Source organism: Thermobia domestica, chromosome 18 (genome assembly GCF_964235325.1).
Source record: "Thermobia domestica chromosome 18, izTheDome1.hap1.1, whole genome shotgun sequence".
Lineage (NCBI taxonomy): Eukaryota > Metazoa > Arthropoda > Insecta > Zygentoma > Lepismatidae > Thermobia > Thermobia domestica.
Genome location: NC_137471.1, coordinates 15,677,477 through 15,786,002, shown reverse-complemented (window position 1 = coordinate 15,786,002; position 108,526 = coordinate 15,677,477). Strand labels below are relative to the sequence as shown.

The following is a 108,526-nucleotide window of genomic DNA, read 5'->3' as shown; positions in this document are numbered from 1 at the left end:
AATCCGCTTCTGTTACAATGCACGAAATTTCGATCATATTTTGCCTATTCTGAACAACAATAGTATGCTGATAATGTCCAGAAGACATTTGCATTATTGCTGTCTCTTTTATAAAATTCTTAAAACAACACGTCCCGCGTATTTAAACAAGAAACTCACTGCTAGGTCAACTATTCACACTCACTTAACACGCCAAAGAAATACGTTTGATATTCCACATCACAGACTCAGGAAAACCACTGGGGCATTTTCAATATTAACCCCAAGGTCATGGAATGCTCTACCAAATGTAGTAAAAGAAGCTAAAACAGTTAATTCCTTCAAGAAAATGTTTAAAATGTATTTACTCAGGCAACAAAATTTAAGTTCAGGTACCTATGATTTGTATTCTATCACCTCAACCACGTAAATGAAACCAGACTTGACTTGCTACACTTAAAAAAAAAAAAATGATCATGCATTATGTCAATGACAAGCATATTTTATTTTGTTTCTATGTTATTCATCGGTTTGTTTTCGTTTTCCTGTTTGTATGCATTTTTTAAATTCATGCTTCTTTCATTCTTCACTTGTAGTATTTGTGTGTGTGTGTTTTTTTTGTTAAAAGTGCCAGTTTTTTTCTTTTTATCATCTTAATGTACACCTGTACTTTTTGTTGTATATCACCATATCTTTTGTACTTAACTGATTGTATCTTTTTTGTATAACTCAATGTATTTCCTTGACAAGGGTTAGGTGATAAAGCAGCAATATGCTGAATCTCATCCACTTGAATAAAGCCTTTTTCAATTCAATTCAATCTGTTCAGAAGAGACAGTAACGGGTCTACGATGCAATACAGAGGTGGTCAACGTTTTGGTGTTTGATAGCTACTTTTCGTTACAGAAATTATTACAATCTGCTTTTCCGTTCATTACCCTAGTGACTAGAGAGAATTACAAAACAACAACTATGGCCATAACAGCCAAGTATTGCATGCTCTGAACTACTTTTTACGACATATCAGTCTACTACTAGACAATAAACCCTCGCATTCGCCACCCCCCGTGTAGCGTATCACAAAAAAAGTGCTACTATATGAGAACAAAGTAACGTATTTGTAAATGTCGTTTTATTAAATACCTCCTTTTTCTTCATATATTTGGACTCATTGAAGATTTCGATAATAGGAAAGAGTGCTCACACATTGTTTTTATTCAATAGTAGTGTAAAATTACTAAGTGAGAAACAGAAGATCTGAATTGAAGAGGAAGGTTCTCATGCACTCAGATCTACATACGAATCATATTATCAACACTTAACATTTCTTCTGTTATGAAAGTGATATAAGTGTTAGGTGCAGTATTTGTATATAAACATTGCTTAACAGATTTATGAAGCAATTCATGGAATCTTTGTATCGAAAACCGCGAATAACAAAGTTTTATAACTATCATCTTACCTATACTAACAAACTAACTAGCACATCAAGTGAAAAGAAATAGTCCATCGGTAACGTGGGGAAAAAATGGAAGCTATAAAACCCAAGATCGGAGGTTCGAATCCAACCTAGAAAGATGGTTTCTCGTAAGTGAAAGTATGAAATAATTGTTGATATAAAAGCTTGGGAAAGACATGAAAAGAGCAAAATTCTCATTTCTTGAAAAGATACAGTTTTTCATTGATGTTCCAATGATTATTAAAGCCTTCAATTGGAAGTGTAGAATATCATTACACAAGCCATAACTGTTGTAATTTAATACATAATATCTTCGTGTTAACAAGAACATTAGAGGTACTGCTGATTTCTTTCTTTGCAAACATATGGAAATTATTTAGAATTGTTCATATGATTTAAGAATCTGGAAGGATAATCTCCTCAGAAACAAAAGCTGAGTAAATTTTATTCTACATCGCACCCAACACAAGTACATACTATGCATGTTCAAAGAATGTTCCTCGCGGTACATCAGAATATACATTATAGGTACTTGAATAGAGAAATCATGTGAAATTCACATGAAGGGAATATGGTGAAAGTACGTGCTTGACACATTTCGAATGTATCTAACATATGCATATTACGTACCAGGTATGTACTTAACGCATTTACTGTCATGTGCCAGGACTGTGCTAGGCATGTGTTATAGTATTAGCGACTCTACCAGCTGTTATAAAGGCTAGAGTGAAGCCACGCCGCAGGCTAATTATATTATAATCCATAACAATTATACAAGATTTGATATTCTAATGAACATCATATACTGTAATATGCAAAAGTTTGAATGCGCAAATGATATGGAGAACATATGAAATGAGAACACGTCACATACATACATTACCAAATATATAAAACAATAGTCATTGAACTTTCATACCTAACTTTCCTCGAAGAAACAGACATTTTGTAGACAATGATCTTAATTTATTTTATATTAATTAAAGGCAATCAGTGCATACCTCACGATGAACTGCCGCCTTCTTTCAAACCCGCCATTCTCCTTGACTAACTGCGTCTGCGCAGGTGTAGACAAATGAGTGTCGCAATGCAAAGCAACATACTTGCGACCGGGCCGTCGTACATGATATATGTGCTATTTACGTTCTTCACATTACAGTAAAACGTAAAATATCTTTGAAGTGTAAGAAATTCCTCGAAGAGTACATACCTAGTGACACATGCTGGGAGCGTGAAATGTATATTTCTCAAGTACCAGGTACGTAAACGATTAGTATGGAAGTTAAATGGTGCGAGCTTAGCATACACCTGGTTGGGCGGTATGAAAACACCCGTAACTCTTTTATAATCTGCTATATAATGATTATTATTTATATATACCTCTTTTATTTCCCTGTAAACCAATGATCTCCTTGTTCGAGATTTCTCAACATATCCCTTCGATACGAGTAACGCGACAATCGTAGAAACAGTTCAAAAACTATTATATTTATTGCCACGTGTAAAAATTTAGAATTAGTCAATTATAAATAACCATGTCGAAGAAGATCATTGGCATCTGTGGGAATGTACGAAATACAAAACTAGAATTAAGAGTTTCGTCTCATGTCGGTCGAATTTCCACACAAAACTAAAATAAAACTACGGAGCGTGTAATGTCGGTTGCTCCATAGTTAAATTATTGGTATCAAATGTGTCCATCGGAATTGGAGGAGATATTTCTAAGCGATGTGTTTTGGATTTTTTTGGTATGGAGCGAAGACGGATATATAATATATATAAAATTATAAGAGTTAGAAGTATTAAAATGGCTGCTATTAACACTAATTATAAAGATGTTCCATACTGGAAGAAGAAAAAATCAAATTACGATTGGTTATTATTGAAAATCCTTTATAAAATAAAATGTTTACGAAGCGTTGCTATGAATAAGGCGTTTATAAACAAAATATAAAAATATGCCAAGTCCAATCAATAATATAATAATGAGAGTAGCAATTGCAAATATGGTCCATGGGAATGCAGTGGAGAGATGAAATTCCGGCATCTTATCCAGCAAAGAGCTTTGTTCATGTTGGAGCAAGGAATTAATGGAAGTACTATTACGTTGTAGCTTTTGAAAATTGTAATTGAAATTCAAATTCGAGTTCTCTGGTAATTTCCTAAATATTAACGTAAAGTTTGCCGATGTCCTAGTGGGAAGATTTAAAGTATCCGTCATTATACGTTGAAATTCTTCACACTTAAAAAAGTAAGTTGATGAGATTAAAGATGCCTTGGATTCATGGAATGAGATTAAAAAGGCCTTTGAACACTGATAAAATAAACCAAGATCTCTTTCCATTAATGTTCCTCTTAGGTTTATATTCTGTTTAATCATTTCTTTAACTAAAGCAGGTTTTATTAAAGCGTCGTCAACTTTATTTTGAAGAAAGCTTTGTATTATAGTATCAAAGTGTTGTATTTCAAAATTGTAATCCGCCAAGAATATTTTATAGCGACTAAATTTCCCGACTTTGTCCGGCTGGGTAGTGAGTGAAGTCAAACATTTAGCGTCTATAAATAATTTAAATTTCCTATTCAGTAAGAAATAACGAAGTTTTCGAAGAACATATATCAGTGCATATTGTTCTTTTTGCCATGTTGAGGCCTTTGTCTCAGTTTTGGTAAAACGTCGACTACAATAGGAAACAACACGTTCCTGATTGGTTTTATTATCATGACAAGCCAATATGCCGCCTGCGGAGGTTGACGATGCATCTGAATATGCTCGGATTTCCAATGTAGGATCAAAATGAAATAAAGATGGAGCTTGTATAATATCCGTTTTAAGTTTTTCAAATAGCTCATCATGCTGTGTTGTTCATTTAAATTTTGAATTTTTGTCTAAAAGAACTTTAAATGGTTCCACCTTTTCCGTGAAATCTTTAATATGCGCCCTCAAATAAGAGCATAGTCCGAGGAAACTCTTCAAGGTTCGTTTAGAGGTTGGTTCCTTAAAATTGCGTATTTTGTTGGCAATTTTAGGTGATATTTTAATCTCCTTTCCATTAACTGTGAATCCTAAAACTTCTAATTCCGAGTATAATAGATGGGTCTTGTTCGGGTTTGCTCTAAAGTCGTGTTTTCTTAACCTTTTAAAGAGCAATTCCAAGTCTGACAGTTGTTGTTTCAAATTTTTTGCTCCCTATAACGAGGTCATCCGCAAAGGCTGTTATGCGCGGTAGTAGTCCCTCTAAAAGCAATCGTAGAGCTATACTTAGGGCAGCGGCGGACGAAGTGTGTCCCATTACGCAGCGTTGAAACTTATAGGCCTTCCTAGTATGATTGAGCTCAAAAGTCATGTATTTTTTACTTTTGGGATGCAATAATAAAATGGAAATAACTGGTCCATCCAATTTGTAGGGTCTTTTTGGTTGGCGGTGGCGCTGCTGCTCCGATGTCTTCTGCTCCGTGGGAGGGGCCAGAAGCCGTCGTCTGCATCTGATTATAGGTCCCTCTGGTGGGAGATCCTCTTGTTGAACCATGTGGTGGTGTTTGTAAACATTGATGCGTGGAATTGCTTGTTTACGACATCACATAGGATATTACAATATACAGTGAATGTCACTAGTGACGAAAACAACGGACAGTCACACAAGACGGACGATGAGCATAGAGGTGGCGAGTCAATATTTTCCTGCCTTTTTGAGCTGTCCAGGGCCGTGCCTTGGGGGCGAGTGGGGCGACGGCCCCGGGCGCCGAAGTAAGGGGGCGAAAAATCGGGAGAAAAAAGGAAAAAGATAGGAAAATTGCTTGGAATATATGTATGGGGCGCCGTCGTATACTCTCGCTTCGGGCGCTGATTTTCCACGGCACAGCCCTGGAGCTGTCCAACTTTTAGGTCAGTATACTTTTATGGCTTGCAAAACATTTAACGCCTTATGCACAGTCTTTTTGACGTATGATTAACATCATACTAAAGGCTTGGTTACTGCACGAAACCTATGTTAGTCGAACTCTTTAGTATGGCACTAATCAAGCTTCAGAAGGACTCTGCATAAGGCCCATTATGTTTGATCACGTTTCCTCATTTTTCAAAAGATTGCGAAAAGAATCTAAGTCTATAATTTATTTAAGTAATTGCATTTAGTATTTACAAAGAACGGACATGAACGTGTCATCCGGACATCTGAATCAAACCTATTCCATTCGATAAACATAAAGATATGTTGATGCACAAGCAATTCGGTGCCATGGACAACGGATTAAGATCCTAGGGCCCATTAACCCTGTAAAGCAAATCGTAGACTCGGAGTGAAATAGCTATTGCATAAACATTGTTCATTGGAAAATCATGGTTTATAGTTCATTCTCTTCAGCATGAAACAAGCTTTCCAGAGGTGCTAGGTATTGGGACCCATAACTACTTGAACAGAGAAAATTGGAAGAATGTCGGTAAAATTCCCTCCAGAAATCCCCTTATTAAGTTTGGACCCCTCTAGAGTGGCCCTGGGTAAAAGCACACAATCCAAATGTATCTCGAAAAACACTATAGCGGTTGAGAAATATGTGTACCAAGTTTTGTATTGGTAGATCGAATATATATGAAGGAAAAGCTTGTATACCAATAAACGCTTTCCCCTCATATCTATTCTGTTCAAGTCGATTTTCTCTGTTCAAGTACGTTATGGGCCCCAATCAGTGGCGTGCGCCCCCAGTTTTGATTCGGGGGGCTTTGCTAACTTTATTCCTGGAAATGTGAAAATTCTGCAAGATATTTCATATACTTTAAAATAGCAAATGAAATTTGGGGGGCTTAAGCCCGGAAGCCAACCCTTTAAATACACCACTGGTTCCAATACATAACACCTCTAGAAAACTTGTTTCTTGCTGAAAAGAATGAACTATAAACCATAACTTTCTAATAAACAGTATTGATGCAATGGCTATTTTACTGCGAGTCTACGATTTTCTTTATACTAACAGGGTTAATGGACCCGAAGGACTTACTCCGTTGTCCATGGCCTTTAATTTTTTGTGCACGAACATATCTTTGTTATGATTATCGAATGGAAGGCTTAATTATTAACCTAGTGTGTGTAATTTTCGTTATTATTGTTCTTTTTAATTTTGTGTTTATATATAAAAGACGTGTTCACTTCATATGCATTGCAATATAGTGCTAAATGTATGAAAAAGGACGAAATAAATACAATACAATACATGCTACGGGAGCAGATCGACTTACACGGATTGCATAAAGTACTGGGAACACATTCACTCCAGCGACATTTTTACTGAAGCCAAGAAATTCAAGTGAAAGATGTAATGGTTTTCCCTTTTATATATATATATATAAAAAAGGTTCTATTAAAGAATTCAAGCAGTACCGGTATTTGTCCAAGAGTCTTGGTCTTGGTCTTGCATGTAAGACTCTTGCGCTCATCACTCAGGACTTCAGGTGGCCCCACAGGTAACACGATCAAGGGGAAATTGAATTGGCTGCCAGTTGTGGTGTTTCCCATTCTACAAACTGCACCCAACGGTCTGGATCTCCTTCTGTAAGATGCTGGTGAAGCTTGATCTTATATAGGTGCCAGTTGCTAGGGGAACGTATCCTCCGAATGTACATAAACTTTGTGTGCTATGTTAGGGGTTTCTACTGAAGGATGTGAGGACATCGACTGTTGTTTCCTCATCTGTAGAAGTTTTCGGAACGACCACTACGATGTCTCGTCCACAGAATCCGTCTTCCGGAATCTCCTGACGAGTTTGGCCACACAATTGTGAGATATGGGCTCCCTTTCGGGGTATAGCGCATTAAATTCCTCACCCACCACACATAAGCTGCGATTTCCACACATCAGAATGATCTGAATACGTTCCTGGGTCGTCAGCACCATTGTTCAGTCACTGCAATCTGGAACGATAAAACAGGCATAATTCATCAACGGTTAGTGACATGATAAAATGAATAGCAGCATTGCATTCCTGATCAAAAAATAGTCTTACAACATGTGTCGCATGCCTACCTTTTAATTTAAAAAAATAAAGTGATATTCAAAATGGCGGTCGTGGTAGTCACGTGTGTTTTTAGATTTTCCTACCCCCACTCATCATCTATTGGCAACGTGGACCTGAAGTCCAACACACATTTTTGTTACAGGACCGTCACCTGAATTTTGGCCCACCCTGTGTGAGTAAATATATTTGGTTATGTATGTGTGTATTCGTGTCTACTGTTGTTCTCAGATGTTCGCTTTCTCGGGACCAAGGTGCGGTTGAGTATATCACCAGTTTAACCAGCTACAAGTCTATGTGGCCATCACAGAAGAATAGCTCGCAACCGGGGATGCACTCACTCGCTCCATAGTCATGGGAGAAAGGATCGAACTCAGAAGACCTGCCCTACAAGTGTATTATCTAAATGAAGTTTGCGCAACGGAAAAAAAATATAAATAAACTCGAAAATTTGGAAAAGTAAATAAAAAAAAAAATAAATCTCAGGATTCGTGACATTCACTGATGGGTTCCCCGTAACGTTTCACTCATATCATTTTCCCCTCGATGATTCATTATCGGATTGATAGGAAGACGCACTATTGATCTCGACTAAATCATGTTTTACTATGAAATTTCTACTCTACTGTATCTCTGTTATATGGAATAAAACATAACTGTCAACTTGAAGCTTTACTTGTTTTACCGAAGCTTTATACAGACTGTTTACATTGAGTTTAGGGGCACAACAATACATCGCATTACACTTTACAGAATCATTTTACCGTGCGTGTCACAATTCGTGACCAACCATTTTACAATATCAAATGCACACCTACTCTCATGACTTTCAATTTCATTACCTACTTTTTAACAATATTTATTACTTTTATTAAATAGTTACTCATTCTCGACTATCTTAAGGAAAGTGCCTCTCATTGGCATTCATATCTTTCATTTAAAAAAAAAATCTTATGTTTTAGCTGTTCACAGCAGCTACAATTACTAGGCACCCTTTTTCTATATTTATTTATTTCTTGCCTACACATTTTATTACAAAACATACACATGAAATCACTAAATCCTTAACCTACACTAACCTAAGACACATTCACACTACACACTCACACCAACAAATTTATTTTTATAACGCAAAAACGCTTTGGTTGGCAGTCCAGGCCACATTTCTTTTAATGAGATTCTGTTACAAAAAAAAAAAAAAAAAAAAGTTATATGAATGTTCGCACGGTGTAGAAAACCAATTGCCCCTATCGGAAATTTTATGACAAAACGACCCATCGTGCTTCTTTTATCAAAGTACAGCTTCGGTTTCTTTCTCATACTTCACGGATACGTTAAGGTTAAAAAAAAAAAAAAAAACTTTAAAAGAATAGAATATGTTGAATATATGTTCTATACTGGAGAACGTCATTCCTATCCTATTTGTTTAGCGTGGTTCAAATGTACAGCCAAATGATGCATAGCCAAATAAAAAAATAATCACAACAATAATACAGAATAATGCATATAGCCTTTCACAAGATTTTTCTTTCTTTGAATAACAGGAATTTCGATGGTCACTCTAAATGAAAATTTTACACTCGCATGTATATTCCGTCAGTATTTGCTCTACCTTTTATTTCCCCCCCCCCCCCTTTATAGATAAGCCTAAGCCGTCACATATTGTCTCAGTAATTGTGTAGATCCTACGGGAAAGGAATTTACGGAGACATGGTTATATTATTATGTTTCACTAAACACCATATTCCAACGTGATAACTTGGTGAATTTCGAGGTTAAAAGAAAAATATCCATAAATCCAGGCTACCAAGTTACTTCGCTTGAAACCACTTTAGAAATAAAGAAAACTTACTTACAGTTCGGATGAGTTTGTATGCAAGCAGAATCCAATGTCGTCCTTACAAGCACCCGTTTCCTGTTTACCTTTCTTATTTATTTTGTGATGGATTTCATAGTTCCAGAATAAACAACTATCACTCACATCCTCCACAACATACAGTCCATTTTGAACCAGTTAAAAGGCCATTAACTATCACGGTTCTTCCAAAAAATTCAGGATCCAATCATACAGAAATCAGACCTCGTCCATAATGCATACAGACAATTACAACATTGGGCTGCTTCGCTTCACTAATTCCCCTCGCTACTCGCTCCGTTCCGTTCAATAAATAGCACAAAAATTATCGCAAATTTTGCAATCGAACCTTTTTAAATCTTTTAGTAGTAAAAATCCATTCTGGAGCGGCTTTCTTTATTACTTTATGCCGATAATATCTAACGGGCGATAACAGAGGATTGCTTTCTTAGGCTGACGCCATTACAGTACGACAACAATGTGACGTAACAGTCTGAAGATTGAAGATGAGCTAATTATCACAGAGTTCAAAGGAAAGCGACCAATTATAAATAATTCTGTAAATCTGTGCTACTGACGTCACACAAGACAAGATTGAAGATGATGCACCAAAACCGAGTGAATCTTGACGATTTTCTATCAAAATGGCTGAAAGTCTAAAGAATTTTATGAAGAATAATTTTTGAATAAAATTTTTAAAGAAATTTTGACAGAGTTTTTAGAATGATTGGAGATAGGAAAAGCGTTCTACAGATGAAAATAAACGAAATAAGCAGAATATTATTAAAATACAGGAAATTAAGATAGAAATAAACAAAACATAGACATTAAATACGAAATAAAATCCTAAACCTATTTCAATGCACGTCCTAACTTAATCCTACCTTTTAATATTACAAGAAATTAAATGACAACATTACATCCTTACATATCCTATATATATATATATATATATATATATATATATATATATATATATATATATATATATATATATTATCTTGCATTATTATACAGGGCGTTCGAAAATTTTCAACATGATAACTCCATGTTGGGAGGTATCACCTGTATTAGAAATCCACCTGCATATGACTATATTTACGTAATAGTTAATAAGGCTCGATTCCGGAAGATCGACAATTACGTTCAGGAATTCTCTACCTTCGTTAAGTAAAGAATTCTAGCATTGACTTCAAGGCAGATAAATCATTCTGACAAGATTCTCGTTTTTTGAAATACAGGGGGTCCGCATGAAACCTCCTTCAATACAAATATTAATTGCATGGAAACTGTAAGTGCCAGAGAATTCACAAACACCACATAAAAAGTAATCAGAAACATTATATCAATCACACATTTGAGGGCTTGTATCTTTTTATTCATGCCTAGAATTATAAGTTTACTTAATGTTATATAACTTTTCTTTCTGGAGTAGCTATAGGAGAGAATTGATTATGTTTAGGTCACTGAAAAAACTCGCAATGCACCCCAATTAGGATTTCAAGTATAAACTTTAACCATAACCAGGCGTTTCAATTTGTGTTCGTCAGTCTGTGTACTTGTGATATAATTTACAGGGATATTGAAATATCAAGATCGATTCGTCGGTTTGTTTGGAGTTTAACACCTCTGTCGGTCGGAAATTAACCATATAGCTACGAAGTAAACGCGGACATCAAATGAATGCTAGTAACACATTATATGATTGCGTAGAAACTTTTGAAATCAAACCAACTAATCAAACTCATCACCATCAAAATGCGAACACGTAGTTCAAACTTTCACCGTCTCTAATTTTGAAAACGCCTTTGCGTACATTATAAGTCCTTATTCGGCATCTTGTACATCACATCGTCATTAACAAATCATATATAATAACTGTTTTTAACTAATAATTAAAAGTTTGTGAGTCTTATTGGACTGCGAGCGAAGCCAGCAAGAAAATTTTTACAAAATCTATTTCTTTGCAAACCGACAACAATATTGATTTAATAGGGCGCTAATACTTTTACGCGGTGCAGCGTCCTTTAGTCTTTTCTAAGGATCTTATAAAATAGAGGATCTGCCCTTACAACAATATCTTGAAGACATACGTCACAGTTTCGCCACCCCTACTCTGCCCACTCCGCCCAATACGATCGCAATGTTTTGAGCTAACAATCATGGCGGAAAGAAAAGTAGCCAATCAGACGAGAGTAGCCAATCAGACGTGCCGATGTTCGGTTGCTTTTTGGCTTCACCAATTTAATAGGATGAAGATATATATATGGACAGATCCTCTATTTATAACATCCTTGGTCTTTTCTAACTCTTTTCCTTTCTTCTTGCTCGTTCGATGCACTTTTTTTTTTTTTATCAGCGCGCAGGACAAAGGCTCTGCTCACCTCCCTCCTTCCGTAGTTACGGCTTTGGCTATGTTTTGCAGATAGTCATGTCATTTTTTTTTTTTTTTTTTTTTTTTGCTTCTTTATATTCAGCATATAGCGCAAATAATCTTCCATGTATTCCAGTAAGTAACATAACTAGCCTAGAGAGTTGTTTAAAATAGAAATGCTTAAAAGAAAGCACGCGGGTCGTATCAATTTACCTCGAAGAAACGATTTCTACAACTGAAGCAGGGGGTTCAAATAGTCAATGTCATTGTCTACAATAACCGAAGCACCAGAAATCAATTACCGGAGTGCTTATTTATCGAGAAAAAACAACTATTGCTACCGAGCGAAGGTACAAGTTGCCATCCTTCTTACTTAAAGAAGTAACCAAGTAAATTGGTTTAAAAAGATCCCAATTTTCCCAGTAAATAGTAGCTCAGAAATAGCTTAAAAGAGCAAAGTATGGTCAACTAATTATTGCTTGGTTACAAGTAACCCAGGGGATTCTTTCAGAAAGCTTAACATAAACAGAAATTTGGCTAACAGCAATTGAGTTTTCATTTTATTCTCACTCAGCAAACAAACGTAACTATATAGCTACACTAAGGAATAAAAGTAGATCCTTTCACACTAAGTTGCTGTTATAGTAAATTTAAATTTAGACTATATTAACGGCGCATTTTCTTTTTCATTACATCACTTGGGATTTGGCAACCCTGACTGAAACAAAAATGGCTGGGGCAATACGGAGGATAGGTATATTAGCTGCTAGTAGAAATAACAACTTGAATATTTCTGTTTGTAGAACTGCAACTACATCCTCCGATAAACCCTCTTGGTTACCAGTTGAGAAGAAAACACACACAGGACAGGTAACCTATTATAAATAATACCATATTAGTAATTTATGGTTTCTTTATGGAATTATTTTCTTTTTTTTTTTTTAACCTTCCAGTAGTTCATGCAATGGCTTGTGTATAGCCCGCTCCCCCCAGTTCTTTGTCACTGGAACTGAAAGAGTTGTTACTAATACTACTACTTATATCGAGAACAGAACCCAACCAACCCCTGCGGGGCTTCTAACCCGTTCCTACTAGTACTATTGCTACTATTGCTACTAACTACCACTACTACTACAGCTACTACTACTACTACTACTTATACTGAAGCCTCCTCACCACAAGATTTACATCTTAAATCTTTATAACATGCGATTCCGATTCATTATGAACTAATATGAATCGTTAGAATCACTATGATTCGTTAAAAATCACTGGGAGGAGCGGGCTATACTCAATCCTAGTTGAGTTTCTATAGGTACCTTAATTCAGAGATTAAAGCTAAATTTCGTAGTACAAAACGTTTGCTATCTGTTATAAAGTAGGTGCAGATATATTGTACCGATATATACGTAAATTCATTGCATACATACTTCTTGTACTGTAAATCGACTCTGTATCTTAAACAGTGGGTTAAGTGCTGGGTCAATGTTCCGTTAAGGGGGTCCAGTGTCTTTGACATCACTTCTTTCTATTGATTTTGGTTTGATTACATAATATAACGTTATATTAGGTTAGGTTAGGTCAGGTCAGGTTAGGTTAGGTTAGCTTAGGTCAGGTTAGGATAGGTTAGCTTAAGGGGGTCCAGTGTAGTTCTGGACCCCCTTAACGGAACATGGACCTGTATCACCGGACCATTTTTAGGAAATTTTCCGGGTCAATTGGAGAATTTATTTACGTTTCTGAGGAAGCATGAGTGAAATTCAGGTAATAGAAATAGTAGAAGTTAAGAAAGTGGTTGTATTTGTTGGTTGTTTGGGATGTGAGCGGCACTGTATGTGAAGGCGGATGGATTATTTCGCGGAGAGGTACACATGTTGTACTATACGGACCCATAGATCGTAAAATGTACAGAAAAAATTGAGCAAGTCTTTAATTGGCCCCTTTCATGTCGAGAACAAACCCAACCAACCGCTGCGGGGCTTCTATTTCGTTCCTACTACTCCTTCTACTCCTACTCTTACTACTACTAATACTATGGATCCGTATAGTAAAACTGCATGCCTAATAACGCAATCTATCGTAACTTAATGTACTCCAATGAAGTATAACGGAATGCAATACATTGTCGTACTTTTTACGAGTTTCAAATTGGTCCGGCGATACACCACTAATGCCTAAACAAGTATTTTTAGAATGTGGACTTGCATTCCTCTGTGCAGATTCACTTCAGGACGTCTTCAGTGTACGTACACGATAAGAACTGCTAACCAAAAAACACTAATCAACTTGGGCATTACCCTAGCAGCTCCATTAGTACTAGCCGATTTACTTTAGGAGGGTTCAGTATAAATATAGTTTGGACGTATAGCATAAAAACTACAGTCCATAAAGTATGAACAAACTTGTGCCAGGTAGTCACTGAAAAGCACGAATGATGTCTAACCGAGTCAGGATAGGAGCCCAGTAGAGGAACCCAAGCGATATTAGGGAGATGCATCCTAGGGAACAGGCGGGCAAGGTTCTAGAACACAGGTCTCCCTTCCCATTTAGCTGTAATAAAGACAAAACAAGTGCCCTGCAGGGCTCTAAACCACCTTCAGTCGCTAACGCACACTCGGCAATACTATGTCAATTAAATATTAAACTTTGGTACAGAGAAGAACCAACCTAGCTGCTAATCTATATAGGAGGACCTGTGTTCTATAACCTTCCCGAGCAGGCGTATCAGTGACAGTGGGTATATACATAACCGTGGATAGTGCAAAATACTGTATGTCATAAAAATACCTACCGGTATATTACTTGTTGAATTACGTATTTATATTACGAACGACGTTATAGGTGATATCCCGGTATGTTTCCATTGCTTGCATATGTGTGTTCTAGAGTAATATTATACATTACTAACGTAAATTTTACAAATATATATAGATCCCTTACCTCCGGAACACTTCTATGGTTCCGCGTTACGAGTTAGCACACTGACTTCAGATACTTCATTTCACTTTGTGTACTATCGTTAATGGCTACCTTATATGCGAATCCGTGCTTAAAAGGTTAGTCTCTTTGCTCACGTTAAGAACACAAGATATTTACACACTGGTCTGTTAATATAATATTACCTTTTTTTCCGTAAATTTTACAAAGATGTGGGTCCGTACAGTAAATCTGCACGATAAAATAACCCAGAGGTTCTTTGTAATAATACTAATACGCAGGTTTACTTTTTCAACACCACATTTTGCAAAATTCACATGTAGTGGGATATATTCCGCAAATGTAAGCCAGGGTATTTCACTTAACAAATTGCTTGGAAACATAACTTCTAAACGATAGTTATATTATGACCTGTGTGCCCTATGTGCAAGATTGACTTTAGGAGGGCTTAACCTTTTATCGGTAAAAATACGCGATCGAACAGCGTAAAAATTAAAGAGTGCAAAAAACAGCCAATCTGTTAGGTTGCTACTGAAAAGCACGAATTTAATCGTAGTCAGTGGAGGAGCATAACAGGTGGTCCCGCGCAGGTTAGTGGGAACTTCCGTAGAAAACAAGCGCATCAGTAATAGCGGGTATCCATGTAAACGCAGATGTTGCAGAAGCGTAATCTTAAATTTAAATACTCCACAGTGAACAAGGGAACGATGTAATATCCGAAACCATTTCGCTGCTCTCTTTCTTCTGTAAACTCAATTTTTTGCATAAGAAATTTTTGAATACTTCTAACCCACATCTGCAGAACAAAATTTCTGGGAAAATTGAACACTGCATATAAAGAAATAGCTGTATTTTATGTTTACAATTATAAGTGTAGGGATACTAGTGTAAAACTATCAACAGTGCTGTAGGAACTCGTATGCTGCAAAAACCCACATTAGGGTACTTGTAAAAACGACCTACAAGTACTAAACGAACCTCTTATGTTATACTAGATCTACTTTAACTTACTCTACAATGCGTAACGATAAAGCTGTTTCATACGTAAAGCATTTGATATTACGAGGAACACAGTATGCTTTCCCTACGCTCACTTATTCATATCTGTGGTTGCCGACGCGCCTGATTAGCACAGACGCGTTACATCATCGGCTTCGTCCTGCCCTGACTGTAAAATATCATTTGTGCTTTTCAGTGGTTACGTAGCACAGGTTGGTTTGCGTTTTTGCACTGTAGTGTTTATTCCAAGTGTTCGGACGTTGTATTTATAAACAAATCGTGAGATGATTCTAATTTTTCATCAGTGGTGGCCGAACTTCGTCTCTGCTAAGAGTAGCATTTCCAACTATGGGTTGAATTATTCCGGGACAAATATTTAAAGAAAGGCCTTAGTTGGCTATTTGATCTAAGGGGTGGCTTGCGGAGGTGAGGAGCAGTCATAATTAGTTTTATTACGGTAATCCTGGACTTCACTGTGTGAATTAAAATCTAGTGATTCCAGTGTTGCAACTTACTTGTAATGAAATTCGTAGAGTTATCCACAAAATAATACAGTACAACCCCTCAAATCCGAAAACCCGGCAAATCCGAACACGTTCTCAGGGAAAAAAATTAACTACAGTTGGAAAATGAAAAAAATAGATTTAATCACACAAATTTAGTTTTTTTTTTTTTTAAGGTTTTAACATTTTTAGACTTAATATTTATTCAAAATCATTATCTAATTATATTCTTACAAGAAGACAGTTATAGATATGCGACAATCATTTTGGACATGAGTGTACACCCGCCAGTCAAGGTCACTGCCCTTTCGACCACTGGGCCACCCTGTCTAACCTCAGTCGTTGTTTTACCGCCAATTCAGTGAAGAAATAAGTACGTAATATTATTTCCCGGGTAATCCGAACCCCCCGAAATCCGAACAGGCTTCAGCCCCAATCTCTTCGGATTTGAGGGGTTGTACTGTATTGCCAGTGCACAAGACTAAACATTCAATCTGTACTTATGGCGTTCGAATAGATGAGTTAGTGAGGTTACCCACGGTTAATTTCGAATGTAGACAGCTGAGACTTTTACGTAAGGGTTCTTTTATTTATGTGCCAAACACTGTTCTGTATTATTAAGTATTCTGCCTCCTGAGATTAATGAGTTTTTATTCTTTCTTTCTCAATTTTCAGCTTCCTCTTTTAACTCCCAATATTTTCTTCTACTTTTCAAATCATCGATCAGTTGTGTTCATCTTCTTCCTATTCCTCGCTTTTCTTCCATCTTTCCTTTTATGGCGGTATGAAGAAAACAATTTCTTCCCAAGATGTGTCCCATCCAATTGTCCTTCCTAGGAAGGATGCTGGCTAGAAGTGTGTCCTCTTCTCTCCTATCCGTTTTAAAACATCTTCATTTGTTGCCCTCTCTGTCCATTTTATCTTCTCCATTTTCCTCCAACAACACATTTCGAAGTTTCCTAAATATTTCTTGTCTAACTTCCGTGATATCCAAGTCTCTGAACCATGAAATCCAATACTCCATGTATAGCACTTGACCGATTTGTACCTTAGTCCAACAATAAGGCTGCTAGTTTAAGAGTTACCTTTTCTTTTTGAATGCTTGTTTGGTTGTGGCAATTCTAAACCTGATCTCGATCTTGGTGCAGTACGCGTCTTTCGTCAAAATACTTCCCAAACATTTGAAATGATCGACCTCTTCAAGTTCTCTTTGTTCTATCTGACCTAGAAGTGCGCATTTCCACGGGATATTCCCATGACTTTCTAGATATTCTTGTTCTGTACTCAAACGAAAATTAATTCAAAAACACGAAGAAATTTAAATCATTGATTACAGTTCGCATCTGCACTATTAAGTTTACTTTAAATTCAATCATCATATAGGGGGGCGCGGTGGCTCAGTGGTAGAGCGTTCACCTCCGGTGCTTGGGGTCCCTGGTTCGATCCCAGCTCGCGCCGTGTGGACTTTGTGGTGGACAAACACCGTGCTCGTGGGTTTCCTCGGGGTTCTCCCGTTTCCTCCCACTTTCTTCATTTTCCACCATTTGACTCATCTCTCATCATCACCGTCTCCTTTAGCCTAACCGGCATAACCGTGGGACGTAAAACTCAAAGATTTCATTTTCAATCATCATATAGCGTTACTTAATTAGCTGTTTTACTGAAGTAATTCGCTTGTGTTCACGTAAATACCAATTTAATTATTAAACCACCTAAGGAAAAGCTTTGGCGTGGAGAAAATGAAATGAAATCTTTCAGTTTTACGTCCAACGTTAGGTCGTGTAGGCAAAAGGAGACGGTGATAATGAGAAATGAGTGAAAGAAGAAAGTGGGAGGAAGAGGGAAAATCCCGAGAAAACCCACGCACACGGTGTTTGTGCATATCAAAGTGCACTTGAACCGAAATGGAATCGAACCAGGGACGCCACGTATCAGAGGTGAACGGTCTACCACTGAGCCACCGCGGCTCCTTGGCTTAGATAAATATTCACGCTGATTATCGCAAATTAAACTCAAATTTTGCCTTGGATTGATGCGAACCCCTATTGATTGTTTCCCAAGATTTGTATTGAATGTTTTGACATTTATATACAATGAGCACTTACGCTTAGTATAGTGTTACCCAAGAAAGAAGACAGATGAGACGAGACAAGAAATAAAGTATTTCCTCCTCACCTTGTAAATTTTGAAAACTGTTTCAGGGTATCAACCACAAAAAATTTCCTTTCGTTCCACTTGTAACAGATCCCTAATTTTGACCTGTTATTGATGCGCTCTCCGGCCTAACTTAGAAGAATTTCATTTGAGACTGTTATATTCTTGTTAGACGAGTGAAATAAATTATATATATATATATATATATATATATATATATATATATATATATATATATATATATATGTGTGTGTGTGTGTGTGTATGTATATATATATATAATCTAGAAGGACATCGTAATGTCGCTATGTATTAGCCATGAAAAATTTTGAATTAGTTCTATATTTCAGTCATGTTTCTTACTTTGACTGTAAATGACAACCATTATGCTTCCAGCTACCAATTAAAATCATGTCATGCTTACAAGATGATTGAAATAAATTATGAGATATTATTTTCTGGTGAGGGCGTAATTTGGGGAGGACAGAGGGGATCATTTGCCCCCTGAGTTGGCTTGAGAAGCATATGCTTCAGTGACATAATAATGAAAACATGGAAGTCTTACGTCGGTGCTATCTGTCCCCCCTGGGCAATACCTAAAGTGACGCTACTGTTTTTGTACAATCTTGAATGATACAGGTATTAGCCACGAAAATTTTTCCACTGATGAAATTAAATCTGTTGTTGGCGCCACTAGGTCTTCGAGCGGCAGTAGATATCACTTCGGATACTGCTAGTTTTATGATACGAGGAAATTAATTTATAGACAATAGTTTTGTGAATACTTAAAGAGCGTGCGACTACCAATATATATTTTTCAATTAAATGTTTTGAATGAGTTGTTCAAAAAAATTAGGAATAAATATTTTTTGTTTATTTCTTGACTCAGTGGTAGAGCGTTAATCTCTGGTGTTTGGGGTTCCGGGTTCGATCCCAGCCCCCGCCAAGATAACTTTGTGGCGGACAAACACTGTGTGCGTGGGTTTCCTCGGGGTTCTCCCGTTTCCTCCCACTTTCTTCATTCCACCACTTCATTCATTTCTCATAATCACCGTCTCTTTTAGCCTAGCCGGCATACTGTGGGACGTGAAACTCAAAGATTTCATTTAGTTAAAATTAAATTATTAAGTAATATTTCGTTACTGCACTCTATACTTTTATTTTGTTACGAATCTTGCTGTATTTTCTTCCATTGTGGTATACTATAATGTTATTTCCGCCGAAAAGAACATCCCACTTACTTTCACCTAACACCTTTGGACACCCCTGCGCAGAAGTCGTGGTTGACCACTTTCGAGATTAATCGTGGGTAACTTCACTAACGTGTGAACGCGAGAATTGCAGATTGAATATATAGTTTTGAGCACTGGCTATTTTTTATCTTCAGACTTTTATTATTAGTTTGTTGCAACACTGAAATCACTAGGTTTTGATTCACGTCGCTAAAGCGCAGGATGACTATATTATTGCTATTCATACATAGCTCCTTGATTTCTGGTTTCCATTTTTCTGTACTTTTTGGTAGGTGTAATTACAAGTTTCCGGAATCACATAATTTTAAGCAGCGTTGCAGACTTTACCAATACTTTCAGTATCTCCACGTTTGAGATATCAAGTTGCTGTAAATGATATTTTGATCTTCACATATGTATTGAAAGCCAGCCATCTATGCAATCGCGCAGTCCGTCTCACTTGCGTTGCTATTGCTGTGGAGACCGTCAAAATTTCAGTGTTCATGGTACCGTAGTATCCTTAGTTTGCAACACTGAAACAAATCTGATATTTTAAATTTCCGTTTAACATGTAGATTTTTAATATGCAATAACTCAACGTAGTGCCATATGAAAAAAGCTTTGGGCTGGCAACACTGTTAATGTGATTGTATCGCACGGTATGCCAAACAATGTCCCCCTATCGATGATTATATGGTTCAAAATTTCAGCTTTGTTTTCATTTATTAGTTTAAAAGTTACAAGGGCGTATCGAAATAAATGGTCCACCCTGTATCGTTTATCCTAACCGGCATATGCATGGGACGTAAAACTTCAAGATTTCATTTCATTTCTTGAAAGGATATGAGATTGAGTTCTACATATGCATGAAAATCTCCATAAAAATCAGTGCATATATTAATAAGTACTCCAATATCTTATATTTTCCCAGGGTTTTTACCCCTTAACTACTTTGGTAAAAGTAAATTACATTTACAATCCAGTTGGATCTTACATCCCAGTTGTTTTTTCCACAAACATTAACTTTTCAATGAACTTAAAAAGTTTGTTACTGAATTCTCTCTCTCTCTCTCTCTCTCTCTCTCTATATATATATATATATATATGTGTGTGTGTGTGTGTGTGTGTGTGTGTGTGTGTGTGCGTGCGTGTGTGTGCGCGTGCGTGCGTGCACCTGTCTGTCTGTTATTTGCGAATTTTTCAATTTGGAGCCCTCCATTCGATAAAGTATAAAAGCTATCTAAAGAAGTGTTAGAATTTTTCGCGTCACTCTTATCATTCCCAAGATATTGGCCAAAAAAGTTCGAATGTCGGGAGATTTCCGGAACCGGAACATATTTCAGGAGCCCTAAGTCATAAAGAGATGATATTGATGTTGATCAATACCTAAGAGGATGATGAACATTTTGGTACCAAATAGTAACCGGTGGCCACTGGTACTATCTGCATTTTCAGTATATATACGGTGATTAAAAGTGACAACTCAACATAGCTAATTAAATAGATCCCCTAATACGCAGGTTCCAAATATGTAAGTGTATTATCTATTGAATTTAATGAAATAAATATAATATGCAATTTCATTTAAATTTCAAAAAGATTATTTCTTTTTAAGTTCCTTCTGACAATGCTCTTGGAGCATTCTCGACTTTTTTTTTTTTTTTTAATTCTCGGTCAAGTCAGTGTTCTTCTGTTTGCTTCTTGCTTCTCGTAGTACAAAGTTACCAGTATATATGAACTTGTACGATTAAACACAAATCTGCTTAGAAATTACTAGTGTCCCGCTGAGAAATATGAGTCTGAACAAGGTTTTTATCATAGACAATGAATATATATATATATATATATATATATATATATATATATATATATATATAACTATTATCATCCTCAGATACACAATGTAAAACTGTGCTGAAAATAATTTCGCTCCTTACTCATCGTCACTGTCAGGTATTTCCTGGAGATTTGATTCGTCAATGGTCATTGGATTATCACTCTCTTCCAGTTGATCTCTACTTACATCGCGTTCAGTTTCTTTGCCTGTTTCCTCTTCCAACTACTTTCAGGACTCTGAGCAATCTGCTAAATATTTAGTCCTTGTCTTGGCGTTTCAGATAGATAGTATTCTTACTTACATACTGCAATGATTCTAGGAAAGAATGGCAAAGGAAAATATGGTAAATGAAATAATGGCAAAATGGAAAACCCTAATAACTGCAATAACGTATCCATTAGTTATCATTAACTCGGGAGAATAATTCCAATCCCAGTTGAGAGAATGCAGCGTGCAAAAGTGCGTGGAGTTGATTAATGGGAGAGCTTTTTCATGTTTTCACAGTTTATGTGTATTTATAAGACTAGTTCCAGACACAGCTTGTTGGTCATTTTACACTGAAACATGGAACAACGGAAAACAAAACTTCAACAAGAAAAATGTACAATAATAATGCAGAAAAATTAACAATTACTTACATAACAGTATTTATAACTTTTATACTATCCATATTGAAAAATTCCATCAGGGATAAAGATACTATGGTAGCTGGAAGTCTCTTGAATACACTAGGAAGGCTGTGCATAAGCGACTATTTTAAGTCTAGGTTTCGAAATATAGAAAATACTGGTATTCCGTGTTGCACGAGTGGGACTCTGAAATTGAAAGTAGGAAGTAGAAAGAAGTTCAGTTTTCCATTTACTGTTTCGTGCAGGAACAAAATATGCAGTCGGATTGCATATTGTAGGCAAAGAAACAAAAATACTGTCAATTTCAATGCTGAAATTCAGAATAACTAGGAAGATATTTTGAATGTAATAACATTTAGCTATGAAGCCACTTTTCACGCAAGTGGACTTCCAACCGAGGTAATACAATTTTCTAGAACACCGAAATTCCTTGAGTCATTCGGGATCCTAAACAAGTCCCAAAGATGCATGTGTTATGCCAATATTTTAATTGACCCCCACTCAGTAACGTTAGACGTGTACTTAATGATGCTGAAGCAGTACGCTATTGATGTCGGAGTTACTACAAATCCGATTTACAGAGTACTTACATCAAGATAGCGCACCATCTTACTGTCATTATATACTTGCTGTTCGTTTCTATCTTGACCACACATTTCCTAGTTAATAGTTGGTCGTCAAGGACCACTACGCTCTCCTCCACAATTCCCTAACCTATAAACGTGTGTTTTGGTTATGGGGTAAGAAAGAAAAAAAAAAGTGTATAGCAGTACAGTTCGCGACATCATTGACCTAAAGGACAGGATGTGGTATTATCCATTCCCTGCGAAATATGTGTACGGAGTTTGAATGTTACTGGTGTTGAACATGTTGAGACCATCATAGAAATTTATTCTCGTATTTGAGAAATGCAAATTTCTTACCATTCGAATGGTAACAATTTTGACTTACCCTTTATTCAACGTTTCGTATATATAAATAATTTTTTGTAAGAATAAGTTCTAAAATACTTCAATAATAGTTTAACATGCTGTGTATGTTCATTCAGTTTGTTTAGAGTATGAATGACATGGCTGCGTAATGCAAGACACTCTCTTCCGAACCTATTTTAATAATCGAAGTTTATTTTCAGTTTTTTTTTTTTAATAAAAGGGGAAAATCTATTTTCATACCTGGTTTTCGGTTTTGCCACCTTTTCCTTAGCCATATTTTCCGTTTACTACTACAACAGATATTGTAGTATCACGTATTTTTCTTTTAAAAATGTCTAATTTCAATTCAATTTCAAAATGGGCTGACAACACTTCCATTAAGACAAGTGACATCTGTTGTAATAAAAGTTTTATGTATGAAACCCAAAATTTATAAAAAAGCAAAAGCTAAAATATATATATATATAAATTGAGCTAACCATTTTCGAAGTTCAATACAAAATATTAACCTGTATACTTTGGTAGCAGGGATGTAATGGAGAGTATACGAGGGTATACGGCGTATACCCACCTCTAATTTTTGGAAACTATCGTATAGCCACCTAAAATTTAGGGAGTACGCGGGTATACGCTACATTCGATCCATAGTGTACGCACTTTATTGGAACATACAACAACTGCTTTTTATGTACTGTTTCAAAACAAAACTTTCACTAAACAGCTGTTCGTCAGATTGTTGCTGCGAATGATATCTAAATTGTTTTAAAATGTTTGCGTTTTGTGAATATGGGTATCTAATTTTCCGAGAATCCCTTTTATAATGAAAAACAGAAGTCTGAAACTGCAATGGTTTTTCCTCAAAATGTCACACGCGATGTCCCTACCTTCTCAAAGCTGACTTTTGGTATTATAATAAAATAAAGCCGAACTGTTTCCAAATGCTTTTCTTGGAAACCGTTAGAAGCTCTTTTGTTTCTAAAGATCAGTGGGAGATAGGTGAGGAGGAACGAAGGTGTAGGGCCTATATCCATGTGGTGACATTAAAGTTGTTCTGTTTTGACATAAAGCAATAACTAAAGGTTTCATACCCTCTTTGATCCAAATTCAAAGTCTGCCGATTAGATACAGTTTGAGCGAGGCAATATGGGATAGAACAATTTCCTTTCTAATCGCGGCAGGTGGTTCGAAAAAAAGAAAAATGTGGGCTTTACTTTAGTCCAAGGGTAAAGAGGAAATTAATATATTCGCGCCAAGAAATCGTTGATCTCCACAAAAATAACAAAACATGTAACTTATTGTCGGTCTAGTGTAAAGCATTCACCATCGTTCCCAATACCATCAACTATAACAGCAAATTTCGGATTAATACTGCTCATTTGTAGTTGCAATTGACATCAAAGAAAGCGGCAATTGATTTCGATAAGTACTCAGCAGCTGGTACTAGTAGTAGTTTTTTGCAACCTACTGGGCAAAAAAGGGGTAAAAGTAAACATTTTTCTTTGTTATTTCGTTTTCGTTCTGATAAAAAATATTTGAAGAAAATTTGTTAACAGTAGGGGCTAGAAAACAAAAGTTAGGAAGGTGTCTTGTAGCGTATGAGCGTATCACAGCAATCTTTGATTATACCTATACAACCAACACGAGTTCTTGCGTAGGAGCAAGGAGTTGTAGATACCTCATTTTTAAAACAAAATAAAAGTATTAGGAAAAATAAAATAAAAATGTTGCCAACTTAAAATCTTTGGCGTGCATCAGTACTACTACCGTCACTTCGAAAATGTTTGGTTAGTAGCGTGTACACTTTCTTTGTGGATTGACGAATTAAGAGTCGCTTCACAATTTGGAAGATGTCTAAGAAATTGTTAGAATTAAAAAGGAAAAAAGACAACAGGTGTGTAAATTCCGTTGGTGAAAATGTAAAAGCAAAGATATCGAGAAATAGCGAAGAAATTCCACAGAACATGTTGATTTGCCAGGTATTACTTCAGAGAAAGAAGTAAGTATATTTATTTATTCAATTTATGGAGGTTTTTATGGCACCTCCGACTTGACGACGAAGATGTGAGAGGAATAACGTCTTTTAACGGCATTAGAAAGAGACTACTTGAGGCCTATAAATTCCATTCCGACATTTGCCTTGTGCGAGTGAAGAAAAACCTTTCGTAGGATAGCTGATCTGCAAAGGCTTTTTCACACCATCTTGATCGATTTATAATTATTATTGGAATTTACATCTGTATGAATGGCTCTAGGTTTAAATTTTGCTGGAAACAGCTGTTCGAGTAATGATAGTTTTAAAAAATCGATAGCCAACCAGATCCTCACTGGTTTTTCCAAGCTTTTCTTTGACATATTAAGTGAATGCTGGAATAGTACATCATCTTATAAGTTCGGGAAACGCCCTTTAAAAATCCTTTTGTCTGACAGTGTGCTCAACTTTTAATAATTTAATACGCAGTGATGAAACACCTTTCAATATCTGAGAAAATGTCTGATCACGGAAATTGTAATCTATCTATACTGCTTGTCAAATGCTAAGGAACAATGGCATTTTTTGGAATAACTTATAATAGACATTGCGGAAAGAAGTGAAACGCAGTATATATGCAGTAGAGACAGTGTGGAATTAATTCTAATGGAAAATGATACGGATTCCGCCACATGGAAAATGAAGAAAACGGAAAAAGAAAAAGGCGCTCTTGGAGCATGTCCAGACCCACGCAAAATGAATCTTTCTGTTAGAGAGACACAGATATGAGTACCTCAGAAAGATGTGTGTGACCTCCTCGGACATCAATGCACATTTTGCATCTGTTATTCATGCTTTCCACTAAACTAGTGAGGAGTCCTTCTGGGATATTGTCCCATTCCCCTTGCAAGGAGATTGTCAGTTCTTGTATGGTTCGCGGAGGGAGAGTTCGTTTCGAAATACATCTGCCAAAGACATCCCAGGCATGCTCAGTAGGATTGAGATCCGGAGAGCATGTAGGCCATACGTGTAATATATTCACGTTCAATTGCGTCCCATACTTCAGCGGTCTTGTGTACGTGCGCATTTACATAAACAGGAAGTCTGGATCTACCGCACCCCACAAAACTACGAATATGATTCAGGAGAATCTCTCTGCAATACCGCTGCGATATCCGGCTACCTCGCTCAAAGATGTGGAGCAGAGTTCTGTCATTGTGAATAACACCTGCCCACACCATCACACCTTGGCCTTAGCGATCATGTTCATGAACATTCTGTTGTGCATAACGTGTTCCCCATTCTCTGCACAGTTATTAATGGCAGAATCACTTGTCACAGTGAAACGGGGTTCATCGCAGAACATCACTCTGGACCACTGTTGCTGATTCCAATCAACTTATTCCTGACACCACTGTATTCGTTCGCGACGATGGCGTGGTTGAAGTGGGGTGCATTTAACAGGCTTCCTTGCATACAAACCAAGCGCCGAAAAATGATTCTGGCAGATACGTGTGTACCGGTAGCGGTTACAAGATCTATCTGACGCAGCTGTGATGTCCGTTCCTCTTCGCCACTAGAGATACATATCGCATTCGCATCGCATTTCTACTTTCCGCACCCTTTTTCAATCGCGAGATGACACTTTTTGACACTCCCATGCCACCAGAGTAGTAATATTTTGGCCAGATTCCAGCCGTATACTTGCATGTCCACGATCGTACACACTCATATATTGTCTTGAAGCCATGTTGCACTTAATTATTGCCCCACTACTCTAAATTGCGCAGAACAGAGTTCCACCACCTACGGCGCTATATACGCCAAACACCTCACTGCATGCACTTTCGACTGAATACCAAGCTTTCGTGCCCTGCATCTTATACAGATAACGGGTCCTGCTCAACTAAGTCCTCTGCATTGTATTTGACTGTAATTGGTCGGCTGCCTGGAATGTTACGTGGCAAAAACAGTTGTTTCTTAGCATTTTGTCAAGCAGTGTAGAAGAGCTAGACTTGCGGGATTTCTTACTTGCTTCCTAGGATTTATTTTATTTAAATTAAAAATTCACATTTGAATTTAAAAATTTGAAAAGCTCCCACTTTTTAGTTTACAAGTTTTATTTAGAAATATTATTTAACAATCACCAACCAGTTTGTACTGGAAAGTTAACAACAATAACAATGTAAAGCGTTTAGGAAGGTATCGGCCAAGGCCTGTTTAGTGGGTACGACACTTGTGTTGTCAGGAAATACCAAGTGCAAGGGTTTGGGGAAAGTAAATACAAAATTTCACAAACTAAGTCAAGGTCTCATAGATAATTGTGAATTGAATGGGTCAAGGTTTAATAAAATCTTGCGTAATTTCCCGACCATCTTGAATGTGGTATGTTTTGAAAATACAAATATAGTTTCCTCTGAAATTCACCATACCGCTTCTTCAAACACTATTAGTCTTTACGCTATTTATGCTCGAAGTTCAATTTTCTGCACTTTCCCGTGCCCATAGCTCAGAAAGGACGCTGCTTTCGACTTCCATGTAGTATTAAACATTTCTTGCATGTTTTCGTGTTTACTTTCAACCTCCAGGCGTTGTAATAGGTATTATGAAACACCAATATATATATATATATATATATATATATATATATATATATATATATATATATATAGAGGGTGCTTCAAAACAACACCGACAACGTTTGGGAGGTGATTCCTGACGACAAAAAATATAGACCAATCTGGGTACACAAATGCTTCCTTTCGGAGTTATGGCCTGCCGAAAACATGGAAAAATGAACTTTAAATGTCTATAGCTCCAATACTATGGGATCTACTGTAGTCGGGTAAAAACTTTACCTAAGAACTAATATGTGCCCTATCCAAAAATCTACGTTTCAGAATCGTAAGGTACGCACGCAACCATTTTTATAGAGGAAGTTTGGCTACCATCATATAATTTGAAGTAGCCTACTCACCAACTACTATATAAAAAATTGTTGCAGAAGTACCACATGGTTCTGAAACGTGGATATTTGAATAGGGCACACACTAGTTCCTAAATAAAGTCTTGACACGACTACCGTAGGTCTCATAGTTTTGGAGCTATGGATCTTTAAAGTTCATTTTTTCATGTTTTCAGCAGCCTATAACTCCGAAAGGAAGCATTTGTGCTCCCAGGTTGGTCTATACTTTTTGTCTTATCTTGTTGTCGGTGTTCTTTTGAAACACCCTATATATATATATATATATATACAATATCTGGAGCGTATATACCCACCTAAAAAATTTGCATTACATCACTGTTTGGTAGGTATCTCAAACCCTAGGTAACCCGTATTACAAAAAGTCACAGTATTTGTTTGTGTTCCTATTAAGGCAGTGATAGTTCATGTCAAACTATGCAAAACAAAACACATAATCTCGAAGTAGGTCTATGTGTTGAGTGGGTATCAAAACATTTTCTCAGTGATTAAAATAGAAACAATACTCGAACCAGTAAACGAAAGAACAACATTACGATTCAACACAGTTTCCAACTGGTTAAACATTCAAGGCTATAAACACCTGAACTAACCGTTATATTCAATTTCTTTTAACACGAGCAGGTTAACAAAAGGCGAACTTTTAAAATTCAGGTGAGACTTCTCTATAATTAATACAAAATCGAAGTCAAATTAGTCTAAATATTTGAGGGGAACGGTCGGGCCCCATTGACACTCCAAAAATATACCGAGTGGCAATAACGTTAGTTTTGTACTTACTTAACTTCGTTTATTTATCTTAAGTTGTGAAATTTGAACACCTAATTCATGAAACTACTTTCAAAATGTCCGTCCAAACCTTGCCAACTACGGAAATCAACTATAAAATAGCTACATATGACATTGTTTTATCTTTACAGATACAACGTACACAGTACTTTAACTATATAGTATATTAGATGGTAACCACGAGCTAGTATTGAATCTAATCTGCGTCCGAGCAGGGCAAAGGGGGAGGGGATCTGTAGGAGTCAGGTGGGCTTCCTAACAGAGAAACACTTTTTTATTTCAAAATTTGCTAATACATATGTTTTTCTCCGTGTAACGTGGGTTTCTGTAACCACGGCATGGCGCGTCCTCAGGTTGCGGATCGAGGAGAAGGCCTCTAGATATAGAGGTTAGCTGCGAATATACTGAATAAGCAGTCGCGGACAGACGACTAGGAGTGGTCCTCCAGCTTGGGGGTTTGGGTAAGGCTAACACCCTCATCCTGTAAAAAAAGGTACTTGTTCAGAAACATTCACAAAAGCCTCGGACAAGGACTGATAACTTGGCACGACATCAGCAAAAGAAAATGGACATGAGATTTGGAACATGGAATATTAGAAGTCTTTATAGGGCAGGCGCGTTAAAATCTGTAACGAGTGAGTTAGAGAAATACAGGATGGACTTAGTAGGAGTTCAGGAAGTTAGGTGGGAAGGAAATGGATCTGAGAATTCCGGAAATTTTACGTTCTTTTACGGGGAAGGAAATAAAAATCACCAGTTAGGAACAGGGTTTTTCGTTCACAAACGAATATTACTAGCAATTAAACGGGTTGAATTTGTTACTGACAGACTTTCTTTTATTACTCTTAAGGGACGGTGGTGTGATATTATTGTTTTAAATGTACATGTTCCAACTGAAGATAAGGGTGACGATATAAAAGATAGTTTTTACGAAGAAGTGGAACGGATATTTGACCAACTCCCGCGATACCATATGAAGATTCTATTAGGGGATTTCAATGCGAAGGTAGGACGAGAGGATATTTTCAAACCGATTATAGGGAACGAAAGTTTGCATAAGGAAAGTAATGACAACGGTGTTAGACTCGTGAACTTTGCAACATCCAAAAACCTAATCGTGAAGAGTACAAAATTCCCACATCGCGACGTTCATAAATACACTTGGACATCACCAGACGGAAAAACACATAATCAAATTGATCACGTTTTAGTAGATAGAAGAAGACAATCTAGCATAATTGACGTCCGGTCGTTTAGAGGGGCTGATTGTGACACTGATCACTACCTGGTAGCAGCGATAATACGATAGAGATTATCGTTGAATAAAGGTAGTACTCAATGTCCGAAAACGGAGAGATTTAATTTAAAGAAATTAGAAGAGATCCAGGTAAGAGAGGAATACCAGATTGAAGTTTCGAATAAATTCTCGGTTTTAGAAGACTCGGAGTGCACTAGTGTTGAGGATACTTGGATTGAAATTAGAGATAGCATTAAAAGTTCAGCAATAGAAAAATTGGGACACGCGGAAATACGTAGGAACAAACCATGGTTCGACCAAGAATGTATTAAACTAGCAGAGAAGAGAAAACAGGCAAAATTACGGTGGCTACAAAATCCGAATGAAATAACTACACAAAATTTCGCAGATATCACGCGGGAAACTTCCAAAACTTTTAGAACAAAGAAACGGGATTTTTTGAAAGCTAAAATTAAGGAACTTGAAGATAATAGTAAAAATAAAAATATTCGGGACATGTATAAGGGGATCAGCGAATTTAAGAAAGGCTATCAACCTCGTGCTTATATATTAAAGAAATCTGACGGGACAGTTCTCACTGATACGGATAGCCTCTTAAATAGATGGAAAGATTTCTTTGACGATTTGCTGAACACGCAGCCAAAAACTAATGTGCTTGGAGAAAAGGAGATACACACCGCAGAACCGTATATTCCAGAACCCAATCGAATAGAAGTGGAAGCCGCTATAAAGAAATTAAAGAAACACAAATCTCCGGGTGTAGATGAAATTCCGGCTGAGTTAATTTTAGCTGGAGGCGAAAAATTGTGGAACAAGATACACAAACTCATTCTCCTTATCTGGAACAAGGAAGAATTGCCACAAGAGTGGAAAGAGTCAATCATTGTTCCAATTCACAAGAAAGGCGACAAAACTGACTGTAATAATTATCGAGGCATTTCTCTTCTGTCAACATCCTATAAAATCCTTTCAAATATTCTGTTAGCAAGATTGACCCCATACGCAGATGAAATTATTGGAGATTATCAGTGCGGATTTAGACGAAATCGATCGACTATCGACCAAATATTTACCATTCGCCAAATACTCGAAAAGAAGTGGGAATACAATACCCCGGTACATCAACTATTTATTGATTTTAGAAAGGCTTACGACTCGGTTAGGAGAGAAACATTATACAACGTTCTTAAAGAGCTTGGAATACCGAGAAAGCTAATTAGATTAATTAAGATATGTTTAAGTGAATCCCAAAGTAAAGTCCGGGTAGGAAAATTTTTGTCCACGAGCTTCCACGTCGAAAATGGCCTGAAACAAGGAGATGCGTTGTCGCCATTATTATTTAACTTTGTGCTGGAATACGCCATAAGAAAAATCAAAGATAGCAACCAGGGCCTAGAGTTGAACGGCATTCACCAGGTTATGGCATATGCTGATGAGGTAAATTTAATAGGGGATGATAGGAGAACAGTAGAAATAAATGCAGATATATTATTAAACGCTTGCAGGGATATGGGTTTAGAAGTAAATGCAGAGAAAACTAAATACATGGAAGTGCGTCGGGACCGTAATACGGCAAATTGTGGAGGCGTTAAAATATTAAATAATACTTTTGATAAAGTGGATACTTTCAAATATTTAGGATCAATATTAACAGACGAAAATCATATTCACGAAGAAATTAAATGTCGACTAAAAGCAGGGAATTCGTGTTACTATTCGGTTCAAAATCTCTTGTCGTCGCGAATTCTGTCGAGGAATTTGAAGCTTAAAATATATAAAACGATAATCATGCCTGTTGTTCTGTATGGTTGCGAAACATGGTCGCTTACTCTGAGGGAAGAACATAGACTGAAAGTATTTGAGAACAGGATCCTGAGAAGAATATTCGGACCCAAGAGGAACGAGAATGGGGAATGGCGAAAGCTTCATAACGAGGAACTACATACTTTATACGGTTTACCCAACATTGTTAGGGTCGTCAAGTCTAGGAGGCTTAGGTGGGCAGGTCATGTAGCTAGAATGGAAAAAAGTAGAAACGGTAGACCCATAGGAAAACGACCATTAGGAAGACCTAGGCGCAGATGGGAGGATAATATTAAGATGGATCTCGCAGAGATAGGAATACAAAGTAGAAACTGGATCCAATTAGCTAAGGGTAGAAGTCAGTGGAGAGCTTTTGTGAACGCGGCACTGAACCTCCGGGTTCCATAAGCCATAGAGTTAGTTAGTTAGTATGTTTTTCTTTTCTCCTGGCTGAAAATTGTCCCTTGTTTGTATCTGTGTAAGAATACCAATTAAATCTGGCTTTGTAAACTTAATCCAAATTTACACTCAAATATTGCCTGCGGGGTCCCGGGTTCGATCCCAGCCCCCGCCAAGTGAACTTTGTGGTGGGCAAACACCGCGTGCGTGGGTTTTCTCGGGGTTCTCCCGTTTCCTCCCACTTTCTTCATTCCACCATTTCATTCATTACTCATCATCACCGTCTCCTTTAGCCTAACCGGCATAACGGTGGGACGTAAAACTCAAAGATTTCATTTCATTTCATTTCAAATATTGCCTGCGGATTGTTTAGCTACACGTATAGTATAAATTAATGTATTCTGGTGTGTCACTGGCGCAAGATTACATGAATTAATTTCGTTTGTTGCATGGTTGGCTGATTTAAATCGAGGTGGTTTAAACCATTTTTTAAAAAAATATAAACCAACTTTTTTTTGTCAGTTTTTGGAAAACTAAACTTTTTTTTCGAAAACCAGACTCTTCTTTTAATGATTTGCGAATGCTATATAACGGTATTTGTCGGAACAGGACGTTTGGGCGCGGACGTTTGGGCGCGAGGTACATAGTAAAAATCACAATTTACGACATATAAAGTAGGCTAGGCCCTGAAAATTAAGCGTGAATCAAGATATATATATATGCATTTCCTCCACTTCTATCTTTATCTCACCTCATTTATTTATCTATTTTCTATCTCTATCTTATTTATTCATCTAAATTAAATGAAAATCCTGTAGTTTTATCTTTTAAAATTTGCATTTGCTGCACCATCTCGTCTAAAAGCTGTGAAAGACGAGAAAGCAAAGAAAGCTTTGATTGGCTCTCTAGGACCAATCAGAATACGTTGTTCATGATAAACAGCCAATCAAAATACTTCAATTGTTTTGTTTAATTTTCGATACTTTTAATGAGGCTCCCTATATATCTGAGTCGGCTTGTGCAGGATTTTAGTGTTTGTCTAGTCAGTGTGGTTTCCTCAGTCTGATTTCAGTGTGAAGTATGGAAGTGTTATCAAAAAGGGAAAGGTTTAAATTAGCAGACAACGGGTTTCAGTATGTTTTCGACAAGGACAGCGTGGATGGAACAAAAAAATTTTGGCGATGTGAAAGAAAGGCGGAAAGGTGTAAAGCTCGTGTTCACACAGACGCCAGAACTGGGCAGGTAAGTAAATGTCATTTATACATAGTTCAAGGGCATAACTCTATATTTGAATTGCAATATTAACTAATCTATCAATAAACAATAATTATATTCGTTCGTAATATTTATGGAAATAGTTTGCGACATCGGTTGAATGTAAAAAAGTGCAATGCATGTTCATCTTATTAATATTTTGAAAAGTAATATTAATTTTAAAAAATAGTTAAGTACTTCCGTTTTTCTGGCTTTGGTTTAGGCCTCGTATGGCCGCCTTTTGACAAACGTCCAGGCCAAGTAAGAACGTGAGCACTCTGGGCATCCGTCTTCTACATTTTTAACATTTTGGAATTTCAAGTTTCGTGTCCATGTTTCAGTTTTAAAAATTTGCTCACACAATTTGTTTGCTTAGGCCTGGTCTGGCCATTAATAGTAATAAGTGGGTTGTTCCCGTCGCACGCTCCCTAAACCATTCATTATTACTGAGAAAGTAAGCCTATAGTTCGTTTTGTTTTTTTCGTTTGTGGCATTTGTTTAGGCCTGGTTTGGGTATCTTTTGACAAACGAATGCCCAGACCCAGTATAACTATGGGAAACACTTAAATTTTTAAAATTCTCAATTTTAAACACACCAAATTTGTTTGCGTCTATATAGGCCTAGTTTTTGACATTCTAAAAGAAAAATGCGTTGTCACGTTTACGCCACCAATCCAGGTTGCAGTTTTGAAAATCTGCCTGCAAGTCTTGCGTTTAAGATTTATTATTATTACTATTGAAAATTCGAACACGTGTTACATTCGAAAAAAATGAGTCTATTATGTGTGTTAGTGTACGTATCAAGCCAGTGACTTGTTACTTCAAAGGTATTGAACGCTCCTAGCGTTGTGCACTGCTGCCGCTGATATATATATATATATTTCATAGGTGCTACGAAGAATGAACGATCACAACCATGATAGTGATGCTTCGGGAATTTTTGTTGCAAGAGTTCGAAATGCAATTAAACGCAGGGCAGAGACAACGATAGAACTGCCATCTCAGATTATTACAAATGAAATCCAGGAGCTTCCTGTATCTGTCCTAGGGAAGATGCCTAATGTAGATGCTCTTAGAAAATTAGTGCAAAGGAAAAGAAGAGACGTTCACGCCGCCCCACCTCAGCCACGAAGCTTATCTGAACTCACTATTCCTCATGAATAAACGCTATATCACCCTAGCCCCGGAACTTCCGAAAGCTTCTTACTCATTGATACGGGAGATGAAGATCGAATTCTTGTTTTCGGAAGAGAGACATTCTCAAACTGGCTTGGACAATGCAAAACATTTTACATGGACGGTACCTTCCGTCAAGCGCCTGCGTTGTATTCCCAGATTTTTGTAGTGATGGGAGAGCGGCATGGATTTGTGCTACCAACTTTTTACTGCCTACTGCCGAATAAACAACGTCGTGTCTATGTGAAGTTGTTTTCAGCTTTAAAATCAAAATTACCAAACTTTCAGCCACAGTCCGTATCAATAGATTTTGAGATAGCTCTATTTCAAGCAGTGCAGGAAGTGTTTCCAGATGCGCAGTTATTTGGGTGTTTATTCCATCTCGCCAGAAATCTAAAAAAGAAGTTAGGATCCGAATCTCTTCTGCCACAGTACAACAGCGACCCTGACTTTGCTCACAAGGCCAGAATGATAATGTCTTTGGCTTTTGTACCTATTCATGCACTGAACGAAGCTTTTGACACAGTAGCAGCCTACGTGCCTGCTGAACTGCAACCTCTAATTGACTGGTTTGAGGACAATTATTTAGGTATGAATTCATTCCTTTTCTTTTTTTTTTCAGCTTTTAGTATGTGGTTATTCGAATCAAAAGCTTTGGTTTACATATGATTTTCATTTAATTAATGCATATTAATTTTTATATATATATACATAATAATTAATTTTGAAAATAATTTGTAATTACGTTATTCCCACACGAGAGAATAAGTAACCAATATTTAAATAATCTGAAATATCCTCTCGTGCGCCCATACAATATACATAGATATAGTAATCAATTTCTTAACAGTTTCTAACTTCATAATTTTCACATAAATTTCCCATTGAAAACTGCTTTCTGGAGTAATTACTGCTAATTCTAATTGTTTATGACTTTGTACTAATCGATTTTTTTTTCTTTTAGGCAGACTAAATCTAAATGGAACTAGACCATCTCCAATATTTCCTGTTCACATGTGGAATGTATATGAAAGGGTCAAAAATGATCAAGCAAGGACCAACAATGTGGTAGAAGCTGCTCACCGCGCGTTGCAGTCTGAGTTGCAGATGGATCATCCTTCGATCTGGAGACTCATCGAAGCTCTGAGGAGAACGCAGAGGAAAAGAGATTTGGTGTTTGAAATAATGATACGGGGTGAAGAGCCACCCAAAAAGAGACGGAAATACATAAAGGCCGATGACAGAATCAGAAAAATTGTAAATAATTTTGGTAATGTTGAATTCATTGAATATTTAAGAGGGTTAGCCCATAATGTCGTCATGGATTGATTTTTCGCTTGTTCGCATGTTGATCTAATTTTTGTATTATATAAGAAAACTAGGAAATGAAGAAATAAGACAAACTGTTAATAATTATGTTAATGTTAATTGAAACATACTGATTTAATTTTTGTATTTTTTTTTTAAAAAAAATAGTAATTACATACTTACGAATATTAAAATTTGTTTTCTTTCGTATTACGTTTGCCTTAAGTCCAATAAGGAACTACCAATAAAAGATTTCTGCCCATTCGAGTTGAGGGAAAGATGTTAATACAGGGTGTCGAAGACATTGAGTTTAGGAACTGCAGTATGCCGTATTTCTAGTATCGCTTTTTTTTAAATTAACATTCCAATATAAAATTCAAAACTTAACGCACTTTCTTTTCGTCCCAGAGTGAGCATTTAATCTACATTAAAGAAAGTGGCGAAAGGAAAAAAAGGTGTGTGTTTTCAAAGTGAAAAATAATAGTGTACATATATTGATCATTTAGCCACTAAAAATGTTTGACATTCGCACTGATTGCATAACTACAGTAGTCGGTCTGCTTTAAGTTCTTTAATGGAATAGGTCCACTATGTATGTAATGTAGTCAATCATATCTAGTCTGGTCTAGTTATTTTTGGCTTGAAAAATTATCAATTAAAAAGCACACTTAACTTTGGTTGAAACTTAAATTTACAAAATTTAATTGTTAATTAAGTTTTTAGAATTTTCAAATTCCAATATTTCTAGTATGTAAAACAAAATCCAGTATATTTCAAGGACTTCCACTACAGTGGACACTTTGTGATATCTTGATTCGAACCTAGGATACAGCGACTAACACAACCACTTTTTAATTTAACTCGCGCCCAAACGTCTGGCGCCCAAATGGCTTCGCGCCCAAACGTCCAGTGCCCAAACGGCGGGGCCCAAACGTCCGCGCCCAACCGGCGGCGCCCAAACGTCACGTACCCGTTATTTGTTGGGAATATGAATGCTATATGATAAGCGCATGTTATTTTAGGATTAGGACCCCAATGATATGGAAGGTTTGTGCGTGGAAGAGCAAGGCAAGAATTTTTTATCTGACAAACGTCCAGATTGGCCTGCAAAACCAATTTGTAATGAATTAATTAAAACTAAAACCAATAGCAACATCAAGAATAAGAAAAGAAGTGGGAGGAAATCGGCTAGGGCGTAGGCCTATATAGTTAATGGTACCATCCCGTTATTCCCCTCGTGAACCTAAGAAAAGCCTCTGTCAGGATGACTAACCACCGGATTCGAACCGGTACCTGTCGATTGAAAAGTAAAAACACTCATCGGTAATCTACGCCTTCTCGGTTCACACCGTTGGAAACGTATCGCCCTGAGCCGTATTTATAGGTATCATTCCATCATTTCTTTCTTGGCACTTTTCTTTTACATACCTACCTATCTTCAAAAAAATACCCAGTATGAAATGAGTTTTATTGATTTATAACAAAATGGAGAGTGATGGAACATTTTCGTGTTAATATTCGTCAATAGCGTCTAAAATTGATTTAATTCTGCCTGTTTTTAGTCATGTGTCAATAACCTTGTTGACTATTGTTGTTATAAGCATACGTCACTAAATATCTGTAAATAATTATTTCCATGTATGTATTTAAATTAACTGAATTCCAGAGCTGATCATCCAACGGGTGTTAAATAATGTTCTCACTTCTGATATGAACGAACGTACACGTTTCCAAGAGTTATATACATTATTCGAAACATGACTAAAAGGTAAAGGTATCATAAGCTGCATGTACTGTTAGGTAAAGGAAACATAAGTCGAATAGCACCCTGCAAGCGGATGTCAAAACAGTTTTCAGAATATCTCTGGCACCTTTATCAGTGTATATTCTTTCTGAAGCTGTAGATTTTAATTTCCAGATACAAGATAAGAAATTTGGTTTCAAAAGAGAAGAAATCACAACAATAAGTTTCAAAAGAGGCAGACGTTAGTGCAAGAAATTTACTTATATTAACAAAATAGTGCAAGAGGAAGTTCTGAGAAATTAGATAGATTGCCAGTGAGATGCCCGATGTACTGAGGAAGGTGTCTCAAACACTGAAATAGTACATTAATACACTAAACATTAAACACAATAAATAAAAGAGCATTCACAAATTACATGCGTACATTGTTAAGTTGCCTCGTAGCGCTGTTTGAAAATACGAGCGCCACTAATGGTTGTTTTTGGATGTGCTTTGTACATTTACAGTGTAAAATTAGCCATATTATTTAGTTAAGAAACATGATCCAAGTGGTTTCTGTATTCTATTTTCTGATATTTTTATCCTTTTTTTAGGAATGGGCTGAAGATGACTATCGTCTGGTTCGATTTATTGAGAGACCAAAGCAAGTAAACGAACAGTTTGCCATTAAATTGATTGACGAATGCCCACCAATACCATGCAAGGATAGAGTAGTATGGTGCGATGGCGGTGGAGGTCCTACGGGTCATCCCAAAGTTTATATTAATTTAGTAAGTGTTACTGTTTATTTGAATCTTACATAATTTACAGATTGCACTTCTACTTGTGGAATGTTCTTTTTCGGTAGGGAATTTATTTTACGAGCGATTGGTATTCTGCCACACGATAGGTTATTTGTGGCGAATTGTTACCATGTACTGTGGCCTCCCACTAACTTCTTCGTCTTGGGCTTCTAACTCCACTTGTATTGAACTATTTATGAAAACCCTTGTAACTATAATTAGTAATGCAGCTGATGGTTACAGCTGTGATAGGTCGATATTTTAATCTCATTTTTTATTGTTCTGATTAGTCATTTGGGAAAAAAAAAACTAACTAAAAACTAAAATTTGTAATACGATGGGCAGTCACAAAGTTCTCCCAGGGTTCATACACCACCTGGAAAACCTGGAAATCTTAGGGAAATTGATTTTAGAAGGAAAGATCCTGAATAATTCAGAAAAAATTAGTAAAAATCCTCGAAATATCAGGGAAATTGATTTTGAAAGAAAAGATCCTGAATAATTCAGGGAAATTGGTCATATCTAGTAAAAAACCTGGAAATATCAGGGAAATTGATTTTGGAAGAGAAGCTCCTGAATAATTCAGGGAAATTAGTAAAAATCCTCGAAATATCAGGGAAATTGATTTTGAAAGAAAAGATCCTGAATAATTCAGGGAAATTGATCATATGTAGTAAAAAAACCTGGAAATCTCAGGGAAATTGATTTTGGAAGAGAAGCTCCTGAATAATTCAGGGAAATTAGTAAAAATCCTCGAAATATCAGGGAAATTGATTTTGAAAGAAAAGATCCTGAATAATTCAGGGAAATTGATCATATCTAGTAAAAAACCTGGAAATATCAAGGGAATTGATTTTGGAAGAAAAGATCTTGGAAATTCAGGCAAATCAATCATATCTAGTAAAAAACCTGGAATTCTCAGGGAAATTGATTTTGGAAGAAAAGATCCTGGATAATTCAGGGAAATTAGTAAAAATCCTCGAAATATCAGGGAAATTGATTTTGAAAGAAAAGATCCTGAATAATTCAGGGAAATTGATCATATGTAGTAAAAAAACCTGGAAATCTCAGGGAAATTGATTTTGGAAGAGAAGCTCCTGAATAATTCAGGGAAATTAGTAAAAATCCTCGAAATATCAGGGAAATTGATTTTGAAAGAAAAGATCCTGAATAATTCAGGGAAATTGATCATATCTAGTAAAAAACCTGGAAATATCAAGGGAATTGATTTTGGAAGAAAAGATCTTGGAAATTCAGGCAAATCAATCATATCTAGTAAAAAACCTGGAAATCTCAGGGAAATTGATTTTGGAAGAAAAGATCCTGGATAATTTAGGGGAATTAGTAAAAATCCTCGAAATATCAGGGAAATTGATTTTGAAAGAAAAGATCCTGAATAATTCAGGGAAATTGATCATATGTAGTAAAAAACCTGGGAATCTCAGGGAAATTGATTTTGGAAGAGAAGCTCCTGAATAATTCAGGGAAATTAGTAAAAATCCTCGAAATATCAGGGAAATTGATTTTGAAAGAAAAGATCCTGAATAATTCAGGGAAATTGATCATATCTAGTAAAAAACCTGGAAATATCAAGGGAATTGATTTTGGAAGAAAAGATCTTGGAAATTCAGGCAAATCAATCATATCTAGTAAAAAACCTGGAAATCTCAGGGAAATTGATTTTGGAAGAAAAGATCCTGGATAATTTAGGGGAATTAGTAAAAATCCTCGAAATATCAGGGAAATTGATTTTGAAAGAAAAGATCCTGAATAATTCAGGGAAATTGATCATATGTAGTAAAAAACCTGGGAATCTCAGGGAAATTGATTTTGGAAGAGAAGCTCCTGAATAATTCAGGGAAATTAGTAAAAATCCTCGAAATATCAGAGAAATTGATTTTGAAAGAAAAGATCCTGAATAATTCAGGGAAATTGATCATATGTAGTAAAAAACCTGGAAATCTCAGGGAAATTGATTTTGGAAGAGAAGCTCCTGAATAATTCAGGGAAATTAGTAAAAATCCTCGAAATATCAGGGAAATTGATTTTGAAAGAAAAGATCCTGAATAATTCAGGGAAATTGATCATATCTAGTAAAAAACCTGGAAATATCAAGGGAATTGATTTTGGAAGAAAAGATCTTGGAAATTGAAGCAAATCAATCATATCTAGTAAAAAACCTGGAAATCTCAGGGAAATTGATTTTGGAAGAAAAGATCCTGGATAATTTAGGGGAATTAGTAAAAATCCTCGAAATATCAGGGAAATTGATTTTGAAAGAAAAGATTCTGGATAATTCAGGGGAATTGATCATATCTAGTAAAAATATCTAGTTTTATTATTTATTTTTTATTTATTTATTTATTTATTTTTGTCTGAGTTGAAATGGAAGGCACCGTTGTGGTAATAACAAGCTGCAACAAAATTCCGGGAACTTCTTCACTGTTCCTCGTATTCTATCTTTATGTAACGTGTAGGTGTGGATGAGTTAATGAATGTTGATACCTTTGCCTCATATTTGTATACTGTAAATGAACTCGGAAATCGGATTCGCGTGGACAATTTTGATCTTACATGAAACCATTTTAGGGGTAAGACTTAAAAAGAAACTCGGAATTCGAAATGTAAGGACCACCCAAATTTATATGTGTATGTATGCATAACTAATAATTAGATAATAAGATAATAATTAGTTGTTTCACTAGAAGCTGTTATATTACAGTCTGTAATAGATTCCGCTTCAAAAGATATTATTTTCTGTAAGTTTGCCACTTTTCAGTGGAACCGATGGTGATCAAGACAGTGAATGATATAGTTGAGACATTGCTTTTCTATTTGTCTATATAACCTTAATAGACAAATAGTATTTAAATAGTATTTAGGCTAAACGTTATTTAAAAAGAAGCAAATGAATTATCGTACGTTAAAAAAAAAAAAAGAAATGAAAACTGAAGAACGTAAAAGATACCGTGTTTTTTTTTTTTTTTAATTTTTCACAGATTGTTTTTCAGCACACAACACTAGACAAATTTTGTCTGTGGGTTTTTCTGTTTCCTTCCGTATCAACCATTTCACCAGTTATTAGGTTGGTGGTAATGAATTGTCCTCTTTGGCTTCTACTGGGAAATTCTCCTCAACAACACAACACACAGATGGATGAAGGTCACGCATCGATCGTCACAAGCTCAGTACACGTACAACAAATAGGAATACTCAGTGAGGAAGCAGTATGTTCCTTAACGTGGTACTATGAAGGTACACTATAGAGGACACAATTGCGAGTGATTTTTCTTTAGAATTCAAACTGGGACATTCTGCATAGCAATTAGCAAATAATAATAATGCATTTGAGCAAGAAATAGTGAATGAATAAACTATTCACCGAAATGGTGACACCATTGCAAAATGAGCCTCGTGGACACCAACCAACATCATGCTCGAATGAGCTCGTTTGAAACACCATTTAAGCGGACCCTAGTAAAGTGTCCATGCTACTGCAGACAAGTCAAGCATACCCCATATCACTGTCGTTCGGCGACCCCATTCAATTACAGGCGAGTTAGGCATTTTTTTTTTTTTTTTTTCTCAGATCGCGCCTTTTAGTTTCGGCACCTGAAAGTTTAACCAAAACAGGGCTATTATCATTGCAATCTTCTTTGCTTTATTATTTTTCATCATTCATTTGTTTTTGCATTTGGACAAGGGTGGACAGGGACGAGGGATTGCCTGAACACTGAGAAACAACAAAAGATAAAATTTACACAAAATCGACAAAGAAAAAAGAAAAGAGATTTTCTTTTTTAATAAACTCCTAACTACCTAATATTAATTCATCTTCCAACTTTCCTATTCTGTTCTGTTCTCGACTCAAGTTTAGCTTACTCTAGTCTTCAATTGTTTTATACTCGTTCCTTTTATCATACTTAGCCTTTCTCGTATGTTTATCATCATCTTCATAGGTCTAGGTTTCACCTGTATAATAGGGTTTCCAACTAGTTTTTATGATCATCTTCCTCATTGAGTCAGATTTATCCTGTATGATTAGCTTTCCACCTATATAATAGCCTTTCCACCTATTTTAACATTTTTAAAATTTGGTTTCCTCCTGTGTGATTTTTTAAAAATAAATTTTACTACATTCTTCTAATAGAGGATGTTAATATTTGCATCACTGAACTCAGCATCATTATTGCACACTTACACTTAAATAGACACTACACACTCCTGTGTGTGAAAACACAACATTTCCGTAATAAAAAGAACATATCACTATCACCAGACTGCACACTACAACACCCATTCACTTTCCTCCGATCTGGCAAACTTCGATTTCCTTATTGAACCTAAGCGGAGTTTGTTATTTCCGGTTTCCACAATTAACATTTATGGTTCTGATCCTCAGTGCGAGTTTGGCATACACCATATCACTATTGTTCGCCTGCTCCGTAAAGTCAGCAAGGTGAAAAAGTTGGACTTACGGATGGCAGATAAATTAACAGCGGCCAATAGGAATCGCCGTCTGGAAGTGAAAATGAAATGAAATGAAATCTTTAAGTTTTACGTCCCACGGTTATGTCGGTTAGGCTAAAGGAGACGGTGATAATGAGAAATGAGTCAAAATGGTGGAATGAAGAAAGTGGAAGGAAACAGGAGAACCCCGAGAAAACCCACGAGCACGGTGTTTGTCCACCACAAAGTCCACACGGCGCGAGCTGGGATCGAACCACGGACCCCAAGCACCGGAGGTAAACGCTCTACCACTGACCCCCCCCGCCCCGTCTGGAAGTGAGCAGCATTCCAGTATAAGAAATCATTTGGAAGATCTTCTGCATCGAATTATCACTTCTGATGAAATATGGACCTCCTGTAATCGTAAATAATTAGGACAGTGGTTTGTCGTGATCAACGTCCAGAACAGTGTCCCAAATCACTCCTTCTCCTGCAAAAATTGTTGTTGCCTTTATAGTAGGTGTGGTCCATCATGTCTTTCTCCGTCGAGGCAAAACCTTCATTGCAGATGTTTATAGTCATGAACTCCATAAAAAGTAGCCTAGACTTGCCCTCAGGCTCCATCAGACATGATGCCCTCATGTTACACGACTGTTCATCCCCACGGGGTCACGGTGACTCAGTGGTAGAGCGCTTGCCTGTGGTGTATGGGGTTCTTGGTTCGATCCCCGGCCAAGTAAGTTTGTGGTGGACAACATCGTGTCCGTGGGTTTTCTCGGGGTACCCCCGTGTTTCTCCCACATTCTCCTTCTACGAATTCTTGTATCATAATTCACTTGCCTTAATCCGTCTCCCTTAGCCTAAAGGCCATAATCGTGAAACGTTAAGCTGAATTATTTCATTTTCATAAAAACTAAAGAACGTTTTTTGAGGATCAGTGTGAGAACGGTGAAGGGATAAAAAGGTAATTCGAACCAACTGCACAACTTCACGTCACAGAACTCTATAGCAGATGAACCACCATTGATCATTGTATAGCTAGTCACTGTTCAGTTATTTTTCTTTCTTTCCAGATTGCGAAAGTATATGAATACTATGATTTTTTTACTACATACTGTGATCAATGATAGTAAATAAAATAAAGAGTTTGTTTCTGTTTTTGTTTGTCTGTCTGTGTGACCAGACGAGTGGACCGAGAGTTACCAAATTTTGATCAGGGGTAACTTGGTTCAGGCCCCAGATCAAGACGAAGCGCGTTTTTGAAATTTCAAACCAGGAGGGTTTCAGGAGCGAAGGCGTTTACCGGGACCGGCTTGGGGACCAGACAAGTTGACAGAGACTTACCAAATTTTGGTTACGAATACCTTGATCCAGGCCCCAGACCAAGGCGAAGCGTTTCTGTCAAAATTCGAACCAGGGGGCTCAGGGGGAGCGTTTACCGGAACATGTAAAAGTAGTAGAAAATGACCGATATTACTGTCGAATTTCTAATTTTTGCGGTCGCTGAGATCAGTGGTGAAACTCCTATCGCATTAACTTCCAAATTCACCCTATTCGGCTGCGGGGGGGGGGGGGGGGGGGGTACCGAGACATGTGAAAGGAGTCCAAAATGACCGATATTAGTGTCAAATCCATAGATTTCGCGGTTGCTGAGATCAATGGTGATATTTCCATTAGCGATGACTTGCAAGTTCAGCTACTATTGCATGCGGGCCGGGGGTTAGAGGGAGGATACCCAGACATATAAAAATAACCCAGAATGACCGATATTAGTGTCAAATCCATAGTTTTCGCGGTCGCTGTAATGAATGGTGATAGTCTCCCAAAGTTGTTGATTTCCAAATACAGCCCCCATGCGAAGAATGGGTATATTCAGCTAGTTTGAAATAATGTTCTGTAACATTAAGCTGTCCAGTTGCTTCGAATTACCTTTCTATCTCTGCACCTTTTGCACGTTTTTTTATTTTATTTATTTATTTATTTATTCTATTTTTTTAAGATGACGAGAATCATGATTCTCAAAAACTTTTCTTACTTTCCATAATCATTGCAGTAAATATAAGTTGTTTTTTTAAAAAAAGTAATAATATAAATCAACTGTTACCTATATTTAAGACTTAAGTTAATCTAATTGATTTTTTTTATTTATTTATTCCAGGATAAACCAGGGAATCATGCCTGTTTATACTGTGGATTGCGCTTTTGTTTGGAAGGCCATTAATAGGAGCATTAATATGTTCTTGTAGATGCCTTATGTATAGCCAAATACTTGTGTGTATATATAAAAGGAGTAACCAGTTTTTTTTTTCTTCTTGAATATTTAAATATATGATAGTTGAACGTACTTTGTGAGTTTTAATTTCATGATCTAAAAATTCACGTCTAAGAAATAGAGTTGATAAGTTACAGTACTGAAATATATATATATATTGTGTCTCTTTAACACAGATACCATCTGGTACAATTTGTTAAGAATAATTAACATGCACGTATAATGTGCCCTAGTAGAGTATGCTTATGTTGGTACTCTTAGTTGTGAGTTAATGTATGTAATGATCATTAAAATTTCAGTAACGTAATGTCTAGAGACCGGATGTTAGGCAAAATGCCTATTCTTTAATATTAAACATATGATCAAAAACAACATTTTAAAGTTAATATGGGAAGTTACAGTTTCAATTTAAACAAATTTTATCTTGCCTATTTTGCCTATTTCGCCCTTACTGCCTAAATGATTGCTTTAGTGCCTAATGTTGCCTATTGTAGGCATTTTCTTCAAAATAAGACTACATTGGGAAAATATATAATACATATAATATAAATAACATGCACACACACATTATATATATATGGAATACATGCCAAGCTTTGTTGTTATGTACTGTATAGCAAAAGAATATATTAACGAACTGGTATATTTCTATGTTCTTTGAACGTTATCTATGACTTGAATCTATTGTTTTAATTCTATTGAATATTAATCTTCATTATTTCGAGTTACATTTAGTGCCTATTTTACTGCCTATTTTTTAAATTTTAAGTGCCAATTTTTCACGTTTTTAATGCCTAAACATCCGGTCTCTAATAATGTCAAATATAGAAGTAGGAGGGGAGAAAATAGAACAGATGACTAATTTTCGTTACCTGGGTAGTATTATTAGGAATGATGTGAAGTGCGAACGTGAAATAAAAGCAAGGATAGAAATGGCCGAAAGAATAATTTAGGAGCAATCTATTTTGTGTGTCTTTGAATAAAGGGTTGAAAAAAGACTCAGAAATGCTTTGTGTAGAGTACTGTACTCTATGAGGAAGAAATATGGGCATTCCGCAGGAGCGATGAGAAAGACCTGGAGCTTTCGAAATGAGGGTGTGAAGAAGAATGGCGAATATTAAGAGGGTCGAGCGAAAAACTTGAGAAGGTGTTAGAAATGATAGTGGAGGAAAAAAACAGTTGTAGATGTATTTGAAAAGAGAATGAGAAACTGGTTCAGACACATTGGCTAAGAAGGAACTGTATCATAAGAGACGTTGTAGAGGGTGTGGTGTTAAGAAAGGGAGGGGGCGAAGGAGGCTGTAGGTGATGGACAGTTATCAAAACAGAAAAATTGTACGTGAAGATAAAGAGGTTAGCCGAAGTCCGTGAAGCATGGAAGCTTCTCAGTTGCGGCACGGAAAAGAAATATATATATAAAGTGAAGCCGAAGGTCTTTATTACTGATTAACCGTTGAAAATTGCAATATAGGTTTCCGAAATTATACTACGCATATAAAAATCCTTCTTACATTATAGACGAATGTTAATAAATATTTTGACCAACTTCAGCGAAGGAAACGGAAGTTTACACTATTTGGAGGAGAAAAAGAACTAGATTCTTAATGTACCTAGATCGTTGTGACAACCTTAATGTGATTACAGATTTTGATGTAAGATATGACATTTTGGTTTCTCATTTATGACTTGTTTTAACTACTTATTCTAGGAATTAAATTTTAAGAAAGATCACGGATAGGAAAGCGAAAACCTTCGCGAAGATTTTGTTGAATATATAGGACGTGTTAAAGAGTATTGAGTACATCGTCAATTTGGTTTTTCAGCCCAGTCATTTATACGGGTATACATTTGTCATTTTAAAGGAGTTTGGTGTACCAAAACTTTTTTATATGTTATCCTGTCGGTCTGTGTGTGTGTGTGTCCGTTCGCTTCGTCCGAGAGAGAAAATATCTCAAGAACTACTTGATAGCCCACCATCAATTCTGCCCAGGATATATAGGGTCAAAAGTTAGAAATCGCGTCTGTTGATAATGGTGGAGGACACAAAAGTCGGTTGTTTGGTTTTCTGTTTTTAGAAAAACCGAAGCCGGGCTTTAAAAATTTTCAAAAACCGGTTTCTGTGTTCTTCAAAACCGGTTGTTTTGACCGAAACCGGTTATCAGTTTTCTCCAAAACCGGTTCGGTTTTTCACCGGATTCGGTTTCGGTTTTCTTCAAAAACCGGTTCCGATTTTTTTTTCAAAATTTGTTCTATTTCTGACCAGAGCAGTGTTTTCTTGTTCTCCGGAAACCGAATTTGTTTCCACAGAAGTAGTTTTATGTGTTTTCCAAAAGTTTTCACCGAAAAAACGAACCGGTTTTGGAGAAAAGCGAAACCGGTTTCGGTTTTTCTAGAAACTGGTTTCCTGTTTTTATAAAGAACCGGTTTTGCCCATCCCTAGTTGCTAAAGGTGATATTCACCCAGAATGATACAAATCAACCATTGTCGGTTTCAACGTTGATAATTATGAAGAAAAAATGGTAATAGATAGGAAGAAATGATTACCTGTAATCGACTAAGCGACCCAAGAATACATTTGATATCCATGTAAAAAAAAAAAAAAAAAAAAAAAATACAACTCCCGGTTCCAAGATTGGTCTACACAGAGCAAAAACGGTTGTAGTTGAACAGGACGCTAAATACCAAATCAACATAATCAACCAACGATAAAACTGAGAGATCATTTTTTTAAAAATCGATTTTGCGTTCTGAGAATAGATATCCGTCTTTTCTCTTAACCCTCTATTCAAACCGGAAGTGGCAGAAATGAAGCACTTCCGGTTTCAACGTTGATTGATATAGAGGGAAAACGATAATAGGAAGAATCTGCTTTTTGCATTCACATGATTATATTCCATCGCTACTTTTAATATCTCTACTAAAACTGGAAGTAATAAAAAATTAACTACCACTTCCGGTTTCAGTATTGAAAATATATCACGCCAGAGAAACCAAACTCCATCACGTGATATACACATGACACTGCTAGTTGTTATTTGAAATGAACGACGATTTTAACAATTTTATTAAACTGGTTTCATCTTCAAATCTACTTCCGTGTCCATCTTTGTGGAAACTATACTCTGTGTTATATAATATAATGTTTACAAATCAAATTAACTAATACTAGATCAGTAAAATGTAACCACTAAAGTTCCAAATTAATCACTTCGTTGATTGCGTCTTTAAACAGTTTTATCCTGAATTGTTTCGGCAACTTGTGGTGCTCCCTCGTTCGCCAGGTTAGCCCATTTACATCAAGATCGAATCATTTTATAAACACACTAGCTCAAATATTCGACATTCGACGTGAAGAATAATGTTTATTCACAATATCTGAAAATAATGAACGAAAAGCAACACCTTTGGCGTTGCCCCTGTCCTTTCCCGTGCCAACTGACATGCACGTTCTTGAACTGAACTTTGACTTAAATGTCAGCTTAGTGACTCCGAAAATTATGAATTCGATACTAATTTCGGTCATTTTGGATATTTTATTTTTCACCATTCTCACCTCCATCCATGCCGATAGGGTCTGATTTAGACGGCATCGACTGTATCAGTATTCATCTTAGCGACTCCGAAAACTATGGATTCGACACTAATACCAATCATTTTATTTATTTATTTTTTTTTTATTTTATTTATTATTTTTTTTTACATTTTATCGTTCCCACTTCTAGCGGTGTTTTAACCCCACAGTACCTTTCTCTAACTTGTAAATCATATGTCAACTTGTTTTTAGAAATGAGATTACATATAGAGTTTCATTTTCTTAAGAAGAGGAATTCGCGAGACTGTAATATATATATATATATATATATATATATATATATATATATATATATATATATATATATATAGAGAGAGAGAGAGAGAGAGAGAGAGAGAGAGAGAGAGAGAGAGAGAGAGAGAGAGAGAAGAGAGAGAGCTTTACATAATTTAAAACTCCCTCTTCCTCTCCTTCCCCCCTTAGGATACGAACCAAAAATTTGTATATAGCCTACGGTCTCTTCCAATTATGGCCTCTTAGATAAAAATGACTTTGAAGTATGCAAGACAACGGTGTGGAATTGGATACCGAACAAACACACAAAACATTCATTTTTTATATGCAAGATGTTACACTTTGGTGCAAGAGGTCAAAATTGCAATGCGACCTCTCGTTAAACTTATGTAGAAAAAGCAAAAAAGGCATTCGTATTCTTTGTCTAGAGGGCGATTACATTATTAGTATGTACAGAAAGAATCGTCAATTCTTTCATTAAAAAAAAAAAAAAAAAAAAAATCGCCGTAAACATTACTTTTACTGCAGCCAGAGTCCTACCAAGCGGAACAGAGGAGTTTGTTTGCATCAAGCTTCATCAAGTGAAAAGGTAAAATTTTGTGAATCCTCAGGCTTCAAGTATAAATGCGAAGAATCTTACGTACAATTTTCTTTTTGAAAGAACATGGCGCCACACTTTTCTTTAAAAGACTCTTCTCAGAACCGTGTTTAGAATTATTATTATAAAGGTAATCAAGAAAGTTCTACCGCTTTTACACCCATCACCTTCGAAATTCGATATGTCACCTAAGACGTACCTGGAACATCAAAAATAGTCCCCATCAGCATGGACGACCTTCTGCCAACGTTCTGGAAGGCCATGGATTCCATCGCGGTAAAACTTGGTGGGTCGTGAAGCGAAGAAGGTATCAAGTATTTTGCACCTCTACTAGAGATTTAAACTGGTGTCCTCTAAGGTGATTGTCTAAGGAATGGAAAAGGTGATAATCGGACAGTGCAATGTCGGAGGAGCATGGCAGATGCAATAGTGTTTCCCATCCAAGGCGCAGAATGGTGTTCCGGGACATCCTAGCCACGTTGGGCTTAGCGTTTTCCTGTAACAGGAGGGCCCTTTGTGATTCAGAAGTGTTGGCTCTAGAGTTTTTAGTTTTTCTTAAACACAGTTCGACTGCTGCCAGTACACAGTTGCATTGATGCTCTGACAAGCTGGTAGCAGTTCCCGATGCACGATGCCGCGAGCATTCCACCGAACACACAGGAGAACCTTCTTCTGGTACAGTGCTGGTTTCGGCTGTTTTGGAACCGGTTCATGGAATGCTAACCAATGATGACGGCCCGTGGAGCTTCGTACAGGACCCACTTCTCATCACATGTCAACACTTTGTCCAGAAATAGCTCCTTCCTCAGACGAGACAGCAAAGAAAAACAGGTGTCTGCTCGCGTTGCCTTCTGGCCAGGAGTCAAGTCATGTGGGACGCATCGACCCAACTTGCAGTGCTTCCGAAGTTTATGGAGGTGCTGTCGAATGTTTCCTCCACCCACACTGAATTGTAGTCTCAGTTCCTCACATGTCTGGCCACTGATCGCCTCAGTTGCTGCCTGAAGATCTTCATTTTTTACATGTCTTTGTCTTCCAGCACGTAGTGCGTCTTCGAGTGTTTCGTCACCGTCCTGAAACCACCGCTGCACTGTCCGCATAGTCACAATATCCTCACCAAAGGCCTGGCATATCTTCCGCCCCACTGAAGCGTCGTTTGATCCCAGTTTAAACTCGTACAGCATACACGTCCTTATGACACTCTATAGAGGTCCCATGTTCAGTCTGTCCTTACGCAAGTTCACGGTGTAACTGAACAGCCACAACCAGCTGGTATGTTAGATATACCCACACCAACAACAGACCTTCGCTTTATCTTCATCCGTATTTAACTCACGGTGTGAGAACCAATTGAACACAGACCTTCACAAAAAGCGGCGGAACTTTCTTGGTTACCTTTATATTATTATTATTATTATTATTATTATTATTATAGCATTTTTGTTTGAAATAAAGACAAAAGTACAAGTGGCTCTGATTTTTTGAACACTTCTAACGGTAAGTAATTCTAGTATGTTGTACACTTAGTATTGGTCTAGTAACGTTGTTTGCAAACATCTTGTATAACTTTCGAATGTCTGAACGAAATTCAATGATTTTCGCACATATTACAGGTCATTCGTTCATCTATAACATAGAAACTGATTAATTATGTTAAAGCATTCTAAATTATAGATTTAATTTCTCTAACAGTGCGCAGGGAAAACAATGAACTTATTTATGCAACTTAATTAATTTTCATGTGAAAAGGAAATAATTAGGCTTTAAATTTGAATTAAGGGAGGCATACAGTGGCGGAGCGAGCACTTACCTCTTATGCAGGGAGTCCCTGATTCGATCCCCGGCCAAGTAAGTTTGTGGAGGACAACATCGTGCTCATGAGTTTTCTGAGGGTTATGCCTTTCCTTCCACATGTTCATTCTACCAACTTTTCCATCATCATTCAGTTGCCTTAATTCTTCCTTAGCCTAAAACTCCTAATTGTGGGACTGAAAGATTTCATTTCATTTTGAAATAAGTAAGCCCTGAGGGGCTATAGCCCCCCTTCCCTTGACGCTCAGGTATACACTAGATAAAATGAACTGCCATCCTACTTTACTCTGGATAAAGCCGCAAACTATGGTTTGGCTCCTCCCTTGATCATATCCTGGATTCGCCACTGTATATATATATAAATAGGTCTACATATACAGTATATCCTAAGAACAAATTCTTCCTTTCTTTGAGTGTTAGCTGGGAAGTATGTTCGAAGGACGGATGGGAGCATGTTGGAAGGAGCTGGGGCTGAGAATAAATTCCGCCCTTGGCTGAAAAGTAAATGAGGGGAAGAACAAGATATTGTATAAAATATGCCATTAAATTTTAGTTTTGCAACGATTGTATCACGAAGTTAGTTTGTTAATTTATTTATTGATTTATTTATTTCTAAATTTCGGAGACGGGAAAATGGTAGGTAATATAATGAAAGTGCGTGAAAACTTTTTTTTTTTTTTTTTTTTTTTGTGGAATTTATTAAAATTTGCATGATACGTCTATAACTTCAATTAATTATTACAAATCTTTTACTGTATCAAACTTCAATCAATTTTTTTGTAATTCAAATTTATATAAAAGAAAATGAGGGCAAATACTAACTCAATAAATAGAAGTGGTTGAAGTTGAACGACAATTTTGAATCTCAACTTTTAGATCTATTAGTTTATTTGACAAAATGGAACTTTGATTACGTTAGATGCAGTGATACCGGCTTACGAAAGTCTGCAATGATATTATGAACTGCTATGTGCTCCTTGATCATAGAAGTAGTTCGATGGTACACATTTCCTACGCAAATATAAATATGCAAGACTTTATAACAGTTTCTAAGAGCTGTGAAGAAAGTATTGACAGAATGACGAACTGTACAGATTCCAGGTGCCAATATCTTTACGTACTTCTATATCAATTCCTCAATATATAATACGTTATTTGCTAAGTATTGCGCAATCTGACAGCAATTTGTTTTAAATGCCCGGATACTATAATTACACAAATGTTTTAGAGTGGATAAATCTGATGCGACTGAATTAAATTTCTAGGATATCTATCTTATTTATAACAAATGGTTGATGTTAATTGAAATTAAGCCTCTTTCTGCAGCATCGATTCTAAATAAAACGTGAATTTGCAATTTAAGATGGAATCAGAATCACCTTAATGCATTTAAATTTATATACTTTTCCAACGAATCGAAGGACTATGTGCACCAAGGGCGTCCGCTCTAGCCACAAGACGAGTGGTTAGGGTTTTATCTCTAGTAAGGATGTTAACGTGCGCTTTATATGTACAATAGTCCTAAATACATGCACAAAGCCAAAGAGTCGAAAGAGAGAAATACCTTTCTTAAAGAAAACTTCCAAGATCTACATTTAAGTGATATCGCCTGGTGGGATTAAAGAGAAAATAAACAGTGATGAGGATGCCCTGCCGTCTATTTGAACCCGACAGTTTACGAGTGCAAAGCAAAAACTGAACTCGCTCGGAGAATGAAAGAATTAAAGGTTATGTTTCAATAAATAAGTTGCTAGGAGAAAGAATGTGTAATGCTTGAGAAAAGAAGCTGCTAAGAGAAAGACGAATTGAATATGCTTCAACAAAGAAGTTCTAGGAGAAGGATTAAATGTAATATTTCAACAAAGAAGTTGCTAGGAGAAGGAAGAATTGAAGGTAATGTTTCAACAAAGAAGTTCTAGGAGAAGGATTAAATGTAATATTTCAACAAAGTTCTAGGAGAAGGATTAAATGTAATATTTCAACAAAGAAGTTCTAAGAGAAGGATTAAATGTAATATTTCAACAAAGAAGTTGCTAGGAGAAGGAAGAATTGAAGGTAATGTTTCAACAAAGAAGTTCTAGGAGAAGGATTAAATGTAATGTTTCAACAAAGTTCTAGGAGAAGGATTAAATGTAATATTTCAACAAAGAAGTTCTAGGAGAAGGATTAAATGTAATATTTCAAAAAAAGTTCTAGGAGAAGGATTAAATGTAATATTTCAACAAAGAAGTTCTAGGAGAAGAAACGAGTTGAAGGTAATGTTTCAACAAAGAAGTTCTAGAAGAGAATTAAATAATATTTCAACAAAGAAGTTGCTAGGAGAAGGAAGAAGTTGAAGGTAATGTTTCAACAAAAAGAGGTGCCAGAAGAAGAAACGATTTAAAGGTAATGTTTTAAACAAAGAAGTTGATACAGTTATTAAAATATTTTATTAATAATTATAAATCAAATGTGAAAACACAAATCACATTATTTACATAATAGAGCAGTTTAAGTTGATCTATAAATCCATAACAATAATAATAAAATCTATGAGGTATATAATTTACAAGGTGTGATTAATGCTCTTGTATGTATTAATGTCAAGAAATCAAAAGTCACAGAAGAAATATTCAAATATACACATGAAAACAATATTCTAGACGCTACTACAATGACAATAAAAGCGCGTGTGTGACTGTAAGTTGACGTATTCAATGCATTTTTTAAAATTATTTTTTATGCTTAATCAGACTGTTTGCACTACAAGAGAACGTAATAACAAAAGGCCTACAGTATAGTAATATATATATATATATATATATATATATATTTTTTTTTTTTTTTTTTTTTGACATTTTGCAGTATGTAATATTACCTTGTCGATAGCGTACTGTGATTATGTGAAATTCCAAATGAATATTTGAATATGATACAGTATGACGATGAGGCATTTTGACATACATCCAAAACTATTCCAAATCTTCGCGTTCTTAAAACACTTCAGATGTAATAGTTCTTGATACAATGTACAGCGATGATGATAGACGTATATGGTTTCAATGATGAACATTCTATAATAATAATCTGAAGAATTTACATTTGCTATTTATTGTTGATGTACAAATCCCTCAATGCATTGCGTGACAGCTTTCCTGTTGAGGTTTTTGGCAAAGAATCAACAAATATTACTCCTCCTTTAAGGTGTTTGTAGTAAGGTGTTCTCTCTGTAAAGAAAAGAAAGAGAAAAAATGGTCATTTTTGACATGAGTTAGCAAAATAGCTGAATGTATTTAAATGCGTATGGTCTTTCGATATAAAATCCCTTTTGTCATTTTATTTTTAATATTTGGTACTTACATTTGGATAGGGTTGTATAAAACACTGTCTCTTTCAAGTATTTACTTAAATTTCTTTCCTTATATTATATATAATTTGTTCAAAAAGTAATCTTTAGGGCCGATACGAATCATGCATTAGAGATATAGGATACTTTCAGGTGTATATGTTTCGTTTTCTTTACTTTTTCCGCTCATAGAGGTCATACCTATCTGACAGTCTTAAGTACGTGTAGAGAACGCCCTCGAATTTTTATTTCGTACGAAAAGAGAACGCAACCAGTGGAATTGGATCATTCTTTTGAAAAGTTCGATGATAACCCAAATTCAAGATTCAATAGAATTTTATCTGTGATAACATGACCATGCAAAAGCAGTTTAAAGTGGTCCTCATGTTGAAGAGCAAACCACTTATTCGACAGGGTGGTATAGAAAAGGAAAGTTACTTCAACCATCACGGCTATCACCAAAACTGAAAAGCCTGGAAAAGTCAGGAAATTCAGCGCACTCATAAAGAGTCCTGGAAAAATCAGAGGAATTTCATGAAAAACTGAAGTGCATGAGGTCCTTGGTTCAATCCCAGCCCGCGCCAAGTGAGCTTTGTGGTGGACAAACACCAAGTGCGAGGGTTTTTTCGGCATTCTTCCGTTTCTTCCCATTTTCTTCATTCCACCATTGTATTAATTCCTTATCATCACCGTCTCCCTTGGCCTAGCCGGCATAATCGAGGGACATATAACATAAAGATTTCATAAATTGACAGACAAATTCTGACCAAAGCATATATTAACTAATAAATAATAGCGTCGTATTAACGCTATTATTTATTAGTTAATATATGCTTTGGTCAGAATTTGTCTGTTAATTTATACAAGGAGTTCCAAAGCTAGAATGAGTGGTATAAAGATTTCAATTCATTTCATGAAAAGCTGAAAAACCTGGAAAAGTCAGGAGATTTTAAGTACAGATTTTTACTTTTCAGAACTCATTTTCCTTTTTTTGCTTTACCTGGCTTTTCGGTAGGGGACATTTTATAAAATAGTTTGATATACAAATTTTCCTAGCTACATTATACACTATATATTATATATAGTCCATTTCAAAACATAAGAGTTCTCGTTATATACCTTCTGAAGGAAGCTATATTTCCGATAGGGATATAATTGTAATATATTAGTAGGTCTCCAATTAGAGGTCGCTTTTCGGATTTTTGTACTTTAATTAATGTTAAGGACATGCTGGCATGGTAGTTCTACGAATGCCTCCTCGTGCTGAGGACGTCATGTTTTGAAATGAACTATACATGTTTGTACATGCATAGTAGAGGAGAAACTCCCTGATCGGGAAAAATACAGCTTTTTTTACATTATATATGAACTTGGAAACTTGTATATCGTGACCTGGAAAAGTCAGCGAATTCGTACTCGCTAAATAAATGGGAACCCTAGCATGTAGGATAATCTTATCACCGCTTAAGAAGTTGCAAACGAAGTGGGGATAAGCATGGAGTACATTGCACTAAAAACTAATCGATCACGTGAAGAATGTGCGCGTAATTCTTACTGAAAAGATTCAGGTTTTCTTGGCTAAACAATTAATGTAATTCATCAGGTTTCCGATGTACTGTAGTTTTCCTGTGCTTTGATTGTTCCCCAAATTAAAAATATCACTGAGAAAGGACTGTATTTGAGTCACATGAAGAAGGCATTGTATGAAACGCTGTAGCCCAGCTGTACTCTTAATAACAAATAGGTCTTCGGGAAATGCTTCCAACGAAGTCATATTGCTGTACAGTGGTCCCTTTTTTTTTTCTCCATTACCCCTGCCTTTGTCAAATATTTTAGTCTTATCGGCAGACGCAACTGCCCATTCTAAATAATCTCTCTCCTATTTTCCAGATCTCTCTCTCTTGCTGTATTATCCTTCCCTATTTAGGTAGGGGTGGGCTTTTTTGGACCTGAGTTCTGGCTAACTACCTCAGGTCTATTTTTTCCTTTTTTTATTGACCATAACTGAAAGAAATAACTTTGTTATTGCATGATTTACAAATCACACACACACAATACATAACATACATACAGTACATAAAATACAACATTCACAAAGTCATATGTCAACTACTAATAAAACATTATTAAAAGAAATATCTTTGTTTGTTTGTTTACATTGAAACCAGTTTTTTAGGTTTCATCTGTGTGTTGGTTTGTTAATTTGAATTTATTTGGTTTCCCTCCTGTGTTAAAACATTGACGATTAATATTTATTTATTTATTTACTTTTTTTACGTGCTTTTACTTATAAAACTTACTTGGTTTCTTACCTGTTTTAGATTAATCGACAAAGTTTTTGTTACTTATGGGATCTATTTGGTTTCACCTGTATTATATACTTTGTAAGTCAATGACTTAATAATTACTTTCTTGTTGGTCCTCCGTACCGTTTCTGTTTAATATAGTTTGTTCTGTTAAATTTGGACTTCCGATCCTGTTGCTACTAACTAAATGGTCTTCCACTAATTTCGAATCTTAACTTTATTCTCCTTTTCAAGATAATACATTAGACACAAGCACACAAGTGGTTCCCATTACTACAAACAACGCCAAAACTTCCTAAATCGAAGTTTCGATTTGGAAACTAAGACCCTAAACAAATCTAGTTAAATGTCCCGCACTTTGTGGAAACAAATTTGCATTCGTAAATGTAATCATAATTATAAAAGGCAAATACGCCAGTCTCTGCATTACGCTCTGTAATTGTCAGTAGTATAGAAATGTCATCGCTTAGAAGCGTTATTTTCGAAAACGCTGAAATATGTGTTCCTTTCTTTTTAATGAAGAGTTTATTTACCGAATTTCACGCCTCCAACTTAAGCAAGTCTTCACATCCGACACCTTCTGAATAAGGAGAGAAAAATACAGATATTATAGAAATAAAGCGCCGTTTTCTCCCGTCAAGGGCGGGATTTTTGAAAATGCTTAAGCACGTGTTTCTTCTTTAATTTTTAATTAAAAAAAAAAAAAATTGTACATACCGAGTTGCATGTCTCTAATCTGAGGGATTTGTGAGCTATTCAATTCTTGGCAGAAAATCTAAATCCTCTCTCTTAGGATACGTGTTTCAAATAAATCTTATCTGTTGTTTCAGTGACAAAGGGAATATTGTATCCAAATTTCATATTTTCAGCGTGTGACCTAGGCGATGATGTCACTTTTATATATAGTAGTATAGATTTGCACAGATTGCATAATATTTTATAGGGGGTATTTTAATTTTCCACTAAAATAGTCTTTAAAAAAATTACAGTCTTACTATATTTGAGGTTGTACTATATTAGGGCTAATACTGCATTTACCTTAAGATATAAGCAACTTAGCTCTAGAAAACCAGAAATGAAGTTCTCACATCATCCGTAACGTGAGACATGTGACAATTCCTAGCCTTTTGTGAAGTGTAATGAAGTATAATGTCAGAGAGTTTTAATATTAGGTAAGGAAGAACGAAATAGAAAGACTCACCTGCTACGAAACTTTGGATTTCCTCTGCTGTTACATTATGTCCTTGTTTCTTTACAACAATGGCTCTGGCAACAGCTGTACATGTTGGGTCAGGAACTGCAACTACTCCTGCGCTCATCACATCAGGATGAGTTTCTATCAAAGCCTCTATCTCCGTAGGAGATACCTGTAAAATATATTATGAATTATTCGGTTTCTTCATTCAAATTTCCTACAAAATTAAAATACATTTTTTAATGTTTTTTTTTTTAATCTTCAAAAGTATTTATTAATGCAACAATGCCTTACATTTTTCATTTAGCAAATTTATCCAATTTTTGGTGTAAATTTATTACACTGTCACGATAGTATTTGAAAGTTAAAGAACATATTGATGTCGATTTTTTTTATGTATTTGAAGAAATAATATATTCATGTTACGGCAAAAGGAAGAATATTTTCTTTGTACTTCTCATATGTTTTGATATTGAAGCTCCTTTAGTTAGTGGTATTCTTTAAACAATATACGTACTGGTATACGGTATATATTATTTTCTTCTCAAAGAAAATTTGAAATTGATTTGTCCACAAAATATTATTATTTTAATTAGAAAAATGGAATCTATCTCTGTTCGCTATTAGGATGCCAATAGAAACTATTATATTATAAGTAAGTATTAAATGATTTCTATTACAGTAATTGTTCTATACATATTATTTATGTCTATGTACGAGGGGCATGCCGAAAGTGTTTAGATACTCTTTGAAAAATCAATTTATTTGTATAAAACCTTTTACAATTTCTCAAAATAGTCCACACCAGCATCAGTACTTTTTTGCAATCTTAAAAACCACAGTCTTAAAATTTTTAAAGATTCTTTTTTTTTTTTTTTTTTTTTTTTTTTTTTTGGAATATCATAAATTTTATTATACGTATTGATAGCCCCTTCACTTGTTCGAAAGCGGCGTCCTCGAAGCTTTTTCTTGAGTTTTGGGAACAAGGAAAAGTCACACGGAGCTAAATCTGGAGAGTAAGCTGAATGCAGTACAATACGGACTCCACTTTCCTGTAGAAACATCCAAAGTTTTTGTGGCCGTGAATTGTCGTGATGACAGATCTCCAAGTTTCAACGATACTCGGGTGCAATAAGTAACGTTGCTACATGGCTGGTCTTAGAGTAAAAGATGCCACCGTAACTTTACTCACGCTCCGTTCTTGTTTTACTTTCGAAGGTGGAGTTCCATTTTAAAAACGCAATACTGTCAACTCCTGTTTTGTTTCGAGGTCATAGTTGTAAATTCATGTTTCGTTACTTGTAACAATATTATAAATCTTTCTTTCTTAGGCCCTGCAAAAATCTTTTTAAGCATAAGCATAATATCTTAACTTGGCACCACTCCACACGGTCACCTTTTTGCTCAGGCGTAAGCACATGTTGGACCCAACCAGGGGCGGGCCCAGGACCGACTTTTGGGGGGGCGGTGGGTTGTCATACTGCTACTTTTAAGGGCTCCAAACTTTGGAATGGGTTTTATTTATATATATAAGATAAGAAAGTTTTCCTCTTCTGGGGGGGGCGATTGCCCCGATCGCCCCCTCTGGATCCCCCCTGGACCTAACGACTACAAGACTTGGAAAGACCTCTCGGCCAGTCCTTTATTATGGACTGGGCTGCAGTTGATCCAATTTTCAAGATAGATTGAATTTTCTCGTATGTGGTATGGCAATTTTCTTAAACAAGATTTCTTACTGCTCTAACATTTTCATCCGTAACTGCAGTACTAGGGTGCCCAAGTGAGGCTTATCTGCCAGGCTTTGTCAGCCGCGTTTAAATTCCGCAAACCAACTAAAAACGGTTGCGCGTGAAGAAGCACAGTCCCCGAAACACTTTTCTAAAAGATCATGGCACTGCTCTTGCATTAAACCGTACCTAAAATCGTAAAAGATCATTGCACGAAAATCACTTCGCATGAGTTCTATTCTCGCCTACTGACAGGCACAAATTAATCTATGCTTCCAGCCCTCTAATTTCCAAACAAGCAAACCGGCAAACTTGCAGTTATACTTTTCACCACTAGAGGGAATATGCTTTTAAATGTGATGTTTCAGTACGTCAACGCTATTTGAATTTTAGTGTCTAGAAACTTTCGTAATGCGCCTCGTAGTACAAAACATTTCTGAACTATAAAAAATATTACGTATAGACTAATAAAAATGTACTATATAGATTTTGTCACTACGAAACGCTACCATGTGAATCTTCCGAGTGTCCTCCAGAAGGAAATTTAAGAAAAAACATAAAGTATCTAGGTCAAGAAATTTGTAATCCGTTTGAACTTGGATACCAGGTTTGCAAAATATCTTGGAAATATATATTATAGAAACTAAATGAAAAAAGTTCACTGAGGAAAACAAGACTTATCTGCTCGTAACTTGACTTGTTAAGAGACGTACTAGTAAAGAAAACGTTACAGCACTATCATTTATTATATTTCTAAGCCAATCATTTCCAATGGACAATTTTTTCTCCCTTGCTACCCTCTCTTCCGACACATTGCTTTAAAAAAAAATAATTGAGCTTCTGAAACAACGATAATAATTTGGAATATTCTGGGAGAATTTCTAAGAAATTAAGAAATCACATACAGAATGTTTAGGTGAGACATACATTGAGATGAATTTAATTTTAGCAGCGTAGGTAAAAATCATAGTATAATCGCACATACAAAATTGTGAGTAGAAACAAGGTCTTCGTGTGCTGAAGAATGATCAATCGAAATGGGGGAACTTGAAGTGTTTATTTCAATAGTGTATTCACATGGTGTATATCACTGTAGATTATGCTCTTCAGATTTATGGTGAGCAATTTTGTAAAGGAACAACAGCTTGTAATTGCTTTATCGAGATAATGATATTTCTCAAATTTTGTACAAACGATACGCAACCAGCGTCTACAAAATGACAGATTTGCGTTATTTACTAAAATCTACGTTAAATTCATTAAAATGTCAAATTTTCTTCAAACCAGGACCTACATAACCATCTATGAATAGCTCTTCTTGAGTAAGACTCTCTGTCCATTTACCTGGTTCGTTGTCTCAAAACTAAACAGTAGTTGATTGAAGAAATGCAACTATCATATATGTATATTGGAATATATCGAGGAAAAGAGTGTTTATTCAGAAATTGACAGGTAATTTTCGTGTTGATTATATATATAAAAGAAGAAATGAAATCTTTAAGTTTTATGTCCCACGGTAATGCCGGTTAGGCTAAAGGAGACGGTGATGATGAGATATGAATGAAATGGTGACATGAAGAAAATGGGAGGAAACGGGAGAACCCCGAGAAAACCCACGCACACGGTGTTTGTCCACCATAAAGCTCACTTGGCGCGAGCTGGGATCGAACTAAGAACCCCAAGCACCAGAGGTGAACGCTCTACCACTGAGCACCGCCGCCCCAAAACGCAAACTGTATTGGATGACAAAACCATGCTGAAAAAACTAAAAACATTGTTACAATACGTGTGTAGAATCTTGGAATAAAATAAAAACATTTGTAACATTTATAACATTTACCGAAATAAAATAAAAACATTTATAACATTTGTAACATTTACCGAAATTTAGTTAAATAAGCACGAACTGTACAAAATTCTCTCTTACTTTGAGGCCCCAATTCTCGTTATCTCCCTGGTTATGGCATAACTTCGCCAGCATTATGAGAAAGACGTACAAGAATCCAATTATACCCATCCCTAGCGTTTACTTATAAAGTCGTGTTGAGAACAAATTGTCTACCCATGGGCGTTTAAGGTTTTAAAAATCATGACCATTCGATTAACCTAGTATTTATGATAAAAACTTACGTGGTGAGATTGGTGTTTAAATGTTTCCTTCACTCTCTCAATAACGTATAGGAAGCCCTTGTCATCGAAGTATGCACAGTCGCCTGTATGAAGCCAGCCGTCCTTGTCGATCAGTTTCTCCGTATCCTAAATGAATTCAACATAGAAGTATTGTTTAGAATGTTATTTACTGTAAGTTCAATATTTAACGTAAGTATTATTAATCGGCAAAATGATTAATGTCTTTGATATAACTTTATGATTGAGAAGTATTACTATCAAGTGCTCTTTCTTGTTTTCGTATTCACAGTGTGGTTGCACTTAAATATAGAATAGCTTAGTAAGTTCCCTTGTTACGGATAAAATTCGTTCTTTATTGACTTTGGCAAATCTTTATTATATCGGGATATTGGCTAAGAAGGAACAGTATCATGAGGGACGTGCTAGATGGTTTGGTGTATGGTGGTAGGAAAGAGAGGGAGGGGACGAAGGAGGCTACAATTGATGTATGATATCAATATAGAAAAAATCGTATGTGAAGAAGAGGTCCGTGGATCATGGAAGCTTCTTAGTTTCGGCAAATGACCAGCCAATAATGGCAGAATGCCAATGATGATTATGATGATGATGATGATGATGATGTTGATTATTATTATTATTATTATTATTATTATTATTATTATTATTATTATTATTATTATTATTATTATTATTATTATTATTATACACATTGCATGTACAACTTAGGCAATGAACAGTTTCATCTACTCTCTTTCGGTTTAAATTAACGTTTAATAGGTTTGTTTGTTCCATGTATTTTTCTTTTCTAATTTCTTTTTCTCTCTCTGACGATTTGACTAAGTCGAAACTCCAACTTCAATGGCCCATAACTCGGGAATCAGAGGTCCGCACAGGAAAACACTTCATTCATACTATGCAGACCAAGGCTTATCATTACGCTGAGTTCGTCTGAGGATGTACAATACCGGGCGTATCAAGAGTCTGAGGTCATACGCCAACTCCGCCGTGTGTAAAGATTTAAAAAAAAAAAAAATGGAAAAAGAGGAACGTTCTTGGAAACGGGATGATTTTCAATACGAAATGGTGGATTTTTTTTTTCTAATAGTACCAGCCGTTTAAGCTCCATACTAGTAATGTGTTGTATGTTAAGTGAAAAAAGTATATAGTGTTCACTGAACAGGAGTGCAGTTCGGCAAATTTCTTTCAAGTTTCCATACTGAATTTTACAACAATATCCCTTTCTCCCTTTATCCCTCTTTTGACCACATTTGCGGGATTGGAACGCCTTAACACCCAGTGTCTCTGTTCTTTCTTCCCAATACAACGGCTAAGTGGCCTCGCGTAGCGTAGTCGCTAACGCTCTCGTCTTCGGTGCGAGCGGTCCCGGGTTTGATTCCCAGTGGGGCTACTCGGTCGAGAAAGTGTAAAACGCTTTTTCGGGCCGGCCACCCTGAATGAGGTTTTCCTCATTCACACCAGGCAAATGCCGGGGTGGTGTACCTAACTTATAGGTCCCAGGCCGCTTCCTTCCTTCCCTTTCCCCGGATTGTGTGCTCGCCGAGGGACGTCATCCCTCAAAGCGTGACGGGCTAAATGGCCTTAGACGCCGAAAGCCCAGAAATCTAAATCCTAACTCCAATACTACGGCTAATATGAAACAGATGTCAGGCAATGTAAGAATAAGGAAACTCATTAACTTAAAGGAAAGCATTAGGAATTGTGGTAACTGACACTCCACGTGGAATTGACAAGCGACTGTCAATCGTTTGAAATGAGAGTTCTGGTTGGCCATTTAATTATCGGGGGTGTTTTCCACAAGATTCCTCGGACGATGACTTACTTATGGCACGAGCCACCACACGTAGAAGGCGGCATTCTTTGTATCCAAATTGCACTTCTGCTGTAGAAACGAACTATAATGTTTCCAGTTTAACAGGCTGTTCGAACAGACCGTAAGATTACACAAAAAGACACGGTGAACGTGTATATTGTTGTATGAGGAAACGAACACATCAAATCTGTTCCCCAACAACGCTGTATTTTTTGTATGGTAAGGGCGTGCTAAAATGGCAATATTGCTTTTTTCATTTAACGTGAGACGCCTTACTAGCGTGGAGCTTAAGAGGCCCTATCACGGCGAAATTAAAACACCGCTAATTTTACAGTAATTATGTGATATCTTCAAATAGATAAAAGATAATCGAAATGTGAAACAAGGTTGCTCTAGACAATATTATTTTACATGAGATACCGCTATCACAACTCACTGATCTGCATTCGATTTCCAACCATTTAGAAAATTGACTTTTATTTTCGCGTTTCTAAATGGTTGTAAACGGAAAGCTACTAGGTGACTCAGGATAACGATACCACATGCAAAATAATATTGTCTAGGGCGATCTTGTTCCACATTTTGATTTTCTTTTATCTATTTGAAGATATCACATAAATTAATGTAAAATTAGCGGTGTTTTAATTTCGCAGTGATAAGGCCTCTTAAACGGCAGGTGTGAATGGAAAAATTCCGCCATTTTAAACTGAGGACCACTTATTTTCTAAGAATTTTCCTTTCAGTCGGTCTATGGTTCCGGATTTTTGACACACCCAGTATATAGTGATATCGATTTATAATAAAAACCAGTCTGTAAGTAAGCTAAATCCTAATAGTTAACAATCGCCACGCCGTGATATTCGCTGCCAGCCTGACTATTTGAAAATGGATGCTGATGATGCTGAACATGGATAGGAGCTGTACTAAATGTAAATAAGATTAAAGTTACTTGTATAAATTCCGTATGTGTTTATTTCATGTCAAGCACAATATAATGTACTGTGTTAACTAAGCAACTTTAACACAGTATATAAACAGGGTGTCTACTGGTCATGAAAGTCATGAAAGTAATGAAAAAGTCATATATTTTGCTTAGTGGTCATGAAAGCCATGAAAAAGTCTTTTATTTACCCAACTGGTCATGAAAATCTGAAATCTCAGAGTATATTTTTATACTTCTTGCTTTTATACCTCATACTGCATGTACTGAAACAGTTGTCAAGATGTCCATTTTTGTGTACACTTTTTTTTTTAAGTTTTGATGTGATGCTAGTATGCAGACTGTGAGAAAAAATATTTGTAAAAGTACCCTTGAAAAAAGAGAAGAAAGAAGGCATCAGACCCCATCCAGGATGGAGGTACTATTATGAACAAATTCAGTAGGTCTTATCAGTATGTGTATGTACGCTAATTTCAAATATGACACGATGGAAAAGAATTGGATATTTACGTAATCAGTCTTTTCTTGTAAAGGAAAATTATAAATTTAGAATTCAGAGTACATAAAATGCAGATAAAAAAACCTAGCTGAATGTAACGGGACTGTTCACAAGATTTTTTTTTAAATCTATAGAACCTGGTAAGCCTTAAACCCATACTTGAACCGCAATTAAAAATTTGTTTACTGCCTTTTAAATTGCTCTTGCATTTTAAAATTAGTTGTCAGATAATCGACATTGTGTACATTAGACAAATAAGAACATAATGTGGTCTTCATCTTAACCGATGCACCGATGATGGTAGGGGTTTATTATTACTAATGGTAAATTTTTATCGCCATGGTCATGAAAATTTGAACAAAAAGGTCATGAAAAGTCATGAAAAAGTCATGAATTTACTTTCTGGTATTCCAGTAGACACCCTGATAAAGTACAGGTAGTTATTATCAATTATCTTGGAGGAGGAAAAACTAGTAGATTTTAAAGAAAAAACAAATGAAGGACGAAGGTTTATTTTTTCCTGGTTGTTTAAAAGTAAATACGAATAATTGTTCGTAACAACTGGATTTTATTTTATATTTTATTTATTTTTATTTTATTTTATTTTATTTATTTATTTTTGTGCGTCTGTGTCACTACTGTAAAATTTCAGCCTTCTAAAATTTTAAAATAGCTGAAAGTTCTCTTGTCAACCTGCCAGTGTACATACCATACAGCTTTTGTGTTTCTGTTTCATCTGACGAAACAATGAAATTCAGCGAAATCTTAATAACTTGTATGTGATATGTTATATCGTGATTTATGTTTTCATTTCATTATATCAATTATGCAAATTACTGTACTAAGTCAGTTTTTGCCTAGCATAATTTCCCCTCCAGAAGTTTGACTTAACATTGTACTTACCCATCCTCCATAGGTGCAAATGCAGTCTTGATTAGTTCTGCATCTCGAACATAATAGTGGAAATGCGTAACTGATAGTGAGCAGGATGGGTAGTGCACTGATTAGCGTACCGACTCAATTAGCCAGAGACCTGAGTTCGATTTCCGATACACTTCCATATTTTTTTGTACGTAGCTGATATTTTCTACATCACTGCCTTGTACCACTGTTGCTAATAAAAATGTCATAACTCTTAATGGTAGATACTATTTAATTATATTTGATAAATTAATGTGACATACCTCTGGCCGCTTGAAGTATCCTTTTGTTTGGAAGGGAGCTTTCACAAGTAGCTCACCTCGCTCGTTACGTCCTAAAGTCTTCCCCGTTTCTAAACATAGGATCTGAAAAATGAATAAAAATAAAAAAGTTGTTACAGCCTTTCACGTGAAAGAAAGTAAAGAAAATTTCGTTATATACACGAGGAGCACTCAAAACGTTCCCGGAATGTTGGTATAGTCTTGCAATCACAATGAGTCTTATACAGTACAGTTCTTAGATTGCTTAATTATGAATTTAACACGTGTGAACAGGTCATAACAGACAGTGTATGAGTAGTGTAGCACAATGGAGCAATGTGTGTGGTGATTAGGTGGTACAATGTCATAGTTCGAGCAATGTCCAAAACATCAAGTTCATGTGCAAATTGGGGAAAAAATTTGCTAGAAACAGTTTACCACCATCCGATGTTTTGCTCTTCCCAAAGCTGAAAATACGCCTCAAAGGTGAAACAAAAATGCGATCAAAACCAACGCGGCGGCAGATGAAGTGCGGAAGATACCGAGAGGCACCAGTTTTTTTTGCAATGTGCGATAAAACGAAATTCGTCAGAATTAAGTAATTTTCAGTTTTTTAACGTTTTATGATATTCTATGTGTATTTTCATTGATTTCCGTTGCGCGATAAAACGCGAAATTGGCAGTTTTGCGCGAAATTTCTAACAATACGCAATATAACGCGAAATTTTAAAAATACGTTTTCATTACTGTAAAAACGCTAGTTTTCCGCTGACGGAACGGTAGAACGTGGCGTGAACTGTGTACTTCGGGTGATTAGGACACGGCTATAGGGAACATGTTGCCAGTTAGCTATCACCATCGCATTTGGATGGAGAGTTCCAAAGTGATGATTGCTTGAGGTTTGTTGTAAATGCAATTACATATGTGTGGCTTCCAACAAGCAATGCCAATTGAGAGGTTTTTTTTTTTTTTTTCTTCAAATATGGACGGATAAGTGACAATGTACAACAATGAAGGAGTAAAATGTGGTAACATGTAACATGCTTATGTTTAATGCTTAAATGTAACTTGTGCGTATGTGTTTTCAGAAGACAGCAAAACTTTCCTGCTCATAGTAAGTTTAGTTACTGATTTTCCTCAGTTTGATTTGAAAAAAAAAATATATATATATAATTTTTCATAAATGAAATTGACATTGTCAAGTGAAATATTCAGTGTATTTTGTTTTTAGGCAAATTAATGATTTATTTTTTATACTGATCTATGAATAAAAGAAACAATTGTAAAAAAAAAATACCAGTGAATTCGTTTCCACAAGAGCTACAAAATGCGAAACTTTATTATTTGGAAAATGCGACAAAACGCGAAATATGAAAAACGAAACGCGAAAATTTCAAATTCTTAGTGCGAAAAACTCGTGCTCCTACCAAAAGAGGGCTTTCGTCGGCGTTTCCAGTAATAGTAGGAGTAATGGAGCACGTGTATATGTTCCAAAAGGGTGCCTACTTTGAAGATAATTAAGTAACCGTGTCCTTATATTTTGGTGAGCTACAACAACATTCCGGAAACTTCTAGAGTGCCCCTCGCATATGTATATTCAGTTCAAAATTCTATTTTAAGCAATCTTACAGCTAATAAGGAAAATTGTTCCGTTTTCGTTGTAATAGTTTTAAAACATATGAGAGTATTGTATACGAAAAGGATGCGTATTGATAAAAATATTTTCCTCAAAACTCTCTTCTGGCTATATAGTTGGCATTCACGCCTTTGGCACAGAATACCCAAATTTGATTCCGATGTAAGCCAATTTGGTTGCATGTCTCTTATAGCTTCAGTGCTGAAACGGACATTAAAAAGTCAAACCAAACTTAACAATAATACAGGGTAAATCAAAATGATGGACCTGATTTCAGAAATGTATTCTATGGAATCTATTAGAAAAAAAAAAAAAACATACGTTACTGTGAGACGTGCGCTTCGAAAGGTTAAGTTTCAAAGTTTAGTTTCCACTATCTACCGCTAGGAGGCAGCAGCGAGCAGTTAAGGAAAACAGCTTTGACTGTAGAACATGCTACAAAAGGTTTAGCAGGAAATAGACTACCGCCTTAATGTGTGCCAAGTTACGCGAGATACTCACTTAGAACCCTTATGATATCTTTGAAGAGAACTTTAACAGTTTACCTTCCTTAGCACATGGCTGACAATAACATGTGTTTAATAGATTTCACAGAACAAACTTCTGAAATTGGGTTCATCATTTTGACTTGACTAATTGACTTTAAAGCTCGTTTTCTTTGGCAATGTTCACGAAGTTCTTCACATATTCCTTGGAACTTATTCTTCAAAAAACTCTTCGGCTACTTGGTTGTTGACAATGACCATATGGGTTTTACACAGAAACTATTTTACTTGATACTAATAAGCAGTGCTTCAGAAACTTCTCAACCAAAACTTATGTATCACTCACATATCTCCATATAAGCTACTGTCCATAAGCGTAGCGGGAAATATTCGATGGGAAGGGGTATATGAAGCAACTATATTATTATGTTCATATTGTGTTTCTTAGAATATATGTTCACTTCTTTTACTCACACTTTCTTCTCTCTATCTCCCCGCCCCCTTCATGTTCGGATTCCAAATACAAGATCCCTGTAATCCATCTTCTCACTATTTTCCATTTCTCTAAAATGCATCAGTTTGCTGGAAGTTCTCTCCCCTATTAACTTTACAAATAATAAAACATATGTACTTATTTTGTACCCCTTACGAATTTAAAAGACCTTATGGCGCAGTACCGACACAATACCTCCCCCTGGGGAACTTCAGAAATATATGTATTACAATCTGGGGTTTTATCCGGTTCTCTCCTCCGATTCAATCATGGTGTGTTGCTTCAAGCAATCATTTATACATTTTCTTCCAGCTTAGGGGGGCACGGTGTCTCAGTGGTAGAGCGTTCACCTCTTGTGCTTGGGGTCCCAGGTTCGACCCCAACTCGCGCCGTGTGGACTTTGTGGTGGACAAACACCGTGCTCGTGGGTTTTCTCGGGGTTCTCCCGTTTCCTCCCACTTTTTTCATTCCACCATTTTTCATTTATCTCTCATCATCACCGTTTCCTTTAGCCTAACCGGCATAACCGTGGGACGTAAAACTTAAAAGTTTTAATTTTTTCTCTTCCAGCTTCGGTTAGCTTTGGATGATTAGATGAACAGTTAAATTGCGAAAAATGACATACAACTACATTGAATTTTAAGTTTAAAAATTCCTCCGTCTCCTTGCTTTTCCTAGATAAGCATCTACGCGGCACTCATTTACACCTTCTGAACATTTGAAAGTGATATATTGCCATACATGTAGATTAACTTTCTTTCATACAGAAATTGTTGTAGTTTCAAGGGTTAAGAAAACTGAAATCTTTTCCCATTTCGATAATGTATGAACAATCCAATGGGAGGGTTACAACCTCTACAACTTCCTCCTTCGATACGCCATTGGTCCCGCTTAACTTCGATGTTTGAATGTAATTATCCGCAACATATTTTCTGGAAAACACATATTCTGGAGTTCTACGTGCGCTGTATTCTCCATTCATTCATCCTCATTTATTTTTGCTCCAATTACTTTTTTCAATACTTTGTCTTCTATAACCATTAGTCTTCGTTTCTTGCTGCAAGTCATATCTACGTATCATTTCGATCATATGTAATACAATGGGAAAATTAAACAATTCCATATATATATATATATATATATATATATATATATATATATATATATATATATATATATATATATATATATAGAGAGAGAGAGAGAGAGAGAGAGAGAGAATTACCAGAAAATATTGAAAACATTTACCACATATCATCATCATTATAACATTATCAAAAAGGTGAATATGTAAGAACTTTCGCTATATGATTCATCAGATAGGGACTTAAAGAAGCAGAAAGAAAAAAAGCTATAACCAGGAAAGTACTTGTAAAGTAATCAGTCAACTAAGTAATTCACTTCCCTTTCCTGCTGAGAATATATATTGTTAGCAAATAATGAAGAAATCTGTAATTCGTAGCATATAATGGGTCGTTTACACTTAGTCGATTGGCGTTCGATTCAGTTGAATTGACGTCACTTTCAACTTAATCGACCGTGTAAACGGGACTTCAACTTAATCGCTTGTTGATCGAAGGCGACTAATCGACTGGCAACTGAATTAAAAGACGTTTTATTTTCTGTGGTTGAAATAATTGAACACATCCATCAATCTGATTCGGCCTAGTTGCTTCGATTTAGTGGCAAATGCGGCGAGTCGATTTAGTCGTGCGACTAAATCGACTAAGTGTAAACGCCCCATAAGATGTTGACAACACTGAGGATGCATGTGCAGCACTGAGTTGTCGTCAGTGATATGTTTGGCGATCGTCTGTAGAACGTCAGACGGACTAGAACAGAGATGTGAGTTGAAGTGAGCAGATACTAACGATGCAAAGTAGAAGGCCCTTTTGACTTTAAGGGTTCACATTGTGGATGGGCTGTTAGTTGACGCAATTGTGCGTAAAATGTCCAATATGTTAGGTGTATCATGAGGATGCGTGTCGAGCTAATGACGGCCTACGGTACTCATTTCTAAAACAACATTGGCAAAAATTAATAGTGACAGGATTATCACCAAAGAACCATAGAGCAAATGCAGCAAGTGTCTACGGAACCAATCAGTGCTGAGCATTGAAGAGAATTATCACCAAGGATCATAGAACAAATGTGGCAAAAGTGTCTACGGAACCGATCAGTGCCTGAAACAGCCCATTACGACTACACAGCCCGAAACAAGTTCCACAATCTGAACCTCTGCGATCAGGTTTCAATTGCCAAATTGCTGGCCACCGCCAAGAACGCTTTAGCGCGGCGAAGGAAATGGTAATGGACTATCGATGATTGAAAACCCATAGTATGATCCAATTTTTACTCTTTTATTTTAGAAAAGAAATCCATGACCAGGTATGTACGCAGGAATTTATTCGAGGAGATGTTCAAACTCTTGGGGATGTCCATATTCAGCATAAAAATAAATTATATTAAAATTTGTCAAATCAGACTTAATTTATAATAAGTCGGAATTTCAGAGGAATTAATCCGGATCTCCAGGACCTTACTCCTGCGTACGTCCCTGGGCTATGATAAGTTGTTTTCAAACACATATATTTATGCTTATTTAGTGGGTGTTTATGTAATAGATTTTAGTTCTCAAAACTAACGTAACTGTATTCCTGTCCCCCTTTCTGTAAAAGAAAGAAGAAAAACATACTTCACCGTAGATGGATGCAGTGGTTGTCCGAAAATTAGATAAAAGAAACAAATAACAAGACATTTATAAGTACGCAATATTAATTTTTTTTAGAATATTTCACTTACCTTAGCCTTTACGTTGGGCACTAGCATTCCCGAACAGGTTCGAGGGATATCTGTTACAAATTAAAAAAAAAAAGTAAAATCAGTATTTCTAATCTAATTATTGTATCTAAGGATGTTACTCTAAACATATTAGGCTAACATTAGAGGAAACGTTTCTGATGTTAACTAGAATTAAATGTTCAGTGACTTATAGTAAATCTTACAATAAATAAATACTATGTTTGCCTGAAGTCAGCATCTATTTTATGGTAAATGCTGACATTTTGTTCTTTCCTTTCCATTATTAGTTAATACGGCAAATGATGTTTACTACGCATGAACAGGCGTGTGTGCGGCTACGTGAATTATCGTGAGACATTGTCAGACCGGGATTTACTGTAAACTATAGAAATCACCTATAACAGGGTGTCTATCGGTCACGAAAGTCATGAAAAAGTCACGAAATCAGAAAACGGTCATGAAAGTCAAGAAAACGTCACGAAATTTAGCTTTTGGGTCACGATTTTTTTAAATCTGTACAAATATGAGTATACACTGGAAAATTTTGTTCTATAAAAAAGTCAAAACTTACCATAAAAATGTCTATGGTCGGCTTTAGATGCTACCAAATCGCAAGCAAAGCACGCTTCCATCGCATGCATGAAAATTCAGTCCAATTCGCACCCAAATTCACTCTTGAAAATGTTGCCAAATTTTATGGTTTGGGAAAGAAAGGGTCACGAAATTTAATTTTAAAATTTTAGTAGACACCCTGTATAACAAGAGAATATATTTTGTCACTACGTGAATAAATTCAGAAGCACGGGTAAAGTGAACGACGAGAAACGTTGCGAGCAGCAACAAACCTGGTACAGCAGGTGCAAGGTGCCAGAGACAGAAGCCCTAAAGTCAACTTGGCACTTTAGATATCCTTTGCAAACAATATGGAAAGTTTTATGTTACGTTTTAATGAAACGTGCATATCATATCCAAGTTCTGTAGAGAACTTTGCGAAGCTGGAATATTGGATAGTGTTACCTTTTAACGTAACTGAACTGTACTATATTATGTGTTCATTCAGAAAGACGAGTAGGCAGACCGTCACTACAATTATAAATTCCCCGTTCCTCAGATTTTACACCCAAGGACTTTTGTGCTGGAAAATTCATAAAATCTATAACTTACGCAAGTAAAGTGAGTGATCTAAGCTTCAGGCAAGTAAGATGAATGATCTACTTGAGTTTTTGAAACGTGTTACACCTGAAGCAGATGTTATTACAGTTGCTAAACTACGAGATACATTTCGTTTCAGAAAGAAACGGTGAACTCTGTTGTTGGACATGTTGAAATTGAAATAAAGTAAGTTGACTATAGAATTGCACACTACTTCCATTACTGCATTTACTGCATTTCTTCAGGAAGATGACAGGGGCTTTCGTAAAGTTAAGAAACTGTTAAAAAAAATTAAAAAAACCCGTCTAATTAACGTTTTCATACCTTTGCGAATTTTTAGTATAGTTCGTTAAAATTAGCAATGTTTTTGAAGCAGTAGTTTACCAAAAGCACTTAATTTTCTTAATATACTAGAAGTAAATTTAATTATTATTTATTTGAACAAACCTATATTTTGTATTTAAAGTTATAGCTAAAATAATCTATAAATTTCCTCGCATGTAATGACTCAAATATTACTGTGATAAGTATCAATTTACAACAAGAATCAACAAGTACTAAATGCAATTATAGTATGTCTTTTCTTAGTACATTTAGTTAGATACTCTGAATGATATTTTCTTTTTTTTTTTCTTTTTCATTGTTACTTGATAATAATTAATTAATAAATATATTATGCTTACCAGCATTTGGTCCATATAGAAGCATTGGTATTCTAAAAGATGACACCAATAGACATTCTGTCATACCAAAACCCTGAAATAAAAATGAATTTCTATTAATATTGAATAACAAATTAAAACTAGTTTCTATTTGTGTAATAATATTAGGGTAGAAAAAAAAAAGTGCAAACATAAGAGAATACGAGGTCTGTAAATAACGTAATGAGTCGTTTTCGAAACTCACTTTCTGTTCATAATATGTCTACACTGTACTTTGTCGCCGTGAACATAGTCTTTTTGGGAAACCACACATCGATGGATCGATGGAGACATTGTTTCTAGTGTTCATATGTGAAACTGAGAAAGTGGGATCGCCTTCAGATGGTTGTTTTCCGTCATCTCATAGGAATGATCTGAGAGGAGTTTTCGCAATTAAAGAAACAAAGAAGTCACAGAGACTTAAGTCAGGCAAATACAGAGGCTGAGGAACGATAAAAATGTTTCTTTTCGTGGCAAAAATTCTACAACCAAAACTGCTGTCACAAGGAACATTGTCGAGATGAAGCAGCCATGTATTTAAGATATCTCGCCGCACTCGAGCGACCCATTTTCGCAGCCGTTCAAGAACTTCACAGAAAAATGTGTCTTACATGTTTACCCTTGAGGCACAATTTCTTTTTTTATTGGAAAATGCGTCTACTACTAAAAAACAAATTAGGATAATTTTTTATTCGTGACTGAGTTATTCGCACTTTTTTCGGCTGTGATAATCTGGGAATGGGTCACTCTTTAGTTTATCGTTTGGAATTGGGATTGTACTGAAATATCAGTGTTGTCAATTGTAATGGCATTTTTCGAAATGTGGATCATTTTCAATCTCTCTAAAAGATCACGTCACACGTCTTTCCTGTTGTGGTTTTGTTCAGGAGTGAAATTTGTTTGTACCAGTTTCGCACAGTTTTCTCATCCACAGTTCGTTAAGGATGACTCTTATGGACGATGTAGTTCAAATTCAGTCCATCTGCTGTTACTCTGATAATTTACCAATGGTCGGTTCGCACTAGGTTTTGAATTTGTTCCACATTTGCTTTATTTCTGGACGTTGCTGGCCTTCCATTGATTCCCGCCCTTCGAGAAATGCCATGGAAAACTTGGGTTCGGGACAAAGCATCATCACCGGAGATTTTTATTTTTTTAACACAAAGTCTGTGTCGCGTTGTACCCGAGTTTGAAACAGAACTTGATGGCACACCGTTGCTCGAAACTTCACTGATTGGTGAAATATGCATTTTTCACTACTATTCCATTTATATGATATATATACACACAGAGCCACGATTATCCGAGATAATGTTCACCTAAATAACCTCGGATTATACAGACTTGGTGCAAAATGCTTTATGTACAGTAGTAAAGGTGTGAGATAAGGTACAGTATAACATCTAATTAATTGCTGTACAGCATGTTCGATCGTTCTGATATAAGTTAAAAGGTAAAAACATAAAATAAAACAGAGAACATTTTTTAAAAAAGTATAAATTTCACAGTACAGTATTCTTTTTAAAATTGCGTCACAAAATAGTCTTGAAATGTCAAAGTTGATTATTGATAGCATTACACATAGTTGCAGAGCTGTTTCCTTACCACGTGAGGAAGCGTAAAAGTTTATAAGGGCGGACAAACTAGAGAAGGACTATGACTTAAGTTTTCCGAAGACTAACAGCAAGTATGAATCAATAGTCGTACGTGTTAGAACTTTATTCTAGTGGTACCGGGGTCGGACGTTCGAATCCTCTCGATTTCTTTTGAACTTCTTTTATTATACTTGTCAGTTTATACCAATTCCCGCGTCGCCTCGGCTCACGCCCATACACTAGAACGCGCACCATTTCAAGCGCAACTATTCGCTCCGGCATTTCTTTTTCTAAGACTACCTCGGTTACTTGGGACTCGAATAATTGCTCTACAGCATATAAGCCTCACTGAATACATAGTAACGTACAGAATTTGTGAATTAATATTGATAGTTTACCTGTTGAATAGCCTTGATGTGAGGAAACTTCAAAAACAATTCTTTTTGGTAATCACTATTAAGAGGTGCACCAACAGTGAATATTGTTGTAACGCTGCTGAGGTCATATTTCTTCGTCTCAGGTGATTTACAAAGCCATACAAAGATAAATGGGAAAGCACCTAGATATTTTGGCTGAGACAAAGAGAAAAACACAATGTAAGTAATTAAGAGATTATTTTTTGTATATAATTGCATAATTACTAGAGATTAAGATATAATTAAGTATATTCCTTTTCTCGTGTCCATTTCACAGCGTGACTAATGGTATTAAATCAATATTATTATTTTGAAGTAACAAACTGAGGTTAACTTTATAATGCCCGCTCCAGCTGGTATACTCACTCAGGAATGAGAAATTACACTCTACTAATTTTATGAAAATGGGTTAAAACTTCCATAACCTTAAGCTAACCCGTCCCTGCCCCTACCCTACTTAATCCTATCTTGCTCTACTGTAATCTACCCCACTTTAATATACCTTTTTTATATTGTAAAACTTTGTGTAATTTCGTCTCATACAAGGAAGAGGTAGAGCAGTTAATAAAAAGAGTGTCCGGAATCGACTCCCACTACCAGTTTTTATTATAAAAATCCACTATAAGAGTATTTGTACAAAACACTATACAATTTGTTCTCTACTTTAAAAGGGTAAGTGAAAGGTAGTCTTTGACCGTAAGGTCGCAGACAGGATCTCCAACAGAGCCCCGAAGCAGGCAAAGTGGAGTGGAATTAGGTTCCCAAAGCTCCGAAGCAAGCAGTGGGTAGGTTAGATGGCCAACAGAGCCCCGAAGCAGGCAAAGTGGCTGAGGTTTGGATTCCCAGACAGAGCCCCGAAGCAGGCAAAGCCAGGAGAAAGGATAGGCGTAGTCCCGTAGCAGACTAGAGGCCCTGGGATAGGTTACTCCTAAAGTCCCGAAGCAGACAGTAGGAGGGTCACCAGAAAACTGGTACTGAGCTGGATTCTTCTGCCCAATTTATAGCGTCCCTTGGGTGGCGGTGGCGCTTCTGCTTCGATTTTGTCTTCTGCTCCGTGGGAGGGACTAAACGTCGTCTGCAGGTGATTCCAAGTCCTCCTGGTGGAAGTTCCTCGTGATGAAGCACGTGGTGTTGTTTATAAACACTTGATGCATGTATTTGTTTTTAAACAACTTCACATGGGATATTACAATATAAGGCGGTCATACTTTCGATGCGCAGCTGGAGCGTGTATTGTAAACTTTACCCAGAAATTGATATCGTAGAAAGTGTTATGCATAAATTTTACATGTTTAAACTTATTACGTAAGAAATCTTTCAAATATGATAAAGAGGACAATAATTTTAACAAAAAAGTATTCCATCTTAGGAAAAAAAAAGAGAATTTAAGTAGAAATAGGATAAATTTGCCTTTGCATTACTACTATTCGATTCGGAACCCACTTATGGGGCTCTTAATTTAGTGTTTAATTATACTTAAACTTTTAGATGTCAATGAGTACACTTACTATTTCTAATTCTCTCAATCCGGTCATGTTCAAAAGTTCCGATTATTCATATCTCTTTGACAGACCTTGTACTTTAGACAAGAATTAAAACACCAACCACTCTACTGGGCAGAAAACGTTTAAAAGAGAGTGTTCAAGAAAGCCTTTAAAAGAGAGTGTTCAAGAAAGCCTTTAAAAGAGAGTGTTCAAGAAATCCTGTAAAAGAGAGTGTTCAAGAAAGCCTTTAAAAGAAAGTGTTCAAGAAATCCTGTAAAAGAGAGTGTTCAAGAAAACCTTTAAAAGAGAGTGTTCAAGAAATCCTGTAAAAGAGAGTGTTCAAGAAAGCCTTTAAAAGAGAGTGTTCAAGAAAACCTTTAAAAGAGAGTGTTCAAGAAAGCCTTTAAAAGAGAGTGTTCAAGAAATCCTGTAAAAGAGAGTGTTCAAGAAAGCCTTTAAAAGAGAGTGTTCAAGAAAACCTTTAAAAGAGAGTGTTCAAGAAAGCCTTTAAAAGAGAGTGTTCAAGAAATCCTGTAAAAGAGAGTGTTCAAGAAAGCCTTTAAAAGAAAGTGTTCAAGAAATCCTGTAAAAGAGAGTGTTCAAGAAAGCCTTTAAAAGAGAGTGTTCAAGAAAACCTTTAAAAGAGAGTGTTCAAGAAAGCCTTTAAAAGAGAGTGTTCAAGAAATCCTGTAAAAGAGAGTGTTCAAGAAAGCCTTTAAAAGAGAGTGTTCAAGAAATCCTGTAAAAGAGAGTGTTCAAGAAAGCCTTTAAAAGAGAGTGTTCAAGAAATCCTGTAAAAGAGAGTGTTCAAGAAAGCCTTTAAAAGAGAGTGTTCAAGAAAACCTTTAAAAGAGAGTGTTCAAGAAAGCCTTTAAAAGAGAGTGTTCAAGAAATCCTGTAAAAGAGAGTGTTCAAGAAAGCCTTTAAAAGAGAGTGTTCAAAAAACCTTTAAAAGAGAGTGTTCAAGAAAACCTTTAAAAGAGAGTGTTCAAGAAAGCCTTTAAAAGAGAGTGTTCAAGAAAACCTTTAAAAGAGAGTGTTCAAGAAAGCCTGTAAAAGAGAGTGTTCAAGAAAGCCTTTAAAAGAGAGTGTTCAAGAAAACCTTTAAAAGAGAGTGTTCAAGAAAGCCTTTAAAAGAGAGTGTTCAAGAAAGCCTTTAAAAGAGAGTGTTCAAGAAAACCTTTAAAAGAGAGTGTTCAAGAAAGCCTTTAAAAGAGAGTGTTCAAGAAATCCTGTAAAAGAGAGTGTTCAAGAAAGCCTTTAAAAGAGAGTGTTCAAGAAATCCTTTAAAAGAGAGTGTTCAAGAAAGCCTTTAAAAGAGAGTGTTCAAGAAAGCCTTTAAAAGAGAGTGTTCAAGAAAGCTTTTTTTTATTATTTATATACGAGGAATATCCAGAAAGTAACAGGCATTTTTAAATTAATAAAAAGTAACAGAATAAACAAAGCAAATTGTATTATATGTATTTGAAAGGTACAATCTTAAGCTATTTTCTCACATAATCGCCATGCAAATTAAGGCATTTATCATACCATGGCACAGGTCTTTCAATACCGTGGCGGTAGAACTCTGCCGCCTGCGATTTCAACCACTTGCTTACTCCAGCATGCAGTTCGGCGTCAGTATCAAAGCGTTGTGTAGCGAGCCAGGTCTCCATTGCTGGAAGAGGTGGTAGTCACTTGGCTCCAAATCTGGACTGTATGGTTGGGTGATCGGAACACCTCCCAGCCAAAACCATGCAAGAACTCTCGCGTATGCTTGACTGTGTACGTGCGTTGTCATGAAAAAAACAACACGTTCGCGCTAATTTTTACCCGGCTCTTGTATGATGAATTTCATTGGCTTGTGGTGTTTGCCAACAAGAACCTAATCACAGAACGTACCTCACAAAAGGCGGGATTTTCTAATGCAACGCACATTGCAACACGTCACAGAAAGCACAATACAAGTGTCACAGTTCTCGTGCTACCACAGCTGGATGTGTACGGAGTGTGGCAACGTTCTGACACAAAGATGGCGACTCTAGCACCACCTACTGCCGCAATAGGCCAAAACGTCTGGTACTTTCTGAACAGCCCTAGTATTTACTTATTTTGATTTATAATATAAGAATTTACTTCTAAATCTTTTCAGCTTGAGCACCCATGAATAAATAGCCCTTAACTATGATAGAATATTTCACACTTGAGAATTAATACATTACGTAAATTTCCTTCCTTTAGTTTGAAAGAATAAAATTTTTAATTTTAGAATAACATTTTTAAGACCGATGTGACTTCTGTTAAGACGAGCTACGGGTGCTGAAGATATTTATTTTATGAATCAAGTGCTAGTTTAAATTTTCAGTCTTCTGTATTTACTATTAAGCATATTATCTTGTACAAAAGACGATTTTAAGAAGCTGCTTGTCAAAGAAATGGTTATGAAACTAATTCCGTTTAAAAAGAACTTCCAAACTCTAATATATAAGCATATAAATAACTTAAAAAGACAATTATCTTACTCTTAATAAAAATAATAAATATTAAACATGTTCGAAACAAAATAAACCACAGTTATTCAATAAATTCCGAAACAGAATAAACTTATTTCTATCTTTAAATGGCGAATTTATTTATTTTTTTTTAAACGAAATAAGTCATATATACAACCACTTTCACTGTTTCGATTGATTACTTGTCCTATTAAAAAAAATTTTAAAAAATATAGAAAGCATTACACTACTTTTAAAAAGGCAAAACTTCAGAATTAGAGCTTAGCTCACGAATCTCTGAAGCGATTCTAATTCTTTTTTTGCGGTCAACCGCGGCAGAGATTCGTTACACAACATACATTGAAATTGGCATACTTTTACTGACATAATAATTAGCTTGAAACACAAATATTTGTAAATTTACAAATTTGTTTTCAAAATGTCTCTGGTCCGTGTGACAAAATATATAGAAATTCGGAAAACACGATTAATTACGTTATTATTATTTTGTTACGGAAATATTTGGTACGTAGTAACATAAAGTTTAATCACTCCACAGAAGTTATATTATAATATAATAGAAGCATACTTGTTTCAATGTTTTCTTTTCTAATTAAGCAACTTTGCCTTTGTCGAAACTGTTTATACTTACAACCAGAGATGAAATGCCAATTCTTTTTAGGTAAATCCTAGCATTTTTCTTTCTTTCTCTCCTTCTTTCTTTCCTTTCTTTTCTTTCTTTCTTTCTTTCCTTTTCTTTCTTTCTTTCTTTCTTTCTTTCTTTCTTTTCTTTCTTTCTTTCTTTTCTTTCCTTCTTTTCTTTCTTTCTTTCCTTTTCTTTTCTTTCCTTTCTTTCTTTTCTTTCCTTTCTTTCTTTTTCTTTCCTTTGTTTCTTTCTTTCTTTCTTTCCTTTCTTTCCTTTCTTTTTTCTTTCTTTCTTTCTTTCTTTCTTTCTTTCTTTCTTTCCTTTCTTTCTTGGACACGTGACTAATGGAAACTTTGAAAGTTGTTTATACTCGTTTCAATTTTGCTTTAAACATAAATCAATTATGTAATTAATCCATACAAGGTTGGTAGAGAGGTAATGTAGTGCAGTTTGTATAAAGTAACATTTTTACATGTATTCATTTAAGAAGCGACATGAAATTAGTTCTCAATTTCTAAACTTTAAATTATTGTGTCCGAGATTCATAAAGATACAAGTAAAATTTTCCTAATGAATCAATTTTGACTCGTGATGTTAAATCCAAAAACCAAAAAGAACACTACTATGGTACAATCTACTACCAATTTTAAATTTCTTCTAAAAGACACACAGAAATAAACTACATCGCAAATATAAACGAGTACATGTTATATAAAATATAATACTTGTATATATAATACTATATTCCCATGTGACATTCCTGATTGTACTTTTGTTGAGGTTAGGTGTTAGAGCAGCCTACGGCTGAACCTCGCCTCATGAATAAACGCATTTTCAATTCAATAAAGGCATTTTCAATTCAATTCAATTCAATATATATATAAAGTAGCAACAAAATCTCATTACAAGATTCTGAGACAAATATTCGGACCCAAGAGGAATGGGAAATGGCGGAAACTTCATAATGGGGAACTACATAATTTATACCGTTTACCAAACATTGTTAGCGTCATCAAGTCTACGTGGCTCAGATGTGCAGTCATGTATCCAGAATGGAAGAAAATGGGAACGCTTTCGAAGTCTTAACTGAAAATCCAATCGGAAAACGACCATTAGGAAGACCTAGGCGCAGATGGGAGGACAATATTAAGATAGATCTTGTAGAAGTAGGAATACAAAGTAGAAACTGGATCCAGTTGGGTAAAGACAGAAGTCAATGGATAGCTTTTGTGAACGTGGCATTAAACCTTCGGGTTCCATATGTCATAGAGTTAGTTAGTTAACAAAATCTCATTATTATTACTAGTAGTAGTAATATTATTCTTTGTCTTTTTACCTTGTGTTCTTGTATAACTTCAAGATATCGCTTCTCATTGAAGCTTGGCATATTGAACAGTGCTTCACCACCGAGAAGATGATTAATGGCTGTCAGAAGGCCAGTGACATGGAAATTACTAAATGCCATCAGTGCTCCTCCTTTCACAAGTAAGAATCTACAAAAAATAAATAAATAAATAAAATAATTAGAGGCGTGTGTTATTGTATTGCATGGAATAGCTATCAATTTCAGTAATAAAGTAATTTGATCTCTAGTATAGGATCATTTTAGGGCTTCTAAGACCAGTGTTTCTTTCAGACCTGTTTTCGGGGCGGTACTCTGAGAGTGCCCCTCCACTTGAATATTAAATGTGTTCCTCCGCAATATTTTTTTCTGAAAGAAAGACTGTCTAAGACTATTTCCGTATGTTCAATCGCTATCGATTAATTAAACTCGTTTTAACCCTCTATAGTCCACGTGGTCAATTGTAACATCAAGGCACACGCGCGGAGTCTCACTCCGCAATATTTATTTATCTTATTTTAATGTGTATTTTGTTTTGAAGCGATATTAAATTATTTAATGTTTTCTTTACAATGTTTCTGACAATTCACCACGTATATTTTACAGCACAAACTCCTTTAACAATTCTAAGAAAACTAAAATTTCTCTATTCGCGGAGTGTGACTCCGCGGCGCGTGCTACGGCGGGTTAAGTCGTCCAATAGGTTTAATCAATCAACATTGATTGGACATAAGGAAGTACTCGAAGAAGTTATGGCAATGGCTATTTGTATTAGAACTCAGAAGTGGTGAATACATGAGACAGGAGTGTGTCACTGAATATTCGGTGAAGATTTTTTCTTGTGGCATACCAGCACTTGATAAGGGTTCCAGAGAGAATTGAAATATTGTGTAAGATGATGACTTACGTACGAATGGAAATTAGGGGTACAAAGTTAAGATTTTGAGTTTTAAATGATGTGCCCAGGAGCATAGTTTAGTAACTAAAACCAGTACAGTACTTTGTAAAAATCAGAAATTAGTACATTTAAATGTATAATATTAAAAGAAATGAAGGAAAATTATTCGGTTAGTTATTATGGGTGCGAATCAATCATAATGCACATCTATTTCACTTACTTGTAATCGTGAAAATATTATGTATTTCCTAGCTTTCGACTCTTGCCTAGAGCCTTGTTCACGGTTGATTAACAGAACGGAAGAGAAAGGAGGGACAATTAAAACATCGGGAAGAATAAAAAGGAAGGATTCAGCGAGGTAGAGCAGTGCAAAGAATACTTTTTTCTTAGCTGGCAGTCCTACGTCGAATGGTGGTGCAGCACTGGAATGGTAGGCTCAAATTTTGCATTATTTTGTTCATATAGGGAAAGTTGTCAGCCCATGTTGATGGATGTTTTTGTTTTGGTGCCAATGTTGTATCTTTTTTAATTACTGTCTACCATTCCTTGCCTAACCAGGGGATAAAAGTGTGGGGGAGCGCGGAAGGACGCCGTTCCTCCACTTCCAAAATATATATGCCTTCCCCCACTTCCTAAAAAATTACAATGGGCAAAGATACGCCAGGAGGACGACGTGACATCATCCGTTCTCCTACCTTTTCAGATCCACATTTACCCCTGTAGCCTAACCAACACTTATCTATGTTAAGCTTAGGATTTTTAAAGAAAATAAAGAAATTTTGAGAAGCAAGTGTGTCTATTTCATTCTTGGCTCCAAATAATTTTTTTTATCCTCCGTGAATAACACTCTAAAAGAGAGTAAAAAGCTATGAATAAGAATATCTTTTCAGGAATCACGGTCAGAAATAAACAAATTAATTATCAAAATTCCTGACCATGTTAAAATATTGTCCGTAATTTATATATTGATTACTTATCTCATATTCTGTCGTTCACTTAAATACGCAAAAGCAAAATTATCGTAGCGTTATTTTTGTTAACTTTTTTAGATTTGTTTTTCTATTGTAGTGTCTTAGCAATTTACCTAAAATAGATTTACTATACCTATTAACATACGCCATTTCTTGTCTTGTTCTAATATTAGAAACTTTCAATAAACGGATTTGAACTGTATAGGTAATGGAAAATTTATTATTTTCAGAGTTTTGTATTAGTATCCGATCATGTAATACGCGTCCCTTTCTCAGTAAGTCGAATTTTTAAAATATTGCTCATTGTTTGTAATTAATTATAGGCAGTAAAATCGTATCTAGTTTTTAAGACTTAAGTATTTGACAAACCTTTATTATATTCACTCTAATTTTTAAAAGCGAACATCCATACTGCAGACTTCCATACTGAGCATGCGTATACAATTTTGACTTGTTTAATAAAATATGCGTCAATATTGTAACGTTCTCCCTGTATAGGAGTAGGTAGAGCTTGCTAGGGTAAAATTACAGGTTCGGAATCTTCTCCACTACCGGTTTATTATAAAAATCTACAATAACAGTACTCTACAAGTATAGTACAATAATGTAAAGGTACCAACCTTCTCTAATATAAGATTAGTATAGAGTATCTTCGACCATACGGTCTTGGGAAGGATCCGTCAGTAGCGAACTACGTGAGGAGGTGTAGGACAGTCGCTGCTCCACTGCAAGCAGCGAGGGATTAGATTTCCGACAAGGCTCCACTGCAAGCCAGGGCAGGTTGTGATTAGAATTCTCTCGCTGCTCTACTGCAAGCATAAAAAGAGGTAAAATCTCCCGCAAGGCTCCACTGCAAGCCAGGAGGAGAAGAAACCGTTAGCTCCACTGCAAGCTAAGGATTTGGGTTAGGGGAGGTACTTCCTGGGCTCCACTTCAAGCCGTGAAAAGGGATTTGACCAATCGAAACTGGTGACTGTCCGTGGAATCCTCTCCGTTATATAAGCGCTCCGGGCAGCGGTGGCGCTGCTGTTCCCTTGTCATGTGATTCGTGGTGTCGCTGTAGTCTCCGTCGTTTGCTACTTGTAGCACCCCATCGTGAGCTGCATATGGTTGTTGTTTAAAAACAGGATCACGTACAGAATGTTTGTAAACACAAGCGCATGGTACATTACAATATTATTAAAATTCTCGTATTAAATTAATAGAAAGCCCAAAGGTTTTGTGGAATCTTTAGTTATTAGCTTTACATGTTCATGAAACAAAAACGTTTGGTCAAATATTAATAGTAAATCTTTTATATTTATTACCTCTTACAAGTTTTTTTTTTCGTCTATTCAATATCTGCTCTCATAATAATACTATAATTCAGGTGGTTTAATGAACACAACTCATTTTACTTTGGAATTTTTTGCATATACAGGGTGGCCCAAAAATAGGTATACAGTACTGTACTGATCAGCTCATTGCATTTTATATAATTTCTTATTGTTATCCATCAGGTAGACTTAGTTTCTTTATTATTTGTTCTTAATGTGTTTTTACTTACATCTTAAGCTCGGAAGAGCCGAAGCAAATAAACCCATGAACTAGAATGTTATACTTGATCAACGCAGAGGTGTATACCTATTTTTGGGCCACCCTGTATACATAAGAAAAGACAAATTCTGACCAAAGCATATACTATTTAATAAATAATGTTAGAGTTTCGCCAAAGTATCTTTAATGAACTAATTTGTTTTATGTCTGTTTAATAAACTACGTATTACCTGCGATGGCTTTATGCAACTATGGTTCATTCCAGATAAGCTGGTGTGAGATCAAAACCAGTTTTCTTTTAACCACGCTCAAGACGTGATCTAATAAATGTGATTTTTGGAGTTCTTCTTTCTTCCTCAACCCCCACACATAGAAATATAGAATAAATGTAAATATATCTAAAGTATTAATTATAATTTTCGTAATAGCTCTTTATATTTTTAAACATTTCATTACATTAATCTGTATTAGTGAGATAAATCATATATATTTTAGTATATTAGTAAATTTAAATGAACAGTTGTCATTTGCTTGGTACACAGGATGGCGAAATAATATTGGAATTCCAAGCAATGACAGGATTGGGAATTAAATGAAAACTTACTGTATTCATATAACCCAGCTCGCACCAAGTAAACTTTGTGGTGGGCAAACACCGTATACGTGGGTTTTCTTGAGGTTCTTCCGTTTCCTTTCATTTTCTTGATTCCACCATTTTCATTCATTTCTCATCATAACCGTCTCTTTTAACCTAACCAGTATAACCGTGGGACATAAAACATGAGATTTTTTTTTTTTTTTTTTTTGTATACATACAATAACTTGATATTAATATGCAACGCAAGAGCAAATGCAATTTGTGTGGAGAAAGAAAATCAGAGCGATAACATGTTAACGGCGGAACTTGAAACATGTGTCTTGTCTTGGGTTCTTATGCATAAATGTTCTTACATTAAAAAGGAAAGAAAGAAAAAGAAACGTAGAATTTCAACAGGATCGGTTTGATTCACAACTTCTCCCGACTGCTAAATGTGAGAATCATGGAGATTAACTTTATAACGAATGAGCTTTTATCTCTGGAAACTGATTTTAAAAAGACAAGACTAAAGTCAAACCTTTTAGTACATAAATAATAACCAATACTTCTTTCTAAGGTAAATTTTAAAGATGGTAATTGTTGAAAAGGCTTTTGGTAATGGCTGAAAGGGACAGCAATGCCTTTTTAACATCAGGTGCAAGCGAATTGTGGTCCAGATTTATATTTGTATCTTAACCAATATTAGCAACTTATTTTCCCCTTCTGCAATGGCAAAAAGGTGGGAAAAAAAATCTGTTTCGATTGTCTATCGACTTATCTGGAATAAATAAACGGTGGCGTTAAACGTACATCCTTTTCTTCTTTTTCTTCATGTGGAATGATATAGAAATACATTCAATGGCTTTTGAAAATATAGCATATATCCACCCAATATATATCCTTCTTTCTTTAGGGTGATAACCTAGACGCTGGATCGTAAAAGTAGCGTCCAGATATACATCCCAGACACTGAAATTATGAAGCAGAACGAGCCATGTTTTGTCCAATCTACCTGAATCAAGATTTAATTTTGAATTTCTTATCTAACAACGAGTGAGTACGAGAAATACTTCCCCGATTTCGTTTATTGTATATTGTAACCGTATTAATTTGGTGCTTTGAATCTTCTGTGTACTTCGGAAGGCCTGCTACTTTGATTTGAACGTATTCACTGATCTCAAAAAACTAATGTTTGTCTTAGTGAATTCAATTTGTGAATCTTCAGGCTCACGAATTGCTTTATGAAAGACAGAAACGGTATGAGTAGGTAGGTAGGTACGTGACACACAAAACCAGTGATAGAACTGTGTGTTCGTGCTCCTTCTTAGGGCTCCTAATGTAATATCGCCAGTTATGATTTCCGTAATTCTACTATGGCCCTTCTGCCGAAATTTCAACGTGTTGATCTTCCACCAAATAAAGCATACAAAAATACATACAGTAAATAAACCAGAACGAACTTAAAAAGGGTTAATTTTTCTTAGTAACTTCTACAAGCTTTATACCAATTTTCGATGTACTTTATTATTATACTAATTAAGCAATTCTTGTAATATATTTACCCTTTTATAATTTCCTTGATTACTAAATTTGTTACAAATATTTTGTTTAAGAGTTCTGTTAAAACGTTCTACAATATGTTATTTTACGAAAACACATGCTCAAAATGGAGGGCTTGAAATTGAAAAATTCGCAAAATATCATTTCGCTATGACTTACGGTTCCCGAGATACAGCTCCTTCAATCTCCCGAAATCCGAATTTTTTGGCCAATATCTGGGGAACGGTGGCCAGTGGCCACCGGTTATTATTTGGTACCAAAATATTTAGCATTCTCTTAAGTATTGATCAACATCAATGTCATTTCCCTATCACTTACGGTTCCCGAAATATGGCTCCTTCAATCTCCCGAAATCCAAACTTTTTTTTTTTGGCTAATATCTAGGGAACGATAAGAGTGACGAAAAAAATTCAATCACTTCTTCCAGATAGTTTTTGATGCTCGATGGAATGGATGACTCAAAATTGAAAAATTCGCAAAAAACAGACACAGACAAACACAAACAGAGAATTCAGTAACGAATTTTTTAAGTTCTTTGAATATAATAAATAAATAAATTAAAGTGGTTTTGTGCATGATCCAGGGATGTAATAGAGCGTATACCCACCTAATATATTTTATGGTCCAGCGTCTAGGTTACTCACCTTAAATTTACGAAGAAGCAAGTATATACGTGGTAGATATACGCTATATTTTTAAAAGCTGTCGAGCGTATACGTACCAAAAATTCTAGCAGCACATCACAACCCCCCAACAATAGTAAAATAATAACGAAAAGACAACAAATTGACAATCGTTATTGAAAATCGTTACTTAATTTCAGATTTAAATAAATAAGTTAGATACGTACTGTGAAGTGACAAGAAACGTCACTAAGTGATAATGCGTGTATTGAGCTGCCTTCGGAAGACCCGTACTTCCACTTGTTGTTGGTAAATAAATAATGTCATTCATTACATCCACCTCAATGTCATCATTGCACGCTGAAAGTAATAATAACAAAAATATTATTAAAATCAAATCAAAGTATCTTTCTGTTCAGTAGGGAAGCTTGTAAACAGTGACACTACCGAATTATTTCTTCAGGAGGCTTAAGAGGCCTCATCACTGCGAAATTAAAGTACCGCTAATTTTACAGTAATTATACGATATCTTCAAATAGATAAAAGATAATCGAAAAGTGGAACAAGACCTCTCTAGATAATATTATTTTGCGTGAGATACGATTATCACGACTCATTTATCTGCTTTCGATTTCCAGCCATTTAGAAAATCAGCATTTATTTTCGCGTTTCTAAATAACTGCAAACAGAAATCTACTAGGTGAGTCGTGAAAATGGTACATCATGCAAAATAATATTGTCTAGGGAGGTCTTAATCCAATTTTTGATTATCTTTTATCTATTTGATGATATCACATAATTACTGTAAAAATAGCGGTATTTTAATTTCACAGTGATAGGGACTCTTAACCATTATAAACAGAGTTAAAGTCTTTCATTCTTCTAGTTGTTGATTAGTGGCATACACAGAATTTCATCAACAGAATTCAAACACTTAATCTCATACACCAGAGGGTAAACGTAATTGTTGTATGCATACAATAAAATTTTATCTTTCCATAATACCTTGGTCAAATGGGGTCTAAAAACCTGGAAGTTCCCTTGCATACGCCACCGGAGTTGAAAATCTGAGCCATTCTTTCTTTTTTTTTTTTTTTTTTTTGGCTCAATGATTTATATGAGACAGTATTGTTCTCCTTCCTTTGAAATAAGCTCGAATTTTAATTGCTTGATTTTATTTATCTTTTATTTAAATCGAATTAAATGACTAAAGAATGAGAAGAAGCAGAAGAAAAAAGAACCTATGTTTGTTCTTACATCTTTTAGTCACGAAATCATGTTATCACTCTTCTCTTTATTGAATTCTTACTAGGAATAGATTTTATGGGTGTAGCGACCATGAAAGCTTTCCTCTCGAATGTTAAGAATAATGCATTTTTCATAATTTTATTATTCAAAATTCGAAGGAGTTACAGTACTTGGTATTCGCAAGGTCGTCCGGGCTTTCAATTTAAGTGACTTCACGAGCACCCTACGCATAATCGCCTGAAACTAAACATCATATTCTCAAGATCACCTTTGAATGTGAATTCGTAGTTACATGCAAGCTTCTGTTATGCGTTCGTCGTTCATCGCAGAGATAAACGGTGGCTCAGTGGTAGAGCGCTTACGTCTCGTGCATAGGGTCCCTGATTCGATCCCCGATCAAGTAAGTTTGTTGTGGACAACATCGTTTTCGTGGGTTTTTTCGGGCTACTGCCGTTTTCTCCCACCTTCCCATTCCACCAGTTATCCCATCATTATTCATTTGCCTTAATCAACGTCTCCCTTAGCCTAAAGGGCATAATCGTGGGACGTTAAACAGAAAGATTTCATTTCATTTTCAAGAATTTCTCAAGTTGATATTTACAACACAACTATCTGAAACAATCATGTTATTAAACGTTATTTTGAAGCATAAGAAAAATCAAACAGTTGATTAGCCATGTTGTAAATATAGTGTTTACTTACCATAAAGTGACTTCACAAACACCCTGCGCATAGTCGCCTGAAACTAAACATCAGTTTCTCAAGATCACCTTTGAATGTGAATTCCTAGTTACATGCAAACTTCTGTTACGCGTTCGTCGTTCATCGTAGAATGGATCCTCAGTGGCAGAGCGTTCACCTCTGGCGCTTGGGGTTCTGGGTTGGATCCCAGCCTCCACCACGTGAACTTTGTGGTGGACAAACACCGTGTGCGTGGGTTTCCTCGGGGTTCTCCCGTTTTCTCCCACTTTTTTCATTTCACCATTTCGTTCATTTCTCATCATCACCATCTCCTTTAGCCTAACCGGCATTACCGTGGGACGTAAAATTCAAAGATTTCATTTAATTTCATAAAGATTCACTAAAAATGAATCAATGAAGCTTTTTTGGCAGGGAAAGTTAACGTTATAAAATTTAGTTTTGGTGTTTTTAGAAACGTGAAGAACGTGAACGTGAGAAACGTGAAGACAACTCTTCAAAAACTGAAGAACAATATTTTTTTTTTAATTGAAGAAATAAAGAATAGAAAAGAAAGTAAAGCAAATGTAAGTTAGCTAAACCTTACCATCCCCATCGTCCTCCAATAGCTCCTGTACTTGTGTTGCTCCCTCCACATTATCAATTGAAAATAAATGAACACTCCAAGGCAGCTTTGAGACGGCACCTTTCACTAGAGACTCAGTTCCAGAGTCACAAAGAACAAAACGAGTATTGCTTTCCTCCATGAGAATTACTTGGTCCTCTGAAAGAAAGAGAGATTATTATAATGTACAAAAAGTTTCCACAAAGATGTATCCCGTAGCATACACAGAATTTCGTCAAGGAAGGAAACGTATTCAAGCTCCCAAGTTTAAGTCATTTCATGTGTTTGTATACATATTTTAATATAGCAAATGTTTCTTTTTGCTTAATATCTTGCTCAATGGAGAGGGTTGAAACCCAGAAACCTTCCTTTGCGTATGACAATGGATGTAGTCATCTACAAAGAAACAGCTTACTTTATAAATAAATTACACTCACTGTGCCTTAAGAGCCTGCCTTACTAAAAATAATACAATATTTAATATTTTTCTTTTGCTTGTTTATTCATACTACTTTTTAAATAATAATTGTATTTAGTTTGTAATAAACAAAATAGTTTTAACATACGGTTATTAAAAGTAAATAATAATGTTAATTAAAAAGTAGTTCACAAGAAACCAAAACAACATGATACGCAATCAAATGCAGTTAAGTTCGTTCCTCTACTCGCTGCATTAATTTAGATTTTAGGGAAATTGTTTTTCTGGCAACACTGTAATTTCTATGGATGGTAACACTGAGCATTCTTCAGATTCAAATTTTCTGTTGTAGAATAGCATTATCTATGATTGTGGTAACTTGCATTTCATTATCTCCTTTCACCGATGAATAAACAAGCAAAAGGAAAATGGTAAATTTTGTATTATTTTTAGTAATGCAGGCTCTTAAATTGGAGAATTCTGAATTACTTATTATTACTATTATTATTTTGAAACAATTCAAAGATTTCTAAGTAAACTAATTCTGCCTGTTGAAACCGGAATTGATAGAATATTGGACTTATGTAGTTTAAAAGCTACCATAGTTACAAAACGTGGAATGAAACTCTCTTGTTTTTATTAAACTTGTTTATGCAATGCGTTACAAAATTTTAACAACACAGCTAAAAAAAATTAACAGGGGATGGACAAAAATATGGAAACATCTGGTATAAAAGAGGTAGCAATTTCAAACGCGATTTGCGTCTGAACGGTAGGTATCGCTGTAGTCACCGACACATCCTGTGAGCATGGGCGCCCGAAGGGGAGGGCAGGGTGGGACCCGGGCCCCCCTCTGGCTCACGAAAATGTATACGTAATATAGCAACCATGGAGATGGGCCCCTCCCTGGAAAATTTTCTTGGGCGCCCCTGCCTGTGAGGTATTCTACCTGGCCAATCAAACAGATGGGTCAGTTAACAGTTCAGCGACCTATCCATGCAGCTTATCCTGAATCATGTTAAAGCTGACAAAGTTTCAAAGAGGGTAAATTGTGTGTGGTGAGACCTTCCGTGACGAAAGTAGTCGAAATGTGTAATGTATCAAGAGGCACAGCAGGGGCGGATCCAGCGAGGGGCAATCGCCCCCCCCAGAAGAGGAAACTTTTTTATTTATATATATATATATATATATATATATATATATATATATATATATATATATATATATATATATATATATATATATAAATAAAACCCATCTCAAAGTTTGGAGCCCTTAAAAGTAGCAGTATGACAACCCACCGCCCCCCCCCCCAGAAGTCGGTCCTGGATCCGCCCCTAAGGCACAGTCTCGAAGATCATGACTAGCTACGAGTGTTCCGAAAAAAAAAAAAAAACGCATCAGCGAAGCACCAGGTGGACGCAAGTGTGTTGCGTGACAGAGACAGATGTACATTGGGTAGGATTTCAACCAATCAGAAGATTTCAACCGGCGCCAAAAGTCACAGCTGAGCTGAATACAGTATTCACAAATCCTGTTAACGTCAAAACAACTAGAAGAGAACTCCACAAGCAGGGTATTTATGGCAGATCTGCAATTCCCAAACCACTCGTGACTGTTTTCTGCTATTCGGAGACAGTCAGTGGCGTAGCCAAGATGTGTGTTTGGTGGGGGGCAAGTGCTGTTATAGGTACATATTAAAAAATTACAAAAAAAATAAACATAAAAATATATAAAAAATTACAAACATCAAAGTACCAAAGTACATTGTCGGACCTCTTTTGGGGGGGAAGCGGCCTCTCTGTCCCCTTCCCTACGCCACTGGAGACAGTGGTGCAACTGTATTGGACAATGGAGCAGTGGAAGACAATTTGATGGGATAAGTTTTCTTTTACATTGTTTCCAACTGCTGGTCAAGTTTACGTGTGGAGAACGCCAGCGCAAGCATACGATACAATCTGTTACGAAGAGCGTGGCGGTGGTTCAGTGATGATTTGGGCAGTCATTCCTGATGTTCTACCGGACACATCATCGCCCTATGTGACTGCCAAGGACTACTGACTACGTAACCATTTTGAGTGATTAGATACATCCCGTAGTGAAAACTTTGTTCCCAGATGGTAATGCCGTATTTCAAGATGACAGAGCCCCTGTTCATTCAGCTCACATGGGCGCCCGAAGGGCAGGGCAGGGTGGGACCCGGGCCCCCCTCTGGCTCACGAAAATGTATACGTAATATAGCAAACCATGTACATGTATTAAATACCAAAAATACCAGACGTAATATGGCAACCATGGAGATGGGCCCCTCCCTGGAAAATTTTCTTCGGGCGCCCCTGCCTGTGAGGTATTCTACCTGGCCAATTGAACGGATGGATCAGTTAATAGTTCAGCGACCTATCCATGCAGCTTATCCTGAATCATGTTAAAGCTGACAAAGTTTCAAAGAGGGTAAATTGTGTGTGGTGAGAGCTTCCGTGACGAAAGTAGTCGAAATGTGTAATGTATCAAGAGGCACAGCAGGGGCGGATCCAGCGAGGGGCAATTGCCCCCCCCAGAAGAGGAAACTTTTTTATTTTATATATATATATATATATATATATATATATATATATATATATATATATATATATATATATATATATATATAAAACCCATCTCAAAGTTTGGAGCCCTTAAAAGTAGCAGTATGACAACCCACCGCCCCCCCCCCAGAAGTCGGTCCTGGATCCGCCCCTAAGGCACAGTCTCGAAGATCATGACTAGCTACGAGTGTTCCGAAAAAAAAAAACGCATCAGCGAAGCACCAGGTGGACGCAAGTGTGTTGCGTGACAGAGACCTAGATATCATTGAGCCCTTGTTGTCAGTTTGGGAGACCAAGGTGCGAGCCCGCTACCAACCGCCATCGTGTTTACATTTGCAGCTCTTTTGGCGAAAGAATGATACAACATCCCTTTAACAACCATACACGACCTGTATTTCTCCATCCCCCGTCGACCACGGGCCGCTGTGCATGCCAAAGGTGGTCCTACTCGCTATTAATAAAGGTAATGTGCAATTTTTCAAATGTTTCCAAATTTTGTTCATCCCCCTGTATAGACTTGTTCAAGGAAGTTAGCTGCCCACCTCAGACTATATTCTGATAATCGTATAATATATAATTTTTGGCTGGATATAACTCTTCAACAACCACGGAAGGTAGTAACTTGTTTTGTTTACCTCTTTTCAACGAATACAATTACGATAGATGGTAGGCCAGAATTTTGTTAACACCATTGTTCCATTCTAAATTTAATCTTTTATACCTAAATGAATTAAATAAACTATGACCCTATATTAAATAAATGTACTCTCACCTGGTCGATCAACTGGGCAACCTCCTCGAATTGCCCCATTGCAGCGCCATACACCAATGATACAGACATCCAGAAGAGCCATTTCTGTTGTTATAAAATAAAATACATCTCCCTTTTTGAACCCGCGCTTGGTTAAAGCACTTGCGACTTTTCTTGATAATGGCTCTACCTCCGAGAACTTTACGCTAGTTCCATTCACTGTGTCAGTCTATGTAGAAAATACAAAAATAAAAAATATATATTTTAAAACCCGTGTTTATGATGAAAATGGATATATGGGCCAATACATCTGGACAAAGTTTGGTCACTTAGTTTCTTTATAACCTACCAAACAAAATTAGCCAATATTTCACACAATTGGTCCAACTTATGTTAAGAATTTGCTAATCTAACAATTCTCCAATTATGCTGCGGAATATTTGCTGTTTACCCAATCTTGTGTTACTTGAGCTATAAATACGTATTTTCATGTTTGCATAAGCTTAATATACTCGTACGCGTATGTTCTAATGTTATTTCTTTTACAACTATTGATGCATTACAAAAACTACAAGCAGAGTTCATTTAAGCATTGACTTAAAAGACTCGCTATTTTGCAAATATAGCTATCGCTATTTTGGTTTGGCCAGTGGCCATCAATTAATATCGGTACGAAAATGTTTAATATTCAATTAGGGATTGATTAACACCAATATCACTTCTCTATGACTTACCCTTCCCGTGATATTGGCCAAAAGATAGTTCCGATTTCGGGAGATTTCAGGAGCCAAATCCCGGGAACCGTAAGTCTTACAGAGATCATATTGGTGTTGATCAATACCTAAGAGGATGGTGAATATTTTGGTACCAAATAGTAACAGCTGACCCCAGATATTGACCAAAAAAGTTCGAATTTCTAGATATTTAAGCAGCTATACCTCGAGAACTGTAAGTCATATAGAGATGATATTTTGCTAATTTTTGCGAGAAAGAGAATAAGGTGCGGATAAAAATATTTATTTTTACATGTAGGAACAATGACAGTTATCCTTCCCACTCCATTTCTCCATTCTTCTTAAGTTCGTTCTGGCAATGCTCTTGGAGCATTCTCAACTGGTTTGTTATTATAATTTACTATTTTGATCACGCTTTTGTGCCATAATTTTCTGCTGAATGTAATGGAACTAGAAAAACTTGGTGCTTGTTTCATGTCTTTCTCAAGTTTCTGCATAAATCAATTTCGCACTAACATGTACTTTCAAAAGAACAAAATTTTACAATTAGCACAGATTTTACATTTATTTAAGCGTCATTATCCTACTTTCACGTTCATAGAAAATTTTGTTGGAGTCGATAAAATAAATATATGAAAAATCCAGGGCCGGATCTAAGGGGGGTCAATTCGGAGCACTTGTCCCGGGGCGCAGCTGGTTGAGAGTATGTAGGGGGCGCCATTTCGATGCAAAATTGGAAGAAATTAGGGCAGATATACGTCTTTGCCCCGGGCGCAATATTTCTTAGATCAGGTCCTGGAAAAATCCCATATATTTTGCCAATTTTCACGAAAATTCTCTTTATCTTTATTCGAAAAATTAACGTCTAAAAATCCCACAAAATGTGATTTTCCCATGGGTTGGCATCATTGGTTTTCACTTATCTAAGGATGTTATAAAATAGAGGATCTGCCCATACGTATCTTCATCATATGAACTCAGTGAAGCCAAAAAACAACCGAGCATCATCTGAGCCGGCATGTCTGATTGGCTATTCTCGTTTTCGTCATATGGGGGCGCGGTGGCTCAGTGGTAGAGCGTTCATCTCTGGTGCTTGGGGTCCCGGGTTCGATCCCAGCCTCCGCCAAGTGAACTTTGTGGTGGACAAACACCGTGCTCGTGGGTTTTCTCGGGGTTCTCCCGTTTCCTCCCACTTTCTTCATTCCACCATTTCACTCATATCTCATAATCACCGTCTCCTTTAGCCTAACCGGCATAACCGTGGGACGTAAAACTTAAAGATTTCATTTCATTTTCATTTCATTTCATTTCGTTTTCGTCATGATTGTTGGCTCGAAACATAGCGATCTTAGTGGCACGAAGTGGGCAGAGTAGGTGTGGCGAAGCTGTGACGTATGGCTTCACGATTTTGTTGTATGGGCAGATCCTCTATTTTATAACATCCTTGCACTTATCTGTCTTCAGTGATGTCACAATGAACTGGATTCTTCGAGATTCTCCCGATGAGTTTCGATTTTTCCATGTAAAATATGTGGTTGTTAATTTAGCCATTTTGTCGGTAGATCTGGCCAATTTGAGAACCTGGCTAGCCACAAATTTTCGGAAATGTCACTAGTGGTTCTTATAGCCGTATGTTTTATTTAGTTAGTTATTTCTAGCCATTTTCTGAATTGAGAAACTTTTTGCTAGATTTTGTATGTCAATTTGCTATATTCAGTTAGATGTAAATCTTTGTGTGCAGAAATTTTGTGAAGTAAAATGAACAGGAATACTGTCGAGATATTTTTTGCAACTTGTTATATATCTTTTATGTTCTGTTAGATTGTGTTATTAATGGTAATTAGTGTGAACAATAGAAAACTAAATACATGGAAGTGCGTCGGGACCGTAATACGGCAAATTGTGGAGGCGTCAAAATATTAAATAATGCTTTTGATCAAGTGGATACTTTCAAATATTTAGGATCAATATTAACAGACGAAAATCATATTCACGAAGAAATTAAATGTCGACTAAAAGCAGGGAATTCGTGTTACTATTCGGTTCAAAATCTCTTGTCGTCGCGAATTCTGTCGAGGAATTTGAAGCTTAAAATATATGAAACGATAATCATGCCTGTTGTCCTGTATGGTTGTGAAACATGGTCGCTTACTCTGAGGGAAGAACATAGACTGAAAGTATTTGAGAACAGGATCCTGAGAAGAATATTCGGACCCAAGAGGAACGAGAATGGGGAATGGCGGAAGCTTCATAACGAGGAACTACATAGTTTATACGGTTTACCCAACATTGTTAGGGTCGTCAAGTCTAGGAGGCTTAGGTGGGCAGGTCATGTAGCTAGAATGGAAGAAAGTAGAAACGCTTTCAAAGTCTTGACTGGTAGACCCATAGGAAAACGACCATTAGGAAGACCTAGGCGCAGATGGGAGGAGAATATTAAGATGGATCTCGCAGAGATAGCAATACAAAGTTGAAACTGGATGCAATTAGCTAAGGATAGAAGTCAGTGGAGAGTTTTTGTGAACGCGGCACTGAACCTCCGGGTTCCATAGGCCATAGAGCTAGTTAGTTAGTTAGTTAGTTAATTAGTGTGAACAATAAATTTTTAAAATGCCAAAACCTCAGTATACTCTAAGTTATAGAACCGATTAGGAGAATCTGCCAGAATTTAAATATCGGATTTAGCTTGTTCCAATAGACAATGCTAAAGTATTTGTAAACTTTGTAAATCAGGAACGAAAGTTAAAATGTTTGTATATATATAAACAAATAAATAAACACAGCTCAGCAGCTAAGCCGTTTATCAGTAAAAGACAAACGAAAGTTAGTTTTCAGCTAGTCCTTCACTCGGCTAATAATAAGGCGGAAGCGAAAGTTTCTCTGGCTTTATTGCAGGACGTTCATGACTAATTATAAATGATTATTTGGCGCAGTTATTTATTTCTAGGGACCGCAAAACTCATTTGCCACAGTTATTTATTTCTAGGTACTGCAAAACTCCAAGTATTCGTTTGCATAATTTTGTAGTCATTTCTGGCGATATTTAGCTATTGACTTTTGCCACATTTTCTCCTTATGAGCTGGCAACACTAGTAAGATAAGTGAATTTTACGAATGTTCTATCAAAGAAACAAAATGAAGCACCGGTAGCTTATCTTCGCCCACAGACATAGACATCAAAGTGCGTGATTAGATTAGATTAGATTTATTAATCATTCTGTGTACCATATTACATGTACGTTTGTACAAAATGGTATAGAATTGATCAATACATAAAATAGATAAAATATGTAGGCAATATTTTTAACAACTTGTGAAAATATACATATAGGCTAAACCAATTCTACAATCTATATAACAATAATATATACCTATATGAAATTAATTACTATTTTAATTAATGGGTATTTTTGTATTTATCATCTGATATCTAGACCAATTATTTTTCTAAATTTCACATGAGCTGCTAAGACATTCATCTACTGTATAAAATGTGTTATTTAACAGCAGTTTGCGCACTGAGTGGGCAAAGAAACTCTTTCCATGAGCATCTTTTATGAAACCAGATAGCTTATTAGACAATTTTAAGAAAAACTGATACATTAAGTGGTTGAAGCAAACAGAACGAATCATCAAATTATTACTCCCATTCCCATATATAATTGATTTCAGTATTTCATACTTAAATCGCTAGCCTAACAGTATTTTATCAATTATTCAAATATCCCCTCTAAAATGACTATTATAGTTTCACTATATTGCTTATTATTTGCATCTACGAGTATTATATCATTCAATTCTGAAACTCCTTAACCACCTTTCGATCATTATATATAAACAGCGATAAATTGGAAATGATAACAAACCTTTTTTTAAAATACTTTATTTTAGTTTTAACAAATGAGAGTATTACTCTCTGGTCAGAAAGTGTTAGTTATTCGTAAAAATGAGTGATAGGCTAAGTATTATGCGTGTGATCCTTAAAGCAGCAAGATACCAGTTTACATTTTTGTCATAATTTTTGTCCGCGGAACAAAACTTTGGCAATTCGTTTCGTTTGCGTGTAGCACAATTAATATATTTACGGGCAAAAGTATATTTATATAAGTGCTAGTAAATGCTTATAGAAACGTTATATCAGTTGTACAATCCGCGGCAAAAAACCTGCAACATGAGCATATAAGTTTATTGTGAAATGACGGAAGTCTTTTGCTCCAAAATAAGTGTGCACGGGAGGAGGCCGAGGTTTATCCTGGCATGATTCGTTCCACTTAGATGTTATGTTCATTCCCTGTGCTGTTAGGCGTAGTTTCACAATAAACTTACATCCTCATGTTGCAGGTTTTTTGCCGCGGATTGTACATTTGGAAAGAAAGTTCGCAATTGAAAATAATAAAATGTTAATAGTAATCGTAAGTTAATGAGAGTCAAATTCATTCGTGCGATTAAAATGTTCGAATGGCGGTTTATGTAAGTATGTCTGTATATAGTGATAATTTTCTATGTGCATGGCAGTTCTAAGTTGTTCAATGGACAGTACAGGTAAGTGACCACGATCATGTATCGATGGTTCGATGCCCATCCGGAACATTGATATGCTAATTCAACCTTGTCACGTGGAACCTACACGAATCTTGGAATCTGGACTTCATTATCTGATTTACTAGTATGAAAGGATATATCGAAATATAATGGTAGGGAGACATTGATTGAGGATCGAACCTACACACTGGAAGGCTTCTATTTTCAGTTGTAGCATTAAGCTTATGGGATTAAGTGAAGAACTATTCGAAGCCGATTCATAAGACAGAATCACAAGTTCTTCGAACAGCTCTTTAATGCATATGCTTTTTCAAAGCCCGATAGCCTAATGTAGTTGAATGTTACATGATTCACAAAAAGGTTTTGCGGACATGATAATGACGATTTTTGATTCGTAGCTTTTCGTTGACATCTTAGATATTGATACGAAGATTTCTAAATCTATCTTATTCCATTTTGAAAACTAATACTTCAATTACCAAATCTAATTATCTGTTTCTTATCAGCTTTGAAAACGGAAGCAATTTGCGCTTCAGAAACGTTAGGATTCAGTTTTAGAAATGAAAAGAGTTAAAGTTCTTGAAACATTAGTATCGTGTCAACGTTTAAAATACAAGCAATTAGAGCTCCAGAAACGTTAACACCATATCAATTTTAAAAATATAAAATTATAGGATTAGAAACGTATGAGTTTTGAAACTGGAAGGAGTTAGTCTTTAGAAATGTTGGCATCATATTGATTTTGAAAATGAAAGCTATTAAAGCTTTAGAAATATTATTATCATATCATATCTGAAGATGAAATAAATTAGAGCCTCAGAAACGTTAGCATCGTATCGTCTTCAAAGATGGAATCAGGACTTTAGAAACTTTGACATCGTATCAGTTCTGAAAATGAATAAATCTAGAGCTTCAGAAACGTTGGCATCATATCAATTTTGAAAACGAAAGAAGTTATAACTTTAGAAACTTCAGCATCGCATTGGCTTTGAATATTAAAACAGTTAGAACTTTAAAGAGTTGTTAATACTCAAGGATGGACTGAATCCATAGAAAGGACAGTGGTACAGATATTCAGGAGGTGCTATACCAATTGATTGGATGGCCCCAGTAATATAGCATTAACTTTAGGTTAACCAACCTTACGTGTGGCTTGAAAAACTATTAGTAACAAAGATTCACAAGGTGAGCTATTTTGTGTATTATTTCAGAAGTATAATGTAAATATTTCCGAAAAATTGTTCATTTTTTCGTTATTTGATAGCTTTTGGGCTTTCATCTTCCATAAAGATGAAAGTGCGCTGGGCATTTGCTGCGTTCCTGTTGGGCTACCCATATCCAAGCCCTGGTATCTCATCTTGCAGTTATAGTGCTTCAGAAACGTTAGTATCAACAGGTAAGAAGCTAAAGACAAATCAAGTACCGGCTAATCAACTGTTGAACGAATTTGATAAATGTTGGTGATACACGTGTGTGTGTGTGTGTGTGTGTGTTGACAATCTTTTATTGTTTCTCAAATTAGTTCGAGACATTCCAACTTGAATGATTTGATTCTTAATTTTATCATTTGGGTAAATGGAAACAATTAAGAATGACTTTTAAGATAGACAACTGAAAAACCTTCATTGATATGAATATTGCTCAATAAATGATTAAATATTGTCATAATTAAGAGGTGATCAAAAATCACGTCTTTTGTGCAACTCTTATCATTAGCTTGTTCTCTGTGTAACACTTCAAGTGTTTTGCAAAGATAATGAATGTTGTTATTAATGCAAAACGATAATTTCTTATGCAATCCATTTTTCTTCTACAATGCAGGATATTGTCTATCACAATAGTAGACAGATATTCATTTCAAGATAACTGTGAGAAAGTAAAAAGAAAAAGTCAATACAGAATAATGACAAGACCACAAAATTAATTTTTGAACTTGCTACATTCTTAAGAGCGTTTGCTTTTTTTTTCAATTTTGGGAAAAAATAAGGGAAATGCATACATTTATACGATAACTTGTCAATAAAAAAAAATAGTTGATTGAAATTTAGCCTCCGATTCAGTACTGAGGATATATATAAGACGTGTGCCTACAGCTTAACATGGGATCTGAATCGCATGTGCTCCTACCGAAAATCGAATTCTGGTCTCCTGCGCTAAAATAAGAATTTCTTATTTACTTATGACATTAGAGAAACCAGGAGGATATGATTCTTTTCGAAATAGTTGCCTTCAACTTGAACGCAAGAGTTTGTCATGGAACCTCTCCTTTGATTTGGTCTTCAACTGTATTCACCTTTATGACAACTCTAGCGTCAAGACCTATTTTTTAGTTCTAGTTTCAAGGAAACGAAGGAAACAAACATTTTGGAGTTTTTCCCTTGTATTCCCCCACTTACAGGTATTTTTGCGTAAGTTTGTGGAAACACGGCGTGCACTTGACATCATTCCACAACTAAGTGCTTCTAATATCAAAATCCTAATCTTATTGATATGTGACATGCATGAAAGTGGTCAATAGTTACATCGTCACTCAACGCTCTTCATGAAGAATGAAAGCTACCTGTACTATGTTGTCTGTTCCATCGTTAACGAGTGTAGCTGCAGCGCCAAAGAGATTCGACGTCGATGAACAAGTAAAACGCAGTTGATTATGACGAGAAGAGTTCTATTATAACAGTAAAAACGAATTTTCATTCTTTCAGTTATATTTATCACATGATTAGGAAGAAGGCTACTGGAACTAAACGTCCGAGCCTATGAAGAAGGTGTCCAGTGGAAGACCAAAATGAAATGAAAAGAATAACGAATCCTACAAGCCCTACCTAGGTATATACTGTATGTGAATGGTCAACGTGGTTGGTAATTGGTAGTTGCGAAAATCAAGTATAAAAATCCGTTGCCCCAAGATAGTTTAAAAGTGTACGTTGCCCAGCCAAAAATTTGCCGTCATTTATCCTACGATTTAAACCTCTCATCCAAATCCTAATTTTACTTTCGCATGGTCACATTGGCAATTTACTAGGCTACAATTTCCCACTATTGAGCTTGAACAAAGGGCCAACGTTGGCAATTGACTAGCTTACTATTTTTCATTATTAAGCTTGGACAAAGGACCAACTTTGGCAATTGACTACACTACCATTTCCCATTATTGAACTTGGGCAAAGGGCTAACGAGAGCAATTGACTAGCTTATCATTGTCCACTATTGAGCTTGAACAAACGGCCAATGTTGGCAATTGACTAGACCCGGAAATACTTATGGAAGAAGTCATACTTGACCCCATCCGTTTGAATTTTTACGGGTAGCACATTTCTTTCGAACCCATTGTAAAACAAACACTGTCAGAAGTTTCGGCGGAAGTATGTAATGCCTAACCCATACCAGGGTTGATATGTTTAAAACAAGTGTTTAAAACATGTTTAAAATGAGAGCTGTTGTTTTATTCAGTTTGTTTTAAACGTTTTAAACAAATTGTTTTAAACGTGTTTTTTTTTATGGTGGTTGAACATGTTTAAAACAACTAAAATATCAGATTGAAGAAGCTAATTTAATTTTTTAACAAACAACCCATCCTCTGCAGGATTTGTGCATGGAGTAAATTACAAGCAGAGTTATATTCTTATTATAACATCAATTACTGAACGGAATTTTGCACATCAATGTGCGTATAACTAAACCAAGAGAAATTCAAATGAAGTATTTCAACATTTCTTAATTTCCAAGAATAACGGAGGTTAAACATACTATACACTATTCTAAGATCCAAATTCACAAATTCAAAACTTGGGTATTTTTTGATCAGTATCATTTCCATAATAATGAAGAGTTCTGACATCATAAGCTAGAAGAAATGCTCTGACAAATACAATACAACTCATAGAAAAGAGCAGTGACTAGCCTACAAGGAACAAATAACATATTTTAACTAAACAGGTTTCAATATACATCTCTATCTGCAACATGGGTAGCTAATAATGATTAATGCCTACGGCATAAGAACACAATTAATTCTAGACGCCCACCAGGGATTTTAACAAAATGGTAGACTCTCACGTTCGGGGCTCTGGTGATCCCCCTAATTATCACAGAATCATGAATTATACACCATTGGAAAGCTTATAAACCACAAATTCCAATGAGGTAACATTCTTGAAATTCCGGCCGTATTCGTAGAAAAAGAACAGATAAAAAATCATTAAAAATATGAAAATATTGACTTTGCGTGGCCCTGGCAACCTTTGCAGTCACCCTACGCTGACACAGTGATAAATGTGTAGGCCACATACTTGTGACAATAATATAAGATATAGTAGCCATTGCTGCCATTGCGTTATGAATTCGTTTTATGTAGGAAATATTTTCAAAAAAAAAAAAAAAAAAAAAATGCGCAGAAAACATTCATTGAATTAGACATTCTCTCCCCTCCCCCACTATAGTACCATGTCCACATGCAAATCATTTTTGCTGCACACATCATGTATACGAACAAGAATTGTGCTTCTAGACCACTTCAGTGAAATATATCTTGTGTTATATGGGACCGTCCCGAAAATAAATGTAAATTAACCAAATTTGACCCCCTCTTCCTCTATAAACAACAAGTACACATACAGGTTACTATCATGTAGGGAACTACCTCATTGCTTCACATACCAATTTTTATGGATGTGCCACAAAGGGGGGAGGAATAGCCGCCAAAACCTGATGAAAAATTAAAAAATGAACTTCATCCTCCCTGTCTCGGCCGTACATACGTACCCCCTATATACATAAAATGCAACTGACGGAAAGGTTCATCCCTCAAAAATACTTTGGTACCAAATCACCTTTCTAGCTTAATTAGAGGCTAAGCTATTGATGTTTGTTGTAAAAATAAAAGTAATTTACGTCAAAATATTAAACTCCAAAAATTGGCTAACTTTGCCTTCTCTCTGCTACCCCATACAAGCAAGAAGTACAAATACACGATATTACCATGTAATTGCCTACTTCCTTGCTTCACGTAACAATTTTTATGCCCCAAGAGGAGGAATGGCCCCCCCAAAAAATGTTGAAAAAAAACACGATATTTACGCTCCTCCCATATACATAAAATGCACACCAGCAAAGCTGCATCTTTCAGGAATAAATTAGTACCGAAACCATCTTCCAGCCTTAATTTAAGGTTTAAGACTGAGCCATTGAAGTTTAAAGCCCTGACACAGCAGTTACGTCAATGGACGTTTAAAGATTAAGAATGCAGACGACCAATAGAACGTAACACAACGAAACTAAACTACATATTCCGTGAACGGAGATCGGGAAAATCCCGATTTCTTTCTCCGGAATTGAACATTTGGGCGGATCGAGATTAGGGAAGTTCCCGAAATTTGATCTAGCGGTTGAATATAGATGGCAAGCAATACATAAGAGTGTAAAAATGTAATATATATATATGCCTATTGAGATTATTGTTTTAAACAAAATAAACATTTTAAACATGTTTTTTCGTTTAAAACAAAGTACTTTGTTTTAAACGTTTAAAACGTTTTAAACAAAAACACACGTTTTAAACATAAAAACGTTCTTTTTTTTTTTTTAAAAAAAACATGTTTTTTTCAATCCTGACCCATACTATATACATACCAGAAAATAGAAGTATTCTACTTACCACCCATGCCTGATCGCCAACTTCTGGTAAACGCTCCTGAAGGTTATCAAATATAAATTTAGTTATAGGAACTCTAGGAATGTTGTCTAAATTGTCTGGCAACGGTGATGTAACTATGTGATCATCTACTCCCATTTTGTTCTACTGGACCTAAAATTATTCACATGACAAATAAAAAATAAAATAGATATAATAAAAGATAAAACAATTTGTACTAGAATTATATTTAAATTTAGAAATCATAAATAAGTTTCAAGAATTTTGCGGTGTTTAGAATGAATTTGTGGTATAACGAAACAAAATAAAATGGTATGTGGACAAAACCTCGCGTGGTGAAAACCGCACCGACCAAAATCTCACGTAGCCGAAAACTTCGCGGGACAATATATTTCATCGTCCAATACTAGCAGATCGAAATCTCATCAGGAGAAAACCTCCCCGTAACAATATATGTGAATTTCTGGAGTCAAAATAATAATGATAACAATAAGAAAAAGAAAGAGAAAGCGAGAAAGAAGTAACAAGATTAGACACTTGAAGAGTAAAAGAATTGACGGGTTCAGAATGAATTGATATATAATCGTTAGATAAACCTAAATAAGGGGGATTCAATCCATGTGCACAAACTATCTTTGTCTGCGCAACTGCCTAATGTACCATTTTGCTGATGATCTTAGTCACATTTAACTAGTTTTGATGTCACGAATCACTTCCCACAGTTTACCCATATACATATTTCTGTTCCGTTCCAAATTGTCAGGATTCGGTTGTCGATTCCAAGTTGGCGTCTCTCACTCGTACACGATGCGGAATTCAACATGTAAGACAAGGATATTATAAAATAGAAGATCTGCCCATACTTATCTTCATCATATGAACTCAATGAAGCCATAAAACAACCGAGCATCATCTGAGCCGGTACGTCTGATTGGCTACTTTCATTTCCGCCATGATAGTTGGCTCGAAACATTGCGATGTTAGTGGCGCGGAGTGGGCAGAGTAGGTGTGGCAAAGCTGTGACGTATGGCTTCACGATTTTGTTGTATAGGTAGATCCTCTATTCTATAACATCCATGATGTAAGAGGACTTTTTGTCTTCTTTTAATGTCAGGCATCACCCTCCGGAGTATGTGCACATCGTTGATTTACCATTAGAGTCAATCCATGCTAAGTGATCGAGAAAAAAGGAAAATTGCAGCTCGACTTTTTTTTTATATAAAAAATCTAATTTATTCAGAAATGTTGAGTTGATATAAGAGTACTTCAAAACCACAATTATTATTATTATTATTATTATTATTATTATTATTATTATTATTATTATTATTATTATTATTATTATTATTATTATTATTATTATTATTATTATTATTTACAACATCGCATGGCAACGCAGCGGCTACCGCCATTTTGCGTTTTCTCGATTTCAGGTTTTAAAGTTGTTTTGAATATCTCAGCATGTATTTGTCCTACCAAATTGAAAGTTGCTGGGCGTGTCCAACTTGTGCAGAGCTAAAACTTTGTCCTCTTAACATTTTTGCCTAAAACCACTTGAAGGGGGTGGAATCAGGTTCTACAGTAGCAACATTTTTGGACATTGAAGATATGTTTGGGAAGAGGAAACAACTAACGTAGAGGTCTGAATTTGTGTGTGCTCGTAGTCCGGGGTCATAAGTTTATACACAAAAATTTGCAGACCTGTAGCTGCTCCCAGACTGAAAAAAGATCGTAAAGTTGGGGAATTGTACCAATTTGGCAGATTTCACTGTCCAATATCTCCAATAGGCCTGGATAAGAAAATCTGAAATTTTGGGAATAGTTACTTCTTTGGTATACCATAACACACAACAAAGCGCGTTTTGTGTTTTTGAGCAGAAGGGGGTCAAAGTATTAAGGAATGATGTCATACTCTAAGATGTGTTTTGTTCACAAATTCAACTGGAAATTCGTTGTTGTGAAGCAAAATTAAGTAGGATGAATGGTTAGTCCAGTCAAGGTTCTCAAGCCCGTTTCTTTCCTCTAGTAGTAACACTGTCTTATCAAACCCACAGCAGCACTGGCGAAGAATGCCGCTATCAGCAGAAGGCGAGAAAAATCAAAACGTACACTTGACAAAAAGTCCGTAAGTAGGCCTACACATGGTAACCTTAGGCCGGTAGAGCCACATTACTATATATATTTCTAAAAGGAAGCAAAAACTGAAATCTTTAAGTTTTACATCCCACTGTTATTCCGGGTGGGCTGAAGGAGACAGCGATGACGAGAAATGAATGAAATGGTGGAGGAAGAAACTGGGAGGAAACGGGAGAACCCCCAGGAAATCCACACACGTGATGTTTGTCCACTACAAAGCTCACTTGGCACAAGTTGGAATCGAACCGAAGATCACTCATGCACCATAGGTGAATGCTCTACCAGTGAGCCACCGCGGCCCCTAGAACGAAGCAATATGTGAATGTGCTACGCGCACATGAAAAAAAACAACAACATAATAATATGTATTTAATAATTATGAAAATAAATAATTATATTAGCTTTCATGAATACTTACTTTCTCAAAATGTAATATTTGAACTTCGTACAGGTTTACAGTGCAAATGGACTCTGTCCTACCGTACAGAGATAGAATGAACTCTTTAACACTTAAGTTTTTCAAGTGAAATGATATTCACTATCAATTTCATTATATACCTCCCATAGAAATGGTAGCCACACACAATTATGAGGTAATAAAAAAGATCATTTGCATATTGATAAGATTCCTGCGTCACCTTTGATATCTTTTATTGTTATTTTAGTGACGTAATTTATTGAGTGGACAGACGGTGTTCATAGACGCATTGGCGCAGGTTCGCCTGGGAGTTGGAAATCATTGTACAGATAATTATAAATAATGAAGAAGTACTTCACCTTGAACAATAACGGTAGAACAAAATCAGAACGGGCAATAAATTCAAATGATTGATTCATGACCCAATATAGATTAGCTAAAGATTAAGTGCATTCGTTTGCGATAACTACGGTCATTCGCTGAGCATTAGGCCCCTATACATGTATGATGAGCCTTCTTGAACGTTTTGCAATAACTTGATTAATGCAGTTTAAGGTTTCTTTTTCAGTAAGCTATACACAGTACAGCGAAACCTGTAGGCCTATATCACGAAAGCTGCGTTCAATTGAAATATGGCTTTTAAAAAGATTTCAATTCCTGCGCGCCATCTTTGTTTTTAGTCTACTAGCAGCGTTCACCCCGCTTCGCTGCGGTCACCCCGGAACGCAATAAACTTTGTTACTTAGATAATTTTTACTTTTTCGCTTTCAAATTGCAGTAAATGTTAACATTATAGCGCCTGTCATTTATGTTAACCCGCCGAGTCACATGGTCATGCGGGTTGCATATAAATACGTTTATTTTTACCTATGATGAACTAATAACAAAGGATTTGTACGTATG

The 108,526-nt window shown here is 36.0% G+C and overlaps 2 protein-coding genes across 2 annotated transcripts; one reads left to right on the top strand and one right to left on the bottom strand.

Annotated features, from left to right (window-relative positions):
- Positions 1-12,376: 12,376 nt before the first annotated feature.
- Positions 12,377-45,151, top strand: ND-13A (NADH dehydrogenase (ubiquinone) 13 kDa A subunit). Its single transcript, XM_081746422.1, has 3 exons — positions 12,377-12,540; positions 38,170-38,346; positions 44,966-45,151. Exons 1-3 carry the CDS (start codon positions 12,400-12,402, stop codon positions 45,026-45,028), a joined length of 381 nt encoding a protein of 126 aa, XP_081602548.1. The 5' UTR covers positions 12,377-12,399; the 3' UTR covers positions 45,029-45,151.
- An 8,583-nt stretch (positions 45,152-53,734) lies between these two features.
- Positions 53,735-108,128, bottom strand: LOC145675894 (uncharacterized). The gene is made up of 13 exons (XM_081746688.1): positions 107,624-108,128; positions 105,073-105,222; positions 94,165-94,372; positions 90,372-90,548; positions 88,066-88,198; positions 81,668-81,824; positions 75,713-75,886; positions 73,702-73,774; positions 71,867-71,916; positions 66,454-66,555; positions 62,000-62,125; positions 58,149-58,314; positions 53,735-54,522 (listed from the first exon to the last, which is right to left on the bottom strand). The coding sequence occupies exons 2-13, from the start codon at positions 105,205-105,207 to the stop codon at positions 54,401-54,403; spliced, it is 1,623 nt and encodes a 540-aa protein (XP_081602814.1). The 5' UTR covers positions 105,208-105,222; positions 107,624-108,128; the 3' UTR covers positions 53,735-54,400.
- Positions 108,129-108,526: the final 398 nt, after the last annotated feature.

Excerpts from the sequence above, each read along its gene's own strand:
- ND-13A (XM_081746422.1), top strand. The coding sequence starts at position 12,400 with ATGGCTGGGGCAATACGGAGGATAGGTATATTAGCTGCTAGTAGAAAT. Across the intron at positions 12,541-38,169 it reads AGAAAACACACACAGGACAG|GAATGGGCTGAAGATGACTA; the intron begins GTAACCTATTAT and ends TCCTTTTTTTAG. Across the intron at positions 38,347-44,965 it reads CCAAAGTTTATATTAATTTA|GATAAACCAGGGAATCATGC; the intron begins GTAAGTGTTACT and ends TATTTATTCCAG.
- LOC145675894 (XM_081746688.1), bottom strand. The coding sequence starts at position 105,207 with ATGGGAGTAGATGATCACATAGTTACATCACCGTTGCCAGACAATTTA. Across the intron at positions 90,549-94,164 it reads TTGCCCAGTTGATCGACCAG|AGGACCAAGTAATTCTCATG; the intron begins GTGAGAGTACAT and ends TCTTTCTTTCAG. Across the intron at positions 88,199-90,371 it reads ATTGGAGGACGATGGGGATG|CGTGCAATGATGACATTGAG; the intron begins GTAAGGTTTAGC and ends TATTACTTTCAG.